Here is a 144,179-nt window from a genome sequence, read left to right on the forward strand (position 1 = left end):
TCATTCCAAATTTAAGTAGTTTCACAAAGTTCTGCAATATAATTCTTCTCCTAAGGACATAACTCTGGAGGGGAAAACAGTAAAATAAAAAACTATGGAGATTTGCAAAGACTGTTAGTGTAAGTAACACAACCTGAGCAATGCATTGGTCATATGTAATAAATAATTATGCAAAACTCAGAAAAAGTACATGAAAGTAGACACAGTCTTTGTCTCAAAGACTATTAAACACATGAGCTAAAACCCATACAATTTGGTATGAGCGCAGTTTCCCTGTGCTCCAGATTTCCCTTACAACTGTAGCACAGTTGATTTATAACTACTATTTTTTACGGCAAATAGGATGAAGCAAGTGCATCCTCCCTTTCAGGCAGGTGTAAAGGAGAGGTACCCCCATTGCTGCAGCCTTCAGGCCACTGCAGGACGAGGAGGCAGCCTCGGAGCATGTTCTCCTGGCCGACCTCGGGCTGAAGGAGCTGCTCTGAAAACATTGTCAAGGTGGGTGGGTCTACATTTGTAAAAATAAAAAGGAATAATGCAACAGGCGACTAGATTAGTCAATGTTTTTATAAGCCAATGTTCCTTTGGTAGCATGATTTTTTTTAATTTTTTTTTTTTTGAGGAAATCATTTGCCTTTTTGCCACAGCAGCATGGTTAATAAATCTAGACTCTCTCAAGAGGTCCACAAGCCCAAGTCTTCCTCGCCTTGCTCAGGGCAGCATAGCCCATAGCTCTGCCAAACACTGCCATGGGCGATGGACAGAGAAATCTCAGGCTTGGTGACCACTAGCAGTGTCCCAGGGCACAGCAAGACACGAGGCAGGAGAAAATCAGCCCCTGGATCTCTGGTTAAAAGTCCCAAAAGAGGCACTTCCAACTACTGCAACTTTAAAAATGATGCTATCCCATCCTCTGGCCTTGAGACCTAACGCAATGGTTTTTCCCTCCTCTGCAGACAGAGCACCCTGCTCCTTATCCCCTTCGCACCTCAAATACCCCCCCAGCAAACAGCGTATTCCAAAGGGCCCTTAGTTTCCACAGTGCCTGTGCTAGCGGGAATGCCACACCGAGGATGATAGCATATGGACTTTGTTTCTGAGTCAAAATTCTGTTTCTTTCTCTGAGTTTTGACCTTCAAGCTCCTCATTAAAACTGTTGCTTTTGGCAGAAGCGAAAGCTCTCGACCACAAAATAAGGAGGAGGAGGGAGCAGTGATGAAATGGAAAAAAAATCAGGCATCTGACCAGAATCTAGACTGTTGGAAGAATAACATTCCCAAGTTATTTTTCCCACCAGAAATAAGGGAGAGAAAGGCCACAGTAGCTTTTGAAACTGTAAGCTGCAGGAATGGTGGGATTTGTGGGTTAAAAAAAAAAAAGAACAGTGGTACTCCTATTTCACCCAATGCTGTCTAAACTTTCTATAAAATGGAGAAGTGCTATCATTCCCTTGGGGATACTCAGGGGATGAAGTGATATCAGGAAACAAGTCTGCCGGGTGATTTTGCTTTCTGCCTTCCCCTCCTCACCCTGCCACCCACCTCCAGTTCTTGGGGCAGCCAGGTGAGCACCTCCAAACAGCGCGGAGCCAGCCGGGTCCCTTAGCCCTGCGAGGTGCCTTCCCTGCTCACCAGGGTTTCCTCCCACAGGAGAGATGCCTTCTGCAAGTAAAATCCATAGCTCTAGGTAATGCCTAATTCCAGCCTCGTCATTTCCTGATTGTGTCTGATTCAATGACGAAATCTTGTAGAGATTCTGTTTTACCTATCATGGCCCAAATACAGAGGGGGACACCAGTCAACGCCTCGTTGTTATGGTCAGATGGGTTTGTATCCCTCAGAGGAGAAAGTCACAAAAGAGGACGGGAGGGAGATCATACAAGTGTGATTTTCAAAGATCGCTGTTTTACCATAGCAGTCGTTAGCCTATTTCACCAACCTCCTTTGGCTGCTGCTGCTGTGGTCTTGCAGACAGTTCCTCTCTGCTTGTGCCCTGCAGCGCACGCCCACTGCTTGGGATGAGGTGTGTGCACGTGTGTGTGTGGGGGGGGGTGTGGGGGGTGTGGGGGGTGTGCGTGTGCACGCACATAGCTTTGCCTTTTGCACCATCCGGGCAAGGCACCACGGCAGGAATCTGTTTCAGGTGCTGTGGGGCTGGGATAGTTAGCAAAAAACAAAAAAACCCAACCAACCAAACAAAAAAACCCAAAAAACCTACCAGCTAAGGAGGAGCATCAGAAAGAACAGCTTTGGAAAGGAACGGGCTGTGCACTTCTTTGACTCTGAAACTGCCTGAAGTTAACAGCTCACATAAGAAGAACAAACTGGCGGTGCTGTAATTGAATTTTTATGGAAATAAACAGGTGGCAGATTTACTATGGCTGCAGGGATAGCAGGGGGTGAAATGCTGCAGCCACATTAACCTGTTTAATTTAATAGCCTCTCTACTCCAAGAGAAGAAAAAAAAAAGATACTGTGCAGTTAGTTCAGTCAGCTGGATGCCAAATGTAAATAACTACAATTACCCTACTATGCCCATGTGCTGGATGGGAAAGGGGCTTTGTGCCAGCTCTCACTTAGTTGTCATGTTTATTAATTAAGCTCCAGGAAGTTTAAAAAAAACCCAAAAGTTTTCATGAAAAATCAAGACGCGCAGGAGGAGCATGCGTATGGCAGCAAGCGCAGGGCTTACCTGGGTCCCCTCCGCAGCGTCTGCTACTCAAACCCAGCCCCGCAGCCTCCCTGTCAGAGAGATGCGACCCCGTCCGTCGCTCCGTGCCAGGCTACCGCCTGCCGGGCGATGGAAAACTGGTCAGCATTTAATAGGAGCCTCTAACGCTCACAGGGAACCTGCATCAAATTAGCACAGGGAATCCAAACCCATTATGTATTTATAATCAAGGTAATTGTATGGGGAGGGCTGGAAATATTAGATTTAGCTTCTTTCTCCTTAACTGATGGTGTGAAACAAAAATAGGCTGAGGCATTAGTAGCGCTATATTTGCATCCTGGCACGTTAGAAGTGTGTGAAAGAAACGCTGCTATAATATTCGAAGAGGGCTCCAGGGCAGCCCTATAAAATTACACATTAAGGGAACGGTGAAGCTGCACGGTTAGGCAGCCGCCAGCCAAAAATGGGTTCCAGGGCTCTGCCCCTTGTGCATCTGGATGATGATACAGCCTTCAAGTATATGATCAGTCTTTAATGGTGAAATATAATAACGACACATTTCCTGGGGCACTGCTCTCGCTAAGTTTGTGTAACCCCCTACACCTGTAGGTAAGTAGCCATTAAAATCCTTTATACATAGTACTTTTAATTCAAGCAAATGAATGTACTTCTCCAGAAAATTGCTGTGTTGAAGAAAGGGAGTCGCATTTTCTGCTAGTGTGTACTGGCATTGGCTCTAATAAAGCTACAGCAATTTATACGAATTGAAGATCTGGTCCAAGTGATCATGTAATTAAAGACTGCAATGCAATTGCATCTCATTAGTATGGCTGAGATATAAAGTTTTAATTTTGTCACTACCTGCCTTCTGAGCAAAATATCTGGGTTTCGAATGTACTCTCACTGTTAGTCTTTATGTAATTTCCTAGTGATCTTAAGACGACTATGACTGAAAACAAGATCCCATAATTTGAAACACTTCAGCAAGACATGACTGGAAAAATGCACATTGAGCCATGCCTCATTCCCTACGCTCTGTGCAATATACAGACTGCACACACAAGAATCTTTCCTTATTCCTCACTAATCTTCAGTAAATTATTGCTTTTTCTCATTTAGTCATGGACAAAAAAAAAATCCTGCCTTCCTTTCTGAACATTTAACGGTTGCTGCTCAGCTTACTAGACATCTTCAAAACCCTTCTCATTGTACTGTTTTGCTGCACCTGCCACTCTAAATGACCCAAAAAGGTCAGGAGGACGGCAAAAATGGAAAGGAGTTTTTAAAGAAAAATGTCTTTTAAAACACAACAGGTAACATGTGGCTTGGGAAACGGAAGGCCATTTTTCTATTGTTCTAGGTATTCTCTAAATCCCAAGAAGAAAAGCAGGACCTCCATTTTAAAATTGTGCTTTCTGAAAGAATGCTGATTTTGAGTAGTTACGATAATAAAAGCATAAAACAAGTGCAGAACAAGGGCCAGGTTTTCTGTCCCCAATAACGCATCTAAGCAAACAGTAAACACCAGTAAGACTGGCACGTTGCAAACCCTAACTGCTGAAGTACAGCTCGGTCTTAGAAACAACGACCTTCCTCTTAGCTGTGATCTGTCTTAAATGTTGCAACGCACAATTAGTGTATGCAAAAGATACAAGGTAATGAACCTGTAAGCTGAGGGTAAAAAAATAATCTGCTATGGAGATCATTGCCATCATCTTTACTTCTCTCAACAGCCTTGAGCCTGCTCTGCGTAAAGTCACCGTGGGCGCACCCCTAGTCCTGAGGGTCAGTTCACCCCCTAAAAACCACTAGTATGGCCTTGCAGGGTGAGACACCCCCCCACACACCCCCCCCCACACCCCCTTCCCAGAAGGAGCACGAAGCGGGGCAGAAGCGAGGGGACACCGGCTCCTTCCCCAAACGGGCAGCTCGGCCCCGCAGCGCCGGCCGGGAGGCAGCACCCGGGGTGCCGCGGGAGCCTGAATTTGGAGCCGGGTTGTTGCTACCACCTAGTGGGAATTCCTGGGAGAACGGACCCACGCGGGGCAGAAAAAGCAGCTCCGAGGAATCCGGCTCATCAGCAAAATCCCCAGCACGCCCGCAATTGGATTGAAATTACAGTGAGAAGGGTTAAAAAAAAAAGGGGGGGGGGGGGGGAGAGATTAGCAGTCTCCTGGTGTTTGCTCCTTCTCATGGAGGTCTTCAACCCAGCAGAAAGACTTGCTGGAAAATGTTGTCTTTGAGCCAAAAGCAAGTCGGGGCTCTTGAAAAGCAGGCAGGCCTCTGTCTGGTCCCTGGTAGGGAAGGGTGATCCATGCTCTGTGTCTTCGGACTATGAGAAACAGCCTCAGGTCTGCAAACTGAAAGCTCGGTATTTCTTAGTATTGAAGCTCCCACTAAAATTCTGAAACATCATCACTACAATTGGAAATGAAAACAATATAAAGTCATTTTGCTGGCATCAGATCAGATTTTTTGATTTTTTTTTTTAATATAAATATATAAAAAGAGTGTTTCTCTTTTTCCCTTGAAATTCTGTTAAACTTCGGGAGGGTTGCTGTTCTAGAAGAAATATCTTCGGGCTCCCCAGTCCCTCACAACACTAGGATTTAGCACGCTGGGAGAAGACATTTTTATAGGCAAAATATGCAAAATATTGCACTGATGGGGATCTTCTTCCTTGGAAACCTGTGTCTAAACTGGCCACTACAAGCCATAAATGCAGGAAAATTATGTTGCTTCTCACAGTGGTATAGGATAATGAAAGTGTTGAACCTAGAAAAATATGATACAGGTACATAAGTGTCTTGGGAGGCTGAAGAAATCATAAACCACTCATGCTTTTCTCTTTTTACTATCAGAACCCCATAATGCCTACATAGTGTTTTATCACCAGTTTTTCCTCAGTTGGTTCTTTATATGCAATGGTTACAAATAACTCTTATAGGTCGTGGCGTAGTATTCAGTTATGTAGTACTGGTAACCTAAATACTCAGGTTTTATTTCTTCTTCAGGGAAACAGGGGAGGGTTTTAATCCAAGTTACTCTTTGGCACGCATGCATGAGAAGTTAATATTGCTTTGAATGAACAAAAAATTTAAGTAAACCAAATAGCTACTAAAATAAATTTGGAAGACTTTCCCCCTGACAGGATGATAAATATTCCAAGGAACCCAGTTCTACATACGTACAGGAATTTTACAGCTGTTCTGATACACATTCAACAACGTAAGTGTAAAAACCACTGCAAAAACAAAAGCCAAAGAAATTTTTTTGTATATCTGTTTATCAAATTCCCCAAATCTTTTTGCATCTTTTGTGCTGTTGTCTCATCTTTTTCTGGCTGGCCTTTTTGTTGTTGTTTCTGTATTTGGATATTGTCACTCAAACATCTCATGTTTATTTCCCAGAGCAGTATTTTCAGTCCAGAATAACACATGCAACTTATATTTAGGTCTTTTGATACTGATTCTTGCTTTATTTTGGGGGGGGGTGGTGGTGGTGTTTTTTTATTTTATTACTTGCACAATGGCTTCTTTACAGCATTATGCTTCAAAACATGCTGCAATCTCATTTTTCAGAAATACATCATCTTGCTTACATTTTTATGGGTGCATGAGCCTCATAGAATATTCTTCATTCTTCCATTGCAGAAGTATTAAAAAGCCTGTGCTTTTTGTTTCACAGAATTTTGGTTTCATTTCACAGTGTTTTATGTAAAATGTTCTTTCAACTCTAATCTGAATAAGTGTGATACCCTTGAATCCCAAGCACGTAGAAGAAAGAGAAATTCTATCTGACCTCGAGTTTAATCTGGATTCACATCACCTCTATCCAAACTCCTTTTTTTTTTTTTTTTCCCCCCCCAGATATAGTAGTCCAAATTTTAAACCAAGCAAAAATCAACTCACATCCAACCTAACATCAGCGCAGAGTCATCTGAAATGTTTGGGAAGCTCTTATAATGGTGAAGCAAGCACAACTTCACTTCTACCTGTAAGCTGTAAGATAACTTGAATGGCAGGCCAGAATAAGTCGCATGGCTCTGAAATTTATTTCACACTCCAACTCTGAACCATCCCAACTGAAGCACCACCGCCATTTCCATATTTCCATTTGTTTGCGAATGATCACATCGCTAGGTGTGTGAATGCGGCATGTTAACTCGAAGGGCCCAGAATCTCTGCTTATCAAAATCAGCTGACATCAGTGGAATTGGTTAATTTACACCATTTAACCATCTGGCCCTCTGGCATTTTCTATCAAATACAGCTAGAATAACAGCTGAGTAGCTAAGCATAAACTAACAGATAGTGAACGTATGCAAAACAGTTGTACATTTTGTAATTGGAATGTTAAGAAATAGATTTTCCAGATGAGACTTAGCTCTCCGTCTGGCACTGAATGTGCCTTCACCTGACATTTGGATGCTGGAAATAGCGAGCTATAATCTGCCTGTTGGTAATACGCAGAACTATTGCAGGCTGGACACACACAGACCACCCGGCATCCGTGCCCTGGCAAATCCCCTGGAGCGTTCACCGGCAGGCGTTTCCCTCAGCACCTGGGGACACGCTGAATTTCTCCTGCTGAAGGGGCTCCACTTGCAAAATTCAATATTAAACCGATGAGGAACCCCAGCCCTACGCTCAGGGAGTTAGCATCTCTCTTTCTCACAGTAGTGATAGAAACCAAAATCCCCTCAAGCCCTCAGAGACCTTGGAGTGACACTGCTGGCCTCTCCAAGGTTCATTTGACTTCTCTGCTCGTTTGCTTGTTTGGAGGGGGGAGGCACTGACCAGCCTTTGCCCCCACCTCCTAGCCAGCCTTCACAGCTCTGAACCCTGATGTACACAGAGACCTTTCCCTCCCTGATTTCTGAGTATGGCATCTAAACCCTTCTCTTCCTTTCTGCTGGCCAGGCTCAACAGCTCTCCCTGCTCGGCATGCCGGCTTTTACAGACCCCGGTCTTAGTCCCTTAAGGTGCCGCGCAGTGGTATTCGAGTCCGCCTGGGTGTCGGAAAGGCTGTGGCTACGTGAGCACGGCACCCATCGATGACAGGGCAGGGCTGCGTGTGCCCGGGGAGGCTGTTGATCGGGCAAGGCCCTGCTTCCTCCGGGACTCCATCCAGCTCTCGCAGCAACGCAAACCGCCTCTCCCTCTGCATCGGCCCCGGGCCTGCAAGTTTGATACCACAGCGCTAAGCCCACTCGGGAATCTAATCTTGGGGTTTCTGCGGCTGGAACAGGCTTATTCTCCTGTCGATGTGGCAGTAAGAGAACTGGCATTTTTGTTCTCTTTTTGGGATCTGAACCCAGACCTAAAAACCTTCTTCGTACTTCTATCATCCCTTAAAATCTGTGCCATGTGTCTGCCGAAGCTGTTTGTCTCTGCTTCAACAACGACACCAAAATACTGCAGTCGCTGCCCAAACGCCAGTCACTCCCATCTTCTCAGTAGGAAAAAAAAAAAAAGGATCTTTGATCTAAGCTACTTATTCATCCTGCCCCACACCTACTACTACTGCTAAAAAACATAACACACTGGAGGGAGATTGTGCTGTGTTTCATGAACATTCATTGCTGGTGCTAAGGGACATACCCATCTGTTATTTGCTCTCAGCTTTGCTTACTGATAAAACAGGAAAGACAGCTTGCTGATGGGCTCTTTGAAGCAAAAGGCTTCCCTCTTTTTTACAATTAAAGTCTATAAATTATTTTTTTCAGTGGGCGGCATGCAACCTACCTCGAATCAAAATTACTTCTACTAAAGTAAAACTAAATATTCTGTATAATTTTTTGTATCACGTCACTTTGAGTGATGGAAGCTTACAGCAGGGTAACGCTCCTTAAAATATATTGAATTGGACTTTTTCCCAGCACAATCTAGCTTTGTGTTATCGGGGTTTCAAACATACGCTCTAGTGTGTTTTTTCAGCTATGCTGTGATATAAAAATGTGTAAGGGAGTTAGTGTGTTCTGGCTCAGGGACCCGAGAGGGAATTAAGGGCAGAGAGCAGGCAGGAGGACGTAGCTGCCTGTAGGATGGATGCTATGACAGATACTGGGCTATGTCCTTTCAGCGGTTCTCTCTGCTTATTTTTATGGCCATCATAGATCCCAAGAACATCCCAGTACTGAAGACAGCCCGCTAACACACTGGGAGTGACCTTAGCTGTTGGACACACCATACAAATCCCCTCCAGGGCCTGCTGCATCCAGCAGAACGTTGGAAGTCGTCCTCCACTTTGGGGTCTCTCAACGCAGCCAGGGGCACTGGGATAGAGAAGGTCCTGCCAGAGCAGGTCTGTGCAGGGACTTGGGTCTTGCCGTGATGAGCAGCACTCCTATCACTTCATTTCTAGGCATCTTGCTGACCCATCCCATGCCAAGTTGTCGTTCCTGAAGGTGTAGTTCTCTGCTGTGCAGAGAACAAACATAAAGGCATAAAATTCATGCCAGGAGTACACTTACCCCAAAAAAACATAAAACCCCCTTGCTTTTGTTGTGCTTCTACTCTGCACTTGCTCAGACACATTGCCAACCACCACCAATCAGTTCATCAGCTCAGATTTAACACCCAGAAATATGAAAAGCCCCCTAGAAAGCTTCCAGTTTTGCCAAAGAAACCCGTAACCTGGCAGCGACCCATCTAACACGTGGTACCTGTGCCACCCTTCAAGCCCCGCCAATGGACCGCTGGCCAGGCACTGGGTTCCTCTTCGTTTGGCACAGCTTGACAGTGACAGTTCTGAGGAACGGGAGCTGCTCAATGGAAAGGAACACCAGCGACAGATGATGCACTGTTCCTTTTGATATATAGTTCAAAGCAATGTTTAAAGCTTTGTGACGGAAAGTTAATTTTCTGACATTATAATGCCTGCTGGTATTATACAACCAGGAAGCACAGGAAGAGCAATCCTCTGTGATTCACAGTCAACAAGTTCTGAGCTTTCCAGATTTAGATGCACTATCTAATGAAGTGCAACAGTTAGCGGCATACTCTGTGCACTTCTCCAGATACTTGAGAACAACTCATTGTTCTGACAAGGTCATTTCTACTGCTTGGACCAATTAAACCTCTTAAAGAGAAAAAATTGCCCGTTAGCACAGAAAATTCAGCTGTAGATTCAAGATATTTCAAAATGCCTGCATAGTTCAGAATAAATAACCTTATAATATTGGAACAAATTTGCTAACACAAACTTCTCTGCACAACCGTTTTCATTTTCCTAAATGTGATGAATATACAGAATGCCTAGAGCGGAGTCCTATGGGTGCACAACCTCTACATATGAGATACCCAAATAACTAGACCGGCAATCTTTCCCCATTCTTCTTCCCCACGGGGTTGACTGGTGAATTCCTATTGCTTTGGGAGGCTGGAGGCCTGCGTGAGCTGAGTCACCGTGCCACAGGTGGTGTCTTAAAATATCCTAGGAAAACATTCAGGGAAGAATACCAACGCTCTCTGGTTGTATTGATATTCTGTCTTTCCTATACCGACAAGCCCTCAGAGAAGGTCAACAAGTACCATCTTACTAATGCCGGTTGAGCGTTTTGAGATTCTCGATGAAAAGCGTTGCTGAAGCGCAAGTCTCACAAGCAGGGAAAGGTTTGAGCTGCCAGACGTTGGCCACCAGAGCAGCTGAGCAAGCACAGCCCCACAGCACAGCCCACTGAGGAGCTTCATGGAGGGACAGGCATTGCAGCTGCGGTGTGCAGGTTCAACCTGGTTCATGCTTAAAAGGCAGCTTAAGGTGGAAGGCATATGTGGACAAATGCCACGCCAAGCGCAGTCACCCCTTTGTGTGCCTCTGGCTACAGGAATTGGCTTGCCTGAAGCACACTGTACTGGTGGGTCACCTGGACTTTGGGGGATACATCAGTATGTACAAAGTCAGGGTAACCTCACAGTGGAAAAAACCTCAACTGTGTTCCTGCTTTGCCTGCAGCAATCGTTGTTATCTCTTCCGTAAGCGTATCTGTCATTGTTGCAGCTGATTGTTGCTAATTACAATAGCAACTTGTCTACACTTGGAAAAAAAAAAAAAAAGTGTGGTTTGCAATGGTGTGACCCTGCCATCACAGACTATCTTGGCTCCGTTGTTCTCCTCCATACAACATCTTCGCCACTGATTTGGAGGTTTTTTCCTCTTGTGCAGAATAAACAAAAAAAAGTACTTAACACAACCTCCACCAGTCCTGAGGCTCTTAATCTTTACTCAGGCAAACATGCTTTTAAACTCAGCTGATATGTGCCTCTGTTCAGAAGGACCAGCCCCGAAAGGGCAGGTCTGGTTTCCGCCCATAGACTCCCCCGTTCAGGCCAGCCCTGGGCACTGGCCTTCGCCTGGGAGCACTGGAAGAACAGCACAGGTACACTCAGTCGTTATGAAGACGACAGTCATCATTGACCAGGAGGTCTCCCTTCCTGCTCCAGGCAACAGTGACCTTCCTCTTGAGACTTTTGGGGGCCATAGTACACAGTTCCTCTCTTCTCAATAGAAGTAAAAAAATGTAGATTAAAAAGTAGGCAGAAATACCTTTACAAGTGCATTAGTTATGATAGATTAACAAATGCTTTTCATCTCTAATCATCTGATACAAGAAATATACCTACTTTTTAGTAGGGCCTGTAGTGATAGGACAAGGGGTAATGGTTTTAAGCTAAAAGAGGATAGATTTAGATTGGACTTAAGGAAGAATTTTTTTACGACAAGGGTGGTGAAGCACTGAAACAGGGTGCCCAGAGAGGTGGAAGATGCCACATCCCTGGAAACATTCAAGGTCAGGCTGGATGGTTGCTCTGAGCAACCTGATCTAGTTGAAGATGTCCCTGCTCACTGCAGGGGGGTTGGACTAGATGACCTTTTAAAGTCCCTTCCAACCCAACCAAACCATTCTATGATTCTATATGTGTGTGTATATATACATTTCCTGGTATAATTAGTTCATTTGTTAGCCTGTTTTTATGCTGTCGAGAGCCTTCTGGGAGAAATACTAGGGATTTCATGGATAGTTTGAACTTTTCATTCCTTCCTTTCAAACAAGGTCTATGGATTATTTATCCGTTCCCTTCAAGTGTGAACGCATTCTGTCATACATTATTGCATGAAGCTCCTGAGGGACTATATAATGCAATTAGATCCACTTCTGCCACCTTCTTTCTAGGCCTGGAGATATTGTACTCTCCAAACCTCTTCTCATACATAACACATTCATTTAATTCCCTGCAGTACACTTTTTGCCCTTCTCTGCACTTCTCACAGTATTTAAGTACCATCTTCAAACTTTTGTTATGAGACTAGCCAACAAAACAGCACACAGGAATTAGTCCAATTTTTGGAGATGTAGAGCTGTTGGGGTTTTTTTTACTTGTAACAGTGCTCTTCCTGGTCTTCTGGCAGCTCAATCCTTTGAGAAAAGGAGCCTCAAAAACCAGCCATTTCTAAGAGAGAGCTACAGCTTGTTGCTTTCTTTAGTGCACTTCAGTCATTTTCAGGGCTGTACTGAGTATCCTGGGTTATATGATTTCCTCTTGCTCAAGCGTGTCATCAGCATCTCGATTCTGTTCTGGTAGTGTTACAGTCAGCACACAAACAGTGCAAGCAATGAATTTCAAAATAGCTACGCTGGGACCTAAAGGGCATTTTCTTAGTTTTCAAAGTGTTGACACAAAGTGCTAAAACCCTGAATACCTATCAGAAAGAATGAAACATCTTCTTAGGAAAGCAAGGTTATAATTTGTAACAGCAAGAGTTTCTATTCTAAAAAAAAAAAAAAATCAAACTGAGGGAACAAAATATCAATCCCTCATCAAGCAATCCTCTGGAGAAATCAGCTATCTCCTTACAAGCAATACCACTTACGAGTGAAGCATTCTCCACTTTTCCTTCTCAAATGAATTTTGTGCTCAATAAAAGCATGAACGTGTGATTACATTATGCTTCTCACAGTTGCCAGTGCCTGCCTATATTTAGTCTGCTTCTAAACCCTGTCAAGTTTGCATTTCCCCCATTGTTAAATAGTCTATTTTGTGCAGTTTGTTTCTTCTGCACAATAATGAGCAGACTGGTACGTGTCACTCCTGTACTGTCATTAACGGCGGACTGGAACGAGGCCATGCCTTGCTGGAGCAAAGCCAGACCAGACAAGTGTCTTAATAAATGCCAAAGCTTGTCTCAGAGAATACCCCAACCAGAGCCAGCCAGAAAAATTCCAGCAAAATAAGTTTTCATTGAAATGCATCAGGTTCCTCAAACACAAAATACTAAATAGAAACGTGCTGATTTCAGTGAGAGGGGCCCTGAGAAGTACGGCTGGTTTCCAGCTGGGTGGAGCAACCCTCAGCAACCCAGGGTCTGTCCTGGAAGCATCTTGGCCATCAAGAGCCCAGCAGTTATTCCGCAATCCGTAGCCCAGGAGCAGATCCCACTTGCAGGCTGCTACAAGTAAGGGGCTCCATAAATGTCTCAGGGAGGTGTTTTCCCTATTTTTTTCATTGGAAGTTTCACATACATACTTCTTTTTTTCCCCTAAAAATTAAAAATAAATAAATAAATAAAATACCCAAAGCTCCAGGGCTTCTGAATACCTCAGGACTGTGAAAAGAAATCTCTGTTTTCCACTAGTTCTGTTCTCCAATATTGACTTCTTCAGAGAGCTCATAGTGTGAAATGCAGGTCTACGCAATGCAACACTCGGGGAGAGCATATGCTTTAAATTGTGGTTTCTCTACAGGTAGAAGAAAAACACACTATTTATGGTGCAGCGTTGCCCGCTTTTATGTGTTTCTCACATTTCTTTCTCTTTTGGTGGAATACACTATATTTCAAATTTTTCACTGGAGTCACCAGCAACACCGTACAGCCTCATGGTACGGGAAGTAGGCTCCTTGAAGAGTTAGCTTGGATTTAATGGTGGGTTTAATGGTCTAGCTAGCGTGCTCCTCTTCTTAATCTGAGTGTCATTACAGCTCGCCTGTGCGAAACGACGTGAAGATCCAAAACAGATGAATTGGTACCACATCTGCGAAATGAGCATAGCGTTGAACTCTGGTCTTCTCACTAGCGTAGTGCAGCACAACTGTAGAGATGACTTATGAGGCAATTCCTCTGTGTTAATTTAGATTACATGCTCTCCCCCTCAAAAATAACTTAGGCATTCTTCTCCCATGCCGCAAGTACATTTTGCTGAGTCAGACTTTAGCTAGCTCTTTATTTCAATGCCATAAATTTCAACAACGGGTGATAAACTATATACTTTTTCTTGCTTAGGAGCACCAGAAGTTTAAGGTCTACATTTCTCTAACCCTGGAGCTGGGTTTGGTCATTACAGCTGTGTCTGGGGGTAAACGTAATTAATTGTTCCTGACCAATAGTTTTCCATGAAAACAATTCACCATTAGTAGATATAAACATACGCGTGTCTGTGTCGGAAAAAAAAGCTCTTAAACAAGCCAAAAATCCAAGAAATGTGCGAATTTGCCTTATAGCTGGGGGTAGGGGTGGTGGTGCTGACAGCTACATTTACAAAGGAAACTACGCTCTCTTTTGGGTTTAAGATCCAAACTTGTCTTAAGCATTCCATTAGCCGTAGCACCTTTTATTTTATTTTTTTTTTTAGAATACCTCTTATACAGGCCAAATCCTACAAGTAAGATTTTATTTTACTATTATCCTGAGTCTGATAGGGGCCTGGGTTGCTATTTCTGCCATTTTAATCCTCTTATTTGCTGGCCACATTTGCCTGGCACGCATGGTGTCATGCCACGCAGGGGGAGAGGTTTGCTTTCCCCTGGGGGGCCGCAAACACTGCCTAAAGGTTCACAGCGGTAATGATTTCTAATGTCCCCAGTTCCCTGTCCTACTCACGCACTCAGTATCAGCCTGTAAGCCAGGTTTCACGTCTAGACAGATTTTATACCCTGTTGACTTGGCAAAGACAAAAAGACGGGGCTTTGTCTCTCTGTTGTGTGGAGTACAGTGATCCCCAGACTCAGATGGGTGTTCTTCCTGGCAAACCGCTGTGCCGTAGGGACCTCGGACACTGCTGTGTATGTACACATACGTATGCATATGCACAGGACCCAGTGTCAGCCTTTCTCTGTTTTTGTCTCTGTCTTCTCTCCAGTGCCGCTTCTGGTGGTTCATTATTATTTTCTTACTATATATAGTGTACATTATTACACTTACCGCAAGTCTTATGTTGATTATTGGGTATTGGAGTGATTTGTGACCTGCGGAGGCTGGTGACAAGTGGAATAGATGTTTTGTAGACCCTTCTAACCCGGACATCAATAGTACAGTTGTCTGTGATAGTGATCAGATGATTCCTGCATTTCTAACGTATTTGAGCAAATGTTAAATGCATCCTGCTCCTTCCTTCCCTTTGTTTTTCTTCTTAAAATGTCATTTGTAGAGTCAGGTTTCTAATACAGAAAAATATCTGAAAATATCTTATTTAAGGCTAAATTTACCTTTGCTCATAAATATCTACCCTGCAGAGGAAAGGACTGTAGCACCTTGGAGGAAAGGGTGAGAATCAAAACACACATTTTGAAGAAAATACCTAACCCAGTTTCACATAAAATATCTGCGTGTGCGACTGCTTGCTGGAGGAAGAGCAGCGAAAGGACAAGAGGCAAAAGACACCAGCTGAGCCAAGGAGCAGAATTTCACCGCGAGGGTGGACAAACACTGGAGCAGGCTGCTCAGAAAGGCTGTGCCATCTCCATCCTCAGAGGCATTCACAACCCCACCGGGCACGGGCATGGCCCTGAGCAGCCTAGTCCAGCGTAGAAGTTGCCCAGCTTCGATAAAGAGGCTGGACAAAACAATCTGTGGATGTCCCTTCCAACCCAGATTTTGGTCTGCGAATCTAAAAGTCCTACGCCGAAACGGAGCAACGTGAGAATCAACAGGCAGATGTATAGAGAAAGAGAGGAAATCAGGACAATTTTAATCCTGAGCTGAACTCCTCTGCCATTTGGGATGGTAAATTATTTCATAAACATAACTAGGAAAATGTCCAGTTCCTGAGGCCCATTTAGAAAACGCACCGACGTTGAAAGAAGTCTTCCAGAACAACATCCTTCCCCCTCTCACAAAATGTGCTCGGATTTTTGATGGCATTTCGCAGAGGGCCAGCCAGCCCTGAGAGAGCTGATTAATTCCACTCCCTGTTCACCGGGGGTAGGTTAAAAGCTGGGATGCAGGCATCTAGCCTAGCAATACCAATTATAATAGTAAGATGACTAATGAGATGAGTAATGGAGGATATCATGGCTTAAAATTTCACCTTTCCCAGAGATGAAAGGTTGAGGGAGATAGTTGCATTTATACTCTAATTCCTCCCATATAGGGACCAGATGGCTTTTAGAATTGATTCCATTGATTTTCTTTTTTTTTTCCTTTTTTATTTGACATTCCAGCAAGAGAGCTCTTCTTTCATAGCAGCTGTGTGGCTTATCTTTGCATAGTCCTACAACACTTCTTTCTTCCCTTTCCTTTTCCTAATCTGTGCTTTTTTTTTTTTTTAATAACCAAAAAGCCAATTTTGCAAAGTTTAAATGTAACGGCAGTGCAAGACGGAAACATTATTCTTTTCTTGTTATTAACGTGGTTTGTCACTCATGCTAAACAAAAATTCTGCCCTCAGAAAAAAGGTTACACGCAAGAGAGAGAAATGGTGGCTTACCGTACAGCACGTTAAAACGTTTTGCCTTCTCCTAGGCCCACGCTCTGTGCAATATTGTGTGTCTAAGTCACACCTGGAAAAGCACTTCAGCGCACGCCTATTTATGGGTGGCAGGGGTAGTTTGCTAACAAGGAATGGGCGACTCAGCTGGGGACTGCATTTGCAAATCGCACTTTTATCAGCAAATCTGAGTAACTATGGTAAGAGGAACCGTCTGAGCAGCACGCATACGGTGCAGAAATTGCCATACCACCAGAAAGGAAATATACAGAGTGGTAATGATAATCACTATTATTAGTATTTTAATCAATGGAAATGATGAGTAACTTGTAATAACGTACCCCAGTATTTTGATTTGAAAGTTTTCTTCTGAGATTAGGAGTTTCACACAAGTTTGCACTATAAAAGGCAATATTTCAAGGTGGCAGGCAGGCTTAATGCCGTGTTTTAAAGATCTCTGAACATCAGGATATTTCAACAGGTCAGGCTAGCCCAAGCATGATTCTGCAGGGCGTCACGAGGCGGCACTGCTAGATCCCACGCCAGGAGGTCTCCTGCTCCCTGCGCACCGTGACCCGACCTCGCAGCAGTACTGACTGCAGGCAGGTCTGCTACGAAGGGTCTCTCCAAGTGGAATGAGGGTGTTGGAAAAGCAAGACAGTTCACGCTCTGCTTTAGACTCTGTCTATTGGCAGCTATTTTGGTGAATAAGAATTCCAAAGAATTTAACATCTGCGTCAGCATCAGGCTCTCCTGAAAAGCGAGGTTTCCTTATGCTGTTTTACAAGCTTTGCAGCAGAGAGTGTAGCAATAAACAAGTTTGTTTCACAAGGAAACTCTGGCCTTTATATCCCCAACTCCCCTCTGACGAGAAGACAGCTTGCAAGACTGTAACATCTGCTGCCTCTTAGAAACAGGAGGACAGTATTAGCTCAGCCGTATTGCGCAGGCGGGATACTTGCATCCATGGAAAAGTTGAGAGCTGACTACAGGGAGTGCATTGACCTCCCGAGGCGCTTGGAAACTTTTGAGAGCCTAGCACATCGGGTCAGATCCACAATTCCCACCAGTGGAAACCATGACAAATGTGTTCAGTTTTTATTTCACAAAGCGAGACGGTGCATGGATAGTGCCAGTTGTCTTTGCTAGGTGACTCAGAGTCTTCAAATCTCTGGTCAAGAGGTCTATCTTTCACTTTGGAAGGGGTTTTTATGTTTCCAATTTATTACTCTGAGTTACTTTCAGTTGGATGGAGATACTCATTTTAATGACTGGAATTTATAGGCCTTCTGCTAATAACTTCATCTGACTATGGAGTGCAAACAACAATGGTAAAGACACAGAGTAGTCTTATAGCAAAATAGCTTTTGAAAAATTGAAGTTGAATTTATGCTAATATAGCTATAAATAAATGGAACTAGTCTATGACATATCTGCAGAGAAAAATAACGCAGCAGGGGTACTTCTTACAGCCTTTTGCACACCTCTTTTTGTGATTATTCAATGACTTCAACTTCACGCACTTCAGAGAAGTGCAGCGATGCCTAGTTCCCATGGCAGTACTAAAAAACTGTTTCAAATTCACCATGAGCGTAGTCTCTTGCCTGTACATTTTTTTTCTCCTGGTATTGGTGGCCACAAGAGGCACGGTCCCTGTCCATGCATTGCCGATGGGAAATGAGGAGTATTTACCTCATATGAGTGCAAGACGTGAACCCTCATGTGGGCCAAGATCCTGTCTCTATTCCACACCTCCAGGAGCCATTTCTGTTTTCACTGGTGTAAGGCAAACCAAAACCCACTGGCAGATACTTTGGAGAAAGGGGCTTCTCTCACAGCCCTTCCCTCCCTGTTCCCTCCCCTTATGGGCATTGCCTAACATGCCTGATAAAAATCATAGAACCATAGAGCGGCTTGGGCTGGAAGGGACCTTTAATGGTCATCTAGTCCAACCCCCGGCAGTGAGCAGGGACATCTTCAACTAGATCAGATTGCTCAGAGCCCCGTCCAACCTGCTCTTGAATGTTTTCAGGGATGGGGCATCTACCGCCTCTCTGGGCTCAGTGTTCCTCACTGTTCCAGTGTTTTACCACCCTCATCATAAAAAATTTCTTCCTTATGTCCAGCCCTTGGCTGAACAATCCCAACTCTCTCAGTCTGTCCTCACAGGAGAGGTGCTCCAGCCCTCTGATCATTCTTGTATAAAAAAGAAAGCATCCTCCTTCCTGACAGCAATGATTTTATTTGCAGTTGACATGTATCCAGAATTTAGACCTACCTGTCGCCTTCTCCAGCCACCCTCTGATCTCTTTTGGAAACATGAAACCTTTCACTTGTACTGCCCTTTCTGACTTGCAGATGGAGCTTCGACTGCAGCTGAACTTAGAAAAGTCTGTTACCCATTAACTTCTCCATTCCATGGCTATTCTGCAGTTCAGCCACCAAAGTCTGACCCAACTACAGTATCAGGAACTGAAAAAACCAAGAGGGCAAATTCAAAGCATCACACAGGCATCTCCGCTACATAAATATGTATGCATGTGTGTCTGTGTGCGCACGTGAGAGAGCGCACGCACGCACACACACACCAATTGCTAAATTACACTTTTTTCATAACTTCAGTCTGAGACAAATGAAATCACCCCCCAAAAAATAATGAAAGCCAAATTGATCTCCTAAGTGGATCAATAGAAGCTTAACTGAAATAGATAGGGGAGTTTATCAGACCTGATGTAGTAAAACACTAATAAGATCACTTCCAATTCACACATATAGGACTAAATTTTCAGCACAAATTGATCTCATTGCCAAGGATGAATGGGAACCTTTAGTAACGGATTAGGGCTGTAAAGCATTCTTTTTCTATACAAAGAGTAGAGTTTCCTCTTATCCTTACTGATTGCATGTTTTTAATGTCGCCTTTCTTCTGCACAAAACAGTAGATTTCTCTCTGAAGTGCTTATTTGTTTCAGAAAGCAAACTATTGTGTCATCGTCTGCACCATTTTGCACTGAACGATACCTGAGAGAAAGAGCGTGGGAGTAAAAATTACTCGTGGCCGTGGATGTAAAAGCATTCTTCTCAGAGCCCTTGTTGCTACCCCTGCCTGCAGTGACCACACAAAGGGTTTGGATGAGGTGGAGCAGCCTCAGGAGAAGGGATGGAGAGAGCCAGCACTGCAGAAGAGAGAAGATCTGAACCAGAGGCTCCCACAGCTGGCACCGGCCACTGGATATTCCGCACCTTCTCCTTTAATTTTTTAGTTTTGAGGTTGTCTGCAAGAAGGAAAAAAACAACCTAGTTTTTCTCTAATTCTTTGACTATGAAATCTGCAAAAGGCAGGTAACTCCCTGTGCCCCAGAGACAAGCACCAAGCCACCTTTGGAGCGGGGTGAAGCACCCCCTTGTCTGCCTTCCCCCCGGGTAGCGAGACGCTTCCCTCCCCCAGCACATTATCCCGGCTGCTTCCCCAGCCGCACGTACTGCTGGATGGATGGATAATCTCATTGGGCTTATCACTGCTACTTCAAAGAGTGGGATTTACCTCATCTATTTTCGGCTGCCCTCAAGTGCGATGCGTAGCTTATGTTCTCCTATAGCCTAAGGCTATTCTCCATGGTCAGTGGGGAAAACACCGGACTCCTCCAGAGGCAGCGATGAGAAAAGCCACCGTACTCGAGTGGCTGTGAGCTGAGCTGTGTCAAAGAGTATTGGTGCGAAAGGCAGCAAAGTCCAACAGTACCGGAGACGCAAGAAAGTAAAACCCCACTAAAAGCAGAAGGCAGGCAGATGATAGAAATTCATCCTGCATACACCAGAATAGCTCACACCGCCTCCCGGAAGGACCAGTTTCTCTCCAGTGGCTACGGAGATCTTCAACACTTGCACTGCCTAAATGCTTGGTTTTCAGATGGTTAGAGGCAAGTGAAATGAATACAGCTTGGAAGATCCAGCATCCACAGCTGTGAAGTTAGCTCTTAATCTGATCCTATTTTTCTTCTGGAAGACTGTTTACGCAGCTGGAATATAATTTATTTGCAGCAGATTCATCCATGTAAAGGAGAAAAAAATGAGGACTAAGCACTCCCCTTCCTATTTTTAGCTATACACATGTAAATAAATGTATTCATAAAGGAGGCAGCCCTTGCACAGCTTTACCTTTCTCTGACTCCTAAAATATAAAGAGAGAAAATAAAAGGAATTGCCAGGAGAAATCTCCTCATGCTATAGGACGTGTGGGGGGAAAAAAAAAAAAAAAAGGCACAATAAAGTACGTAGATGAGAAAACAAACCTCAGCTTTGGCTATATAAAGGTTTGGTAATGTTAAGAGGTACTCTCTGTAGCAGCAATTTCTGACTCATTGCACATAGGATACAGAGTTTTGTTGTAACCCAGTCTGAAGCCAGAGTACTATCTGTGAAGTGATACCAATCATTTTGGTACAGAGACATTCAGTAAGGAGTTTGGTATGCTCTGGGATTACAGGATACAGAAGATTTTTGGCACCACACAGGGAAGGTGGTTGAATATTTATAACCCCAGGTATCACATTTAGAACAACTTACAGGAAAAATACAGATGTAAATTTAACATAGCATAATAGCAGGTCTTTCCTATTATTTTTTTCTTTTTGTTAAAGTGCTATTTAACTGGATCATTTGTGCTTTTTAATTGTAGAACCAGCTCTGTATCATTAAGAAAATGGAAGTCATAGATAATTCCATTTATGAAAGTATTCTACCGAGGTAATAATCTCTTTGTAAGGAAACCCTGAAGCAGTGCACAGGTACAAACACTGTCTACCAAGGAAAGGAGAATGATACTGAAGATATCTGACAGTAAGACAACTGGAGCCCAAGTGCAGGACTCTCAGCATTACCAATTACTAGAAATAAACTTAAGGAAAACCAGACAGAACTGAAGAAAGATAAGATTTTCTGGACCAGAACTTCTGAACATGAATTGTAGTCTGAAAGAAGCGCATTGAATATGGCATATTATAATAGATGGGAAAGCCAACTAAAGGGGAGTTACAATCAATTTTTGAAATAACAGAAACATAAATAAAAGAGCAGCAGTATCATGATACCTATCGGACCCATATTTTGTTAATGAGGAGTAAAGGATTTCTGCAAAATAGGCTGTTAATGTAAAATCCATAACTGTGCCTAAACTTCAGATAGCTGTCTCCGGAATGATAGCTCCTGGTCTGCTCCTAGCATTGCCAAGAGTACAAGAATATAAACTGTATCCAGAGCACAGATAATAAAAACAAAACCTTTTTTTTTTTTTTTTTTAATTAACAAAATCTTTCAGTAATGGACCTGACTTGCAGGCTTTGCAGGCAAAAAATTCAAAACACTTTTGGAACCCAATGAGTGATATACACACTGTTCAGAGGAAAAAAAAAAATAAAAGTACTGCTCCGAATAGAGTCCACAACTTCTAAATTAAGGCTCTGGAAGTTCCTCTTAAGTCTGAAAATTAAGTCTCAAAATATATCAAATTTGATGCTCCAAAACAGAGACAACCAAAATCTATTGCTGTCTTTTAATATATTTTTCTTATTACTTCAAACACATAATTGTAACGGAAGCAGTTTGTGAATGCCCTTTCCATTATCACTTGAACTGAAATGTTTGGAATAGGTGTCCTAGCAGAACAGAAACAATATTATGTGCCTGTCTGAACTAAGCACAATCATTTTATGGATATAATTCCTTAACTGTAGACTAAAGAATTCAAAACAATATTTCTCAAATATGCTTAACGACTCTCCGGGAACCACAATTTGCTAATTGATACAAGATTAGCAGAAAAAGGAGATGCGACTATCAAAACAGCGATTAAAAAAATGTATCGTCCAGGACAAGGGCAACTTCAAAAAAGCAGTACTGCAGGGAGACTTACCCCCCCGGGGAAGGCAGCGCACTTTTACAGGTGGGGAGAGAAGCGATTTGGCACCACTGCAGAAGCACCTGCAGAGGAACATGGTGGGTGCCTGACCAGTGAACAACCCGTCTCGGACCGTGTGCCGCCTTTGTCGTCCGAGCTCAGCGGGATCTGCGTGAGTACCTGCTGAAGGTTCGTGTCCACCTGGCCCACCCGAGAGCGCGTTGCTTCTTTCTTCACCTCTTGCTTGAGCGTTTCACGTGATGAAGCAACCGGCTCTGGACAAGGGGCGGTCACGGCTGTGGACAGAGCGACCTGCTGCGGGCGGGCGTTTTGTGAGGTTTGGCTCAGCCATTTCGCGGTCTGGAGAAGAACGTTGTGGTGGGAACGTTTCAGTGGGAACTCGGTTATTTCTTTAAAGCATTTTGCATATGGCCCAAACAGCTATCTGTCTGGTACCACTCCATTAGCCGGGGCCAAAATAGCATCTGTTACACAACGTGTTAAAAAGCATTGCTGCCTCTCCTGAAACCTGGAAATGTGTGGTTTGTCCTAATGATTAGTTCTGACCTGGAAGAAAATTAAAATAAAGCAAACCAAACCAGAAAAAAATACTCAACAACAAACCAAACCCAAACTATCATTCTTTAAACTACACAGCAACAGCACAAACACAAACAGTTATTTAAGTTTCTTCCTAGATAGGTTCAAAAAGGGAGAGAGCGCACATTTTTTGAGGCTGTGCTCCTCACAGCTATTAAACGCCGTAGCCCAGACTTAGTCGCTGGCTCAGGGAGCCCTTTCCCCCCACAGTCGCTGGGAGATAAGTCAGGGAAGTTATATCCCTCTTTCTGATCCTTTTTTGTTCTCAGAAGAAAAGCCACAGGCAGGGTGAAGACACTAGATTATAAGTACCTTTGCTCTCAGCCTATTCAGCAACTTTTATGTTTGTAGGCCTATATCAACCATTTACATTATTAAAAAAAAAGAGAAAAAAAATTAGATTGCGCAGAATACAAAGAAACTCCTGGGTGTCAATCTCTGGCTTTTTCCATCCCATCTGGTGGCTGGAGGCTCTTGGGACACGCATTAGAGCTGAACCAGGCTCGGCAGCGGAGGTCACCAAAACTCAGATACGTTTGTTGCCTGAATGTAAATACAAGAAAAAATATGGAAAGCAAATCAGAGAACTCGTAAGGTTTACGTGAACATTCGTTCTGTATTCGCACAAATGAACGCCACAGCAGTTTGGACCTTTTTCAGCTCAATCCTAATCAAAGTAACTCGTCCCAGGCACCTCTTACCTGCCCTCAGGCTTCACCGTCAGCCATCGGTTTTCTCCAGCAAGGACAGACAGATCTGTCTCTCTGCCATCCTCCTTCAGCAGCACTTTGAGCCTGTAGTCACCTCTTCACGTCACCCTAGCCTGAAATTCGTGGGGACAAAACTGCCCCCCTTCGTCACCGACAGTGACTCTGTCGGTGTACTGCCTCGGTCCCCGGTTCAGTCTGTCTCCCCTACTGCCAACTTTCTTCTTTTCTCCAGACTCTTAAAATAAGCCAGCTTTTGCAATTGGAATGAGATGACTTTTTTCGTTTTCTTTGGAGGTGTGCTTACCTCACCAGGGAGTTGAATTAATTATCCCCCACGGAGACGGGAGCACAGAACTGCGCACAGCACGTTTGGGTTTGGGGCCTATTTCTTTTATACAGCCTACTGTAGCTAGGCATAAAAGACTTTACGGTTAGCAAGCTTCCAGCGGCGTACATTTGCCACAAACACCGGTTTCTGGGTGGGCTCTCAAAAGCCACCTGTTTCCCCCCAGACTTTGCTCTTATGAAATTCAGCAGTGCCCCCGGGTACGGGGAGAGCAGGAGCGAAGCGGTGCGGGCCGAGGCTGGCGTGGGGGTGCTCGGGAGGAGAGACGTGAACATCCCGCCGCAGCACCCGCTCCTTCCCCGCCGCCGGCGGCTCAGCCTCGGTACACAGAGCCTTGCTCTTACGTGCTGCTTCCACCCGTAACGCTTTATTCCCTCTCTCTCACACACACACACACACACACACACACCCCGATCCGCTTTTATTAGAGCGAAAAGGTTTTATATAAGTCTGGAGGATTGGGTTTTATTTTTAAAATGTTCGCAGTAGTACTTCTGAAGCATCCCTATCATCCGGCAAAAAAGGGAATTTAATGCGAAACCATATTTCAGCCGCTCTCCCAACACTGCTGCTTCCCCTACAGAAATTGTTTTATTGAATCTCATTTTTTTTTGAAATGAATTTGGTATTCATGAAAGAGCCCAGACTGATAGCTTGGGAAAGCGACGGCCGTATTTCCACGCAGAACCCAGGTAGCAAAACGGATTTCAGACCCGCTGCAGCGACTGCTTGAAGCAGCTCAGTCGTGAAAGGGGTTCGGCGGGGGTTTTGGTTCTAATCCGCAGAGAAACATTTCACCCATGTGCACAACGTCGTGCAAGGCAGCGTTCCCAGATTCTTCCCGTTAGAACGGCTCGTCGCCTGGATCGGGCTCTGTCGGACGGCAGGCTCTGCATTTGGTGCCGTTGGGAAGCAGCGTAATGACAGACAGTGACCAATAATATGGTCAAACAGTGATTCAAACAACTGATCCAACATCAAAAAGCTAATTTATTACCTGACAAATTCAATCTTCTCTTTCATCTGTTTAGTTAGAAAGAAAGGAAATGGCTGTGTTTTAAGAGCAATGTTGAAAAACATGGTATGGATGAAATAAGAAATAGAAAACTTTTTCTTTCTTAGAGCATTGGAAAAGACTACCCAAAACCTTACACTAGTGGTTGCATTCTCCAAAGGACTTCAAAGTTTGCAGCAGCTTTTATATCTATCCAAGAGATACGTTCACATGGCCTGAGAAGCACAGCCACTTTGATATAAACACAGGTGCAGATTTGCATCAATCAAAAAATAATAATCTGTGTTATGTTTTTCCAGTAGCTCCCTTTTATTATCTTTTCCATTTCCAACTAGCTTTGTTCCAAGTTCAAAATAACGAGCCTTCGCTGCATGCACAGTCATAGTGTTTGGCAAACCGGGGGCTGGTACAATACGTTACCAATAAAGATGTTCCGGGCATAAGGAAAAGAGAGTCCATCTTGGCTTGTTTCATTTATATTGGGGAAAAACAGATTCTGAAGTACTGTAGATTTATTACACAGAGCTTGAAAGACCCTCCTAATTATTATTCACTGCTTTATAGATCATTGTTAGAAGTGTTAATTTCAATTATCTAAATGTTTTTCTGGCTTGTATGTCATTTGCAATAAAACTACTAGGGCCAGATTTACCGGTGTACGCCGTTTGCCGTGTGCAGTTCCAACCTCGGGTTTACGACTGCTTTGTGTTGCTGGAGTGGTGCACCGAGCTTTCTAATGATTCTGGCTTATTGCCTTTTCCCCACACATTCTATATCAATTTATTATTCCATGGTGGATGGTTATATGCTTTCTGCAATTTACTTTAGAAATAGTATTAAAAATGACGTTGACATGCATTAAATAATACTTTATTGATTTTCTTAAACTTGCAACACAGGAATGCACCTCTGCATTGCTAGCTCTAAACCATATATACATAAATATATGTGTACATACAGAAAACCACATGCATAATATAAGAGCAAGCCAGATGAAAGCCATACAAGTTGAACATAAATACATCTCAAATGACATCTTGAAAAATTGAAAGGAAAAAAACCCCCCAACACGTCGTGCCGCACCAATCTGTGTTTTGTATGTGGGCACGTTCATAACATGAGCAAAATACAATTTCTCCATGAGCGCAGCTCCCGGATGAGCCACGCTGTTAGGGCGGCTACACAAACCGCTCACCGGCAAGCCCGGGAGGGGAGACGGCCACACGCTGCTCCCCCTCGCCCCTTCTGCCCAGGGAGGTTGTTGGGTTTCGGACAGTATTTCAAGCACAGAGTTCTGGAGCAGGCATCCGTCATCAAGAGTCAAGCAGCAAAAAATCAAACCCAAATCTGTAGGTCTAGATTGCTTCTGTACCCGATTAGACTGGTTTTTTCTAAAGCAGGAATAAGGGGAGTGTTTGGGTGACCAGCTAACCTTTAGACTAACATATAATGAGTTCATTTCCAAAAGTAGCAACTCCAAGTGAGCGCGGAGACTAGGTATTTTATTACCCACATGTGTCTGCTTTAGATAAAGGCTTTACATATCCATTTTGGAAAGGATTTTGAAAACAATTTTTGTTTAAAATATGGGTAAAGGAATAAAAATGGGTCAAGGTGTATTCAGCACAAGAGATAATTATTAGCATGAGCTACAGCCTGAAGCATTTTAGAGTACACATGCCGCTAGATAAATATGACGCTGGTGCAGCACTGTGTGCTATCTTCTAAGCTAGCACGCATTTCATCATCCAGGTGCCTTTGTATGATCGAAAGTAGGGCTGCATGAGACTTGCAGTCAAATGCAGTGCTGCCAGAAGGGTACGATCAATCATCTCTGCCAAGCTGACGGTATAGGATCTGATTTATCCTGCCTCTGACTCATATATTTATCATAAAATCAAAGGTAGCGAGAGTTTAGCATCAGTACAAAGTGCTGGATTTTTGTTCAATAGCGAGCTGTGGCATGTGGAACAAGGATCAAATCTCCTGGCATTTAACGATTCGTTTTAAATATATCTGGCACATGAATTAGCAAACAGAGCTGTGAAATACTAACAGCAGCCAAAAGTAATTTATGAATATTGAATTGCACTGTTGCAGTATGTCAAGTGAAAATACAGCAAGAACTCCCTTAAAAGCTTCTTTGCCTGTCCCAGCTTTCTGGTAATCAGAACACGTGAGAGCTGCACTGAATGTAATGCTCCAAATAAAAACAGAATTTAAAAAAGAAAAAAAAAAAAGAAAAAAAAAAGAAAACCTGAAATGTCCCCCTAGAAATGGATAACGGATATTTTTTAGTGAAGCTGTTGGTAATTGAAAATATGCAAGTAATTAAGTGTACATAGATGGCTAATCATAAATTTCACCGCTGCGCACACAGCCTTTCAGTTTGTCCAAATCTATCAATATCCCCCCAGAGTTTTCGTATCCTCTAGCAGGGTTTGTCACGTGTCCAAATTTCCTAACACAAGCTGGCCGTGCCAGGACCTCTAACGGGGTGGTGGAGTGCAAGTGCAGGGATTCTATTAAAACACCGCGGCACATCCGAGATACCCTGGAGGAGCTGAGTATTTGACGTGATAAGCTTTAAGATCCTCTGGCTGCAATCTGCAAACAAAACTATGTGAGCCTGTAAGGGAGGAGTTGCTTGGAAAGGCTTTAGGTCCTTATGTGACCATAACTCGTGATCATGTTACTTTTTAAAAGTACTGCTGCAGCCTGGAAAACTGGTTTTCTGTGACATGACAGTTTTCAGATGAGGAAAAATACGAGGCTTAAAAAAATCGAAAGTGGATGGGCAAGAAGAGCACCCAGCTTAAAATTAAATACAGATGTCTCAAAAAGCTGGCTTACAGCGGAGACACTGAAAGGAAATGCTTTCAGTGAGAAGTTATTTGTAACCTCCAGTCAGGGTGAATGTAGGAGAAAGCACTGGGGAAACAGTAAAGAGAATCATCTGCCTAGGAGTTCATATTCATACCTCTAAAATTTTCCTCATTTTCTCCCAGAAATTTTGCCAAGTGTGGCAGAACAGACACATCTACACAGTTTAAAACACCTCAGTTTTGCACACACCGTTTCCCGGGCTGTGTCACAAGCCCTTTTGAAAGCCCCCAGCCACTTTAAGCCAGAGATCCTGCCTTGATGCTTTTAAACAGCTTGATACATAGGTACCATATAAGCTCAAGTTCTCATTCAGCTGTACCAGTCTGTCTCCTATGCTATGCATATTCATTGATTAGTATCCTCAGAAATCAGCTGGATGTCATAATTAAGACAAGCCAGCATTGCTAGCAGCAAATTATACATGTACTTTAGATCCAATTACACTGTAATGACTGAGTGGCAAAGAGATATTGGCAGCTAAAACCGCATCAAATGGCTTTCCTGAGACAGAGCCAACAGTACGGGGTCAAAACAGAAAACTGTCCCATAACATTTAAACTTCTCGTAACAAACAGAGAGGGTGGGGAAAAAAACCCCACCACCAAAATTCCTAGGTAACAGTTCTGTAAAACATTGTAAGTACAAGTATGAGGAATGATTGCAAAAGCTAGCTGCTTTATAAACCCCACGACTCCGTCTCCCCTTGAAGAGAACAAGCTCTGCAAGGGCTCAGCAAGGCGCCTGTCTGCAGCTCCGGTCCCTGGTTCCCATCCAAAGCACCGGCTGTAGGTGGTGAGGCGCAGCCCAAAGGAAGGGATGGTATTTCCCTGTCAAAGGAGATCTAGCTGAATTCCTGGGAGCAGAAAAAGGCCTGTGGAAATGCGTAGCAGTGGGAAAGTTTTGTAGCTTGCATTGTGAGAAAAGAACGAGCTACAGAAGCTTAAAACTGATTGTAGCCACAGCGTTTTCATAACCATGTTGGATCATCATCGATATGATATTTAGAAAATATCAAAGCTTTGGTTTAGATCACAACACCGCAGACATTCCTGTTACAGGGAATGTAAAGAGGATCCAAACTCTCTCTTGATAAAGTCAAGCCTTTGTTGAAAAAGGTGTTTTATCCATTTGGGTCTTTGCACTTCAAGGAAAAAAAATTAGTTCAAAAGTTCCTTCGAATAAAAAGGAAACAAGAAAGCAAATGTAAACAGAATTGGTGTGTCAATTGTAGACATGCTCCCCAGCAGTTCCTTGGCAAAAAGACAATAACAGAAATCAAATTAAACATGGACTAACATGCAAGAAAAATATACAGGCTTCTGAAGGGAAGCGGGAAATTCAACATCAGTTTGCCAAGCCTCACCATGTCACCGGTAGGTGTTCAAGGCAAGGAGACTTCCCCGAGTTACTCCAGGCTCATCCCCACTGAGAACGGGATAAAGGAGTGCAGGGGGGATGTCTGAGGGGGGAGAAACCACAACTGCCATCTTCTGCAGACAAGAGCTCCTATCTGGGCACAGGGATACCTCAACCCTGCCATCTCCCTTTGGCAGCACCAGCCTTCCCTGGATCCTGCCGGGGGGAACCAGGCTGAGGGGGAGTCCACAGCACCTTTGGGGGGATACAAGCTGGCACGGGCACAAGCGCACCCTCTTAGGATGGTTGTCCTCGCTACTGTTACGAGGCTTGCACAAAAAAAACCCCACCTATACAGACTATATACGGAGTGTGAGTAAGTTTAAGAGTTCAAGCCAATTCAAACGTCTGAAGGTCCGGTGATGTTCCTGAACCGGCATTTGGTACTGGCCTTACCTGTGCCAGCAGCCGTATGGACACTGCGGTGGCTGCAGAAGAGACTCCAGTCTTAGGAAGCAGCCCTATAACCAAACAGGGGTCATCCCACCTTGTCCTGCACCTCCCCCCGACCACTTCTTCCTGGGTTCAAAATGCCAGACTTTGTCATTTGCACCCTTCCCAGGCATAAATACACTTTTCGCGCTGGATTTAAGCGTGTTCCCTGCTATGGGCTCTGTTATATGAGCCATCTGTGCTCTGCTGGTCATTAAACACAATGGTTGATAGGTATGTTGGAAAAATGAAATATCTACTTTCTCCTGAAGTAAGATCAACACCCATTTTTCTAAGACCTGATTAAAATCTGTCTGGATCCTGATATATGTGTAATGCTTGAACCAAAAATTCTGGAGGTACTGAACGTTATGGAAAAATCCTCTCCATCTTCTGCATCAACACAATTGTGGATATAGGTAAGCTCTATCTTTTTCTTTAGAATAATGTTAGAAAAATATTCTTAAATTGGAGGCTGATTTTCCTCTGAAGATCAAAAAGCAGGAGCACACACATTCAGCCAAAGAGTTATATTTATATATACATAGTCGAAGGCAGATTAACTTCTTGCAAGCAAAGTTTTTGGTTTGGCTTTAATTCAAATTGGAAAAATCTGGAAAATGTAGTGTGTTCTAGTCAAAAGAAATCTCCATTACAATTTAAATTGAAAGTAAGTAATTCTTAGGGGGTAATTGTGTTCCTCAGTATCAATCAGTTTAGAACATAAGGGCTTCTAGTAATTTTATTATACTGGCTGCAGTAACCTAGGGTTCATTTCACTCCTGCTCAGCTATCTAACATGTTAAGCACGCCTAAACTAGTCATCCCATCTCCTCCTTCAAGAAAAACAGAGCTATGAGCAATTCCAGAAATCAGTTCATCTCACCTGCCTTAAATACCTGTCTTAGCATCACATCCTGGGGGAACTTAGTTTTCTCAGGCTTGTCTTTCTCTAAGCCAGCTTGGCCCTTAGTTTATGATTCAATCAGATGCATATTTATATCAAATCAGATTGAATGCCTTTGTTACTGTACACGAGCACTAAAGGACAACTTTTGAAATGCACAAGTGAGAGTAAAATTAAGCAACAATTTCTGTATAAAGTGAAAAACGTACCAAAAATTTAAAAATGTGGCATAAAAGTTATGACAGTTGCTTAATTTTGAATGGCTTTTCCAAAAGGACTTAGAAATTTTCTCATAAAAATATAACTTGAACACAGCATGGCAATATATACAAATACATATATATAGACACTCCTATGAGATCTTAGATGTTTAGCTGCTCAAGCCGCAGCTCTGAGCTACCTACCTCTCCCCAGTGTGGAGAGGCTCCAGAGCCAGCTCCTAAAACACCGTGATTGATGGCGCAGTATTTTAAGGCAGACCGAAATCAATGCCGCTTGACTTCAAATGCCACACGGCAAAGTGCTGCAGCCTGGGAGCTGATGGACAAGGCAAGGAACTGGGGACAGGCGTCCTGTTAAAGCATCTTTGCCCCTCAGCCACAGCCGGAGGCCGCGGCGTCCCTGGGAAGGTGCCGCCTGTCGGCGGCGTTTTGGCACTACTGCTTCGCAAACGCCACGTCATCGTGACAAAAAGCACCCCTAAAACTTTGCAGCTGCCAGTCACGTCAAAGCCCTTGGTGTATTTTGTCTTGTACAAAAAACGTCCATGTACAACGATGCAAAAAGGGCGTAACACCTATGAGAAGCTCTATAGGGTGGATCTGGAAGTATTTCACATGACATAGACAATTCAGACTTTATCAGATCACAGGCGCCTCATTTAAAAATTGAGATTTCTCTCTCACCCACTTTGATTCCTGTGCATAAAGGAGATTATCTGGAGTAGCAGAAATGAATCATGAAACCTCTATGTCCAGACAAAGAATGTATTGGTGATGTAGGGAAGGAAGAGGCGACCCTCAGGCTCCCATCCGATAGCCCCTCAAAAGCCACAGCAGGCTCCTGGGCTGGGAGGGGGTGGCAGGGACAGGCCTGCAGCACATGGCACCAGAGAAAAGGTGAAAGCCCACGCAGAGCTGGGAGCAGGCTTCGGAAATCAAAACACGCCCCTCTGATAAAATTATGCCTCAGGCCACGCAGCAGGCCAGATCAAGAGGCGCAAAGATAGGTCAGGATCTTTGGAGGCTTCAGATGCCGAACTGTTTCTCCAAGAGGCGTTGTACTAAACCTCATCGGTATTTGCTACTCACGTCAAATGTTCATTCCTGTTGCCTCTGGTGACGCTTCTGCCTATAGCCCAGGAAAGCAATAAATTCAAAGAAGAAAAACAGCAGCACCCACCTAAACAAAAAGAAAGAAATGTTTTGACAGAGTCAAGTTGATAGAAAGGTGCAAAGGGCAAGAAAAAATAAACTTCTCCATAGAAGTAGTTTCATTGGCCTGACCACCTCAGGCCCTAATAAGAAAAATCATATATAAAGTTTATCCTTTATTCTAGAATTTCCTTTATGACTTTGAAGAAAATACTCTTAAAAAAATAAACTCGATGCTTTAAAAAAAAAATGTTGTAACCTGTTTTTCCTCCATTTGTTAGGATAAGCTTCATTTCCAGGTGTAATAAAAGTCCTTAATACTGACTTTTATAACACACTGGAAACCCAATTGCAATATTTTGTACGTGCTAAAGAAACTAAACCTGAAATTAGAATCCCTGTGCATTTTCAAAAATACCCAGGTTTTTTTATTTTGCAGGTGATGTTTTTTCTTCCTAAAATATACAACTTCACAATCAATGAGTCACAGGATTTGCCTTGGGACAAATTAACCTCTTACATGAAATAAACCTAGTAAAATGTGATCATTGAATCAAACTTCAGAAACATTTCTAAACTTTAAAGTCCACGACGGGAAAATAAAGCAACATTCAGTTATATTTACAGAGCCCATTTATTTCTACAAGTTAACACTGCCTACATTTCAACTTTCAAGTAACGTGGCACAATAGGAGTGGATACGTGAAATGAAACAGTTGGTGCTGAAAACTTGGCATCCACACTATGGATGTTCAGGAGGTTCTGCAGTGGGATCCCACGCACTCAGCATCCAGTACCGGGGCAGAGGCGGTCTTAAGTGCATTTCTGGAGGTTTGGTCTGATCAGAGAGAAATCCAGTTGGTGTACTCTGAAGATGCTCCACAATGACACAGGCCAAACCCTGGTGAACTGGGATGGCAGTAGGTGGCCTCAAAAGCAGAATTCTGACCCAAGTATAAATACTAATTAAACGCGTGCACTGTCAACATAAAAAGCTCTCTCAAAATGTTTGCCTAAAAAAGTTTCAAATAACACTTTAAGTTACTGTAAACAGAAAACATTTTAAAAAAATGTTTGTAAAAACGTTTTCTGTGTCTTAAATTACTTCTCTTCTACACAATCTTAAATCTCTTCTACTCCATCTTAAATTACTTCTCTTCTACACAATCTACACTCCTACTCCCATTTCCCTACTTCTGTGAAATTCCACCATAGAAATACAAGAAAGAAAAACATGTATAATTTTAACACATTCTACTGTACATCCTTAAAATGGTAGATATTCTGGATATATACAACATATATACAATACACAGTCTCCCTTTACTGTAGTGGTCTGACTACTAGTTGTGCTTTTCTCCCAATTTAGGAAGTTTAATGTTGCTTAGTTCCATAAAAGTTTTCATGAAACATATGACTTGCTGATAGCAAACAGCTCAAAAAGTAGTGCATTCAATATTTAAGCATTATATTCTTAACAGAATGATAACAAACCTTAATCTTAAGGTTGAGTAGTCTTCAACTAACAATATAAAATTGAATGTCTGAGCATTACAAAATTTCTTTATCTACAATGGTCTTTAAAAAAAGGGCAAAACTTCAGCTCAAACATCATTCTGAAGATGAATTTTCTTTGATTTTATCAGTTTTGATGGCCTTTCTCTGTTTCTGCAGGGATAAATCTGGGAAGACGACACTGGCAGAGCACCTGTTTCTTGGTGTTTCAAAGCCCAGTTAATTGGAGCGTGCTTGAATGAAAAGCCCACAGATTAGGCACATATCCCACTGAAATCAACAAGTCTGTTGTAGCTTGCCTTATACCTTATTCATAAAAAGGTATTGCATTTATTGCCGTGCCTATACAGTATTCCCACTAGTGACTATTACTAATTTCTACCCACCAACAATGATATAAAACTTTAAAATCCGCTTTGCCTGACCGATAACTGCAGGTCCATATGCTTCCAGACAGAAAATAGTCATACAGCAACGGAGGTCTCGTTCAAATGTTTTGAGTCATTTAAAGGTGATTACTCAGCTGCTGTATTTCCTGTACGTGCGTACACAAAGAAACATTGGTAAAAACAGTAATCATTTCCAGACTGGTGGAAACTTTAACATGTATGAAATTACTGCCCCCAGGCTAAAATCTTCCTGCCCCACTGGCAGAAATATTAATTCCCAGAAGACATTCCTATCATCTATAACATAACAACTCTGGAATGAAGAAAGCTTGAAGTTGCCCCCACAAACGTGTGGAAACCGCTGTGCTTCTGCATCGGTGTGCTGGTGCTCCCAGCCAGCCAAAAGAAGTCAAACTGGGCTGCCAAACGGAGTGACGGGAAGAACGTTAGTAAGTAAAACTCAGCAGCTTTATGTCACCCTTTCTCTGGTGAGAGTTGGGTTCTTCGGGGACAGCAAGCAGGATGCATTCTTCACAGTACACCTGACTATTACTTACACATTGCTTAAACCTGTTTTTAGTGACAAACGCAACCAAAATCCTAGTTTGACAAACCTACCGTTTTGTTAAAATATGACACTGTAACAGAAGAAATAGTGACAAGATGAGTACCCTCATAGCACAAGTTCTTGCTTTCTACATATAAAACCAACCACATTAAAAAAAAATTTGCAACATGGTAAAATACAGTTCTGGTAACGGACTCGCTCGGTATCCATCTCAGTTGTGACTTGTTCCTCCAGTCTGCAGAACGTTGAGTAGGGGGAGAAACCTCCCTACCCTCTTCCTCAGGTTGAAATGAAACACCAAGCCAAAAGCTGTCCGTGAAGATCATGATTTCTGGTCTTCCTCTGATGGGACGACTTCCAAGAGGATTTGCAATGTTACAGTTACCCTGTCTGCAAAGATAAAAGCATACACATGGAAAATTTTGGTGGGGATGGAGAAGGCAGAAGCAGCCGGGAAAATTATCGTAGCTGCTATACAGCCTACTTGCACATAAGATTCGCAGCGGTCATATATACTGGGTGCATATATCATTTAAATGTCTAATCCTTTTTTTTTTTTTTTTTTAATTTTAAACTATCTTTTCTTTGCCTCTGATCCAAGGCTGTGCATATACAACAAAAATGGAAGAGTACAGAGGGATAAACTTGTTCAATAAAGGTCATCATGCATTTAACGGCTGTCTTAAAGCCTGACTACTCTGCACAATTGCTCAGTTTTAACAAAGTTGCAATGTCGAAATAAAAGTCTGAAAGAGTTCAAACAAGTTAATTCAGCTGTGCCAAGATTTGCCTAAGCAGGAAAAAAAAACAAAAAAAATAAAAGGAAACAACTATTACAAAGCTTCACAGGTCTAAGAATGTCACACATCCAAAGCAACTTCACACTGTCTTTTTGCCACTCTGGACATTTATTTCCTTCTGGTGTTTTTGGAGGTTTTCTTTTTAGGGTACCGATTCATAAATGGCACAGTTAATTTACGTATAGAATAGTAAAAGAGCATTCTCTTATCACTCCTTTTCCTTGTCACTTTTTTTTAGTAACCCATTTTAAACAAGCAGGGGTTGTTGTAAGAGAAAGTTCTGACTTTCCTCGTCTGGCCTGACACATTGGCATTTACACCAGTGTAAAGTGAGGAGGGTAAAACAGCGCAACTCACAGAAGATACGAACCGAAACTACTTTCCTGCTCTCCTAAGGCAGCCTCTACCATCTTTTTTGCTCTTCTCTCTGGAGGTCACCAGTTCAGCGCAAAGCCTGGTTGCCCTTAGACTATAAGCTGATGGGGTCAGAAGGGCTGAGAGCCAACAGGGACTGCATTTTCCTCCCGTCTCCCTCCCCTACCCGTGGCAGGGACTTCAGAACTGGGCTGAGCGTGGCCGGGGCGAAGGGCAGGAGGAAAGCCAGCAGCGGGAAGCCAGCAGGGCTTCGCCCCTGACGTCCCACCCCTTCCAGGTTTGAGGCTGAGCAAAGCAAGAAGAACAAAACCAGACTTTCTGTCAAGCTGAGCTACGGTATAACAGCTCTTGGAAAAGGGCAGGGCAGCAGAGGAAAAGCCCGGGCGTCTTGAGAGCTGGCTGTGATTTTAATATCCTGTTCGACAATCTGGACAGAGCCACCTGCAGCAAGAGCTGGTCCTCGCTGTGGCCGGAGGCGGCTGCCACTCCTCCATTTCCATGGGGTAGTTTTGCTCTGCGCTGGGATGAAGCCATGAAGGAGCAATCAGACAAGCTGGGGGGGCTGGGGTGCTTGCTTGGGTTTTTTAGGTTGCAATACACTCAAGATAAGACAGTTTAAAGAGTATTTTCCCCAAAAACATGTCCCAATCTGTCTCCTATCAGTATCTCTATATTGACTGCTTTGAGCAGTACCCAGAGTTACACGACTGGCTTAACATAAGACAGTAAAGACGACTTACCCCCACGCACACTTTAAACCCTAGTTTTCCCTTTCAAGAGGAGAATTCACCGTAAAGAGGTCTCAGGAGACAACCTCTATAAAAACCCCAGACCTGGTATCTATATAAGCACCATGTTAAGCCTGGGTGAGGAAAGAAAGCAGCAATTTACTGCATATGTATAAGACTGGACATCAAATCTGTGACAGCAAAATGCTGAGATGATTTCCTGCAGATCCCAACACCACTAACTCAACAAAGAGGAGCAAACTGAGCGTCTAACACTATGTCCTGAGTGAGCAAGCATCATCCTCTAGTGTTTGTAAATAACCCTGAAAGAGACATTTTGTTATATAAACAGATCTCTCCTCCAGCATGGGCTCAGACAATGAAGAAAGCAGGATTCAACTTTTAAGCTCCTTGCAATTCAATCCACTGTAAAGAAATAGATGTTTTAAATATGAGTTGAAGGTTGGGATTTCAACTGAGGCAGCCCAAACGGAAGCATTCTGGTGCTGCATGCTTTTACACACCGATCTGCTTCATAGGATTTGCTAGGCTTCATTTTTTTCATTTTCACATTAGTTCTACAAAAAGCAAGAAAGCAGAGGTCAAATGAAGCCTGTACTAGCTGAAAATTATTTTTTCCCAGCACATCTGGTGCTACAGCAAAATTTCTGTGGAAGAGGAGAGAACAAAACGTTATTCTCACTGCAAAATACCACCCAGACCCTATTAACCCCACAGACTGTGAAGTTCCCTTTTGTTCAATACAGCAATTTGGTAAGGAGAGCGGGCAATGCAAATGCCATTAAGGGCAGTCAAAACGAACAGAACAAAGATGTTCAGCCTTGGAGAGGATTTCTTAGGTAATCCATGCGAGGGCTTTGCTACTGTAACCAGCCTGAAACCCCTTTCATAAACATATTCACCTTTGGACTGGGTCTTTTATCTTATTAGACTGGATATTCGTTCTGGCTGTTCAACATCCCTCTCCTCTGATCCTTACAAAACCTGTTCTGAATATCCAACCTAATCTTAGGTCGGGCTGGTCTGTACCCATGTGCTTTTGCTCCAGTGCTGTCCTTCACTTAAATAGTACGCGTTCCACGTAGGGTTGACGAGCAACAGCCATCTCATCTCCGAATGAGGTCTGGGTGGCTGAACGAGTTGAGGTCCGCAACAAAGTGACTTTGCAAACGGGTGGAGCGCCCCACGCCACCTTGTTCACGCGCCGAGCGGCGCAGATGAAGCAGCCGGGGAATAGTCTTGTTAGCACGGTGCTATGTTCAGACTAACAGGCTTTGACTCCTCCCCAGTACTACACAAAATGCTTTGCTTGAAGTCTAAGTAGATTGGATCTACCACGTTCTCCTTTGTCTAGGAAAATCAGTTATCTTCTCAAAGAAAATTACCCTGTTAATCTGGCAAAAATCTACCTCTTAAATGACAATCCCATTTTTTCATGTTGTCCCATTACTTCGTGTCTGGAATTACTCTTTCATGCCTATGTACACCTAACGCATATTATTTCAAGGTTAGAATACCAAGCTTGCAGCTGCCCGATGACTTTTCTGTATCTCACAGAGGTACCTTAAGTGAATTTATCCTCATTCAATGCCTTTGAAAAATGCTCTCAGGCTCATACAATGGAGCTCCCTTAACACAAAATAATTCCAGTTTAATGACTCCACACAGAAGGTTATTGCTTCTTCTGAGGGAAAAAAAATATTTTTTTTTTTTTTTTAACAAGTAAATCTCCACTCTGCTCCACCCCAAAACTGTCAGCATCAGTTTTCCGTCATTACTGTTGTTATTTTGGGAATAAAAATTACAAAGCAAACAAGCTGTTTCGCCCACTGATCGGCGTCCGCTGCTTTCCCCTCCGAGCCAGTACACTGTGCCCATCCATAGGTATTACCTAGGCACCAGGCCTTCTTTCCAGGAGGAGAATTTTGTGTTAACTGAAAAGCTAGAAGATTCACCTTCATTATCTCAGCTGGCAGAAAAAGCTTCACATCTACCCAGTCTACCTTAAAGAGAATATTTTTTCTCTCACCCAAGTAATGTAGTTCAACACTGGCATCCTGTGGCCAGAGATTCAAGTAACTGTATTCCAAAACCTCCGAGACTTCACAGAAAATGCCAATAATCTCTTGGGTTTGATAAGAAAAAATTTCCTAGTCCCTAAATGTCAAGGCTGAGAAATTACAAACAGACAAAACCCCAACTATTTAATAGAATGTCCTTTTGCATACAACTGTTTTCATTTGCACTGGAGCTTTCTACCCATTCCCAGGACACTGCAAGTAATTTATAACTTTATGGATATAAAATTAAGATGACCAGAGTGCGCTAGCCTTAAACTAACATCTTTTTCTGTAAATACGTTTTGCCCTCTTGCTCCAAATAACTCTTCTCCAACACATCAGAACTTCCACAAATGCTTTCAAAAACTTTTGCGATTGGTATGAAAATGATTCCCAGTGTATTTCAGGTGTGAAATACTACAGCCAAGTCATGCAGAAGTCGTTTTTCATGAAACACAGAAACACGAGATGTGTCAGGCATGATATATTTTGCTATCATTTTGTCAGGAGCCACCACTAAGGACAATATCCCCACACCAAGCCTGCCTGAGCCTGTCCCATTCCAAACACTCCTCAGTGGTGCACAGATGCATGGTCTCTGCAGGGAGCACCAAGCCCATCCTGTCCTCACAACTGTGATAGTTGAGTTTCCAAACCGATTCTCCTAGGAGTGTAAATACTGTCTCTACTAGCGTAGGCCAACAGCCAGGGGAGGGAGATGGGTGATTTAAAAGGAATCAGATGTTTGCAGGGAAGGGAGAGAAGAGGGGACAGGCAGGGGGAGAGGCATCCAGTCATTTAAAGTCAATCACTAGATGAGGAATAGGCTTGCTGTAAACATATCTCATTAGTTAACGGACATTGATTGTAACCGGCAGAGCAATGCTATAGCACGCGCCGAAAAGAAACTTGCATTGTCATCCCCAGCTCAGAGCAGTCGAGAGGATCGATCGGAAGGATTTCACAACACGGGGAGCCCTGAGAAATTCCCGGAGTCAGCACAAAGGAGAGGACTCCCACCGGGACTTACCGAGGAGCTTTCTGAACCACTTTGGCTTCTTGTCCCATACGATAAAGAGGTAGTATGCGGGCACTCCAGTCAGGGTTATTGCAAATCCAATCCCTGTATTCACTGGATCAGAGTAAAGTGACAGTGCAACCATGAAGAGGCAGGTGAAGGAAAACAATGCTGGAATAAATAGAGGCACCTGAAACAAAATCACACAAAGAACCATTACTTTACATCGACCTTGTTATTGAATGACCAGGGCATTTAATATTCCATGAAACATAAATTGGATAAAACCCAGCAGTACAGGAAAGTTCTGGAGAAATATGTGTATCTAGAACATGCACACAAAATGTCAGAGACTGCAGAAACCAAGCTATGCAGAGTACTATGCAGTGACTACCACAGAAGTCTTTTAATTACATGCTGAAACACTACAATGGTTTACGTCCTTTCAAACCTAAGCGCTGTAAATAAGTTACATAGCGAAAGTCCTTTCTCTAATCTCCCAGTAGATAAGTAAGCAGCGCTAACCGCAGTAAAGATTTCCTCTTTGATAATTACCTATTAGAAAACATTTTAAAACACAACCAGGAGCTCAAGTCACCTTTTAAAACTATTAAGAACATATTGATTTTCTTCCTAAGGTAAAAATCAAAATCTAGCAGGAAGAGAGCAAATTAAATACCAATTTGAGTAGTGATAAAGATATTTGATAGCATTACGCAAGTGATAGCTACTGAAAAAGCACTTTCTGACTGTATGACTGATAGCATTATCAGTGTCACTGTTGAAAGTACGAAAAATAATAATATCAGATTAATTCTCTCAATTTTCAAGAACACCACTGCAATCACTATGTTAGCACCTCTCTGAAGGAAACGCCTACTGGCATGGCTTGTGAGATGTTCAGTGTAACAGAGAATTGGAGAATTCTTTGGAGATTATTCTCTTCCTTTCATGCCTTGAAGCATTACTGTTCCTTTTTTGTGCACTGTCAAAGCATTGTTTTTTCAATCAAAGCAAAATGGGTTGTGCTGTTCACCTTCTTATTTACAGATATACCTACAAGAACGCAACAGCACACATTCTTAGCTGTTCACAAAATAGGCTTCTTGGCGATATATAAATAGGGATAGATTCCTCCATTTTTTTCATGATGGACATTATCTTTCCAGATACACAATGGGACAACTTCCTTTGTAAGATGTTACTTAAAATAAGGAAGAAGAATAGCAGAACCAAGGTCAAAACAGCTACTGTTCAATGGGCCAGACTATTAGCGTTTTCTTTCTGGGTTCACAATAACTGCGTCTGCAAAGCCATTGCAAGTCCCAAATATGCTAATAACAGCACTAACAACTTATCTGCACATCAAATTGGCATGTTTGATATTGGATAGGCAATGAAATAAATATTTAATATTAACACTTGCACTTGACATGAATTCTGGTGGCAAAATTATTCAGGCCTTTGATAAAGGAGACATTAAATAGAGGACTGGCTCAAGATCAGGTTGGCACATGTAACCCCAATATTTGCAGTTTGAACCCTACGTGACTAAACAGGACTAGAGGCATTTTCACACAGCATGCATCGTGCTGCCTCAACGCAGCAGACAAGCAAAATCAAGCAAATACCTTCGCTTTGGCACGGCAGCTTCAGTCACTGCCCCCCAAGCACCAGGGAAAAGGCAAGTATTATCTTTCAGAAGGGAACGCAGCTGGGGTAGCGCTGGGGACCTCGCAGGAAAACACTTGGAGACCCTTCAGTGCAAAAGACTATTTTCTATTAAATCTGTTTTTCTCGACAAAGAGGTTAGCTTTCTACATCAGAAAACGCTCCTTTACTGTCTGACTGCACAATAGATAGGAGGGAGAAGGATTCATTTAAAACAGTAGAGAGCGGAGGTTACCTTGAAAGGACGAGGCATATCAGGACGTTTATATCTGAGATAAATCAGCCCAGCAACTACCAGTCCAATAAAAAGCCACCTGGCAAAACTGAGGAAATTCAGGAGGCTGTAGAGATCCCCGTTGAATAACATTATCATTGTGAGAGGATGCTGCAAAAGAAATTCAGAGCGTAAGAGGGGTTTAGTGGATTGATCTCTATTATTTTACAGCAGGGATGTCAAATTTCTCCACAGGGACAAGCAGCACAGCCTTTTGCAGAGACACCTGAGGGCCACAGGCTTCAGGCCTGCCTTTGTCATGCAAGTCAGCGGTGTGATTGATACCTCGCTGTTCCCTGAGACCACATTCGATCAATATATATTTGTCCCGAACGGCCACACGTATCTGTCCCCTCTGACCCAGACCAATACACAGGCACACAGCCCACTGCCTCACCAAAATGCTTGAGCATCCTGGGCACCGGTTCTCACAGGACCTGACAAATATATTAGCCCGCTGCACTTTTACTCGCCCATCGTGGACGCAAATGACAAGAGCAGCTGAATTTTGGTCACATCTGATCACGCGAAGGCTGAGGTTTGAGGGCGTCTTGTGGAAGGAGAAAGTCTTATGGTCCCCCCAGGGCGCAACAGAGGAACTCAGCAAAGAGGGCACGGTAAGGGTTAGCTCCACGCCCTGGGATGCCAGCTGGGCATGCCGGGTTGCCTCCAGTTTGTATTTGCAGTATGCCTTGCAGGCTTGCAGGGTGTAGACTTATTGCACATCAGAAATGCAAATGTTTCTAAGCAGAGAGAAGCATTTAGCTGTCACTCAGGTGGCCACTGAACAGCAAGAAGGAGAGGGGACACTAGAATAAATACATTTCCTCATTTAAAAGCTGTTCTGAGGTACAAGGCTTCCGCAAGGTGGGCAAAAGCTGATGTGTAAACTAGAGTGTTGCGCCTTGGGTTAGATGATTAGCGTAGGCTACAGGGATCTATTTCAGGGTAATCTCTGGACAAAAGCAGAATATTTGTAGCTTGGATCAACTCTGCAGGGTAGCCCGCGCTTCCCGTGTGAGACACCCTATGCCCACAGTGACCCAGTCCTTGCATTCGGGGATGCAGGAACGAGTCAACTGCACTGCAGCCCTTCTTGTCCAGCGAGGCGGATGATCCCACAGCGACAGCCTCCCGAGGTTTATAAAAGGCAACAGGTAAAATCAACTGCAGGTGCTAAAGCTTTATGTAAGGAAAACTAACTTGTATTCGTTATCTAGACTCAAAGCCTCCCTCTCTCTTTTTTTTTTTTAAAAAAAAAACAGTGAAGACAACATGGGTTTGAACCAGAAGGATCAATATTTCAAATATAGGTCTTTGGCTTCCAACCTCTAATGACTTACAAAGTGCTTGGTTCTTTATACACAGATATTAAGCAAACTCCTTCTCTGTAAAGGTCAAAGGAAATTTTACCACTGAATTATATTCAGCAAGATTTCTTCTATATAGACTCAGCCCCTAAAAGTTTAAGATCTCAGTTATAAGCCTGATAATGCAAGAAAAGGCCACAGACAGTGAAGAAAAAAACCCCAAACATAGAGTTACAATCAGATTGCATGATTTCCTGGATTTGCTACACACATATCTATCAAATACCAGGATATACATTCCTAAGCAGATTTCTTAATTGCTAAAAATGCTTTTTTATTTAACAAGCCTCAAACATTGAATATGCTCATTTTCTCAGTTTCTCCCCAAGAGCTCTTTCCTTTCTCACAGTGTGTAAACCTTGTAGGAAAATGCTAAAATGCAGGCTGTTGATGCAGAATATATCCTGCATCTACTCTAGTTGCAAGAAAGTAAAAAAAAATATTCACAGTCTTTGAAGGAAAGCTATCTTCATATAAGAATCTGACTTTTTCAAAGGAAATCAATGCATTGCTGTAACAGGACCAGATGCAATAAGAGAAAATGTTTTTCAGAAAAAAAAAATAAATTAATACATTTTGCGCTTTTCATTCCACAGAAAACAGTCAAAGCAATTTACCTGAAAGGTAGGACTGCTTCAGCCCAAAGAAATAAAATGCAAAGTAAATGCTTATATAAAATGAATTCCATTAAAACTTTTCACCATAATCACATCGTCTAATTTTCAAAATTTGGATGCCTATGTGCGTGCACATATAAAATTCAACACTTCAGCTGGCACTTCAGAAGTGAGCTTATAGGCATCTACAGCAAAAAACTGATTTAAATTCCAGTACGAGCATCTGATCTTACTAGTGTACACTCCTAGATGCTCACACGTCTTCTGCTGTGGCTAGAAGTTCCCAGAGATGCAGGGGTCTGTCCAGATCCATTACAGTCATTGGTCCCAAAAGAGGGGCTGAACACCCACGGTTACAAAGACTGCAAGTGGAAATCTTCTTGGCACTATGCAAACTGAGGTTTGAAGTCGGTATTTTGACATTTTGTCCTAACATTTTACCATACAAATTAGTTTGCAATGCAAACACATGGTCAACATTTAGCTCTGCTGCTATTTTAGAAGTCAGTAATGGGATTTCCACTATAATACTGCCGGTTTTCCTTAGACAATTCACAGACTATTGCCCAGGCACGCGTTCTCTCATTTTTTAATCACCGCTACACTGCACTGCTGAGGGTTCCCCTTCCATTATCTTAGTGCATAATTGTTTGCATTTTTCACTATAAGGTGGTATAATGAGCCTTGAGGGTGCTCCCAGATGCTGGTATTTAGCTGCACTTTCAGTTAAATGAATCCCTTTTTTGTTTGTTTGTTTAACTGGAATTTGTTTCTCTGAAAGGGAACTAGCTCATCACTAGCAGGTCCTTAGAAATAAAGGGCATTAAGACGTGAATTTGGCTGCAGAGATAGGCAGTCAAGTGCTACTGACAAGATAGCAAGGAGATGAGAGAATACGAACAACTCCCAAATCTCATTCCTCTCTTTCCTGTCCTCTGCCCTGCCCCAAAGCCCACGTACACATTAATAAATGAGACTCAAGCAGTGCCCAAATTCTGTTCGAATCCTCCAGAGCAAGTCTGTAATATGAATTCTTGTGCAGGAACATTTGTTTGTATGATTTACCAAAACAATGACAGCTGGCAGAGGAGTGTGCTTGCGGACATGAATCATGGAGAGAATTTCCGGAAGGTGACCCTCGCGGGATGCAACGAAGAACATCCTGGTGGGAAATAAATGTGGACAGACTTTAAATGTGCTCATTACTGTGACTAGGCAAAGCGGCTCATGAAAGTCACAGAGCACAGCGGCACTTCTTAGGCTTGTTTGAGGTATTCTGAATGAAAAGACTAGCAAGAGAAGCCCATATGCAGAAATCAAAGTCATCTTTGAAGGTGTCCCCTCCTCACCTTACACTACACTCGGTGTTTGGAATTAGTTAGTATTTTCCCTCCAATTTCCCTCCTTCACACGAAACAAAGCAGCCATTAATTAAGTGCTATGCTCAGAGAGATCCATTTCCAAACCATTCAAAGGGTTTTAACGACAAGATACTAAACTCAACAGGAACAAAGTGAGAAAAAGCCTCACACCTGGTGAACATTACAGGCTTTTTTCATTTCCTGCTGAAGGAATGAATCTTACTCTCCCTTCCCCTTGCTTCCTCACTTTCAGTGTGTATCCCATGCCCTTCTCCCCCAGTAATATTAGCAATGCTCACCTGGACACCGCAAAAATGCCACCATTCATAGATCCAAAGCAGGAGAGAGCAACAAATACTGGTACAGCCAAAGAAAAGTTTCCCATTAGTCGTTCGGCAAAGGTCTGTTAGAGGAGAGAGAAACATACAGTGATTTTTCAGAAAACAGGAAAGTAATTTTATTCTATTAACATGTTATTAATAAGCATGGTAAGTTTTAGTTATTACCCCTTTTTGCATCCCTCACTGAAAGTCGTGCTGTGCGTCTGTTACCTCTTACTTTGCGACACCAAGGCTACCACAGATGAGGTCTCCCACCCTCACTCCTGACTACGCATGGAGGATTGCCAGATGAGGCAATGCTGTGGAGGTGGAACCAGGTCCTGATTTCTGTCAGTTTAGACCATGATGGCATCACGGTCTGATCTGCACACCTAATATTTTTTACAGCCTTCATTTTACTTAGCTGATGCTGCCCAGTGGTACAGCCCATCCATCCACACTTTGTTGTTCCTGGTTACCAGAAGAGCCTTAACTGAAGTTTTGGGCACCACAGGAGATGTGCACAATTTTCTTCGGATTTGCAAAATGTTTTGTTTCTAAATCTCCCATGAGCTACAGAATTTGGTCATTTTTTAAATGTCACATCAATTGAAATAGCCACAGGCAGTGTCACTACTGGAAAGTAAACGGAAATTTTTAATTCCTCATTGCGAGTCAGAACCATAAATATTAAAATCAGCATCATCACCACAATTCAGCAAGAACAATCAAAGCGGTATTTTCAAACCAGGTTGCCTTGCAACTCATTCACAAATGAACTCCAGTATTTACAGTAACCCCCTTCCTACGTACTCAGGAAGCATGTTGTGCAGAGACAGCGTTACCGCTTCTTGCTACAAAAAAGTAGTTCAGAGCTCCCACTTCCACAAATATCTGTTTCCTGCTTCCCAGGAGTTCAGCCTACAATGTAGCACAGAATTTTTCAAGCATGTACTTAGCTATCAAATTTAAGGCCTGTTGACTTTGGTATATCAGGTAAATAAATACGGTCTAACATTACATTACAAGTGCTATCGATGGCCTTAAGTGCAATCCCGCTCATCAGTCAAAAATCAGACTTAAGTTCACCGGGATGCTAATATGTGGTGTAAAAGAGGAGCCATAGAAAAGCCTGATTGGATGTATCCCCCCAATTTTTTCCCCTGGAAATAAGAATATATCAACAAACACAACTGCAGCAGGGATATAGCTTTATATTTTTCTTCTGTAACTTACCACTGCTACAGCTTTTGAAAGCAGCAATTCCCCAGCACTGATTGTAGTGAAATAAGCCACGTTTGTTAACACATAGCCAACTGTGACGATAATCATTGAAATGCATATTGCGAGGGGTATGTTTCTGAAATACACAAGGTAGCTCATTATTTTGCAATCTGGTTGCTATTCCCTGAACATGAAACAAATAACATGAGAAGAAGCCACTAATGATGGCGAATGCACATTTGGTGATCCTGAAATACCATAATTAGAAACCACCAGTAAAAAAATAACACATCTGAGCAAAACCATCTAGACAAAGCAATTATGTTTATAATGAAGAGGTGAAAAACCATTTGAGGAAGGAGTCCTTTGGGGATGCCAAGAGGTTGTTGTCCCCATGCTTCCCACACAAGAAGTGTGGCCCATTTGAGCTGCCCACCCATATTGACTTTCAAGCTGAGCCCAACAGGAAGGCAGCAGGTATCGGTGCTTGAACCAGCAATAAGGCAGATGACAGATGCAGGTGATTCGGCGCTCTCTCTATCAGGAGAGCAATCACAGCGGCATCTCCAACATACCTACTGGCACTCAATGACTGCCCACCTGGAGGTGGTTCGATATCTTTCCCTGGATGCCAAAACATCTAGCATGTGAAATTCTGTCCTCTCCCACTCTGTGCAATTCTTCCCTCGCACACCTTCCCATATCCCAATTATCTTGTTCACTATTCAGGGATGCATGAGGGCAGAATATGACAAGAAATAGGAACAGCACAAATTTGTACTGTTAGCACAGCACAAATAGTACTGAACAGTACGAAACCCCTGACATCTTAGCTAAAAGGCAGAAAATTGCACACAAATAAATAACACCACCAAACTTTTATACAGCATGGCCTCCCGGTCAGCAAAGCAGAAAAGCAGAGTTATTTCTATTTTCAAGAAGAGGAACAAAGGCACAGTGAATTTGTCCAAAGCCACACTGCAGGCAAATGTTCAAGTTAGGAACAAAACCCAGATGCTTCAAATGTTACTTTAGTCTCTTTTGACTTGACATCATTGCTTGGTATCACTGATATCTGCATCGCACCAAGAGGACGCTCAGATCTGAAACCAATTGTTTAGCTGAGAGTTGCGGCTGGAAAGATGCAGTATGCGCGCTGCCTCTGCGGAGAGCTGAGAGCTCCTGCTCATGGCCGGTTCCCTCCAGCTGTCTACATCAAGATCGCTTTTGAAGAGATGCAAAGGTTGCCACATTTAGAGAACTTTGTTGTGAAGGTCGTCCCATCAGGTGGGAGAAAGGAGAGACAGAATGTGGAATTCTGGTGTCCCAGAAGAGACTACTGCAATTACTTCAAAGGAAAAGAATCAACACAAAGATTCATAATTTTCTGATTTTTTTCTCAAAGAAACACAGCTGGATCAGAACTTAAGGATCCTCTTCACTACCAGTCCTTGTTTCTCAAAGAAATCCTTGATATTGCTATGCCTGTACAGAGCTGAAAAGACGCTCTAAACTGAGACTAAAGAAATAAAGCGGGTCAGTATTGCTGTCGCACATCTCGCCCACCTTAGAAACCAAGGAGTCAAATACCATCATTAACCCAGAGTCACAGGTAGGTAAGAGGATCATGCCGTATTGCAGCACCTAATGTGGGGGAACATGATGATACTGCTTTAACCCACTGCTACCTCACGCACACGGTCTCAGGGGAAGAAGCTGGAAGGAGGGGAGTCAGTCAGATGTAGGATGTGCTTGTTGATGGGGAAGACAACGGCAAGGACAGCCCAGAATACAAGTGCTGTATTGCTGGAAAAGCCACAAAATTACCAACTCACAAAATACTGCAGAACCGTGTGTTGGTAATATGTCTGTGCAAAAAATGTTTTTGTACATTGCCAGAGATTTTGCAACCAGTTTGGTTAAGCTTCATACCGGACCTGGGCGTAAATTGCATTCAATCCATTTAGCATCCGATTCAAAGTAGGGATACATGGCTTCAAAGCCTCTCAGAACAGAGATTTTCTTTTTATCTTCTGCATCTGAGATGAATGCTTCAACTACCAAGCTACTGGATAAATCAGCACTTACTCCAACCTTAAAAAAACATTGCCAGCCAAAAATAGCAAATCTGTACTATTTTCACAAATACCATTTGAATGAAACCATGTTATTAAACTTAACAAACTTCATCCATTCTAACTCCTACCAAACACCTGCTTGCTGTATTCTCTTCTAATTTAAATCCCAGTCTAACTTCCTCTAAAACAAAATGGCAGTTCAAAACTAAGGGGGGGGGGGGGAAATCATGCTTCCAACCATGACCGTTTCCTTAGCACTGCGGGTCCCGCCTTGTTACGCTGAAGAGCATTAACCCCCTTGGATAGTAATACCAACAACAACAACAACAATCGGGGGGGGGGGGGGGGGGGGAAAAGCCAGAACTGGGCAGCAAACACTACTCATTAAAAAGTCTGCAGATCATAACTCACGCCTGGAGCAGCACAAGGGATGCTGTGACTTCTAAGCTCCTGAGTCCTCATCTTCTGAGCGGAGCGAGCGCTCAGGTTGCACCTCCTTTTGTCTCCCGGCAGGAGCAGACCTTCGGAGGGCTGCCGTACCTTCGCACACAGCCCCTCCGAGCGCTGCTTGTTAGGCGCTGCTTCAATGACAGATTTAGACAAAAATGAAAGGCCGGTTTCAAGATTTCAGGGATGAGTAATACAGTACGGTTCATTTCTTACTGACACCTCAGTGCAGATTTACACTTGGTCCTCGAATCATCTGAAAGCACAGACAGACAGACAGGTACGAACCATATGTAAAACCACTACGTGAGAGCTTTAATCGTGTCTTTTCTCTATCCATCCAATTTAAGAGGCAGCTCCCAATTTGCAACAGGGACCCATTATCAAACTCTCTGCTATGAACTGCAGTCACTGCACTGGAATAAAAGCTGTAATGCCATTGCCAATAAAGATTACTTCCTTTCCTTGGAGGATCACTGTACCAATTTTCTTGTATTTTAGATATTCTCCTAGACTTCTAAATCTTCTTTCCAAATCTGGACAAGCCATACCTAAGTTCTATTCTCCATTAAGTTGCCTCTATCGATGCAGATTTCACCTTTTCATTTCTGCATCCTATGAATCAAACACAACGGGGGGTGTTAGCACACCGATAAGCCATGTTTCTGATTCAAACAAACCACAAACTGCCACGCAGCTAGCTGAGAGTTTGGGACTAGAGGGAATCAGAAAATTCAAGAAAAAATATTTTTCACTTGAAGATTTTGATTCATTGAAGGTAAAAGTTCTGATGGGAAACTTGACCCTTTCAGTATGACATTTCTTAGGAAAAAAATCTTAGAACCAAGACAGAAATCTCATCCAACCGGTAACGACCTCAGAATGGCCAATGGCTTAAAAACCATAGCATTGCATGTGCTCAGATACAGGAGATGGCAGGATTTTATTTACTTAAAGCAAGCCCAGGACTTGAACTTGCATTGAAGTTGGCTACTGGTTACTGTAGGGCAGTGTTTTCCTTTTGCATTTCATCTCCGAGTGAAATCTCAACAGATTTCAAAAATCAAGAAAAATTCTTTTCATATCAACTGTTTTTCTGAGTAGACCCTGAGGTGCTGATGTTAGCCCCAACCTATACAATGATTTGGAAGCGTCTCGTGCATTACTGTCAAGGCGATATTCAAGCAGGCTGCTCCTTGGGTGGAAGGGGAAGCTGCTGCCAGGAAAGTGTTATGCGATATTCATCTCTTCTCCCAGAACTTTGAAGAAAATCAGTATCCAAAAGAAAAAAGAAATATCTGAGGAAACCTGAATCAGGAAAATATTGACAATATAATTAAAAAGTCTTTATAAAATCAGATGAGAGACAATTAGGGTAGCTTCTAAGCATCTAAATGTTGATGAAAATTGAATTGAATCTCCACACATTTTAAGATTTACCCATCCCTAGCTACTATTTCAAAGCCAAATCTTCTCCTTCTGCCCTATACACAAGGCAATAGTAATGAAGAATCACAGCAGCTTAAACGAAGAGCACATCTACCTTGCGCTTCCCAGAAAGAGTCACTGAGGAGTGTGACATCACAGAAAAATTCAGCATTAGGAATAGAGCTAGTCCATCCTGTGGCAATACAGGGCTGAAATGCATTGCCAAGCTATGCTGTATAACAGCTTGGAAGCAAATCTCCTCCTCCTAGAACCTGTGAAGGGCCCCGGAGCCAGGACACAGGGTTCAGTTAATCAGGATATCCACTGGGTTTTGAATTTGACCTTTGGTGTTGCAGAATCATAGATCTTCTGATAATCCGCTTCAGTACTGCTCTACCTCCTACAAACATTTTTGAGAGAAAAAGCACAGAGCAGACTAAGAAGGGAAAAAAGAAAAAAAAAAAAAAAGGAAAAAGAGAAAGAAAGCCAGAGCAAGAACCTGGGAATAAGAAGAACAATGTCAATAAACCAGCCGAGGAACATTCCCAGAAGTCTACAGCTCATATCCCAGCTTAACGACGGCTTTTACAACAACAAACTGAGCGCTGAGAGCTGTGACCACTGCAGGCTGTTCTTTCCATGAAACGACAAGCACCCAGTCAAATAATGCCCCACCGAGCCAGCTGAGCTCACAAGTATGAAACACATTGCCACCACATCCTTTGTTGTTGAAAGGCCATGCCAAAATTATTTCCTTGTGTCCCTTTCAAGTCCAGGTTTTACAAATGCTCAGTCTGAGTCGACTGTCCTGGAAAAAGCTGCACCAGTGGGACCCGGCTGGGAAACATAACTAAGAAGGTCTAAACAAATCAAGTAATTACTGGTAAAGTTAGGTGAGCTAAACCACATCTTTACTGTGCTGTGGAAATTGTGAAAGATACAGTTACATTTAAATTATTTAAAAAGAAAAAAAAGAAAAAAAAAAAAAAAGGACAAAAGTCCTCATTCCTTTACATGGTTTCCAGACAAGGATTTGTTTGGTTTTCATGAGCATGAGCCTGTATATGCTATATTCCTTTAGCTGAAAATTTACTACTACAGGAGTTTCAAGATCCTTTTCAAAAGTTCCCTTGTGCAATAATTTATTCACCATTTGCAATCTGCTAAGCAATTTTCCAACTGAACTGTTTCCAGATTTTGGCACTCTTAAAAAAATCTAATCATCCATTGCACTGTCCATAGGGCCAAAGCTTGGCAGAAGTCACAAGTGCAAATTTATCCAAATAACCTGACAGTGGAAAAAATAACCAAATACAATACAGAAAGCAGCAAGAGAAGCCTGGTAATTTAATATTCCCAGGACTTCAGTGCAAAACCAGAAGATGTATAGGCTTAGCTTACTAAGTGCTGCGTTCTGCCCGACCTATGTCTTGCCATTTCCAGGTAGCCATTCTGCAAGCTGTGGCAATCCCAAACCCCGGACTGCAAAGCAGTATGTTTTGATGTAAACTTACCTATCTCTGATGCATATTTTTCATGTAAAAAGCAGGCTACAAGACAGCCCATTACACTGAAGGGATCAAACGTTTCTCACCATATCAACGTGCGAAAAAACTACAATCTCACCCATCTGTTAGGAGAAAAGGAGGACGCAAAACTTAAAAGGAGGCCACCTCCCAGGACAGAATCAAAGCCGGGAATAGAGAGGCAAAAGGGATGGGAATCATCGCAGCACCTCTCGAATCCATGTATTTGTAAATGCTAATATGGGTCTCAGCAACGAGCTATTATTATTTTGTTTATTGCAGCGAAGGTTCCCCTCAGCAGATCACCACTTCTCCCCCCTCACTGCCTCCCAATATGTTCCAGCCTTATGTTCTAGACCAGAGCTGCTGTTTGTGGGCTTGCAGCTCAGACACTGTTAAATTACGCAACTTCTCTTCATCTTCTTTTGATTGCGATTTTCCAGGGGAGAAATGGAAAAAAAAAAAAAAGAAAGAAAAAAGGAAAGACTAGCTATTAAGCTGTGTTCTCATTTACGCCACCACACGCTCGACGGATGTTACTGCTGGAGAGAGCGTTAAAGGGTTCCCTTCTTATTTCCATGCATTGGTTCTTGACATCTGCAGAGACACAGCACCGCCACACTGGGACAATAGAGTGAAGAATCAGGCCACAGTCTGCATTTAAAAACCTTCTTGCTTTCTATCCCCTAGCAAGAGAAGAAAAGAGCTTCTGCTGTGCCTAGTTACTTGCTTTCTTCCTGGTGTTTGACCTCACTGGTATGGATTATAATTGGTTACAGTTCATAAAAGGGGTCCTTCTGTGACCAACTGACTTTAAAGCGTGTTACCAGTGCGCTGGGAAGGGCAGCAGGTTTTATTAAGTTCTCAAGTGTTTTCAATATCCTTTCCAGCAGGCTTTCCTAAAAAGTGAAGTAGCATATGTTCTCTCTTGGCTAAAACTTAAGACCTAGAAAGGTACCAACTGCACAGGATAACGCTGCTCTCCATAACATCTCCTTCCAGGCAAACCCTAGCAGGAAATCCCAAGCAGAAGCACATCTGTCAATGGTCCTGGAGAAACTGAGGATAATTGTTTTGCTCGCAAGCCGATTTGCTTTATTTTAATAGAGATTTGAACCTGGCTGTAGTCACATCGTGTACTGACTCAGGTCAGCAAGCCGGATCTCACCAAAGTGCTGTTATTCATTTACGTCACGGCCCAAGCCCTAACTTGTCAAGCCAATGCCTTTTATGAAACACCTTTCTTTGAAGAGCGGAATGGATTCCTCTGAAACTTGGACAACCAGCTAGAGAAACCTGTCGTGTTCAAGCAGGATCCTGAATCTTTTCACACGGAGTGGATAGCATTCCTGGCATTCCCAAAGAAAACTAAGCCCAGACAGCAGATATTAAAGATGACAGCTAAATCCACAAAGGACTTTCAGGGTTACAACACTAAATATTAGTCACGCTGTCTCTGCTTAGCCATGCATGTTTCTTGTACAGCAAGTGCGTGAGCACTGTTAGGAGCCAGAAAGCGAGCACGCTTTCAGTACACAAAGCTGCTGAAATAATATGAAGTGCAAGTAAAATGGGGGCTTAATTTTTAAAAGTATCTCTTTAAAAAAAGAAATGGAACACAAACTTGAAACCTAAGATATAAATCATCCCCTGTGACTTCTATCAACTCTTTGATAAACCATTTTTCCATACATCCATTAAATGCCAGTATCCAACATCTTCACATCACCTCATTTGCAAACTTACTGTACAAAGTTTATGACTGTTTCCAAGTGGCGTATGAATAATCAGACCTGGCTTTTATTTTGCACTGTAACTTGACCCTAAGTCATACCCCTCCGGAGGGCCTAAATGTTCCAAGGACCTAAGCTGGCTTTTCTTTCCTGTTGTAACAGTCAGGCCTGGCCATCCCTGCATGGAGCTAGGCTTGCCCTGGAAACTCAGGTGTGCTTGTCCTCAGAGAGCCTGGGAGGCTTAACTGGAGAAAAGTTAGGTGCCTGGGAACGCGGGCAGCAGCTGAGCAGCATCTCTAGCAAAGGATCTGCGTTTAGCATTTCAGTGAAGACGCTTGGATGAAGGTGATCATTTATCTAAGATATTGCAATTAAGGTGTGGTTTAGGTTAGACCTGTAATTAAAACACTGTCTGTCATTCTCTTTCACAAAAGCTTGCCTTTTGAAAAGCAGCACAGTCTAAATTCAGAGGATTCAAATACAAATATATTGTCACTCCTGGGTTTGACGAATGACTTCCACGCTTCTACCTAACATCAGCGTTTGGACACCCTCCTTTTATTTCATTTGTGGGAAACTTTCATATACTTTAGGAAGTTTGTGACCTTTGCCACCAGAGACGCAAAAACTCAGATTTGACTTTTATGGCCTGGCTCCCGCTCAAGCAGGAGATGAAGGGAGCACCTCTGCTCTCTCACAAGCTCCAGCCTTTTACTTTCTTCTGCGGCATATTTGCTGGAAGCGCCTACAGCACAGCCAGTGGCATAGATTATGGTGAGAAGCAATAGTAAATCACAGTGCTTGCTTGGAGGCAAGGAAGCTATAACCACAAACCTGACATGGGGTTGTAAAAACAAAACACCTGCCTGCACCAAGCTCATGTATGGAAAACGAAGGGGAGTGGGGCTGGGGCGCGATTCAACGCGCTTCCTCCGAGCTGCACCTTATCTAGCACGGGATCGTGGGGCTACCTTCCTCCTAACTGCTCCGCGCAGACACGTACCTCACTGCCAGACTTGAAATAAATGTAAAAAGAAGGTCGTGATGTAATTGTGTATTAAAAGTAGTTTTATTTATCGCATGAGGCTCTCCTGGGAATTTGAAATTATTAAGTCCCTGAACACAAGGTCTACTTTCCCCAGGCAGATTCACTTTTCATAGGAAAGACAGTCTCCTGCAGACCTACAAGCAGGCAGCGCTGCCGTCCTGCACGGCCGCTTTCCCGTGAAGCACAAAGATGGCACTCGGCACAGCGCTGCCAGTAGTCGGGGGCAATATTTACTGGTACAACCAAGGGAACCTGAGGTGGGAAATGAGCGGATCAGGCCTCATAGCTGGGAAACCTCAGCCAGCAGACAGCGGCTACCACATAGTAATAACGCCACGGCCAGGGAAAGAGATTAGGGTGGTTACACAAGGAATCCCACCAAAAGCCGCGCTGCCTGTCACCGCACCCTTCCCGTACTACCGCAGGACCCCAAGCATTTGCAGGCAGCAGGGTTGGGGTGGAAGCAGAGCCCTGCCTCGATCCGTATGTATTTCTATTGTCTATACTGAGGATGCATGTTTCTGATTTACAGCACGGCAAATGGCAAAGCGACGCTTTGAGTAATGCAAGGGAGCAGGCTGGCGAGGCTGCTATCATTCGCAAAACGAGCTGCTCAAGTTCAGAGGCTGGGAACAAGCAGCCTGAATACAAAACACCCTGCCCAGCTCCGGCGGAGGGTACAGGAGGGAACGCCGCCCCCTCAGCCCCGCAGCTGAACTTTTTAGGAAGCATCGCTGGTAGCTTATTAATGACTCCTTACGGTAACACGGGAAGACAAATGCTTAGGTGCACAGAGGGATGGAGGGAGGAGCGTGTGTCCGTGTGTGTGTGTGAGCATAAAAGGAGTCAGATTTTTCATACTTGTTAAATTCCTTGACATTTAATTTTGAGCAGGAGAGTTTCCACAATGCCAAGGATCATAAAGGAACAATTTGCTGCTGTATGTTACCATTGATATTTCGGCATGAATGAAAATTGCACCATTCGGTGATGAAAAGAGCAGCTACTTGTAATAAGAGGCACCATGGAAACTGAAATATCATTTACCAAGAAAGGCCCTTCTTTCTGAAGGAATTCAAAATGAGAAAAATGGTAACTGCAGGTGCATCAAAGCATTAGCATTTTAAAAGATATAAAAGGGTTTAAATGAAATTAAAAGGAGATGTCTTAACAATACTGCACTGCCGTGAAGGCGGCTGTCTGGCAGATAAATAGTTTTCTCCACAGAAAGCAGTGAAATGAGGCCCTTGTGAAGGACGGCCTAGCAGACTGGCCACAGATGTGGGACAGCCCATAGAGCACACTGAAATAACTCTGTAAGAAATGACTACGTTCTGACACACAAGAGAAATCCAGAAAACTCCAAGTGTGAGCTGAAATATGCCTTTGTAGCGTGCAGTAACTGGAGGCACTTGAATGGAGTTCAGATGGGAATATCAACTTTTTCTATTTTATTACCTTCAGTGCTTTGAGAAAGGAAACATCAGCAAGCTGAAATCCTCTCTCACTAAAACTTCATAATACTTGAACTACAATCGCATGTATAGGAGAAGAGCATATCCTTTTTTTTGTTTTGTTTTGGTTTTTGTTTAAAGAAGCGATGAAAATGATGTCATGAAGAGAAATATACAAAATTTTCAAAATCACTAGTAAGGCTGGATTTTCCTTTTTCTGTGTCCAGGCTGAGAAATCTTAAACACAACCCTTAGAGGGTTAGTCCTCAACCCTTCTGCAAATCAAGTTCTTTCCAGTTTGGATGACGTGAAATAGCCAGAATTATTAATCTTTTTCAATGATCTTGGACATTATGGTCAATGAGACTTCGGATTTTAGGACTGACTCATCTTTGCAATTGCACACTGTTCAGTGTACCCTCTGTCAATGACGCGCTACTCTTCCATGCTAAAAAAATCTTAAAATGAAAGCGTTAATAATGGTTTATAGAGAATTTACTGCACTGTCTCTTCTTCTGACTTGATAAAAACCCATGTGCTGGCACCACCAAAGCACCCTACATCCTGGCACTCCATAGCACACTGCCCAGTACCAGCCTCCCTGGCATCTGCACCCAAAAGTAAGCCTGGAGAAAACACCAGCTCTGTGGAGCAGGACAAATTTATGTGTTTAGTTTAGCAAAAGTGCTTGCAAGGCTTGTTTCAGTAACCAAAATAAGCACAAAGCAGATGGCAGGATTTGGGCCACTGTAGGGGAAATTATTTCCTTAGGAGTGGAGAAAATACGTGATTCATTACGCTCCAGGGTAGTTCTCCTAGGACAGCATCCTGACTCTGACAACAGTCAATACCATGCCCAGGTGGCCTACAGGTGGGACCTGCTTGTGTCTGGGATAGCCTGCAACTAAGAAAAAGACTCTCCTCATGATCTTCACAAGCATCAAACAAGAATCCTAAAGTGATTCTGCTTATTTTTCATATCTATAGAAATATTTTGTCCTTAGACCCACAAGAAGCTCATCCTCTAATGGAGTTTTGCCCAAGGAAAAGGAATTTCATGGTTTTCTATGCTTTTTGTGTATAAATCTTTACTTTTATCTGGTTTTGCTTAGCAGCTGTTTTTTTCCTGTAATAAACAGATATGAAAAAAACAGAAGCACCTGTCATTCCTTCACTGCAGGATGATCTAGTTGTTCTTTTCTCTAAAATAACCCCACACAGAAGTTAAATCTCTTGTCAGATTAGAATGCTCCTATTCTGTATCTGTTCTCATGGTCTATGGAGAAGGTGTTTCCATTGCTGTTAGATCTTTTCAAATGATGACATCAAAACTACTCTTCTAAGGGACATTTCATTCCATCATACTTCAAAAAAATTAAATATTGTTATTATATAGTCCTTTTTTATGCAACGAACAAAACATAATAACAAGGTGAAGATGCAAATAACAGTACTTGCTCAACAAGAAGTGAATGAGGATTGGCAGAATAGACCACAGCAGTGCAACTTGTAAAATGCAGATTATTCACTTCACAGCTCCTCTGGAGCCATTATAATCTTATATAAATCCTCTTAGTTTACAGTCCATGGATATAGGCTGTACTGTAATTTAAGTGATTGAAAACCCTTATGGGTTGTTAGTTAACAATATTCTTTTCTTAAATAAAATATCACTGTCACTGTGTATTTAAGATTCCAGCACATTCACGGCCAAATATCAAAGTATAAGCGACATTGTAAGTGACCCGCTTCCAGAACATCGGTAACCCCCGAAGCACTCACATAACGCAGCTACCATTAGCTGTTGGAAGGGGGGTGCACGGGAATAGGAATCTGAGCACTCGCTGGCTAAGAAGAGCCTACAGCCTCCTCTGCGATCACACAGAAAGGGATATGCTCATCTACAGGAAAGATGCACAAAGCCAAATTGTCTTGTTTTGATAGGGCTATTACATATCTTAAATACAAGTCAGCAATTTCACTACTTAGTAAAGGTGAACAATCAAAGAAGACAGCCCCATTGAATGGCTCATCCAAAGAGACCGCGTCAAAGTTGATTAAGTTATTCTGCTAGCTGAACCAAGTGGAATCTATTCCTTTTCTTTTGTGTGACAATACCATTGCTATTGATATTTTGACCATGCTGTTCTAAAGCATAAGTACTCTTGATGACATCACGTGTTAAGAACTGTTTGTGCTGTTACAAAACTCCAATCTGATGCACACGAGTACAATAAAGAACCTACTACCCTTGCCATTTCAGTAGTCCATTCCTTCATTTGTGTTTCATTCTCTCATTTTGTATTTCATAGCAGTAAACAATGCTATCTCACTCTCTCTGCCAGGTAGCTGCCAGCATCAGCCTATACAAGTTTTAGATGGTGCTCTAATAAAAGGTTACCATTAATGGCACGCAAGATGCTGCTACAGCTTCTAGTGTAACACCGCGCTCGCCTAACACTGGCTCAGCACTCCACACTTTGTCATTTTTGAGGCTCGGCATTAAAGGGAAAAGGAAACAAAAGGGGCACAAGGAGGCTCATCCTCTTCTGCAGCCAGGAAAGGATGCACCATGGTACAGATCAGAACATCACACTGTGAATTAAACTAGCAGCCTCTGCCGCATGTAACTACCCGTAAGCAGTGGGGGTTGGCTTGTTTTTACGAACAGCAGGAAAAATGGCTGTGAGTCCCCCGTTTTCTACACACAGGATGTAAGCAACACTGACAGTACTCATGAGCAAAGACTGCTCTACACCTATGTAATTTTATAAGGAATTTCTTGGCTTCTGCTGGGTTTGACAGTGAGATTTCAGTGCTATTTGAAACCCAGATTTAAATCTCAGACTGAAACACTAAGGCAAGCGCTCAGAATCGCCTCCCCCCACGGCTAATGCCATTGGTAAATAAGGAAATAAAAGCACCAGAAGAAACCAGGCTCCTGTCTTAAAGCGGGAAGGGGAAAACCCGGGCGAGGTTTGCCTACGCTGCTGAACAGCATCAACAGTGAAAGTTGTATAAACCACGTGTGCTTTCTTTCCCAGAGACTATAACCCCCACGGGGCCCAAGGTGCTAAACGCGGCGGCCGGGGTGGAGCGGCAGCGACTGTGCGCTGTATCAAGAGGCAAGCTCTGAGCCACCTCACCCGGACACGGCTTTGTCACCTCACCAGCTCTTAGCCCAAAGCACAGGCCGGTAGCGGTTATCAGCCGTGTGCAATCAGGGGTTTCAGGCGTTGTGTTAGCACACAAAGAGGCAATACATCATAGTTAAATGAAAAGCTGCTTCTCAAGCCAGTAATTCTTACGTAGACAAAAGGTTTGCTGATTTGGCCAGGTATGTTTGGCACAAAGGACTCAGTGCCCTGGCTGACACTGTAAGTGTATAGATACAGCTTTATCTGATTCCTACTTGGACAAATTTTTTTTTTTTTTTTTTTTTTTTTTTTTTTTGCTTCCTCTGGTTATAACTGATCTGGTGATTGTACTCACTTTTCTAGCTACCACTACCACACTGCTGTCTCACCTCTTCTCCAGCAAATTCAGTCAGGCCACCTCCTTATGAACCACTGAAAAAGCACTAAGATGTCTAATGATAGCCCAGGACCATCACCGTGGCCAAGAGAAGAACTAGCTTAGCCCTGAGACACTCATGATCTCTCCAGAAAAATACAGCTAAAGGTCCAGAGCTGTACAACATACTGTACATCAGTCTTGCAAGAGATTTGTATTCTTGCAATAAATATTCTGCTGAGCAGCTCAGGGTTCCCATAAAGAGGATACTGTCGCCCTTCTGTACAGGTGCTGCTACGTCCCTCAGTGCAAGAGAAATAGACGTTAAAATAGTCTCGCATGTATTTCGGGTGGTGAAAACGAAGGAAAACTCAGGGTAGTGGAAACTTCGAAGGTTACATTGGTTTGTTGTTACATTACATTAGCCTGCTGGTAAAGCAGATTAGGATTTTGCCAACTACCCCGGGGGAGACTGTGAATAAACGTTTGTTTTACTTCCTTAGCACAACTGATTCATAGTAACAATGATTCACATACACAAACAAAAAAAGAAAAAAAAAAAAAAAGGAAAGCAAACACACCTTGCACTCGGCAGGTTATCACATCAGCAAGCAGACCCAGCCGCAAGGGCTGGAAGGGAGCGACTGGCTCCGTAGCAATGTGACACTGCGCAAGGCAAACAAAACAGCCACCGCACAGACCGTCGGGCGGCCACCACCCCGAGGTGAAGCCAGCACGTAGGCTTATCGCACCCCTATGCCTCGGAGCCACCAAAACTCTGTGAACCTCAGAGCCACAGGGGCTGCAAGACTCTCTGCAACTGCCAGCCAGCTCCCACAGACCTGCGGGACACTCGGCACCCCAGGGAGACACCTCCACCGCTGCGGAGGAGGAGGAGGGAGGGCAGGAAGCTCCAGCTGAGTTCCTTGAACTTACTTCCTCGAAAGAGGTGCCACAGGCTTGGCAAAAGATGAGGAACCTCGTTGAGGGTTTGCCTCTTAAGCGTCCACTTCCGTGTAGATGTTTGCCTCATCTGCGGACGCTCCGGGCAATCACTTCACCGTACCCGGTCACAACACCTTACATCATCAGCATTACATTGACAAAGGCGGTCACTTGTAAAAATCAACATGTTGAAACACCCGCAATCCCCTGCAGAAGAGATTAGCCCAGACTCCCTTTCTCCGCTCCTCTTGGATCAGCAAAACTAAGGCTATCCATCAGGCAGCCCACGCGCCCGCTTGTCCGCCCTTCCCAGCAGCGAGCCCGCAGGAAGCTCTCCCCCGCGGCAGACACCTCTCCTTCAGCCGCAGCCTGCCCGAACGGTGCGTTCTCAGAGCTACAAGTAACCCCCAACAAGATTCGAGTGTTTCCAGAATTCCAAGAGATTTCGCGCAGTCATTTTCATTTCAAGTTGGGCCTTTTATCTTAAACCACAGAGCCTATGTAAACAGAAACAAACGTATCAAAGCGATGGCTTCTCAAGTATTGCCTTCACGTAGGCAGTGCCTTAGCGGGGAGACCGTCACAGCCTGCTCTCCCGTCCTGCCTTACCCTCCTCCCTCCGAACAGCACGGACGGGAACAGAGCACTACCAACCCTGTGTCCCTGCATATATCAGCGGGGTATTATGGCCTCTGCCTTTGCAATTTATCTTTTCCCCTCTCTTTTTCCTTCCATTCTCCAGCTACGTTTGCTGAATATCTTTGATTTTTCAGGCAGCCAACTACCTTCCAGATTTCTGTGCTAACATCTTTGCGATATCCTTATTACATTCTTGAGAAATAAAAGGAATTGGAATCAGATCCTATATTAGACACTTAGGAGAAAAAGAACAGCGATAGCACTATTAATGTCAATACACATATCCACAGCTAAAACCCTGCATAGCAATACTGATCTAACCCTGCACCCACAGCGTTCATTTTTGTTCCTCCATTTTTCTACTCACTCTTCCTTAAACACCTGTGCCAGGCACGTGCTACAAGTTAACTTTGTATGAAATAATAAATCATACTACAAAAATTAAACAGAACAAACAGATAGAAAACCACAACTACACTTTTTTTTTTTTTTTTTTTTTGTATTCTCTCAAAGCTTATGTAGGAAATCTGCATTTCCTAGTCCTGAATATTTCCATGGCCATCAGCTCGACTTTTGCATAAGTAGGACCTTTTTATACAAGGAATATAAATGTTTGAACAGGTAATTATACAAGTGACCTTGCCTTTCTTCATCTGATAGTGAATTATTAGTCTCCTCAACCATAATTTTATGAGACATCCTTATTGTCTTAATTAATGATCAAAGTACGTCTTTGAAACCTTTACAGACGCTATAGATTCCATCAGTCTCTTTTCTAATTGACACATATTTACTGGCATATCAGTTTAAACCCTGTCACAGGTAGCTCTTCACTGCAGTCAATTTCTAAATAGAACATAACATTTATATATTTTTTTAGACATTAAAATAGAAAGATAATAAAGTGGAAGTAAGAGATAGAAAGACTGGAAGTCAGCCGAACCGATTCAAATGCTAAATTGGTGTTTAGAAAGCAGCTGCCAATGACAAAGATACTGGTGCCTGACAGCTGCACCCGGGGATCGTCTCTCTCTCTCGTGGTGTGGAATTGAACCACAGGACTCAGCACTGATGTAAGCACCAAAAAACATGGGGTGGGGGAAAAAAAGGAACTGCACAAGGGAAAAGAAAAAAGAAATAGTAATATATGTTGAATGTGTATCACATACACATTCCTGAACATTACAGATTGTGCTAGTATCCATCAGGTCAGTCCCTAACTAAACGCGTAAGGACAATCCGCAGCCTCTGGAAAGCGGTATGCACACACGGCAGCTACCTCCGCCTGTCTGCAGAGGTGAGGAAGAGAAACGATGCCCAATGAAATGTGCAGCCTTTTTGTGATCCCTGCTGCTGAATCCTTTGCTCTCTGTGATCCCTATCCCAGACGACAGGTGAATTCATGCAGTCAGTCATCTTCCCAGCCCCTCTGCTGCCTGCATATATTGCTCTGGCGAATTCAAAGCACCGCTCAGACACAAAGTGCGTGTGCCAAAGACAAGGCAGGGGATTCAGGTTTGCAGAGTGACTTTCTGCATACCTCTGGATTGCTCCAGACTCAAACTGCATGGCACACCATGTTTTCTAGCTGTGCTTCTCTGTTTCTTCTCTCTTATGACGCAGTGCTGCTGTTGAGGAGGACCCGCTGCACCCATGGGGCAAGGGACACCCAGGTGTGGTAGGAGGAGTTTGTGTTCAACAGCTTAGAGTGGGGAAAATAAGAACCCAAGGACTGAATCTGCATCCTCAGTTAATTATGAGATATTATATATTGTAGCTAGTGTGCCAGAACTCTCGAGAATTGCAGGGCCAAAGAAGACTCTGCACTGCAGGAGTACAGGGTAACCCACGTTATCAAATCTAAAAGGCTAGTTCTATGTAATTGAAGTTAAAAAAAAAAAAAAAAAGAGCCCAACTACTTGGATTTTAATTTGGCTTACCAGGTTCAATTCCATTCTGAGCTTTTCCCTGGTTTAACTCAAGCTGCTAACACAGTTAAAATCACAGTTTCCCTTGTTCACTCCAGCTGGTTGGAAATATTTTGTGGATTCAGTGATCCTCACCAAATTCTATCACAGAGAGGCCCCAGGTACGGCTCACAAGCAAGTTGCAGCCCTTGAAAGATTTGCAAGTCTCACACGCGGCTCCATCCTTGGCAGAACCAAGAGATTGTCAAGGTTAGGGCATTTACAGCACGTCTTGTGGGGGGTGGGATGGAGAAGGAAGAGAGAGAAGAAGCCGGAGCCAAAACTCAGCTGAACCCGCCCCAGCATCTGCTGCTCCAGCATGGACTTTTCCTTCACAATCCTTTAGCTTGTGACCCTAAAAGTTCCACTCACTGACATGCAGGGCAGTGCAGCAGCAAAAGCAATATGTCCTGAAGGAAGTCTGGTGGCTTTTTATAAAAGCTTATTATTCTTTATTGATTTACTGCCATCCCCATTAGGAATTAGGAGGCACTACAAGAAAATCTGACTGCAATACTACTGTGTCTAAGCTGAGATTATAGCTGGCCAAAGAGTATTTCCAATACTTTCTTCCTCAGCTTTGCAACTGGTTTTAAATCAGAGCTGCTCCAAACTATCACCAAAAATTAGCTGACCTCAGGTGCAAAATTAAGTAATAATTACTCTTTCCTCCCAGCAAGTTCTATTTACGTAGCGTATCATGTCACAGCTAATGACAGCATTGCCTCCCACATACCATTTTGTCAAGCAATTCTCAGCCTGATGTTGTACCCACGGTCTTCAAGTGACACAGGCTGGGAAACCCCTGTGGACCAAACTATAGGACAATTAAAGCCTCCCAAACTAGGAGTTTTAGTGAAAAAAGATTATAAATAAGACCAAAGCAGCTCAGAACATTTGGATCCCACTCACAGAAGAATGTCAAGCTTGCAGCAAGAGAAGCAGCAGCAGCCTTTAATTAATTTTTTTCATGAAGTGCAAAAAATTATTGCCTATATTGAGATTTCAGAAATCTGAACCCATCAAAAAAACACGCATCCAAGACTGAAATACTTAGTTTCAGAAATGAATTATCAGTCATTTATAAAAAATAATAATGAATGAGTTGAGGACGTGAAGCACACAAGCAGCAAGTAGTTAACAAGGTTAGCGAGAGAGCAAAAGTAAAGGAAAGTTCCTTTTATCAAGAACACTCTCCCGCTGGTGAGCCAGCTCCCCTATGAGCTGGTAATTGTGTTTGAGAGGGAGAAACAGACACACGAATGCACTGAATTACATTCCCAATGTGTATGCTTTGGGAATGTACAAGCATTCCCAAGCTTGGAAATGCTTGGGAAAAAGCAACGTGAAATGCTTTTTCATACCATTTACAAATAGCAAAACCCATGCTTGGTTTTGTTTAAGTATATTTGATCTAGTAAATTAATTTGTTTTCTTTATTTGGCAGATTCAGCTCCCCGTTAAAGGATTTTATAGTTCTGAAGACACAACTGTGAATCTATCATTTTATCCCTCACACAGGGCACAATTAAACTCTGGAAAGTGATGCTGGATTCACCAGTGTTTGGACACCTCATCTTCTGGGATGCTTAGCAGATATCCGAGGGAATTTAGGTAGCCTGTTATACTGTTAGATACAGCAAAATTTAGAAGGAATAAGATTGCTATGGAAGTGATGCATAAAAATAGCTAGAGGGAGGGTAATTAGAATGTCCTCACTCTATGATGGAAAATAAGTATACAAACAGAAAAATAACCCAAGACACAAATAATATACTGAAGAAAAAATGCAAATGCTCACTTAACTGACCCAACTTTCCCTTTAACGTGATGAATTCACATGAGCAAATGGGCTTTACAAAATATTTGAAAGATTAGCATTTGTCTCTCTTGATTATCTTCAGATAAAATATCACAACGTAATCCTATAATTTCTGCACTGAACATTTGGCACTGTAGCCTGACATGAAGAAAATGAATTGGAGTTAAATGTATTTTTTACGAGTAAGTTGAACAGACTAACACAAGAAAGATTTCAAATTCCATGTAGCAAAGCTGTTCTGCTTATATCCAGGCAGGATACTCGCATCCAGTGTCAGATTTAAAAGGTAGGAACTGCATCGATGCCCAGCTACTTTGTGAGAAAGGCTTGTCCGAAGTTTATTTTCAAATGAGATTGCATCCCCGTGGGGAATCCCCCCAGGTGCTAGTTGCTGCCGTAGGGACCTACACAAGTAGGTAGGGACCTTGTTCCACCAATACCACATGAGCCTTTACAGGCCCGGGACCTACAGAAGCCACACTCAGGGTTTAATAAATCTGCTAAAGCCTTCAGTTCAAGGAGCAGGCGCTTAGATTTTTTAAATCCAAATAAACTTTTTTTGGTTCCCCGTAGCTCATGGCTTACCCTTGGCCTTGGAAGGACATAAATACTCAAAAAAATGAAGCCAGGAGGCAATACCTCCCACTCCATAAAGTGGACAGAGAAAAGAAGGGGAGGAAAGGAGGGAAACAGGAGGAGAAGAGATCAAGTAACCCACCCTCCATTTTCAAACTAAGCTTGTGTCTGAGCCAGATCTCTTGAGTCCCAGTTCAGAGCTTCAACTACATCGTCTGTCTTTCCTGACTAAAAAGCAGTGATGAGGTGCGTTTGAAATGATAGACAGCATAGCTGCAGGGAGGTAAACTCCTAACTTTATTCATTTTCCGGTGCCTAAGATAATCAATATCAATATTAATATTCCTCTTCAGAGTAAAGCTTGTCATTAAATTATTAAATAACAAAAATGAACAAAGAAGTAGAGAGGCAGAAATGGCAAAGGCTTGCATCCTCTCAATTAACATTAAAATAGTTTTCATTGCTATGATTACTAGGAATAATTACTCAGGGTTTGGATTGGTAGCAAGCAGCAGCTCAATTCAAGTTTCTGATTGATTTTGGAAGGGGGGTGCATCGTAATGTGAAGTGCCAAAAATCAGATGGCTACAACCAGCTAGGGAGCTGGAGGAGTTTTAGTGTCTTAGCCACCATTCCCCTCCATCTGCATCTCTGTGACGCTTAGACTCCCCGAAAAAAACCCCAACCTGACACCACATTTCTCTCACTCAGTCCTCATAGATGCAAAGTGTGACTTTAAACATTAATTAATACAAATGGGTGGTACATACTGGATTAATTAGACGTGACACTCGCATTATTTAAACCCAACATAAAAACAGATTAAATCAAACATTTTGATATCCTGATCTTACAAAATGTCCGATGACATCAAGCTTTGTTGACTTGCTATACATCTACTGCTTCTCGGTTCCTTAGAAAAAAAGGAATAAATGAAGTGAGAAGAACACTGGAAAAATCTAATAGACAAACTGACTAATCTCAGACCCCAAGGTCATAGCAAAGCAATTCATTTCTTGGCTTTTCAACAGAACAAGACATGATTTATCAATCTGAGACCAGGCTTATAAACACTATACATCTCAATAATATGTTCTTTGCACTGTGTAACTTTTTAAACAATGATAGATTGCCTGGGCTGGACCAAAGTTATTTTACAAACAGAAACAGAATATTTGCAAATGAAATGGCCCAATAAGGGAAGGAGGGGGGAAAAAAGAAAAAAGGAAAAAAGAAAAAGAAGAAAGGATTATACCAAATAGCAGCTACACTTAACTGCAACTGCAAAGGAATTTAACTTTTCACTGTAAAATATTTTCAGAATCCACACCCTTTAAAAATCTGCTATCATTTTATACAATTGAAATTCAAGATCACCAAAGGAAAAATATTTCCTAAATTCAACAACACAAATGAAAACTTACACTGCCAAAGAAATAATATGATTTTGAGTTAAAGGAGGACTGTGAATCAATACCTATAGTTGCCCACTTGATCACAGACTTCCTTGAAGTCATTAAGGAATTCAGGTCTTAGCTTCCCTTCCCTTAAAGCGAAATAATATTTTCTTTCTCTTCCAACAAGAGCCTAATCTTTATAACGTGAAGCATTTGGGCTCATCATCTGCTCATACTGAGGATGTAGAACATAATATTTTTTTTTTTAAGCAGCATTCTCTTTGGCCAGCATCTGACACAATCTGGCCCTGACTTTGACGAGGCTCTGAAGACATCGCTGTAATGTAAAACCATTCCTGTGTTATATTCTCATCTGGAGTCCGTCAAAATTCCTGACAAACTAGAGCGCTGATCCTGGACTCTGCTCTGCCTGGGAAGGGAGGAGGGAAGTGCCGTTTGGGCACGAGCTGCTTTTAGGGTCTTGATTGAAAAAGCTTGGTCTCTTTCTTGAGAGTACAGAGTGGATGCTCAGGAATACAGATGAGCTCAAAGACTATGTATAAGAAATGAGTTTGAAAGTTCAACATGCTTGATTTCCAGTCCTCTAAATTTACTGCTCCAGGCAACGCGGCTCCTGTCAATTTTCAGGTGACAAATTCTCTCTCAGAGACCCGGCTGTTCCTTCATTCACTTATTATTTAGACAATACAATATGACCTCAGTTTGAGTAGGGCTGATCCTTATAATATAAGAAAATCAAAAAGATCAAAGCCACACTGTGACGTGGCTGCATGAGGTTATTTTAGTGAAGCTCTGCTTCAAGGATTATTCAGATATTTCATTTCAAACAGCAATCGCTATGGACTCAGCACACATATGCAAAGCATCATTTTCAAAAGTAAAAGAAATTTGTTATTACACTTCAATGTTGTTCCACATATTCTTGATAATAAAATTATTTCAGGCTCTTTTAAAGAAATTGTACATTAAAGCAGCTGAACAAATGCAACCACATCAACTTCACGTGGCTTCAGGTCCTACTAATGCTGTATGAGGGAAGCACTTTAACAAAGAGGAATAAAGAAATGAGCCCAGGCTTAAAAATGAGACATCAAAAGGGGGTTTAGCAGGAGACAGAAACAGCTACTTTTACATCTTATGATAACTGGGGTTATAATAATGTCCTTTTTCTTACACAAAAGAAGGGACTGTGACATTTCCAAACTCAGAGTTCAGCACTACTTCCAAAAATCTGTTCACAAAGTAATGGCATTCACTTTCAGATTTTTTTTTTCTTCCTTTTTCCATTCTCCCTTCTATAATTTAAAGGGCGCTTCCTCTCCACTTGGCTCATTTCCACTGTCTCTGTGTCAGCTCTCTCTATCTAGGATTTCACATCACCTAGGTATCTCACAATGCCTCAGGCCCATAGTATTTATCCTATTTATAGACTTAAATCTGCGATTTATTGCGCCTGGGCAGACTGCTGCACCTACCCAGCCTCCCACAGCCCTTGCTGCCTGGACCAAGAGGCACTCTGCCGGAGCACAAAGGCGACTTTCAGCTGGGCAAGGTCACGAGCATCGCCCCTTCCCCTGCCTCTCTCCTCCATTTCCAACAGCACTTGCCGTACTCCAGCAAGCTTTCCTGGTGCCGCACACACCACAGCGAACAAAGTAATCCCTAGCTGGAAAAGTTTAATGTCTGAAAGTAAACGTTTCCACCTTCCTGTGCGTTTCAGGATATATTCTAGGGTCCTTCACCATGGGTTTGCAGCAGGCCGGTTAATGCGGGGACGGTGCTGAGCGTTCATCTCAGCACCAGCTGTCAGTTACTTTAAAAGCTGCCACACACCTGGAAATATGCGGCTGTGGCTGATTCTCAAACAAACATTTACCTTGGCGTGCGCAGTGCAGAAGGCATCACCCTGCTCACCTCTACCGCTGTAAGTAATTTGCATCCCTAACCATTGGCAAACTTTACAAATTGCACACCTGGAGCTATTACAGACTCTAAGTGGTGCAAGCCTATACTTCCCTCTTCCCTTTTAAAACAGCTACGCAATACCTCTCCAGCAATATAGGCAACCTTTAACATAAGGCATACAACCAGAATGAAAGGCAAGGCAGCATTTAGGTTAAAAAAAAAAAAATATATATATATATATATATATAATATGTCTACAATAGCAGCACAATTCCTACACTGAGTTTGGTGGGAGCTGAGACAGTTGCCCCTGGGATTAGTCCAGACTATTCCCTTGCCCTGTATCTTTGGGAATGGTGGTGGAGCAGGCCCCCGTTCAGCAGGACATCCTTCCAACAGAGCCATTCTCAGGTGGCAAATAGATAAAAAAAAAATCTTCCAACTGTTTCATTTAATGGCTTGTTTCAGGTTAACGGAGTCCAGAATCCCCATTTACAGATGGTGCAGAGGTCTCCATCAGCACAGCCCGGAGCAACCCACTTGCCCTGCCATCACCTGCCACTTATTTAGCAACGTTTTAAACCCCAATCTCTTCTGCTGTACCTTTGTGTGGAGACTGTGATCCCAAGCTCCCTGCTGTAAACAGTGGGCATCTTCCCTTCTCATCCTCTCAAAGTGCAACCCCAAGAAGAAGAGTGATGAAGGGGAAGCTTTAACAGCTTTGTGACAACATTGCACATGGAACATTGAGCTGTTTCTTCCAGAGCCATCCTGGAATACTCCAAACCAGTTACACGGCTTGCTCCCTGGTCCTGCATCCCCACTAGCAGCACAATTAACTTCGGCAGCTCTCCAAGGGCAACCTGGAGAACAGAGAAGCTCTCCCAAGATGGAGGAAGAAAAGAGAGTGTCTCCCTCCCTCACATCCCAGCTGCTATGACGCAAACCCTGAAATCTAACCCACATCACTTTTCTTAGCTGTGATACAACATGCTTCAATGGGTACTTAGGGGTTTGGGTTTGGTTTTTGTTTTGTTTTGTTTTAAAAAAAGAAAAAAGGAACTATGCCTTTCTGTCCCACACAGCAGAGGGCAACATGTTCAAAAATATGCACTGTTCTGACTCAAACTACAAGGAAAAAAAGTCAACATGAACCAAAATAGCTGTAGTGAAAATGACCAATAATTTCAGTTAATCACCATACAGTTAAGAGGACTGCAGAGACACATAAGTGTATGAAAAGTCCCCAAGGGCAGTAGGCATGTGCATGTTTAAAAACATCACACAGTATTGATGGTAACCACATGATAATTTCCAAATTACTTTGCTTCTACCAAATGCTTTTGATCACATCATCAAGACTCTGGCTGCTAACCCATCTCCTCAGAATTTCCTGAAGCAGTAGAAGTCTTGAACCAGAATTACTCCACTCCTTTATTTAGTTTCACATTTCTTTTCAAGTCAGTCTGCCATACAACAATTTTTCAAAAGTAAGAAAAAAGAAGAAAAAAAAAAGTGTTGGTTTTTTTTTTTTTTAATGTCTGCCTCCCCTGACTTTATAAAGCACACAGATCCTTGGTAGTTAAACCCAGATTTGCTACTAGATCACCTAGCCCGAGTTCCTCTGTCCCCCAGGCCTGGGAAGCGTTAGCCAGCTGCTCTCCACCAACCCAAATGACTTGAGTTTTACTAAAGCACGGCTTCTAAAACCGCGTTCTGTCTGAACTGAAGATTCCCAATGAAAAACCCAATTGTACGTAGGTATCTGTGCTAATGATTAGTCAATCACCTTGTTAAACGTTAATGCTCTGTCTTCTACCTGCGCTTGTCTGGGTTCAGCTTCCAGCCGTACATTCCTCAGTATACATATCCTGATCACGTTAAAGAGCCCATTAACACCCCAGACCCCCCAAAGGCACTGAAACAGTAGAAATCTGCCAGTCTTTCTGCCATCCTCATGTTTTATCATCAATCTCTTTATAATTATTTTCAGGTCTCTGAAGAAAATACTGAACAGCAATCAGGCTTGGTCCAGACTTTGAAGAAACCAACTAAAAACCTTCTGCATGCTTCCCATCGATGGCTGTTTGGGGTTTTTTTTTCTTTCTCTACATATCTCAGATATGTAGCTTCATATTTTTTGAGTGTACAGTGCTGGGGGTCCTTTTTAAACAGTAAGCTATTTGGTACTCAGCCAGGTATCTTGTTTTAAAAACTTAAGAAAATTATATCTATCCATTAATTTTTTAACCAAGCAAATTGTTAATATCCTCAAAGAACACAACTTGATCTGACAAGGCATTTTTTCTTTAATTTTTAGAGAAAGTTAATATTGTTTTATTACTGGCTGCATGTACCAAAACATATCTACCAAAATAGATCTGCCAAATCAAACTCTCCCTAACAGGATAGCTTTTACAGGCGCTGTGAGACTATTCATCTCTGGTTTGAAACAGACTCCCACAAATATCCCCTGTTCAGCTTAATTGGATGGGATGCTGTGCTATGTGTATTCAAGAACCTGCAACTCGGAGACATCTAAAACAAGTAGAACTAAGTATTTGATTAATATTTAAACATAGCAAAACTGCCAAATATTGCAGCAGATAAGTTTCTTGGGCAAGATTTCCCTGACAGGATACCAGTAACTTCCACTGAAAGGAGGCACTGATAGTGACTTGTATCCTGAGGGGGAGAATCAGAGCCCTGGAGATCTACTTAGTTTTCTGCTTTCTGTGCACATAAAAGCAGAATACATAACAAGGTCACGACAGGCCAAAAATAGCAAATCTTCAAGCAGTTGCAATTCAAATAGATACCAGATCTGCTGGAAAGCAAGCAACTTGACCAGCATGCAGAATTTCTGAAGATCACTACTTTTATAGCATTTTAAATTTTACGACCATTTTTCAAATGTCAAGAAAAACATTAGGTACATACTTTTCAGGGTTTTCCACTTCTTCAGTAACAAAATTGAGGTAAAACCTAGAAAAAAGTTACAAAATGTATTATAAGAGCTTGGTAGATTTTGATTCTGTATTTCTTTCCCAAATAATCAAGAAGATGCTTTTAGTCAAGCACTGCTGTTAATTATAGTAGGCTTTGCAGACCCATGTTTGGATTAAGGAGAGTGTGAGATTTAACCTTCCCTCATCCCCACGCTCAGGAAGGGAATTCTCTGAAAAGACAGCAAAGTAGAAAAAAAGACAAAAGCTATATAATGACAGTGTGGAATTAAATTAATATTTTTTTCCCTGGCATACTAGGCAAATTACAGTTTACCCTAATCCTATACACAAACACACACACACACTCAAGCCTCATATTCCATTTGTGGCTGTAGCCTTTTACAATTTCAGGTTATATTAGCAAAAATTCTCATCAGGGTACTCACAGCAAGGACTTCTAAACAATAAAAATAAATGAAGCCTCAAAAAAACCCTCTTAAAACCAGGATTTTGACACTAGCGTGTCATATACGATCACGAACCCAGGCTGCTAATCCTGCGTGCTCTTGCACAACCTCCAGTATTCTGGGTATATTCCAGCAGCATGCAGGAGACCGCTACATGTGGGAATTCATAGGATCTACTCACCAGGCGCAGCCCTGCATACAAAACAACCGTAAGCCTCAAGGTCACTGAACCCTCTCTGTTCTGCATTTATTAGCACTAGGTCTGTGCGTCGCTGGATCACGCAGACGTGCCTGGCTCAGATACGGGCACAAAGTCACATCCTGGCTAATTAAACAGAGCAGTCAATACAGCGCTTATGCTGGCTTTCTGCTTTTATACAGGAAGACAAATGATATCTGACCCAACAGTGCTACAGTGACTAAACAAACGGTACCTGATCTGGCAGAAAGTCTGGGAACTTTTCTCCATCATAAGTCTTGGACCAGATCTGGGTTAGCAGAACGAGTTAGCGCTGGCTCAGGGTTTTAAAAGATGTGATTGTGTGACCAAGCACGAAATTCTGTAAAGCTAGATTTGCCATGCTATATGACCACCTCAGTACTCGTTTCTAAACTTGCTAGTGCACAGAACACAAAGAAAAGGTTGGGATAGTTCAAAGGAGAGATGGCTTCTGATCAGTAAGAGGTTCAGCTACTTTCTGCTCTCAGTCCTGCTTCTAGACAGAAGTAATTGACAGCCCTGCATCAGTCCTTTTACTGATGCAAAGACACGCTTCCTTGCATTCTTTTCTCTACTTGTCCTTTTTCACCCATCATTTTATAAACCCAACAGGCTACGCTTGCTCTTCGCAGGATGTACCCACACATACAAGAGATATTACCTTTGCCTTGTTCTAAAAGCTGTATCATTAAAAGTTAATAGTCTCATAGGCTATGCATAAAATTCTGCCTACGTCCTGGAACACACCACCACCACTTGCAACACTCCTTCATAGTCAGCTTATTGGATTGACTTAGCCCCGTGAAACTGATAGTGCAAGGGTATTGACACTCCACTTAATGGTCTGCTCTTCTGTGCTCTGAGGCAATCAATTTGAGCTAGTGACAAAGACAAATAGGCAGCTGGGAAGAACCACTAGCCAAATTAGGTCTTTTCCTGCTAATTTCTTTTAGAAGTGGCAAATAACAACCTTGGAATAAAAGTCAGAAGATGTAAAAGAAAAACAGAGATGATTTTTATTGTAGGGGTTTGGAACATTAGGTGGAAAATGGAAAGAAATGGGAGAGAAGCAACAGAATAACAGTATTTTTGATGTGGCATTTTACAGTAAACAAACTCTGCCTCAGTGATGAGTAATATTAAAGAGCTTTTTAAATTGCCTTCATACAAAAATGTACAGTCAGGTTAATATTTTTAAAGTGAGAAACCATCACATGTATGGATATGAGAGACAGAAGCGGTTACATGAGAGGGAGAGGGAAGAAGGTAGAGACTGTCCGCATAATGAGTTCAATTTCTTTGAGGCTTCAAAATGCCAGACTCTTTCTTATATATATCTATCACAGATAAAGCCTTTGGACTCTCTCGGGTTTCCCCCCACACACCATTTAATATAAAAGTTCTGTTCAGTACTTCAGTGTGCATGTTTATAATGCTCCTGCAACCAGGGAGTTACAGACAGGCAGAGAACTCAAATGCTCGGCCCATTGTCCCTCCGAATTAAATAAATAAACCCCTTATCTTTCAGCCCTCGTCTTTTGTGCGAGGTAAAGAACTTGGCTGGCTGTGAGGCTATGGAAAGAAAGGGAAGACCTGCAGACAAAGCTATCTCAATATAAGCCCACTCTGTGCATTGTAGCCCTTTTTTTCCCCCCCTCACTGCTGCTGCGAAAGCACGTTGACGCTGTGCAACGTGGAGCCCTCGCCAAGCAGGAATAAATCGTACGGCAGATTCGAAGAGCGGCAGCACCTTTCAAAATGGCTGCTGTGTACTTTGGTGGGCAAGAGGGAAAGAACTTGAAAGAAAGTTCTGAGCAGGATACTTCAAGGCAGATTCTCATACCTTTGCTCACAGGCAATAGGACTTGACTTCTATGGAAGCCAATTGCAATTCTTGTCAAGTGAGGTCCAATTCTCTCAGAGCAAGAGGCACAAGAATCTAGGTTTTTACCTTGTTTTGTGGTCTACACTGATGTTATTGTGGTTCGCTTCTTGTTCTTCAAATACTGCTTTTACAAAGCAAAGGCTGATGTCCACACAAATTTGCAACAGTTCATAGATTTGTTTTTCATCTAATGAAAATTTAAGAACATTCCTTTCTTGTTGCCTTTATTTCCAATCTTAAGAATAGAAATAAAAGTCTGATTCTTTTAGCGTCCAGAGCATTTTTACCTATTTTACACTGCAGAAGAAAAATCTCTCCTTTGTAGAGCTGCTTGCAGAATAACTACTGAGCATACAGAACAGTGGTGAGGTCTACCCTTACTACATGACGTAGTTTGGCAAAAGATGTAGACCGTGCTACTCATTTCGTCATATAAATAAATATCTGTTCGTGCATATTAACATTGGTTTTCAGGACAAATACTTATAGGTTTCAACAACTTACCAGCCTGAATAGGCATACATTCCTGAATAGAAAGCAAGTGGTAATCCCATAACACTGGCATCATTCCCCGCAAAGGCATTTTTAAAGTGCTGCGTTTCTCCTGCAACATCAACAAAAACAATATTGAAAAATAAGTTCTTTGGTCACCTACTACTTTAAAACAAATAAATATATCACACCATGGAACATTTAATCACCTAGCAGTTCACTCCAAGTTCTGCCCCTGACCTTCATTTCTGACCCAACCCTCGCAGCCGTAATCTGCCAACAATTGTAAAAGGTTTCGTGGTGTCCCTAGTCATGCAATAGCAGAATTTGATCTATTAGGGTTTTTTTCAAAGCATTCGGAGCTTGACGACACTCACTGCACTGTCATCTCTGGCAGTGACTTACTCATCAACATGAAAGAGCAGAATGAGGTCTGTAGTTATGGCTGTGGAAAATTTCACTTGTTGAACATTTTAATCAGAAGGAACATTGCTAGCATTTCACTCTCGAGCAACATTTTTAAAGTAAACAAACCCAGTATCTTAAACATTTCCACCACTGAAAAATTTAGGAACTCCCTACCACATTATAGCCAGTACTATATTAATATTACCCTAAGTAAGAATTATGTATCTGTAAATGCAAACACGTAAGAGTTGTCTTATGCTCTTATTGATTTACGAGGTGCTCTATGGTTTGTAAGACCTTCCCTACAATATCCCAAATCTCCTGAGAAGCAATGATCCTCCAGAGAAAAAGAGCAGGAAGAAGGAGAATTCATTCAGACTAAAATTAGCAATGGGTCAAACCCTCTACCCTTTACCGTACCCTCAGTCAAAATTCCCACTGTGGCCAGAGGAAGGTCCCAGTGGGGAACCAGGGATACTATCTGAGCTACTGAAGGGCAGCAGACCCCATCCAAACCTGGGTCTGGCCTGCTCCAAAGGTCTAGCAAAAATAGGGCAGACGGGAACAGAGAGAAGTTTTGCACATGAAAGGAGGTGAGGGAAGAGGCATTGCAACTGCCAGAAAGGAAGTGAAAAACATGAAAACAGAAATAGTGAATCAGCAGAGCGCTACAGAGGAAAACTTTTATTTCGGAATCTGTTGCTAACCACAGAGAGCCGCCTGTCCCTGAGAAATGGAGCTCACCGCAGAGCCTAAGGCTCTGCTGTTGGCTGCGATGGGAGGCTTTGTGAAGCATCATAAAAGAGCATCCACAGGGACAAAGCCAACAACTGTGATAATTTTTGTTAGATAAAATCTGCCACCAATTCATTAAAAAGTGCTCTCCTTTCTGACCCTCGGTGCTGAATGGCTCCTTGTGCTTTGTGTAGTTATTGTCTAGCGTTATTGTAACGAGAGCGAGCCGCGGCTTGTCACCATCTCACACCCGCTGCTGATAGGGCTGTAATGGAAAAGCCTCTTCAGGTAGCTGAGCGTATGGCAGTGAAAAGAGTTTCTCCGCCAGCACGGCTTTACCCAAACGACTTCCAGAGAGCCAAGGAAAGGCCTGTGCAGCCATGTCCGTGCTGGGTGCTGCTGGGGAGAACAAAGGTGTGTTTTCACACTCCTTGCTTATGCAGCAACATTGATAAAGTCTGTAGAGTAATTCTGGCCCTCCAAACACTTCTGCTTTCCCTTCCTACGCTTGGGTTAGCCCCAGACTGCTGCCTTTAGCTGTATGCTTTTGGTTTTCACTTGGAAGAAGTAAAGCATGCATGCAACATGAGCATCCAGTACTCACAGGTAGGAAAGCCCACGAAAGCGATGGCTAACTACAGTTTCTCTCGCCAGTACAGCACCTTTAACTTCACCATTTACGCCACCAAAGTAGTAGACCAGCATCCACGATACTGTTTCTTTCACAAATCTCCCCAATTCTGAGCCCCCTTCACCATCACATACCCAGTACCAAACCAGATGAGGCACTAGCCCAGCTAAAGGAGACGTATTCTGCCTGGACTGGGCATGTGCTTTGGGGAGGGTTTGCCCATCTGTCATTAAAACCCATTCTGCCCCTTTCACAAAGTTCACGCCAAAGGCAAATTACAGAGAAGAGCAATCCTGTCGCTCATTTGAAAACCAAGTCTGATCTGAATGGACTCATTGGCATGCTGAAGGAAATACCAGTTCATCCCAGTGCAGTTCCACTTCTAATCAATTACATGACAGTACAGAGCCTCAGTTAAACAAGCACAGACTAATTAAGAGATTTTGCTGCTATAAGCATTATTTGGTGGAGGCAGGTGGAGAAAGACTGGGGAGGGTAAAGATAAAAGCACTTTAAAAGCATTTACTTTTCATTTCATACCTTTAATTAGCTGGATAACTCCAGGGACTATAATTATCAGAATTGCTACAAGCTTGCAAAACGTAAGGAAAATCTGAATGCGGGCACTCCAGCTGACACTCGTGCTATTCAGGACCATCACCAGCGCTGCAAGGAGAAAAAGAAAAGTCAGAAAAAAATACTCATGCCACTGAAATTGCCTCAAAACTCTTTGCCAGCAGAAAGGCCACACACAAAATAGATCCTGATGCATTAAAGGAAATACACCCCGATAACCTTCCTCAGCTGCTGCCCTCCCACTTCTCGCATTCCCCTTCTAGACGCCGCACAAAACGCTTGAGCTGAGCCCCTGTCTGACCCACTGCGTGGCCCATCCATCTCTCCGTTCTCTGCCTGGCTCCCTCCGCACCAAATTACAGCTCCCTTTACCCCGAATCGTCAGCTGTTGGTAGACCATGGGCTGGCAGGACCCTGCCTTGGATGAAAGAAATTAATTGCCCAACCCTTGTCACTCCAGATTTCTGTATCAGTGCCAGTTTGAGCAGAGGTTTGCATTTTCAGAAAAAAAATAACAATTAATAATCATATTAAACTTTCTCACCCGCAGTAATTTCTGGAATTTTTATTTAAGACAAAGAGGGCCTCACTCTCAAATGAACGATTTACCAAAGTCAACATAAACTCACATCATCATTTAATGCGAATTTTTCACCAGAAAAAAGACCTTAAAGGTCAACACGGTTTTCCAGCCCTGTATTTCGACATATTTCAGAATTGAGGCATTCTTTTCTAAGTCACAAAGAAATCACCTAGACTTCTGTGAAGTATCACTTGAGATCCAAATACTTATTTTTTGCTTTATTACTTCCACGTATACCTACACTCGGCAGGAAACAGAAAATCCCAGGGCCTGATTCACTACTCTATTGTCCCAATATTACCCTGACATATCTTCACTTATTTAAATGTTGAAAGATCCCTTTAGGTTGCTGCTGAACATTAGTGCTGATTGAGGCTCCTCCTCTTTTCCTAGGGCTTGATTACCAGGAAGATTAACAACTGTCATTTAAGCAAAATATTTAAAATATTCATTTGACCAACAGTGTTTAAGTTATGAAGAAAATGCAGCACCATAAACAAGCACTGGCTTATTTCAAGTTTCCTAGAAAGCTGAGGATATCATACTTTTCTTTCCTAGAAGACAAAGCCCAGGCAGGGATCAGGCCACAACAAAATACCAAGGAACAGTTTTATGTGTAAGAAAGTGTCTGCAATTTGGCATCCAGCTTATTCAGAGTTCAAGCTGACCGCAGCAACGGTCTGTTACCTTACGCAGGTCAGAATAGCTAACGTGAGCATCCTCCCTGCAGAAAATCCTCCTCGAGGTCTTCTAATGCATCAGTTTCACCTTCCTGATACACATATGGATGGCAAACTAGTACAAACGCTAATGTCAACTCACACGGAAGCACGTAACCTTCCTTGCTGGCCAGGCACACCCAAATCACAAGCCCCAAATCTGAATAAGAGCTACACTGGCTTGAGAGGAAAAAAATGCAGACTGGTATTTTCATGAAGACATGAAAGACATGCAGACAAAGTTTGTGTTAAAACCTTCTCCCTCTCCACCTAGAGTTCAAGTCAGAGAGATGTTTAATCTGAGGCTTTCTAATCAAATAGCAAAAGCAAAACGGACACCACAAGGACCTTCATTTGATCGGGAAGCTGAAGAGATGCTACACCCGCAGTCAGTCCAGTGCACGTGCCGTTAGTTTTGATGGTCCTTTACAAGAGTAAGTCCCTTGCAGAGCTCTGTGACTGGTTCAGGTTGTGTCAGCAACTGGATAGTGAAAGGCAACGGAGAAGAGGAGTTGTGAAGATAGCTGCCAAAGAGCAGGAAAAGAATATGACAAGTGTGCCAGGATTGAAGAAGGAAATTATATCTTGGGACTATGGTCATTATTCAACACCTCTCTTCTATGAATAGGGCCTTATGGAGATACTTCAAGAAACTGATTGCAGACGCTTTGATACAGGATCACAGTAAAGATCTGAAGGAAGCAGCAACTCCCCAGACAAAAGGACAGTGAAAGGAGGACTCATCTCTGACTTTGCCAACTAAAAGTCAGGCATCTAGCGTGGCTGCATCCTCGATGAAAAGACAGTTACCTTCAGAGGACGAATAATAAGACCGTTTTCAGATGCGTGCCTCAGATGAGCTGCCTTCAGGAAATGTCTCTCTCCCTCTTTCTCCACTAACTCTGCGGGGAGCATAGACAAATACCTTCAACTAAACACCTAACTAAAAGTGAGATGAATCCTAACTGAGGGGACTATGGAGGGAGAACAAAATGGGGTTCGTGAGCAGCCAAACACAACAGTAACGTCGATCGTGTCGCTTTTCGCAATCTCTTTCCTTCACACAGCCACAGCTGATGTGGATAATGAAATCTAATAGGAGAAGTAGCAGTAAGCATTACATCCCAGGCCACTTTTCAAGAAAATATGTACCATTGCCTCAGCAGGAAATCAAGGAAACTGCCCTCCCTGAACTTGTCAGGCTTTTAGGGTCCAGGCATTCACACAAAGCAAAAAATAGCCTCCATTTGCAGATCTCAATGCGTCAATTAAAACAAAGTCACAGGAGGCACAAAAGCACCCATCAGAGCAGTTTTTGCTACCCCTGCAAGCCAAGTGAAGTCTTAACTTAAACTGTTTATCTGAAAACTGTCAGTGGTAGAGAGTGAGGGCTGTAACATCTACCATCATGGAAAAAAAAACAACCAAAAAACCAGCAACTAACTATAGACTCACATACACATGACATTTATGCCAATAAAGATTTGGGTTGGAGTATTTGCCAGCAAGCACCGATAGATCTGTACAGCTGACCTTGGCTTTGAAGCATAATACCGCCTCTAACAGCCATAGTTTGGGGTATTTGAGGGTTTTTTGGCAGATCTCCAAAAGAAGGGGAAAATTATACATTGTTGCGGCGTAAAATGCCCAAAATATGCATGAATAAGTCTAAAAACTTTAAAAACATGTGCAAGTTGGTAACCTGCTTTCAGTGTCACAGTTTTTAATAGCTGAAACCTGTTTATCTGCTTTCTGATATGGAGGCCAAGTGAAAAAGATTAGAAAAGGCTCGGTTAAGATTGCATATCTATTCAGGTTACATATTGATAGTACAGTTCATTACATTTGCACAAAATAATTTATCCCTTCCTGTTACCAATATATTTAAGCTTACCATTAGGAGAAGGATTAAAAGACACAAATAAAGCAATATATGAATATGGGGGGGGGGGGGTGGTGTGCAATGGTGATAGGACGTTTCTTCATTGGAAAAAACAATAAATATGGAGGAGTCTACCAGCTTTCACTTAGAGAAATTAATTTTTAACTCTTTCTCCTAAAAACAGTCTTCAGCATCAGAAGGCAGACGGCATCCCTTCTGCTTTGTGTCCTGGGGCTTTTGTGTCCAACTCAAGCAAAGTTGGGCATTTAGAAGGCCTCCTCTCCTGTCAGCATTTTCTTCAGCTGTCCTTTCCTATGCTGGGACATACCCAAATTCTTTCTCCTCTACCTGGTCACTTATTTTCATAAAAATTGTAATAGTAATTAGATATCTTTAAGATGTCTGCTCCTCTCTCAGGTACACTTAAATTGACTGAGTTTAGAAAAGGTTTATGGCAGACTGACAGATAGACTGCCATATGCATATCCTGTATTTGCCTAGGTTTTTCTCCTTGTGGAGATTTGTTTAAGAAACAACAAGTGAATTAAAGTGATTTCTAAGTTTGAAAAGAACAGGCAGCCTTTGCTTTGGAGATTCAGAAAGCTGGGGTATCTGAAGAGAACCTCCAACACAAGCATCCTTCTCTCTACTGAACCACTGAAATGTTTGGACTTTTCGGTTGGTTGGTTTTATTTTTAAAAAAGAAAATAAATAAAAATGAAAGTGCCGTATTGTGGAACAGAAAATTTGCTTCTAACGATTGTTCAAAATTGCTCAGAACAGATGTGATTTCAAGGGGAATTTTGTGCCTAGCACATGCTTTTTTCCTATAAATAATAAACCAAGAATGAGGGGGGTTTTTTAAGTTCACCACCTCCAGTAGTTCCATTTTAGCTCTCATCTGATCTGCATCTCTGCAGCACCATCATTCCTTTTCCACCGCAGAGGCACTGAGGTGGAATGGTGGGGAGTAGAATGGGCTGTAGCCCCTCTACAAGAAGTACTTGTTTGCAGCTGGATCATAATCCTGGTTGCATCCATCTCTGGCAACCTTCTAGTTATAGGCTTAAATTGAAGAAAAGGAGGTTTAGGTGGAAAAAAAAAAATATATGAGAAAAGCTGTCTTGTGACAAGGATATAAAAAACTGGGCTACAGTATTAGGTGAGGCTTTAGAAACTCCCTCACTACAGGTTTTAAGACCAGTTTAGACAAACATCTGTCAGAAATTGTTCAGACACACTGATTGTGTTTGGGGGCAGGGGATCACCTGGAGATTTTTCAAAATCTCTTCCTGCCCTTTCTAATATGATCAGAAACGTCAAGGTAAAACTACAGAACAAAGTCTCTCCCAAGGAGAGTTCAATGGTGCTTCCCACTACCTTTTCCCCTGTGCAATAAAGATAGATACGCAGCGAGCGCTCTGTCATCAGGCACAGGAGGGAGAAGGGACCAGGAGTGGATAAGAAGACAAAAGGCACGTCAGTTCACTTTCTGATTAACTTAAAATTTTCAGTAGAAGCAAACACTACCTTTGGCACCATTAAATTGGATTATAAGATCTTCAGGGCTCCGATGTGTCTGTTCAGCTCAACACCACCTTAATCTTACCTATCACTCTGCCTACACGCACAATACAAAACATTCATCACAATTACCACCACAACAGCTAATTCTTACCATACAAGAATAACAGTCATCCATTCTGGAATCCCTGAGCTTAAGTGTAGCATATGATCAAAAACTACTACAAATGAAACTCAACCGTAGACCATACTGCAAAGAACAAAGAGAAAGCCTGACACGTCACTGTTTTCCTCAGCATCGTCCCATTCACCATTACAAACTTTCTACAAGAATCCCTTCTTTCGGTGAAAAGACAGCTCATCCCACCTGCGCTCTGCAGACCCGCGCTCACCATAGGAGCAGTCTGCTGTGAACTCCTCTCCCCCTTCAGGCTGTAATTATTTCAACATAACTCCACCCCCCCTGCAATGCTACTTCTTTGTTTAATTACTTCGCGAAGCCCTGGATTATCACACAGATTTTCAATTAAATTAAAAGCAATAAAAACCTATTTCAAATTGTTCACTTATTGTGCTTGAATCACATGCACTTAACAAAATGCTTTGATGGAGTCCCTACTTAACATTCCTTCTGTCTCAGTGACCTTGAAGTTACCGAACATCTGTTTCACCCTTATCTTGCACTGAAATATTTTAGACAGATGTAGCTATAAAAAGTCATTGACCTCAAAATTCAAGCCCTTAATTCAATTATTCCTATGAAACCTATAGTTTGTGCATAATTAAGTTAGAAAGAAATGCGGTCGCATACTGATTTTTTTAACACTCCTGGCAGAAGGGAACTCTTATCAAAGGAGCTCCTACAAAAAGCCACAGTAACCTGGAGACTGCAGATTTCAATGTCAATTGAACTCCCTACCCCAAAGAAAGAAAAAGTCATCTGAACCTATTATTGTGCAAAACTGAAGGGGTCTCCTGTGTGCCTTTGACCATTTTGCATGTCTTAATTCCTTTGTCTGGTCCTTTTGTTTCTGATACATGCACCGACCAAATTGAAAGGAACAATCTGTTACTAATTACTCAAGTGTACTCTGCACTCTCCTCCCAGCACAGCTGAATGCCAATGTGTGCGCAGGTGTGCAAGGAGCATCATCACCAGTGACCAGACAGAGCTGGAAACGAGCCTCTAGTGCTGCAAGCACACAGCTCCAGAGTCCCACTCGCATCAGGATTTGTGCCTTCCCATTCCGTGCAGCCTCCCACACCGGCCCTGTAAAGCTCCTGTTCACAGGGTAGCCTCCCTCCTTCCACCGGCAATTATCGGTTCTCTGTAGCCGTACATGGTCCCTTTCACGCTAATTGCAAAGTTAGCAAGAGTAGGGCAAGCTGCTGGTAACAGACGTGTGTTTTCACCGAGCCATACACCCTGCTCCCAAAGTCATCGGCTGGGTTCCTGCTTCCTGAACCGCAAGCGCCTCAATAAGTTTTATTGCTATGAAGGACAGAGCGGGACTAGGGAAGATGATCTCATGTTGCCTGTGCTCCACTCAAGAGAACTACATTTCTTCATGGCATCATACTTGGCACTCGATTGCCTCCTAAAACAGAGGTAGAGCAAAGCACTTAAAATCAGGTAATCATTCTTCCATATCTCTGGCGCTGGCTCACCATCTCTTAGGGACTGAAATTGCTTCCACAAAAGTAATGAGAGTTCTGCTATTAATTCAAGTGGCAACAGAATCAGCCTTGGCAATAGATTTTCCCTGCCATTAATAAAGTCTGCTATTCTTTTTACTACTGCGTATGTTCACAAACACACATACCCAGGCAAAAAGTCACGCTGATGCCCTTGGCATTGGATGCACAGTCATTTCGTAATGATTCACATCAAATGACTACCTGTTCAGTGTGCGATTACTTTTTTTTTTTTTCCAATTTACATCATCTTTAGCCTTCCCTGAAACCTAAAATTGGATACTTACTGATGCCAACAGCTGTAATAAGTTTAATCGCAAGTTCTGGGATTTCACACTGCATAAAGAAAGGTTCCAAAATGTAACGTCCAAATGCCAACGATATCACTGCTGTGGCAGCAGGGCTAGAGTAAAAACAACAACAAAAATCACAAAATTAATCTGCAATAGTACATAGATAATATTCTTATGGGATCATGCTGTAACTTTACTACCACAGAACTGTTAACCATACTTAATTTTGGTGCCTGCTTGTAGCTATGCCACCAGGCACCATGGTTTCTGAATGTAGCAGAAAATCACAAGTAGTTTTAGCTTTGCTCAGTGGTTCTGATCTTGACAGGAACACCTCTTACCAGGATTGCTTTTACAACTTCCATGTTGTGAAGCAGACGTAAACAGAACAGAAAGGTACCAGCAGAAATCTTCGTTCACTCGCTTGAAGTGAACATGGCCAGAATTAGTTTACCTTGAGTAGAAGTAGTTGGGGACTGAATTTTAGTGGCCAGGTATATCTCACCCCTCAGAGAAAAATGCAAATTAATTTCAATCGAGTTGCGAATTCTGCTTTACTAAGTATCCAAAACCTACCTAAGTCTGTTATTAAAATCTAAGACAATGCAAAAAGTGAATTAAAATGGGATTTCCTAAAATCCAAACAGAACTTGTTTCTTTTATTGACTAACAATTTCCTAGCACTGCAAATGAGAGTAAAAATCCTCAAAGTACAGAAAGCACCTACCATGAAAGACAGAAACGCAAAGGCATGCATGCAGTTGTTGCGTGTACAAATTTGAAATACTCGTAATACTCATACAGCCTTTCTCTTTGAGACAAGCTAAATGTTTGCCAGAAGCCTTAGCACTGACACACATTAGCAGCAAATTGCCCTGTGCCTGGGATCAGATGCTGTCTGCACATTACAGTTCCAGTGCTCTGCTCACGTTTGGTTTGGGAGGACACTTTCACCCTTCTTAGGGCAGCTGGTGGCATCTGTGCTTCATCACACTCACACACAAGAAGGACAAAAGGACGTATGATTCTGCCTCAAAGGATTTTTGAGTTAAACAAGAGCTCATGCAAATTTATTGTGAAAAAAATCTATAGCATATAATAAAATAATGCTTCATCCTACAGAATTTTAATAAAAATATAGTTGCTAAAAATGCTGTGGAACAGTGTAAGCTGTTGTTGTTATTCTCCATTGAACGATAAAGGAATTTTCCACAAGAGACTTTCACCCTTGAAACAAAACCCACTTTCTTAGCATTATGACTCAACCAAAATGTCACACATTGCGTTGGACCAAGCTGCAGAGCAGCAAAGAACAGAAGTATCTTCCTCGGAAAGTTTCTGCATGGACAAGCGAGGGCTGCTGCTTGTGCGTCCCCCACACACGAGGGCTGTTCCTTTCACCAGCCAACAACTGGCTTTGCAACTTTTGCCTTCGCTCAGGAACCAAATGTCCCCTGCGCTGGATTTACACAGACATTTACGGACTTTACCTCCATGCAATATTTCTAGTTTACATAAGATCATCACCAAGCTTCCGGCTTTTAAACACTCCAGCCTGCCAGAAGTAGTTTGAAGTGTCCTAGATCAGATGAAAGATCAGATCTTTGTGCCTTCCCAGACTTTCTTCCTCAGTCCCAGCTCCTTTTTCCAGAACTTAGATTTTTCCCTCTCATTTTAAGAAAGGTCTTTTAAAAGAGGCAGTTGTTGTTATCCACACCATTATGTTTTTTAAAAACATAGCTCCTAAATTACACCTCTAATAAATAGCTGTCTCTCTCATATTCCTATGTTTGGGGGGCATGTTGCTGGCAGTGTAGCCGATCAATGGAGGTAGAAGCTGAAGGAATGGGGAATTGACTGCAGCCAATTCCTTTCACCTGCAATCCTAAAGAGGGACTGGCAGCCCCCTGCACACTGCTGTGTGCCCAGGAGCGGACAGAAAGCGCATTAGCAGCTTTCATTGAAGGACAAGGAGCACAAAAAGCCACCAGGAAAGGAGCAGGTACCCTGCCCCAGCACATACCCCAGGTGAGACAGGCGCTTGGCAGCGGCACTCTCACCCAACGTGTGTTTAGCAAACACCGTAATGAAGCTCTACGGCCAATGCATTCACAGTCATCTTCACTTGCTTGAAAAACTGGCGCTTTTTTTTTTTTTTTTTAAAGGTACGTAATATACCTGCAATCTGACTTTTAGGGAGAAAGAGAGTTCCTACTTGTACTGGATGAGGAGCAGTGCAGTGTCAGGCACATCTAAGCAGCAGATGACGCTGGCACAGTTTAATCAGTATGTGGGCAGAGTTTAAGTGTGCCCTAGACTGTAAAATAGTTGCTGAAAAAATATACAAGAGCAGGAAACGTTTATTTTGGTTGCGGCTGCTCCACCAGCCCGTGGGTGTGATAACCCTGCAATCTTTCAGAGGAAAAAACGGCTTAGCTGAGAAGTGTGTGTGCAACTTCATCTACTGAAAAAAACCCTAGATACATATTAGGTTTCAACTTCTTTGATGGCAGCAGCCAATTAGTTTTCCAATGCAGGAGTCGGATATAAAACTCTACACAGAGTTTCAGCAGCGCCACTCTGATCATCACAAGTTATAACAAGTACGCCTCCCGTGCTGCCTCTCAGATTTGATGATTAAAGAATCCACTGATGTTCCTTCCCATGCAAGATGATTATTTTCTGGGTGTGGGGCAGATGACGACGACTAAGGGTGTTTTCATGACACTCCTGGGACACTGTCATATGTAAAAAAAATAATAATTTTGTGAGGAGAGGAATTTATGAAGCCTGGTTTCTTGTGGGTATTTGTGCCTAGGGTAGTAAGGTCCCCCATGCCTGGTAAGGTGCAGGTTAAGAGGCATTTCTAACACTACCCTCTTTTATTTAGTCTCTGATGTGCTACATTCACAGTGAAAACATAGGTCTGTCTCTTCTGTCTGCTTTTCTCTTTTGGAAAAAATAAGGTTAAGGCTCTTTCATCACGTTTGATGGAAATTATGCAGTTAATTCAAAGGTTACATATGGGTGGGGAGGATGTAAGGTACCATCTGACATACACAATGATTTCCTCCGGAAACAAGATAAGAATTTATGGATTCATAATGACTCAGCACTGTCAGTGCTTTTAAACTCAACAGTCCATGCTAGAACTTGTCAATATTATGTAAACATAGTTGTGATTTGAAAACAGGTTTCTGTTTTTGTGACTAATTTGCTGATTGCGGAAGAGAGGGGAAAGGAGTGCTAACCAGCCTGAGGCAGGAACGGAGCATTCCCAAAGTCATTTTGCATAAATAAGTTGGCCTGTTCTATATGTAATAAGCTCTCCAGTCTCAGCAATACTGTTAAAAAAAAAAAAAAAAATTAAAAAATTCAAAGGGCCACCTTTGAGCTGGATACAAAAATCCTTTTATGTTGAGAAAATTTATTTTATATAATTTGACATCTTCATATTATAATTCACCTATACAACGTCAAGGACTGCAGGAGTCACAGACTCACACACGAAAATAATACTTGGACATTTTAGACATATAAAGACTTAATGTTTCTTTATGTGGTTAGTGCACTTCATAGTAATCAAGAGTTAAGTTCTCCAACATGCCACAAAAAACAAAAAATGGGGACCTAAACTGCCATATAAAGAATACATGGTGTCCCCAAATCTGAAAATTACTGTGCAAAAGCTTCACCAGGAGTTATTTCTGTATCACAGACAACAGCAACTGCTCCAAAAGCTCATGCAAAGATGGAAAAAATGTAAAAGTGACTTCCCTCTTCCACTATCCTATATATAGACATGGCTATTAGCATTATTAGTAACATTAATGGATACAGTAAGCTTAGAAAAATTAAAGCAAGTAGCTAAATTTGTGTGGCAGGTAGTTTTCTTCGATTCTTTGTTTCTCTCCATACACGCACACATCTTCTTGAACATTTCAATGCTGACAAGCAAAATAGGGTTGTTAAATTCTCTGAAGCAACCATACTAAAAGAACACAGCTCATTGATCAAGATATATTTGATTTGTTTTGCCCCTCATGTATTGGAGATTTTTCTTTATGACCGAAAAGCATATTGCCATCAGAAAAGAAACACAGAAAAGCCATGATACACTTACCGAATGATGAGTAATTCAACCCAGACTCTCACAAAAGCAGGTAACGGGCCAAAGGCCTCCAGGATATAGGTGTAGTGACCACCAGATTTCTTAATGCATGTTCCTAGTTCAGCATAGCAGAGGGCACCTGTGAGAATTAAACTGTGGCATCACGAGAGATATGCAGAAATACCTTTCAAAACATTTATAGGTTAAACAGTGGAGCTGCTGTGGTATCACAGCTACTTTTGATATATTTTAATCTTTTTTTTCAAGTAATTTTGTAAGTTTTAATTCATTCAGCTAGTCTTGCAGTTAACCAAACTGTACATATATCCAGTTACATTTATGCATAAAGCCACTGAAGAAACTCTTAGCTATCAACATGTTTCATTACTCATCCGTATCTCGTGAAGAAGGACAACAAAACCCTGTGTCACGCCAGCTACCCCAGGCAGCCTGACTGCACCGCTCAGTGAAAGCCTTCTGACACATCTGCTTGTAATCAAATGATGATCAGCTCCTTTCAGCCTTAGAGATGCCTGGCTCAGCCTCTGAAGGAACCCCTGAAAATTGTATTACCCCTCCTCAGCCATGGGCAAAGCAATCGACTGGCCAAAATTTGGAAGCAGGAATTGTAGATTAAGAATTTTCCTCAATAGTGCTCCCAACACCTTATATACAAAATTCAGGGGATGGCTTAGCCCTGGCTTTTCAACACTGGTACAGTGTTGTCGTGTACTACTAACGCAATGAAAGCTCAGTTCATTTCTGCATTGCCTTAAATACAGGCCGCTTCACGTTTTCATAGCAGGAGGCTTATTTCATCCTTTGGTACTTTTACACTGACTAAAATAAAACCATGATCACATTGCTGCATTAGTCCACGCAGAAGTGGTTCGGGCGCCTTCAGAGCAAGTTCCAGTGGTATTCCCAGCAAGCAGCAGCTCTCAGGGAGCTCCCTGAGGCTGCCGCCGGCACAACGCGCGGCCTCTGCCATTACTGAGCAGGCAACAGCACGCTGCAACTACGATGACCTGCATGAAGCCTTCTTCACCCATGCACCACCTGCTACTGTTGCTTAATGAGCCATCACCCAGTCACAAAGCCAGTGAATTCTCAGCTCCACGGTGGACCACATCAGTAGAGAAGCGTGCCACATTCAATAAAAGAAGGCAGCCCTTTTGGAAGAGTCTGAGAAACCAGATGAAAACAGTACTAAAGTTTGTAACCACCGCATCTCACAGAGTTCAGATCAGCAACATATATGAACTCATTCTGGCTCCTCTTCCCTGCATGCTTTTATGCTGCAGCACTTTAAGAGGAAAACTACGGCTGTCGAAACCACGTAACATGTACAATCCCACTAAAGCTGTACCACGTTATGACAAATTCCATCCTTGTTCATTTGCTTTGTTTGGGGCTTTGCAAAAAGCGTGGCGGCTTTTATCTCCTATTCTTCAGCTTACCTGAAAATGTACTTAAAGGAATTCTTACAGCCACATTAAAAAAAAAAAGCTATTGATGAGTTTTCTCTTGCCAGCCTCTTCTGTTGAGGTTCAGGACGAAATGAAATTGTGTTTCGATACATGTTATACACACAGCCTCAGCAAGACCTTAAGTGATATTTGCACGTGATTTTACTATAATTAAGTCATGCAGAGAATTAAAAACACCCATAGCGTAAAAAATATGAAAAAATAACTGTAACAGGTTCATTCAGAGAAAGAGATATATTTTGCTGGGCCAAGTTACACAGTTCTTCATATCTTGAGATCTGGAAAGTGACCTAGAAAATCTATCTGATAAAAGAGAGGGTTTTTTTGTACAGCCTTTACTTTACAACCAGAACATTACTTGTATTAAAATTAAAGCCAAAAATGTAATACTTAAGCAAATTCTGTTTTGACTAAATCTAAAGACCAAGGTCTTCTGACAGGGTTACAAATTTTATCTGAGGTCTTGCTTTATAGAGGATTTTTGCTTATAGGCAGGACTTCCACATTTGTACAATAGATTATGCTGCGCATTGTACCAAGACATTTAACATTTGACCAAAACGGCTCCTAACTTGCTTGCACTCTCTGTTTGGCTTGGGTGGGCTCAGCCTGTAAACAGTCCGTGTTTCTTTTAAGCTCAGAGCCAATTTACACAGGGTGGCATTTGCCTGTTCCACCTATTAAGCAGACACGTGTTAGTCCGTGTTTGTCCTCTTTACCTCCTGCCAGAACACAAGACGTTTCTGGTTTAAATAAAGCAAATATTCATGTTAGTTCTTCAGCTTCTTTGAGATTAACTCATTAAGTAGGTCAATGGACCCTCTGTCCTGCAGAGGCCAGGGTGGGGTTTTCCATTCTGAATGGGGGCTTTGTGTACAGAACAAATAAACTGGCATTCTTCAGAATTTAATTCTCTTCAAAAATACACAAAATTAGTAAAAACTGTCACGACAGGCAGGCCAGCAATAAAACTCGCATTACAAATTTGTTTCCATCACACTGTTTTTAGCAGCTCAACCTTTCAAAGCAACATCGTGGGTGAGGAACAAAGTAAAGAGCAGTGATACAAGACCGGGAAGAGAGGTTATTAGTGTTATTATTACTTTTCTCCCTTTCATGCCAATACAGCTTACGTCCAGTGGGAATTATTACTCTCAGACTTTGCTCTAGCCTCTAGGGAATCAAGTTGAGCTGTCTAAGCATTTTGCCGGTGTCTGAGCAGAGTGACCCGCATCCCCGACTGCCGGGGGCCTTACAAGCAAACCTCTCTAGCCAGAAGAAAAACATTATACACACAGCACATTGTATGGCATAAAATGGACGTTTACTTCTCCTGTTCCTTTAGGGACCCGTAAGAAACAACAATTCATGCTTCCAATCTTTACCGATCAGGTGCCGGGGGGCCAGGGGTTGCATACCTCTGCGCCCTCCACACAACCTATCACACAGCAAAACCCTTCTGTAGCCCTATTGGTCCTCAAGCTCCAGCCTGTGCCTTACTATCCAATGGCAAAATCAGACAAATAGCAGCAATAATCCACCAGCCGCCCCTCTGGACCAATTAGAAACTTTTAAGGGACTTACCAAAGAGCGAGAGAATGCCACACACTGTCCAGACAGTCAAGGACATGCCCACGCTGCCCGTGTTCTTCAGGATGCCTTTGGGAGAGATGAAGATGCCAGCTCCAATGATAGTGCCAATTATGATGGATATTCCCCTCAAAAGAGTCACTTTCTTCTTCAGCACAACTTTTCCCTCCTGGGCTGGCTGTCCGCTGTCCATAGAGGGCAACCTGCCATTAGCTTGCCCCTGCAAGTAGCTTCCATTAGAGACGGTGGTTACAGCAGCTTTCCTAAACATGCTACAGTGCCCCCAGCACACCAACAGCAAGCACAGGCAAACAAGTTTGCAGCAGAAACTCAAGGGGTTTTTTTTCCTCTCTGTATAGCCAACTACTTAGTCTCTTCCTCTGCCCCCTCTTATCTTTCCAGCTGCTCCTACGCACAGGTAGCAAGCTCCTAAAGTGTATTTGAGCCTTTCCTGCGATCTGAGCGCCGCTCAGGAACACCTGCGCTTTCACACTGCGAGCTGGTACTGCCCTATCATTGGAAACCAGCTCAGCTTCCGCGTGGACTTGTATTTAAGCTCTTGTCATACCAAGTTACTCTAGCTGAATGATGATGCAAATTCTCCAGGTTTGCATCAGCCATTTGAGAAACCTCTGGCATTACTCAGCATTTCTCTCTTTTTTTTTTTTTTTCTCTTTTCTTTTTAAACGGTAGGGGCATGTTGTGCAACTGACCTGAGGGTAGTGGGAAGAGCACAAAGCACTTGCAAGGGAACCGAGCCAATCAAGCTAAGCACATCGCCCTCGACACCCCGAGACACACTCCCAATTTTTTTTAAAGGCACTCGGAGACAGAAACAAAAGCCTGCCTAAACACAAAGCTCGTCAGAGCGCAAGGGGAAAAGAAATCAAACAGCATACGTCATCCCTGGGTCTAATCCAATTTATTTCTCGAAAAACTCCTCTTAACGAAAGTTAAGTTTGCCGGGCAAACTTCTCGTGTCACAGTTGATCAGCCTCTCTCACCTCTATGTTACTTATCTGAAAATCTCTATAAGGACCTGTAACTACCTAAAGGATATATACAACCCCTTTGTTACCCTGAGTTGCCTAGCAACACACCCAAATCAGCCTAATGAAAACCCGGGGTTATTTCCACAGAACAGTAATTTTCATACATGCAGTGTGTTTCTGGCATGTCAGTAAGCAACGCCGCAATGACACTTCCCCTTAAGAAATACTATTAACGTTTACAGCCACCTCGCGTGTGTGATCTGGCAGGAGGAGGAGAACACCCCAAAGCCCGGGGTCTCCAGCGGCTCAGGAGTCAGAAAGGGATTTCTGTGTTATCGTATAGCTTTCCTGACCAGATAAACAGGTAATCAGATGCATAAATACTTTTGTTTCACGACCTGATCATTCAAATTCAAACCTGAGAAATTAAACTCTTAAAGAGAGGAGCACTCTCATAAAACAGAGCAAAAATCAATAGCCTTCAAGTACTTGTAAACTAATCAAGGGACAGCCTGTGCAATATATGCCAAGGGGGAAAAATCCTTCGTAGCATAACTATTGCAGCTGCTCGTGGCTTCAGATTAGATCAGTGCAAAGAGAAATGATTACTGCAGTTACTGCTCTTACAGTTACTGCTTAATGAGGACCTAGGATTGGGGGGGGGGGGGACGACACACACGACATAACAGTTTAAACATTTTATCATTTGGAAAGCAGGCACTGAGCTCAGAGCACTACTGTGCTTTCAAATTTATATGAGAAAGAGGAGATCCTGGAGTATCAACACACTGCAGCTCTAAAACTTCAGTGTTTTTAAAGCCTCATATTTTCAGTTATAACTCACCTGTAATGATTTGCACTGAGATAGAAGGCGGCATAAAAAAAAGCTTATCTAGTTTAAACGCACACAGGTAAAAACAAAGTGAATGTAGCTTTTGGCTATGTACTGGCAGCACTTGCCTATTTTCCAAACACATCCTTCTCCCTCCATCTGCTGACGTGTGCAGCAGCTGATCCCTCACTTCCCCGCACAGCTCACGCTCCCGTTGTCACCGCACCATGTGCCCGACTTTTCGGGGAAGCAATGCCCCTCCAGCGTGTGCCATAGGTACCTGCACAGACAGACTGTCCTGCGGGCAGGACCTCCTCCGCTCACCGCGCGGCCCAAACCAAGCCGATTTGCAAGGCACCAGTTACGTGCAAAGCCACGAGTAGGCAGTGTGCTGTGCAGAATTGTTTTGCCCTGATGTACATTTCATAGGCTGCCCCCCAATAAGATTATAAATGCCTGATGTAAGTAACTAGATCAAAATCAAACCAGAAAAAAACATTAACCGCAGAACTGGGTTGGGCTGATGACCTTTATTTTAATTTTCAAAGGCCGTCTAATGAAGAAGCACATGACATCTTAAAACATCTAATACTTTAAGGTAATCATTCTTAACTAATGCTTACCCTTTATTTATACAGGAAGATGGTTCCAAGATCAAACCAAAAGCTCGCTAACCTCTCAGACGATCCCGAGGCAGCTCCCAGCAATCCAGCTGTCTGCATCAGCTATTCGGTAAAAAACACTGAACAGTATAATGGCTTTCAAATTTTATTTGACCACTAGCCAGAAGAATGCGTGTTTGCCCGTTGGACATAGCTATTAAAGTTCTCCCACGCAGGGAAAAGGGTGCTTGCTTCTTCTGTGGTGTAGGGATAACATGCACTCAAAGCTTAGGACCACGTGAAATTCCCAATGAAATTTCTAAGGTGGGAACTAAGGAAGTTTGGATACAGAAGACTCTTTTTCCTAAGTACTAGCAGCTTGCTAGTGATCATGCTATTTGTAGCCTTCCCAGTGACCACTGTTGTGTACATCGCTTCTCAATGCTATCCACTAAGAATAAACAAAAAAATAGGAGCACTTTTTCCTCCTTTGAGTTCAAGCCTTACTTCCAGTTAACAGTTCCACTCAGGATAGGGAATACTTATTTGGTTTTGGAGAATTATTTGTTATATTCTGGAAATTTCATGAGAATTCCATCACCTAAGCCCAGTCCCAAGGAGGGCACGAAGCTGGAAAAGGCCCATTACTGTCTGCTGCCCCCCATTATGCAGTATACTCACAAAATCCGTTCCGATCATTTGTAGCCCCACCAGCCACTTTCATTTCAATTATTCATCACAGAGCAAGGACTGTGGTATCACTACACAACCGCAACACACAATGCTCAGTGTCTTTTCAGAGAGCTCTTCTGAAAGTACAGGGCTTAACCTGTCCAACACTCAGAACAGCCCTGTTCTTCCATAAAAATCCACTCTGAAAACAGAACAAAAAGGTATAAGGTGCTATTTTCTTTAGACTGATGAAATTATTTGAAGCAATGTTTCTAAAACCGATGCTCTGAAAATAAACCTTCAACCTTTAACGGCAGCTGGTATTGTACACAGCTTTTTATTGTTTCTCTCTGTTTTTTGGTGGTGTCTTTTTTCTCAATTCATAGACGTTTTCTCCTGAACAAACATTTTAAAGCATAACCGAGATCATCACTGTGAAACAGTTTCCTTTTGAGTCTCACCATCAGCCCAGAACTACCTATCCAGTGTCTGTTTCAAAGAGAAATCTTTACCGGCTGAGCCCACGAGTGCCCCCTGACCTAGCCCTGCAAAGAGCTAACCCACTAGCCGAAGGTGCCAGCTCCCTGCCGCCGTCGCTGGGCTCTGCCGACCAGGACCGGCTGCACTGCTGGGACCTTCCACGCCGCGTATAACGTATAACCTGTCAGCCGCACCCACCACTCCAGCAAATTAAATACTTGAACATCACAAGGAATAATAATACTGCAGCATTTCACAGGCTGAATATGCCTGATACGAGGGCACCCCTGTTTTTCACACTAGCAGAGCTTGTGTCGATGCCTGGACACAGCTGTATCTCTGACTCCAAAGAAGCTACAATTTTGGTATTTCCCCTGGGGAACGCTAGGAAACACACACAACGTTCCCCTTTATGGGAACACTACAACACACACAGCAAAGTGAAGGACCTAAAATTCAAGCCTGGACTTGAGTTTCCACTTCTCAAGCCCACAAAAACTCCTTAATTTCTAGGTGTAGCAAGCATACCTTTACAATCCTTCCAGGCGTTTGTATATCAGCTTATTGCATCGAGCAAATCCAAAGAGTCACAAGCCAAGCCTCCAGGCCACACATTGCCACACTGACTGGAGATGCGGGAATAAAAAAGGAAGTATATCAAGACTGAAGAGGCGAGGAAAGCCCCAAACTCTTTTGTGTGGGTGGCATGGTATGAAAAAGTTGCTTAGAAAACCAAGCTGAGACTTCTCTGTATAATGCCGAGCTGTTTGAGAGTCTCAGAAAGCAGCCCTGTAGGAAGGCAGTAGTCTGGTTTCAAATGTCAAAGGAGGGCAAAATACCTAAAAGTATTTGTTTCATGATAATCTAGCATTGAAAAGTTTTGACTGGAGATTTTCTGCTCCTTTTGTAGTGTTGAGAAATAGTTTAACGAGCACTGGGGAGGGAATCATTAAGCAATGTAAGAACTAAGGTGTCATTGGGAATTAAGTGAGAATAGTATCATCATGGAGTATAAAAAAATTTCAGCAGATTAGGACAGGTTTTTAAGTTATAATGCAAACCTAGAACTGTGAGAAGACTAAAACAATTTGTTATTGTCTCTGCTACAAGTCAAAGCTTTAGTTAAAAATGGAATCACTGAGAATGTTGGGGGGAGTGTTATTTTGTAGTCAGAGACTCAGAAATTACTTGCTTAATTATTTTGCATTCCACTTTGTGACAGATACAAGGAAGATATTCAGAAGAAAAACAAAAAAAATGAAAGGGAATGAAATACACATCCAGCTCAGAGGCTTTAAAAATAAAACAAAGTCCTATAAGAAATCCAAAAGCAATTCAAATATTATTTCTTGTATTTTCAGTAAAAACCTTCCAACAACATGCCTACACAGTCAGCAAATAGAAATCTAGTTCCAAGAAGACTACAGACAACGAAGCAGTTTAGAAGGCAAATACTTCTGAAAGTTTCCCTGTCTCAAATTTGCTGATAGCTGCCAGCCAATTTTTACCTGGAAAAGAAAAAAAAAAAGGGGGGTGGGGGGGGTGGGAGGAGATTTCAGAAATCCCTCCTATTTTTCTCACTATTAAAGCTTTATTTCAAAAGGCATGATGATTTTGGCTGAACAGTTTCACATTTTAATGATTTTTTTTTTTTTTCCCCTCAAGCAGGCAAGAATCATTAGCACTTGATACAAAGCAAGAAAGCTCCACATGAGACGAAGCCAATTCTTACTGAAGCCCTGTGTATGTGAAAACATCATTGTGTTTTAAACCATTTCATTTTTCATATTCAGGATATATGCAATTATAACCTAAGCAATGCTGTACATCAATATTATTCTTGAGCTTTCTGTGTTTGCATTTCGCATCAGCAGAATGAGACAATTTTGAGACTCACTATGTTATTGTTCCTCAGCTTTTAGATGCAGACATTGAGATAGCCCATGGCTTTCAAGAAATCCAGACCTCAGAGTAAATTTCTGTCAAAACTGCATGTGCCAGATACCTGGCACAATGGCAAGACTGCTGTCGGCTTCAGGGAGTCAGGATTTTAGTTGAGCTGTCTCAGGCTAGGCTGGGCATGTGAACAGAATTAATCAGTGCTTCTGAAAAAAATTAGGATTCCTCAAGAAATCAAGATAGAAGCAGAATTATCACTGAGAATATTGTCTTTCCTAGCTCATTTCTTCATTTTCATTCTTCTGACAAGAATTATTCACACTAGATAAAAAGCTTTCAACGTGAAGAAATCATAAAACAGCTCCCTAGATTATCAAATTTAGGCTTGGCTATTTAATTACTCCCTATTTGCTTTTATTGTATTTTTCATACAATTTATACAGCATCATGTATACAAGACATAGGATCCTGGGGCATTTGCCTTATTCCTCTATTTGGCCAGGCACTGTACTTTATGTGATTCATGTTTTTCCGCTATGAATCGAATCATGTTTTAAAAGGGTTAATGATACTTATCCAAATTCACAGGTGTGACAGATTCAGACACTGAATTCTGTTATCAAAATAATCTATCCAAAATCTTGGAAAGGGGAATTTCAAGAACTTAAGCAAAGTTTTAATTTACTGACCACTCTATGGGGAAATCTCTCGGATCATTTGTCTTAATCTGAACTCCAGTTCCTTATTCTCACCCTTAACAGAAGGTCACCCTTTTCCATAAGGTTTAGCAAGCTCATTCCCCTCCTGTTGCATACAACTTAGACTAGATGGAGCATACATTCAAAGTTATTTATTTTTCTGAAACAGAAACCCACACTCTTACTCAAGAATAATTGTGATGGGATTTTTAGTTCCCTTCTCATTCCTCTCTCAATTGCCAGATGCAGCAATAGTTGCATCTATAGATTTCTCTTTTGGTTCATTTAATGTAGCTTTTTGTCTGGAGACCAAACAAGTCCTGGGTGCAGCCTCTTGCAGATCATGAGCACGATAAGGTCGGGCTCCAGTCAATACGCTGCCGGGTGGTTAGGGCTTCTTTAGCATCAGCAGCAACGGCACGACGTGTGCATCGAGACAGACGGACAGAAGCATCTCAGTTAAGGATTGAAGCAATGACAGAGTTTACCACAAGAAGGGATTAAACTGCAGAAAAGTAAAAGCACATGTGCGCAGAAATGCTTCACTGGCAATTGGTGGTCAATCATTCACACTGTCATCATAATTTAGCATTGAAATGCAGCCTATGGATCCTACAGGGAATCATTTTATTGGCATCTAAATGCGCGTACTATGTCTTCTTGAAGTATTAAAAACTCCATCAGAAAGGGCACTCGTTTGGAGCACCGCCAAGGCACTTGTACTAGTGCAGCTCCATATATTATTCCCACATTTCAATAGAGAGAAGCATCTAAGTGCTGAGGTCAGCCTCTGTTTCTTCTTTGAAAGCAAAGTTCCTCTTTTCCACATTCACAATATATTCTCCAGAGACACTGTCTATTCAAGCGTAGTAATTTTATCATGTTTTGTGACATTTAGTAAGAAGATTATGAAGCCAACGTACAGCAGCTGCATGCAGTGCGTGGGCAAGATGAGAGTCTCTCTTGTCTACTCTAGACTTTAAAATTTTGTCATAACAGCCACCGTGTCAGAAATCTGCCCTCTTCCCCCTCAGCACATTTGCAGGGAGGTACAGGTTATCCAGAGCCAGGACAACAAAAAGGAGTGACTTGGATTTCTAAATACTTTTCAAATTCATGCTTACAAAGAGCCAACAGCTCAACCCCCTCTGTGTATAATGCACCAATTCTAGCCTTTTTCCATCCCTCCCGCATTTCATCTAGCCCAAGAATTAAGAGAGAAAGCTCTTCTACCAAATGCCTCCACTTTTATCATAGGCTCTTTTACCACAAAATGGACACTAACGACTGTGTTTTATTCGTTGTTAGTATCTTGCTGGCACTTCAAGGAGGAGTTGAGAGGACTCTATAGCAGCACACTTTAAGGACTCCTGCCTTAAAATAAATTGATATAATCAGTATTACTCACACTTTTCCAGGCCGCTCACTGTAGGGAGGGCAGCAGAGAGGGGTTCAATGGGACAAAAGACTCCCACTCCTCTCTCACACATATACTGCTGAAATTTGGAGCCAATAGGGTAGAAAACGTATATAGTCAGCTGTCTCTATAGCAAAAGCAAATACTGCCCACAGCATAACCTGTCACACACAGAAGGGACTTTCTCCTTAAGTTTACAATCCTGAGTATATAGGTATCTCCATTACAGGGTACCCCATCGGCTTTATAAGTCAAAGTACAAATTGTACTTGGGTAAAAACAGCACAAGTAGTTAACTGTGTGATTTTCAATGAGCATAATACCTCCCTGTAAAAGGTACTCCTTCTGCATACAGAAGGCTTAAAGAGGGAGTACAGAAAGATGCTACACTGTAAATCACCTGAACACTTATTGAAGAATAGGCCAAAGTACCACAGAAATTTAAGTCGGGGAAAATTTGACCTGCTCCTGTATCAATTTCTATTCAAGTTACACAATGCAGGCTTTTATTTGTTCTTATTTTAAACAAAAAATTGGAATAAATGTTTATTTGGACAGGAGTGTAGTCTAAGCAGAGAGATCATGCTAATCAACTGAGTATATTTTTTTATTAATAATTAATTAACTTCAATTTATTAAACGCTTTCAGAGAAACTAGGGAAAATATCCCAGTTCGGTTTTCTGAAAACAACATAGATGTAAAGGCACCTCCTCAGACACGACATGAATGAGTTTGGTACATGAGGGATATCTTGCCATTAGCTGTTGCTTTATTTTCTTTTAATCTTTATCTCTCACCTTTTCTCCCACTTAAAACACACTCTTTAAATTCTGAGCTAAAGTAGGAGCGATTCAAAATTTCCTCTTATTTTTCCATACCCCTTTCCAGGGGGCAATCAATGTCCAAGTCTCAGTGAATCTCCATGAATAATTCCCTCTTTGATCTAGGGACCCATCATTAGCCCAGATGGTGCAGGCTTACCTGAGCTAAGTAAAGCAGTTGATCCCAGAGCTTTTTATTGTCCCACCTGCCCCTCAGGCTCTGCCAGCCTTACACATGGGAGGAGGACTTGACCAGCCAGCTGAGCCAGCCTTGTGCATCCACACTAACGCACAACCAAGTAGAAACTTCAGTGAGGAAACAGCAGTTACCAGATTGCCTTTTGGTGTTGGTGTAGTTTCTTAAGCTAGTCTGGGGGCTGCCACATCTGCTTCCCTCCAGTGCAGAGTCAACTCGACTCAGGCTACAAAGACAGGGCTTTCTGGTTTTCTCTAGACAACACAGCAAGAACGAGCAATATCATTAAAACAGATACTGTTCTATTACAGGGGATTTGGGAGTAAGTCCAGTGGTTCTCCCCTTCCACTGGTCCTCCCATCCAAATAGGGAAGGCTTCATTGCTCCTTTTTCATCAAGGAAGGAGAGAAGAGGCACTAACACTCAAAATACCAAAAAGCGCAAACACATTCTGTGGCCAGATTAGAGAGGTTTATTTGATGGGCTCTCCTCTTCGCATGGGCACCCTTGCTAATCTTCACAGAATGGAGAATATCACCATGAAGCACAATGCAAAGGACTGAAAGGTCAAAGTAGCAAAGAATTTTATTGTATAGAATGCATTTCATGTGATATTTCTAATATTGCTTCTCCTGACAAAAGCTATTCTGAACACATTGGGCAACAAAATAGAAATTCAACCTCCTGACAATTACTCTGTCAAAGAACTGGAAATGAGAAACAATGCTCTGAGCCACTGTCCATCTTCCTAACTCTCCCTTTATCTCCCTTTGAAGGGTTCAACCTCCAGTTTTCCTGAAAGGGTTCCCTTTCCTCTGGCCTTCTGCATGACACGCACATGCAACCATGTATTTGGGAACCTATGCACCAACGCAGTGGAGCCACAGTGACAGACGAGTCTCTCCAAGACTTGGGAGAGCTTTTTACACACCCTGTTTTAATTTTATCTTGTGAGCTTATCCTACCCCAGCCTTACCTATCCAGATATACAAAATCCATCTCTATAAGCTTTAGGATCTCCTAATGAGCGAATTCATCTTGTTCAATCTGAAAATGAAGTAATCTTCCCACTCCAAACAGTCCAATGTATCATCTGCTTAGTCAGTACATTTTCTTTTGATTTAAACAAACAATACAAATGCAATTTTCAATCACTTAGGCTAAGACTGAAGCTAAAACTCCTCACCTCACATATACCGGGGCAGAACTTCATCTGTCACCTCTTATGCTACGCCGAGCATAATAAACTCAAATGACATGAAATCACAATACGTCTTGTCGGAAAGCAAGCTGCAACTCCTTGGAGTAAGAGTGCCGTACATTTTTATTTCCTCTCGCATGACCTTGCATGTACTTCCTCTTCTCCACTTCTGATAATTACTGACTTGGGAGGGCAGAGAGGAGAAAGAAATGTGGGGAGAAAAGCCAGGAGTTGTGCCAACCTCTGGTTTGAAAAAGTTGTTTTCTTCTCTATTTTGGCAGTAAAATTTTGCATTAGTTTTCTTGCATTCCATAACTATATCTATCACCGACTTAGTTTATAAGGGGAAATTGTCAAGAGTATGCAAAAGTAATTCCAAAGTCAAAAAGCAGGAATGCTTCAGCCTCTATATTCTGGATTTTCATATGTCTGTTGGCAGTTTCCGTAATTGAAGCAGCAGATTCAAAACTCAGCACCACAAAATATATAATGAGGTGTAACAGTACAAAAGTTTACTGGGTTAAAAGGAAACCTGCAACTATTTTGTTCAGCAAATAAAGCCTGAAAGTTAAAAAAAAATAAATCTGGGAACACAACCAAATATGCATCGGTCTGTTTTTTCCTTGAAAATAAATGTTCAGGTGCTTAGCTATCACCCAGAGAGTGAACATTTCAGCACACCAGGGAGTATTGCAAGCCTGAATGAAGGGACATTTGGGTCCTTTCTCTGCAACCACTTGACAGGCTATTCTCTGTGTGTATTTTAACAGAGCCTAGGGACTGTATGCCCTTGTCCCTCCTCAGATGTGAAAAGGGCCAGCCATTCCTGAGGCACTGCTGTAAGGACTGCAAGACAAACAGCAGCCAAAACAGCAGGCAGGCACCAGCACCACTCCAGCATCATCAGTGCAGAAGTAAAAACCCAAATAACTCTATTTCAGTGACCACCTTGTAGTGTAGCCTATCAACTTCAGGTTCAGAATCTGCCCCTGCATAAACACTGACCCATTGGCAACATCTCTCACGCTGAGAAAGGGACGCTTCTTTCCTCTAGACAAGACAGATGTGCAGCTTAAACCTCTCGGTTACCAAAATCTCCTTCCTACCTAGCTGCCAGCTAAACTAGTCAGCCTTGCACAATAACCTGATAACATGAAGGACAGTACAACGTCTCTGATATTTAAAATTAGGATGTTACTTAACTTTATCTACATGGCTTTTCTGCTTCCATACTCCTCTTGTGATTTGAAATTATAGGAATTTATTTGCATTTGGGGCTCCTCAATATATTCTTTTCGGTTCTTTTTCTGTTCATCAGAAGGACATTTTCATCTTCTAGAGTCTGACAACATACTGAAGAGCAAAACATTATAAACAGATTACAAGCAGTACGATTTCAAATAAATTACATGTTTAAATGTGTCAGTTAAATTATAATGCTCAATTAGACAGCTAATTATGTTGAAAATGCAGTTGTGTGCATAAATTGATGGCCACTCCCCCAGCTTGCCTGGCTGCTTTCATTCATATATTGTTATATATAAGATAAGTTTTATCTTTCAAATATCACCTGGTGGAAGGTTTATCTACATGCAGTCATACACGGCTTTACTATTACTTCATTTAAAAAAAAAAATTCAAATGCAATTCAACATTTGCACTGAGTTTTACTCCCTGCCATCAGAATTTCAGTGGCAGTAGGATTTGTGGACCAGGTTCCCAGACTTCTCAGGGTCACATTCCCAAAGGCCTTTCCCTCTGTGTATGATGTCTCACTTTCCAGGATGCTTTTTAATCAATCTCACTGTATCATTTTACAAGGAAAAAAATAAATTTCTTTTAAATTTACATGCACATGTGAATTTTACAGACGACCTTTTGAGTTAACAAAGAAGCTGTGCATAAAACCATAACTGACACACTTATATTTATAAAACAAAGTATTAAAATGGCCATTGCACTCATTAACACTAGCTAGGACCTGGAAATCAAGTAGGAAGAAGTATCTGTCAGCATCAATTAATCAAAATTTGATTTAAGGGTAATATCTTGGTATGACAAAATACATCCTCATTCATCACATCTCATCTCACAATCATCATGTAAAATAGATCTTTTTAGTTATATTCGCCACATTTCACCCTTCATTCAGTTTCTATAGGTTTACAATGTTTATTGGTAACCAATCTAACTGAAGCATTTATACGCAGCAAAATCCAAGCTCTCATAATTGATAAGATCTGTGAAGACCTAAATGACTTGGTTTGGTGTTTCCAGACAGTTACATACCTCATTTGTTACAATATGAAAGGAATCATCAGTGAAGTTCCTCAGTATCACTGTGTTAAAAATTTAGGCAAAATAAAGACAGTATGATACCACTGAAAAGATAAAAATAAACTCCACTCGGGGGGGGGGGGGGGGGGTGGAAACCCAAGCCTGACCATATTCTTTCATCTAGCTTTTTGGTCTTCTGAATTGTCAAAGGTAAAAGTTGTATTTTAAGGTCTAAAGCCATTGTCATACAGTTTCTCCACACTGTCAGGCCATATGACCCACGATTATTTGTGAAAGTGTTCTCAGTCAGCCCATGTTTCCTGATAATCCATTTAAGATACCTCCCAGTAAAGAAAAAACAACTGAAATAACCCTGTGTCTGTAGCTCTGGGCATATATGGTAGTAAAATCCAGCTCCTTGAGACATCTAAAATTAATCTGGATAAGCACTGCAAATGACAATGTATGAACCTACTCCAGCTTTCACAACACAAGAGACAAAATGATCTACTGTACTACTTTTTTTTTAATTTATTACCTCTATGGCTATTCAAGAGGGAAAGCCTTCATAATTATGCTCTGCTTTGTCCTTGCAGGACTTGTAGTAGCTCCTTTGAAATATCTCAACTGAAATCAGGGAATTCCAGGGTGTGTTTTTCATGGCACATGCTACGAATTATTAAATTCCATTTTGAAACTAAAAATTCTGTTTAAGTCTCTTTTCAAAAATGGCATTAAAATCCAGACATCAATTTCTGACATGTCATTTTGAACCACTAGTCGTGGTACAACAGACTATTTGAAATACATAGAAGCAGGGTTAGCATTTATCATTTGGTCCTAGGTCTCTGAGCAGTGCCAGTCTGCCAGCCTACCGAGTCAGAGAGTGACACTGAGAGGGGCTAGAAAGTACTTAGAGATTTTTAAAGGTTCTTATGACTGTCACTAAGCTCACTGCTCCACAACAGATTGAAAAATGCAAGAGGTTTTCCAGCTGAAGTCACGTGGGTGTTAAAGAGGATTAACATGAACAGCCAACTAGCAAATGCCAGTTTCTTTCTTTCCATTTTTTTAATCCTCCTTTCTTTCTATCCTGCAATAAAACCCCTTTTTTTTTCTTTTTTTTTTTTTCTTTTTTGCCTCCTATTCTATATATTTTTCCCCTTTTTAGGCTAACGCTTAAAGGAAGCTGGAAGTCATTTAACATGCGTCTCGCACATCGAAATTCTGTGCTACAGACTCTAAGGATGCAGACTGTGTAGTAAATCTCACTCAAAGCAGAGAGTATTACACCACAGAACCACTGGAACAACTCAGGGTCACAACTGTTCATTGACACAATTCAGTTGTTGCATGCTTATCACTGCATTTTGTCCTGTCTCCAGTGTGTTTATCAACAAAACCTGTTCAAGTCAGAAAAACACCTTTGGGTTAGCATCCAAAGCCATTGCAGGCAGAAATACAATAGAAATGCTGTGGGTGAATCACACTAAAAGGCAGCCTTCAGAGTGACACCTCCACCAAGGCAGAACACAGCACCGCTGCTTTTGGACGTTGTGCAGCCTCGTCCCATCAGCTGGCCAGCTTTCACCTTCATCTACATCTCCAAAACATTAATGACATCACCGTTTGGCACAGTTCTAGAATTACTGTTCACACACAGTAGGTTGGCTGAGCGTGCCAAGAAACTCGGAGAAACAAACATTGTAACTAACAGATCTCACCATTTTTCCAGGTTTGAATAGCGTAATCAATTAGTTGTATACTTCTTCATGTTGAAGGCTTTCCATGATAACCTGGCGTGTTCCCTTGGTGCACTCTCAACTAAAAGTTAAGGGAAAGAAAAAATACAAAGGTTTTTTCTTCTAGTGGAAAAAAGTGCGACCAGAGGTCTGTGGTTAATACTGAGCCAGTATTATTCATCTTTCTCTTCTAGGAACATTTCTTTTCACAACAAAGAAGTAATTTCTGGTTACCTCATTAACTGCCATGTACGAGCTCAATGCCACCACCACAGCAGTTCTTCAAGGCCTGGCAAATAGGGCTCCCCAACAAACGCCATCTGCCTGCAGGCCATCAAGATTTCTTGTCACAAAAGTTGCATCTGAATTACCGCTATTTTAATTGCCAGAACACATCTCCACCGTGAATTTGCATAAGCCCTTTTCAGACATACTTCAACTCTGGAGGAAAAAAAAAAAAAAAGAAAGATATTTTCTTTATTTTTGCTTAATTTTTTTTCTTTTTTTTCAGACCATCCACTCATATTAAAAAAAAAAAAAAAAAACAAAACAAATAACCAACAAACAAACAAACCAACCACACTGTGCTCTTTAAATTCGTTGCTTTCAGTTTAGAGGGAAGTTTTCTAAGATGTATTTTTCAACAATTTTATGAAAAAAGAAAAAAAATGCAACAAATCTTGATCTTCACTAATTTCTATCACAGGATTTTTTTTTTCTGTTAACATTGTTGAATATCACTCACAAAACAATTTGACATCTGTATGCACTTAAACTATGAACATCTCGACATTTCCCTTTTAAATTCCTCAGGAAGTAGTGGTCAGATTTAAATGCCAAAGATGAGGAAGATAAATTTCTGAATGGTACCTCTGAGAGACAGATTATAACACATTGTAACTATTACATCAAGTTTTCTCCAGGTGAAAAAAAATAGCCAAAGGTAAAGGAGACCCTTGGGTCTCTTACACTATTCATTTAGGTCAGAAACCTTTGTAGCACTTAACTAACTAATTCCCCCAGAAAAACCTCATATTTCACTTGTTTTAGTAAAACTTTCTCAAAGTACGAAGTTGGCTGAGCCAATCTGAGCTATAGATAGGAAGAAGTGGTATGTTAGTACAGTGAGAGACTGATCTCGCTACACTTATAAACCAAGAGACTAATGCTTTAGTGCAGTATCTTCCCTCTCATGCCCTTTTGCAAGTGAACTTGGTTTGGGCCAACTCCGCTCTCAGATATGGCTCCAAAAATGGGGTAATTTGGATGTCAGAAGAAAATAAGCAGGATTTTTTCCACCATAATTGTTACATTTCTTATAATTCATGTATTCTCCATTCAATTACCTTACACCAGAGAGTCTATGTTTCAGACCTTAATGAGCACATTAATGAGCATATCTTCAAGAGATACCTGTTTGCTGCGTTTAAGGCCTTAACTATTTGAAAACTATTCAGTTCTCACAGAGATCTTAAGCTCCTGCTTATTCAGGTAGAGTTTTCTAGACATAAAAAGCATCACTTCAGCAGATTATCAGCCATGAACTTTTTCAATACATATCCAATAGCAAATTTAAAAAAAAAAAAAAAAAAAAAGCATTCAGAGAGATTTCATGGATCAAAGTAAGTTTGGCAGATCTTCATTTTGAAGCAAATAACATTTGTACACTGAAATTGGTAACTCTACTGTTACTCCCTGTACATAGGTGACATGTGAAAACCAGAAAAATCAAATTAAAAGGAAGAAAAATTCAGCTTCATGATCTCTTGGGGGGAGACAGAGACGAACGTCCATAAGCATCTTCTTGCATCCAGTTGTTCAAAGAAATGTGTGTTGGCTGCACGACAACCTCTGTCATGAACCATCAAGAAAATGCTGAACCTTATAATATAAACCACCTCCACTGAGAAGTAATTCTACCAGCTGGCAGTAGTAATCAGGAACAGAGTAAATTTATTTATCATACAACATGAGCTGCATGAAAGAAAAAGGGAAGTACTCATTACATTTACTTTCTGCACAGCAGTGCAGAAAGAAATGCATGGCTGAGTCTACATGACTTAACTACGCTTATTCCAGAATATCATCCAATGAAATAATCACTGACTAATCTCAGCGTGTAATTGCAGAGACATTAACAGTACTGATAATTTTATTTTTACGTGGCTATCAAGCAATTTGTTTTGTTTTAAATAGAAAGCAGTCCACCCTCCTTTGTCTGTTGGGTTTGGTATACCCATTATTAATATGCAATTTGCCTCTGTTGCTTTTTTCATAACTTTTATCATAATCTTGTGCTTTTGGCGTTACTATTTGCTGTGAAAATCATTACAGATTAGCCAATTATAAACAGCAAAATGAGCTTATTTTAGAGTACGTTATCAGGTTTTCTAATGTAAAATTTGGGTAATTTTCTCAAGATTTCCCCCATGTGAGTAACAAGCAAGAGGGAATTTTTCACTCTGCTTTTAAAATGAGGAAAACAGTTTATAGCCTCCAAATGACTGTGGACCACGGGAGGATCCTGGGACTTCTGTTTTCACCATCTGCCACTTCCCCTTTCTCGTGTTCACAGCTAACATCACAAGTCCCACTGCCTACCCAGTGACTCCTCTGTTTAGCTTCAATCTGCTAAATAGTCCCATGTATTTCAGTAAGATTTAGGCTCCAAACCCTAAGGCAGGGATAGGGTCTTTAAGTTACAAATGTAAACCAACCTACACAACAGAAATTGCTCAGACCGCTCCGTGCACAGACAACTTCTCACCCAGGGTATTCACGCTGCTGTGGCTACTCCGGTACCACTGTCCATCCACACCGGTTCCTGGATGCGGCAGGCATCTCTCCCATCTGCAGTATAAACACATCCACAAGCCTCGGTCAGTTCTTGAAACCCAGCTGGACCCAATGCTACGGAAAATCAGGCCACATGGTACAATGTGTTTCCTCGTCCAGCTCTACTGACGGACTAGAACCGAGGACTTCCTCCTAACATGGGAAGCTGAGCAAGGTCATCACTGCTCCACTAAAATTGTCACAATCAGCTACGTAAAGATGAGCAACTGCTAAAGCCTGTGTTAGCCTCTGTTTCTTTCCCCAAATATTGTTAGATGTGCAAAAGCAGCTCTTTAGACTGCTGTAACTCCTATCCTTTTGAGAGGAATTCCTGTTCTTTGAGAGGACGCTGTCTACACAAGAAGGTTTGCTATTACAACTGCACCCATAGGCAGCAGAGAGGAGAATAAATCACTTTGCCAACCTAAACAAAGATAGCAAAATCCCTGGTGTAGAAACAGATTCACTAACAGCTGAGTACTTTTGCAGGCTTAGGTTATGTCATTTGTCATTTTTTGTACTATGCAAATACTCTGCCCCTCTGCTAGACAGCGTCTCAACAATGTGAACATCATGACATATGCTAACGTATGTTACCATAGCCATTCCAGTGCTGGCAAGGTCAGCAGGAATGCCCAGCAACTCCAACTTTTTTTTTTTTTTTTTTTTTTCCATTTGCATCTTTTCTATGAGGAATAGAAACCCTGCCTCCTGGAGAAGGTGGATTCATTACAATACTTTTCTTCTTTCAGGTATGGGTCATCGCAGGCAGACAGAGGTTAGACTGGGCTCATAAAAAGACACAGAACATGCAGAGCGTGCTGCAAGAACTGTCTCATTTTCACCCCTTGCCCTGTTCTAAGTTAATATGAAAACTATGCGTGATTAATTTTTTAAAAATTGGAAAAGATGATGCCTAAGGCATCTCTAATCAACTTGCTGGAGAGGTACATAGAATTCTGCTGCAGTCCTGCACGGCAAATAAGCTACATAGAATTTTAATACAGCAATTACCACCTGCCACTTCAAGATAATGATTACCTACCAACCCATTTAAGATGTGTGTGTATGTGCATCAACAAGAGGGATAAATTGCAAGCTCCTTCAGAAGAGGAGGCAGAGGAATGAGATTTTTACCAGGTGAACTACCCCATAACACTCAAGGAGGGTAAAAGGAGTCATCTAGGTGGGGTGAAGTTACAGCAGAGGATATCTGCTACGAGGCTGCTTTGCAATGCTCCAGGGTCAGATACTGGCAGCATAACAAGAAAAAGGAAACAGGACCACCCACGCACATAACAACACCTAGCGTTTAAGTAAAGCCAGTAGTCTGCCCAATATACTGGCATGGACGTATCTTTGGGCAGAGAAAATGTTGATAACTGAGGAAACAGCTATAGGAAAAGTGGAAAAGAGGGTTTGTAGGGCACACCTACTACAGGGAAAAAGAAGAACTTGAAAAAATTGCATCATTTCCCCCTCCTGTGCTTGTCTTTCTGACCTGTCCCTGAGCTCCTCTGCTTTTCAGACACATCCATATAATCCTTCTGGACCATAAAAGGCTCTCACAACAAAAGGTGGTGTAGTTCTCTGCTTATCTAGCATTACGCAGCCCAGCTTTAAACCAAGTGCAGCCAGATGGAGAGTCAGAGGTCACTGGTTATTTTTAAGCTCCATCTCTCTAGGAAAAGCTTTTCCCATGGACGTTAACTATCAGTTGAAGTAATTGTGTGTACTCTAGTGTATGTCAAGACATTATTATGCTAGATCCAATCTACAGCAAGCTTCTCTCTAGCTACACAAAAGTAACATTATTATGACATAGCGATGGACAAAATTTGGCAGAAAATCTCGTTTGAGGCAGAAAAATGCAAGAAGCTGCCCCTGGATGACAAAAAAAAAATTAAAAAAAGTAAAATCATTACCCATATAAGAATAGCTAGGCACAATTTGCTCATGCTTGGGACTAGCAGACCCTGGGAACATAAAAGGAAGCACAGAAGAAACAACTTACTGCTTCATGCCTCCGTCCCAGTCAACCAAGGGAGCAGCTAGCTTTGAAAAATAACCTAGCTTTCTAATGAGCTTCACAATAGCACATAGATTTATTCTGAAAAACAAGAGGTGACAGTGAGAAACATTGTAATGTATCAGAAAACTGCAGGGTTTTTACCCCTGTGGGTAGATGCTGAGATAATAAATTTGTTGCAGTTAGTCTCCTCTGTGTTTTGTTTTTAGAATATGAACCCAACGTGTGCACAAAATTCTACCAAAACATTTGATTCTTGGCACTTTATATAGGATATATATGTATATATAAACACACAACTCTACACTACTTAAGACTAGTAGGATGACAACCATTTGAGCTGTAGACAGCATGAAAATGCTTGCACAAGAATTTTCATTAGAAATTTCTGAGCATGAGATTTATGAGATTTGTCCTTCTCCTCTAGAAATTCCTAAAACAGAAATAGAAGCTGGAAGGTAGATTCAGGTTCAGAGTTTCAAAAAGATTTTTATAGCTGTGTCTCATTCAATGCAATCAAGTAAGTTCTGTAATTGAGAAAAATAAGAGGTAAGTTCTGTTACGGATTAAAAACTGAGTGTTTTTTAAGGCAGCAAGACCATTGAGTTACAATATACGCAATGGAATTTTAATAACACTCACTAATGCTCTTTGCTACGTTTATTGGCAAAGTGGGAAACGGGGTAAAAGAGGGAAAAAATGCTGATGGCACAGAAGTATTAAGAATTTTGAGGAAAAAAATTCTGAAGTCCTAGTAATACTAAAGTACGTGGCAATACGGTGCTGGATGAAACTGGGTCTAAGGAAAGGCCATCTGTGAACAGAAATATCTGATAAATTACTACAGTTGCAACACCTCAGGACAAAATAAATGAGAAAAACTACACAATTACTGAGGGAAAGCAATAGTAGGGACTTCTACTCTATGCATAAAAGAGGTCAGAGGAAGAATATTCGATGACATGCTTTAGAATATCCTTCCTGAACATCTCCAGAGAATACGCTTTTTATTACCATTTACAGCTTTATGAAGACCTGGAACTTCAGCTAATGTTTTGATCTCATATATGCAATGACAGATTGCCAAGCTCCCAGCTTTGCAGAGAGTCCCTGGCTCTGCTCTTTTTAACAGTTCTGCACTCACCAGCCCATTGCCCTCAGATCGTGCTACCAATTACATCAGAAGTCAATGCAAACATCACTGACTTCAGAGGAGTTACGCGAGTACACATAGGATCTGAGACAGCAAGTAGCACTTAGTTAAAAAAACCTGTTGACCATTTTGACCGTACAACACAGCACAGCTTCCTGAGACGTGTCACTTGTGCAGGGCTAACAGGATTTTATGTTAAAAATGGACATCTGGTTCATTTGCCCCTAAGGACAGCACATAAGACTCCGAATACCTAACAGAACCTGAGACAACTCCAGCACCTTAGTCCTCAGGTTTTTACAGAATTACTTTGCAGAATAGATCTTCTGCTTAAAGCTTGGTTCTTCCTGTGTTCAAAGTCTACTTTAACAACAACATATAAAATAGATCAGCAGACAGCAACGTTTTCTATTTAAAGTCTACATTTCAATGCATAGCTTCTGTGCTGCTCCTCTGCTGAAAATTCTCTATATGAATAAGTGAGGGAGATGGACATTTTATAAGGTTGGAGCATAATACGATACATGCCTGCATTCCTCACTCTCCTCTGACAGCTGCCTCATACTCAGGTCTTCTTTCTGGAAATTGCATATCACTGCATGTCATGAATGTCAAGTCAAAAATATTTGAGTTACATGAGGAAGCATTTCTACCTGTTCTGACTTTGATGTTAGCACTTCTTTGTCCATCATGCACTCAAGCATACTTAAAATCAAAATGAAGATGTTATGGAATTATTCATCATCTTTATAGGTAATTAAACAATACTGTACATGTTTTTTTAAGTTTTACCTCCTCTTCATGTTCTTTAAGATTAATATTTTCTTTTTCATAGAAACATCTTCACTAATTTATAGCATAGCAGGAGGACATGACATTGTATCGTCATGGTCACATTCTCAGCTCTTGATCTTTCAGTACTTAAAATTGCCTCCCAAAAACCAGCAGTGCGCTTAAAGAAGAGGAAAATAAGAACAGAATAGAACACCAAAAAAAAGAGGATCAGCTTAGGCTGCAACTAGGGTCAAAACATTCAGCAACTCTAAATAATACTAAATAACTACAGTAAGAAAAGATATAGAAAAATCCATCATGCAAGGGAATCTTTAGCCACATATGAATGACCAGAGCAAAAGGCTAAGCTGTGCAGCCACCTTGATGCTATGGCAGAGGATGCCAATGCTAGGTGTTGTGCTGAATAGGAAACTGCCAAAGCACAACCTTTACCATGAGGCTATGGCAGTAAGTACTTCTAACCTCGTGTCCTGTGGATAACTTTTGACAATGGGATCTCTAATATGCTGGCCTGTGCCTTTTTTTTTATTATTATTATTATCTTTACTATGGCAGGCAGTGATTTTTTGTGTTAACAGTGATATCGGGCAATACTGGTACCAGTACTTCTAGGTGTAGGACAATGGAAGACTGTAAAGCCATCTAAATTCTGCTTCAATGTAGTGTTGAGATTAGTGCTAGACAGTTGACACCAGCAGCTTCATCAAAGCCAAATAATTATACAGTTAGCTTTCCTTTAAAACACATTCCACAGCTTATATTAACTGCTAATAGCTTTCTGCAATGTGTGAAGTATCTCTGAAAGGCACAAACTAACCAAAATAGGTCTCGTCTCCCTTTAACCCCACTGCTAAGTTTCCAAAATGATGTTATAGTTCAATTACATTATGCTTCTCATAATATAACAGGAGATGAGGGTGGGGATTAAGCCATTACTCAAGTCTGCAGTTGCACCTCAGTTATAACATGCTTTTTCAGTGCTGATGCAAGTGAAAGGTGGTGTCACTTTTAAAATCCAACAGAGAAAGATGGAAAAATTCCAATTATTCCCAAATGCACAAAAATAAAGGAGGTTGTGTAAGTCTGAAGTTTCTATTAACAGGCTTGTAATAGAAGACAAAAATTTTAAAAAAAGCATAAAACTAAATGTAGCTTTAAGTGAGTAAAAATTACTCACATAAATATAACAAAATCCCTGTGGAGAATAAGAGAAATACGTTTTTCCTAAAACAAAGGTGTCTTACTGGTCTAAATGGATGTTCTAGTCTCATACCTGCAGAAAAAAAGCAGCCTCCATGTATATTCATTGAAGGGTTGACTTAACAAGTGAATCTCCTAGAGTTTTCATGGTGCCCGGAGACGGTAATTTGAGCCCAGCAAGACTTCTCTTACTTACCACAGAAATGAAAGCCTGTTGAAGATGAACAAGTACGTATGCCTTCTTTTATTTTGCAAGGTCGCAAACATGCTGATTGCAGCACAGGAACAATTTTGGAAAAAATACTCCCTGCGTACCTGAGGGATGTGGTGAGTCAAGGGATAAACTTCCTGCGTTCCATAAACTTGTGTAGAGTTACCAACGACATCTCTTCAGTATCACAGAGACAGTTTTTTTACCATGAACATAAGAGAAAGGGCAGTGTCTTATTAGAGACATAACCAAAGCTGTCTATTATCTACACAAATGATCCAAGATCATCATATGCTTCAGGAGCACTTCCCCATCCTAAAGCCATCGCCTAGGATTATTCCAAATAGCACGTCATAGGCATTACATAAAATAGCTGGTCTTTCAAGGGAACAATAAATTCAGAGTCCAGTTAGGATCAATAAACATTGGGTAGCAACTTTATACAATCAACTGTGTTGGTGACAACACCCTAATTAAATTTCTACTCAGGTAATTGTGGTTCAGCAACCGGCAGCTCCTGTGGGCCCCCTGCTCCCCTCCCTCCCTACCTTCTCCATTTCCTCCATGAAACTTGTCAATGCAGTCACGCACTCTCTAAAGAGACTACTGCATTTCAGGGGTGGGCACAGCTAACTTTGTACAGCTCACTCCTTCCATATGCTGTGGAGATTGAGTTAAAAATGAGCACACTATATGAGGTTTTTCTCTCAGAAGACACCGTAAATACTTGAAGGAATGACTTTATTATCTTTAGACTGTCCTGAGGACAACTTTTCTCTTTCTAAATTCAAAACCTTTCAATAAGAGAAGAAAAATTCCCAATAGGGTAACTTGCATCAAATTTTACTGTATGTTTTTCTTAATATTGCCTATCATATTTTACAAACAGCCTTTCTTGGGCTCCAGGCAGAAGAGCTTATGATCTCCTAGCACATCCCAGTTCCAGTGGGCTTCACAGATTATTCATGTCTATACACCCCCTCCTATCTAGCAACTAAACATCACCATAGGCACACTAAAGAAAGGTACACAAAGTGAAAAATTTAGTTGTAGCACCTAAAATCCTGGATCACTGATGATGTGTTGTTCTGCAGCTGCTTCCTTTCAACTGCTGCTTTGTTTGTATTATATTTGTTTTGGTCTACACAAGAAGCAAAAGCCCTTTCCTACATCAAAGTTATTCTGAAGTAAATCCACGGAAACCTGTGTGGACATAGCACCTCCTGATCTGAAATCAGACTTAGGCCCAAAGTCAGGATTTATAAATCTGGTGGCAAAATTTATGGCAGCACTTAAAAATGACACAGCTTAATTAAAATGAGAAATGCTAGGGAGGATTTTTTTTTTTTCTTCCTTTTTATAGTTTCATGGCCAGACTGCTGCGGTAATTGAGGACTCATCTTATTATTATGATCTTCATCATAATTATTTTTCTTTGTTTAATGTTCAAACAAAGTTTCGTTTCCATCTTCCATTTCATTTTACAGATTTTGATCTTACTAGCAGCCTGGAGAGCCTTGTTTAATTCTCCTACATGTTAGGACCAAAGAAGAGAACTAATTAAAAAGAAAAACTGGGAAGTACAAAGAAAGTTCGGGGCGGGGGGTGGGGAAGCAGCACAACAACAGTTGCCAATAGATGCACACCCAATCAGCAACAAGAATTACTGAGGTATTCTTCCAAGTAGTATTCTCTTACCTGAGTAGTTCTGACTTTCCTTACTAGGTCTGGAAGTGAGTTTCTAACTGTATTTTCATGAGACACATCTAAATTGCCTGCGTGACGTCTTTAGGCCACATTGTGCCTTACAGGAATCTTCACAATAAGAGCTTGTTCAAAACCAGGATTTATTTATGTCACAGTTTCCCATCTTTCACCCTTTTTCACTGAAAAATTTCACCCAGTTCTACAGAGCCTTGCAAGACTAAACCCTTATCATTTAAGGCACTGCTGGGAATTGATGCATTAGCAGCTCACGTCTCCCATTCACTTCTGTACGTTCATCTTGTCCTAAGCGGGAAAATTATGTTGTATGCAGGGAAGCAATATGTCTGCTGGTTTTATTTCAATATAAAATAGTTAATTTGAAAATGGGCATAAATTTATACATGTTTCTCTGAAAATAAAATGGAATCATTTGCTTTGACTACACAAAGGCGTAAATTATTGTGTTGGCCATGCACTTAAAACCTACTACCCCTCTGTGGCAGACAGTAGTTCTTGATCAGTAGTTAATTACTGTTTAGGTACTAAGGTAACTTGTGACCTTTTTTCTATACCATAGCTTTTACATTTTTATCAGCTGTAGCAGCTGTCATTTTATAAGGCAGATTTGATATACCATGGTACCACAGAGGTGCTTGTTTAAACAACTTCTGGAAACCTTACTGAGGTGTTTTCCTACTTACTCACACTAATCTTAAGAAAAGCCACAGAACAATTTAAAGGGTGCATAGCCCCTCTTTGTGAACTGAAAACCAATACAACATGAAAATCTTCTATTTATTTATTGGTTTTTTTAAAACAAGTGCTAGCAGACAACTCTGCCCCTAAGGGGAGAGCAGAACCTGTTATACAAAGGAGCTTAATAAAGCAGAAGGGCCAGGAGGTCACTTAAATTCTCACCACTTTGAGAGGAATTCAGGTGCCTAGGCACTGGTGTCTAGTCCATTTGCAATGCTTTCAGGTATCTTCCTGCCTCAGCTGATGTTCCAGCTGGGCATGGATATCCCATAGATCCTGTATCACACATCTGCCAAACATACAGAGGTTATATCAGCAGGTATAGGTGTCTACTGCAGTTAGGTACCTGAATCACTTCTCTTTTATCTGTCTTTCACTGCCTGCAAACTATAAACTTGTAAAAACGTTCCTCATAGCAGTACTACTCCTGATACTGCATCATCCATCACAGTCCATTGGCACTGGGACACTCAATATTTTATCTTAGAAAAAGGTCAGATTTCCTCTTCTTGCACTTGTATAATACAATATACCAAAAAGGCATGCAGCATTTAAGCAGATGGAAGTTAGACCACCCCTGTGATTGAGTATATTTAATTCTCAAATTTATATATCAAATGGACGAGACTGGGATGGATCACATCGCAAGGGACTTCAGAACAAGGTATAATTTAAAGAATCAAATTGCATTTTCCATGCTCATGGTCCAACTGCATCCCGACTCCACCAAAAGGAAATCCAGACACCTGGGACTAGTCAGAAGTGGTGGCACACTCTCCCAAGGCATCTTGAAGGGGGATCCATGACTCCAGGGCATGCGACAGACTTCCTCTGCAAGTTACCTAGATCCCACTGCTTGTAACATTCACAGTACATTTCCTCTCTAAAATTAACCCTGACTCCTGCATTCAGAAGGAGTAAGAAGAAAGAAAAATTAGAATTTAGAAAACAAACAGAATTATTCTCCCTAACTATTGGGGTTTCAGGAGACTCTGGCAGAAATTACTGGCAAAGACACTTGCTTTGAATTACAAAGAGCAACAGGGAGACAGACTTGTTAAGCTTTCAAAATTGCTTTCATTCCATTTACACCAAAGAAATCACACAGTGCTCAACAGTTCTAATTTTCAATCACAGCTAGCCAACCTTGATCCCATGGTCTCTTATTAATTTTTCCTTCTCACAGTCCTAAGCAGCTATGTTAGTTCACCATTTTAACGTGCTTTCGTCCTGCGTGATTTAGATTCCAATGGCCAAACTGAGAACTCCTATTACAGGTATCACTTAAATTGCATGAAGGGCTTCAGACCACTTTCTCTGTTAACAGAGAACAGTTGATCATTTATTAGTGAAATGTTTTTAGCTTGATTTGAGACACTGCTGCTGTTTTGCATCTAAGAGGCAATTCAGCATTGTTAGCATTGCCCAGAGCCAAAAGGTCAATACATAAGAGCTGCATTATAACATAAATGGTATCACACAGGCACAAATATTATTCCACAGACACATCCTGAAACAGAGTACCCCTCAGACTTTTTCTTTAGATGAAGCTATTTATAACCAATTCCATACATACACTTTCAAAGAAAGTGATGAGGTACCAAATATTCTTTTTACAGAACAAGAGTACATTCAGAAATAGCTATTGCAGTAATTAATATCCTATTTTCCTGTAGGTAGAGATGGTAACACACATGAAAATCAGAATTAATACATCAAGTTTTGTATCAAGTTGTCTGTAATGGCCAGTGCAAAGAGAATAAGACTTGCCATACCTTGATAATTTATTTCTTATGTGACTGTGGCTGTAGGTCTGGTTTACCTTATGGAAAGCACAAAATCTTTTGCAATTAAAAAGCAGTATTATTACACTTTATAAGATGTTGAACTGAGAAAGGCCAACATTTTCAAGCAAGTCGTGAACTCAGGTAGGTGAATATTCATATTCACAGCTTTCTGCTCCTCAGGCTGCTACTTCTCCTGGGTTTACGACCATTCTGAATTTCCTCAAACATATATTTAAACTGCCAACATTTAGGTTTAGATGACTAAGCCTTGACAGGTCATGTAAGGTAGGCTTCATAACATTCAACTGTAGATTGCACCATAGGCTCTGTTAATAGACACCAGAGAAAAAGGCATTTTTAGGGTCAAGGTCATCTGACATGTTTCACGTTATCTACCTTCAGAATAAGATCAGTCATGCCCCAGACATTCGTCCTTTTTTTCCATTGACTGCAAAGGGAGTCTAGCAATTTCCTCAGATGGAGACACACCATTTGAGCAAATGAATCCCAGCCAAAGTGGCAAACTCCCCCTGTCCAGGTGGAGGGCTGGGTGGAGATCCCTGAGCAGGTGGTGACCGAACCAGTATACAGACAGCAGCAGAGAGCCACACAGCAAAATTAGTCCGGGACCCAGGAGCGGCAGAGTCCTGCACTCAGGACACTAAGGTCTGCTCTCCAGACAGCTCTGCTTGCAAAGCCACCTTCACAAGGAATGCTCCTCTATATCAGGAAAGAGTATATATTCAACAAATATGAATAAGAAACAATCCAATACTATTCAGTTTCAAGTGAGGCCCACTAAAGCACTATTTATGACTACTTGCACTCAGGCATATATTTGAGGTTCAATTATATTTTACATGTCCAGAAAAAAGATATTATTCATAATACTAAAAAATATGCAACAATAAAATGTAAATAAATGTCCCTTGTACTCCAGAACTGGACTTTCAAAAAACCGGTGTAAAACCTGTTTTTCAGTATCTCTGGAGAGTTAAGGGTAAACACTTTCATTTTCTTAAATACCTAATGCTTGACAGCTTGTGAACTTCACAGCTATAGATCATTATACCTCACTTCTAAAATAGAGGTCTGAAATCCTACAAATCACTATATGAAAATACAGGTTAGTTTACAACACCTCACATTCAAAGTTTTCTGGAAGTGAATTAAAAAAACCTAAAATCCTACCAAAAAAAAACAACCCACAAATAAAAACTTTCCTGCAATAAAAGTCCCTATAAAGAAATACTGGAAGTCAGCAAATCACCATCTAATAGTACACAACTAAATAATATCTTTCAAATGAAAAAAAAGATTACTTAATCTATTGAGAAAGAGACTGCTGTTATGCGTGGATGTGCTTTAAAGGGGAAACATTTTGTAACTAGTGACTTCAACAGAAAAGGTTTTGCTGATCCTCTCCCCAGCACTTATGAGCTTCATTTCTATCTGCTTTAGGTGCTGATCGAGGTAGGAAAAATAGTTATTAAGAAGGACTTACTTGAGGATCTTTATTGAAGCAGCATGGTTTTTTTCTTTTTTCAAAAGTGCTTGCATTTTGAAGTTATTATTAACTGGCAAACAAAAAGTCCGTTCTCTGTATTTGTTTCCTCTAGTTAGTGTCCATTTTCAGAGAATACGTTTTGGGTGTGCCATCATGTAAAATCTAGATAGCATTTACTTTTGGAATGTCTCCAAACTGTAACAAATTAACTGCAAGTTAAAATAACTTTAGAAGTTACTTAATGGCTCTAGCAGTTATGTTGAGACCTTACTCAGAACATGAACTTCAGAAACTGTTGAGCTAGATAGAGATCCATGTCAAGCAGTTTCCAGAACAAGACGGATCACTCCACAAACAGCACTACAGCTATAGCAACTGTCTGTCCTATAAATTTAGCCTTGGGCATTAGAACTCAAACATAAAAGTTGCGTATTTTGTTCCCAGCACAACACAAAAAAAGGATTGCGTGTGCCTGTTGTCTCCTTAGGAAGGACAGAATCATACTCCCATTTTATACCCTCAAGGTCTGACACCACACATTGGCATACAATGCTTCACCCTTCCGATGTCCATTAGGATTACCTACCTCATATGTATAAGGATTAAATTTCAAGAAGTTAGGAGAAATAAGACTGAGAATAATGGGATGAAATGGAGAACAGGAAAACACATTAAACTTCCTGCCCAGAGCCCACGTGCTCAAGGGGGGTGGTGGACTTCTTCGTTTTGCTGAGTTTCTTCTGCTGTGAAGCAGAAGCTGGGGGTGACCACGGTTACAGATTTGCATGCTCTTCTGGAAGCTTGAACCCTTAAGGTATTAAATACCATAACAAAGGGTAACGTCTGCGCTGGAAAACAATCCTCACCTGGCAGAAGGAGTAACTTCATAGAATCATAGAATGGTTTGGGTTGGAAGGGACCTTAAAGAGCATCTAGTTCCAATACCCCTGCTGCGGGCAGGGACACCCTCCACTAGACCAGGTTGCTCATCCTTCAGCACTTCCATGGATGGGGCATCCACAACCTCTCTGGGCAACCTGTTCCAGTGCCTCACCACTCTCACAGGGAAGAATTTTCTCCTAATATCTAGTCTAAATCTACCCTCTTCCAGTTTAAAGCTATTACCCCTTGTCCTATCACTCCATGCCCTTGTAAACAGCCCCTCTCCAGATCTCTTGTAGGCCCCTTCAGGTACTGGAAGGCTGCTATAAGGTCTCCCCAGAGCCTTCTCTTTTCCAGGCTGAACAGCCCCAACTCTCTCAGCCTGTCTTCACAGGAGAGGTGCTCCAGCCTTCTGAGCATCTTTGTGGCCCTCCTCTGGACTTGCTCCAACAGGTCCATGTCCTCCTTATTTTAGGGGCCCCACAGCTGGATGCAGTACTCCAGGTGGGGTCTCACAAGAGCAGAGTAGGGGGGGAAGAATCATGTCCCTTGACCTGCTGGTCACGCTTCTTTTGATGCAGGCCAGGACATGGTTGGCTTTCTGGGCTGCAAACACACACTGCCAGCTCGTGTTGAGCTTCTTGTCCACCAACACCCCCAAGTCCTTCTCCTCTGGGCTGCTCTCAATCCATTCTTTGCCCAGCCTGTACTTGTCCTTGGGATTATGTTGACCCATGTGCAGGACCTTCCCCTTGTTGAATTTCATGAGGTTCGCACAGGCCCATCATTCAAGCCTGTCAAGGTCCCTCTGGATGGCATCCCTTCCCTCCAACGTGTTGACTGCACCACACAGCTTGGTGTTGTCAGCAAACTTGCCGAGGGTGCACTCGATCCCACTGCTATATACGCCTCTTGCACTTATAATTACCAGAGCTATAGGAAACTAACACATACTGTACAAAACAAGTAACCCAACCTGTTGGTGCTCAGCAAAACACTTTGGGCTAGGAACATTATAAACAAATAAATACCTAGTCCTATAGCAACTTTATCTTCTACTTTAGAATTAACCAGACGCTAGTTGTTTGTTTTGAGGACTACTCAATCCTGGATTTCTCAGGACAGAGTAATTCAGTTTTGCCTACATTTCTGAAAGCATCACAAGGACTGGAGTCGGAAGAATATCTTCTATAGAGAAATTAAGCTCATTTAAAATCTGAGGGGTTTTTTAGATAGGAAATTTCACTGGATTGCAAGTGTTTCACACTTAAGGTTTTCTTTCTTACGTGAACAATGTGTGATAGAATAGTTTCCCTAAAAATTAATAAATCAATCGCTTTTGCCCTTTCTATGCTCTTCTCCATTTCTTTGAAATATAGATCAGCCTAGGATATAGTTCAAAATGCATAACACAAGGAACATATTTTATAACAGGATCCATTCAAACCAAGTAAAACTTTAAAAAAAAAAAAAAAGAGAAAATATTTATCTCTCTGTGTTGCTTCTATCTTAATTTCCTAAACTTACCCTTGAAGATTTATGTATATAAACAGGGGAATAGCTAGAAAATACAGCAGGCGACAATTGTAATTTTTCACTATTATAACAGGAAATATGCCACAGCAAATGAAGCATTAAGCACTTTCTGGATTTTCTTTTTCCCTGGGGAATGCCTTGCTCTGGAATACACAAAGGATTTTGGTTTGCTTTTATTTAAAAGGAGCAGTGAGTTCTGCTGTTTGGATCACTGATGACATATTACTGAATTTGATTATTTTGTTATTATTTATGTATCTGTTATTTGTCCATCAGTATCTTCAAGCAAACAGAGTTTAAATAATTTGATATCTTATATTAACAAAGCGGGGGGGGGGGGGGGGGGGGGGGGGGGGGAGGTGGTTGGCCAATCAGGACTATGTAGATATAAACATCTCAGTGAAAAATTTCCAAGCTTCAAAAAAGGGTTAGCTTAGTTTGAAGGGTGATCAGAGTTTTGACATACTTCTCCTTTTACCAATCTGACCATAATAAGACACATATCAAGACTGCCACCTGAATGACATATTTTTGAGCTGGGCATGATATCTGCATGCAGAGAAAGCTCTCAGTCACTGAGTGACAGCAGCTATTGCAGCCACTCATCCTTAAAGAAAACATATTTTCTGTTAATACCCGCAAGTGCTCTGCTAAAAGGAATTTCCAAAATCTGGATTATAATGGCTTCAACATGCTTTATTGATCTATTTTTTTTTTCTTTATTGGAGTGTGGCTGGAAGCAAGATGATCTGTTTTATATAATGTCCTGACCTTCCCCTAAGCTTGGCAAAATCTCAGGCATAGCTGAAAGTATGGATGTCATGTAAAAAATAGATTTTAAAAAGGCTTTTGAAAAATCATTCTCCAGCTAAAGGTCACTGAACACTAGTTAAATTATATAAGGGGACTGGGAATTAAGATTATGCACCTTTGGCTGTTTTCCTGCTTCACAGAATGTGAGAACAATTAATAATGCAAAGAGCTTACAGTATTTAATGATGCAGAGTGCTTAGCAGAAATACCCATGCTATTTCCAAGACACCACAACAAAGACTGAACCATCTGAAGGAGGTGTGCTTGCACAGGATATCATCTTGTTCCTTCACGATTTTTGAAAGCTCTACCCCACTCACAACTTCTTTACTGAAGAAGAAAAGACAAACACAAACCAGATTCCTCCTGTTTAATTGACTTAGAATCATAGAATAGTTTGGGTTGGAAGGGACCTTAAAGAGCATCTAGTCCAACCCCCTGCAATGAGCAGGGACATCTTTAACTCGATCAGGTTGTTCAGAGCCCCATCCAACCTGACCTTGAATGTTTCCAGGGATGGGGCATCCACAACTTCTCTGGGCAACCTGTTCCAGTGCCTCACCACTCTCATCGTAAAAAATTTCTTCCTTATATCTAGTCTAAATCTACTCTCTTCTAGTTTAAAACCATTGTACCTTGTCCTATCACAACAGGCCCAGCTAAAAAGTCTGTCCCCATCTTTCTTACAAGCCCCCTTCAGGTACTGGAAGGCTGCTATAAGGTCTCCCCGGAGCCTTCTCTTCTCCGGGCTGAACAACCCCAACTCTCTCAGCCTTTCCTTAAAGGAGAGATGCTGCATCCCTCTGATCATTTTCGTGGCTCCCCTCTGAACCCAAAAGTTTACATTATGTCCTCATTTACACATGAACTTCCAGTTAACTTCAAAAAAAGTACCCAGGAGAGAAGGGAATAGCCCTTCCTAGATTAATTACCAGTTAAAAGATAAGAAAAGAAAGGGCCACTTTTTGCAGCAGAGGGAGGCTACCAGCAGGGTCTGTGCAACACCCCACTCCGCAACACCAACAACTGCACAAATCAGTAATCTGAGAAGAGAGAAGACAGCAAAGTGTCAAACTGTGTCCGTGACACAAAGTCATTCAGGTGAATCAAACCTAAGCTGGCTACAAAGAATGGCAAAAAAATTGCATGTTAATGTATTATAACCCTGTGACTTGATAAATACTACATTGGCAAGTGCCTTGCGGTGTATGTGGAAACAGTAATCCTCAACATGCGTGCGCAGTTGTGTCTCTAAACTAGGCAGTACCACTAGGACATCCTGACACCACCGTAGAAATTGCTCCCTTTGCATCACGAAACAGAGAAAACGTTTGAAACCAGGAACTGTTAGAAAGGAAATTGAGAACATGATGGAAAAGGCCGCCCAAGACCCGAGGTGAGGCAGAGGTGTGCGGGCAGCCAAACGGCACTGCCTGCGCCCCAGGTGCTGGCAAGGCAGAGTCCGAGAGCAGGCTCTAGCAGACGTGGTTAAAAGTCAAAGAGGGGAACCCAGCTCAATAGCTGTCAGTGTGATGGCTCCATGCACCCTGCCTGCATCTCAAACTCGTGTACATGCTTGTTAGAAAAAAGAAGAGAGGCGGGAGCTGCAGAAGTCAATGCGTTATTTTAACGCTTCCCTGAGGCACGTGCTCACAATAACAGATCTGAATGAGAAAAACAATGGAGCGTAAGAAATAGCAAAACTTCAAGGGTGATAACAAAAACATTTGGTTGACAACTTCACTTGCATCCCCTTCAGTAGCACTTCTTACAGTGGAAGCTGAAAAAAATGTAAAGCTGAACGTATGAAAACAGGAGTTGGGGAAGACTGGCCAAACAAGGAAACGAGTCAGAAACACCGGGCAGTTCAGGACTTGGGACAGGCAACACCTTCTCTCTTCCCCACTTCCCTTCCGAGGCAGGTCATAGCTGCGGATTTTAAGCCCTCGTTACAGCGCAATTGGACACGTTAGGGCACGCTGTGTAGCAAGGGCTACACGGAAAAGAAGTTCAGGGGAGTCTGCTAGGGGTCTGGTGCAAGTCTGTGGTGCCCTTTCCACCCTAAACTGTATGGAAGCCCACGGGAGATGCCATCTCTTTTAGTTATCTTCATCCATTAATCTGAGGCAGAGCAAGAGACACGCTGATTGGAAGGAAAGGAGTAAGGAAAGCAATGGAAGGAGTAAGAACGCACTCAAAACCGTACCTGACTAATGCAACACTAGCACACATTTCAGAGAGATAGAAACAGATTAAATATCTGATGACCTTTATTCACATCTTGCCTTTTGTACTAAAAAAAAAAATATCTAAAATAAAATTTGGCATAAACCCATGCCAACTCCCACATTAAACAGATACTTTCCTGTACTATACATATTTACCTGATCAAATCTTTATTACTCACTCTAAAAGCAGAGTGATTCAATAAGCCTGGGATAATTAAATAATCTAGTCAATAGCTTTAATTAACTGAAAACAAACAATCCCTCACTCATTTAGGGGTTCTGCAAAAGGAAGAAGAGAAAGTGAGCAGATGAAAATATAGAAGGGGAATGTTTTACTTCAGAGAACTGGTAAATTCTTTTGGGGGTTTTGAACAGATTTTTCCTAACTATCATGCAAGTGTATTTAGTGTGTATCTAATCTGAACCTAGCCCTGTACTTCTACAAAGCCAAGTCAATCTTGGCTCATTATCAGCAGACTAAAAATGAGTGAAGAGATATATCAGGCCTAATATTTTCCTATTCTAAGGTAGGTATCTGATTCAGCATCTTAGAATAATAATCTCATAACTATAAAATAATGGGATGTGAACTAACTATATGAAAAGTATGGAGATTTTGGCAGAACAAGGTTTTTGAGAGTATAAGAATGTGTTTCACTGGGACTACTGGTTTTTTGGTTTGTTTTTTTGTTTGTCTGTTTGGTTTTTTTAATTATTGTTTGGGGGGGGTGGGGTGCCTCCTCTGGGCATCTGCATTTTTATTTCTTCAGTGCTCAGAGTGAATGGAAGTTGAGAGCAGCTCAACACTTTGGCAGGGGCTGAGCACCAGCAGTACCACTCCTGTGTTTCTCAGTAACTAATACATGTATGTGGTGGGTTGACCCTGGCTAGACACCAGGTGCCCACCAAAGCCCACTCAGCTGGGCAGGGGAGACAAAATACAAAAAAAGGCTCCTGGGTCGAGACAAGGACAGGGAGAGATCACTCACCAACTACTGTCATGAGGAGAAGATACTCAACTTGGGGAAATTAATTTAATTTATTACCAATCAAATCAGAGTCAAGCAATGAGAAATAAACCCAAATCTTAAAAACACCTGCCCCCAACCCCTCCCTTCTTCCTGGGCTTAACTTTATTCCCAATTTTCTCTCCCTCCTCCCCCCGCCCCGCCCCCAGCACAGGGGGACAGGGAATGGGTGTTGTGGTCAGTTCACCACACGTTGTCTCTGCCACTCCTGCCTCCTCAGGGGGAGGACTCCTCACACTCTTCCCCTGCTCCAGTGTGGGGCCCCTCTGCTTCTAGCAGCTTCTCAGAGAAGCCACCCCTGTAGCCCCCCCATTACCAAAACCTTGCCACGCAGACGCAATACAATATAAATAAGAGGCAATAGCTAGAAAACAATTTAAAAAAAATTATTAAGAGAACCAAGGAGAAAAATTTCAGTTTCTGATGAAACCTTTCATGACATGGCTTGTCCTGCTTACCCATATATCCTCTGCTTTCTGATGTTCTCCCTCATTATTCACCTCTGCTGAGTAAGGACTGCCAGAACACCTTAGTGAGGTTCCTTCTTTCAGCACTGCTTCCAATGCAACTAGTTTCTTCAGCATAAAAGACAAGAACAAGTGTCTGTCTTTTCTTTTTAATGGATTTCATGCCAGGAAGAAAGGCAGTACTATTCAGCAATGGTATTTTTGTCATCACAAGCAGAAGGAGAAGATGTTTGAGCTACGTCTGTATTACCAGGCTTGGTGTGCACTCCACTCCAAGGCAGGAATGCATACCCTCTCCCAATTCTGCATCTGCACGCATCCCAAGCCATCTTTTACTCCTGAAATCTAGCATCCCTACAGAGGATACCTGGATATACCATAGTTGGCCCAGCATATAGTCTAGGTGTCACTTAAAGTCCCAGAGTAGACCACCAGAAAAATTTCATCAGGCAAATCAACGCCTTCCATCTTTCTTGAATTTAGAAGGTTGGACAAAAAAACACAAGTGTAATCGACAACTTTCAGCAATTTCCACTTAACTGATAAAGACTTCGGTTGTGACTGAAATTTCTCAGAGGCTGGCAAGACTTTTCCAAAGATCAGCATTTCTCAGCCTATGGTCTGCAAGACATCAGGAAATTGTTCATAAATGACATTTATAATTTTTAATAAAACTACAGAGACTACTACAGTTAAAAGCAAGCCACCAAACAAAGCAGAAAAAATAGTTCAAATTACACCTAAAATTTTAAAGTTAACTATTTTGGCTACAATGTCTAGGAGTGACCATGGATTTTTGTCCATAATAGGTGGTCCTTAGGTTAACAACAATTGGAATACCCCAAAAGAGAGTATGCCGTTGACCAGGCTAACCCTGCGGTATTTGGGTGGCTACCTGCTGCCTCTATCAGAATGAGCACTGTCTTTTAGCTCTGAACAGGGAGAAGATTTCCTGAAACACGTTAGAAAACCATAGTGCAACGTAAGCAGAGAAAATGACTGAGCTTTGTAAAATTAAGTACAGGTATTGACAAATCCAGTAAGGTGGAGAAGTCATCAGAAAAACTGAAAAAGCAGGAGGAAAAAGGCAGCTGTTGGAGGTTTCAAACTGCAGTCCTCCCTCTCCCCATGGTGAGGACCAGAGAAAGCATCGCATGGCTCAGGCTCATCTAGTAGGAAGAGTTTGCTTTTGCAATAGGCCTGTGGCCATATGTTGAGCAAACCCAGAACCTTTGATCTTGTAAACCTCAAACCCATTGAGAACAACGAGCAGCAACTCTCAGTCTGAGAAGGACATTTTAATCAAGGGCAACCTGTGACCGCAGGGCTCCGATAGACATGCAGCAGCAGATGAAAATTGGACAGCTGAAGCTGCTACCACTCCCTGCCTTCCTTCCCACCTGCCTAACAGATGTTGCTGCCCCCAAGGCAGGGATGTCTGATCCGCTCATGAATCAACTCCTAACTCACCCTGCTTTTCAGCCCGGTGTTTTAAGGTAACCTGATATCAAAGTTGGTTTACCTCCGGTGGGGTGGAACACACAGCTAGGGGCAGTAACAGCTTTAGCTGTCTGATGCTAATTCACTGCTGTGTTCCTGACAAAGCGGCCGGCCGTGCTGGAGGACCAGGATGGCAGTGGTCCCTCGGATGGTTTGGCGCTTTCTGTCCAAGGACTGACTTGTGCCTTACCGGCAAATCTGCTCCAGGCTTCAGAAATGACAGTGATTTGGAGAAGAATTCACAGGGGCACAGAGATTTGAGCTCTTCACAGCTGCTGAACCCTTGCTTTAAGCACAAACTTAAACATGTGTCTTTTTATGCTATAACTCAGTGTTTCACTGGGTTTCTAAGACTAACCAGAAATAATAAATGTAACGCTTACTGATCTGTATACACATATCAATTGAGGCCCGATAAGCATTGTCTAGAGATGCATATTTTTGTATAATATTTCTACTATAACTGCACAGGTTATTTAAATTATTATTAGGCTATTTAACTGCTTCAGTAGGGTCTTTTTTTTTTTTTTTTTTCCAATTTCCATCTGTGTGTATGTACATATGAGGTCGTCTTTAGACATGTGAGAGCTTGGGCAAATTTTGCATGGTAATATGCCTTGGAAGAAAAGGGAAACAAAAGTCAGGGAAAAACATTGTACTCCTTTGCTCTGCCTATATTGATCACTATCTCCTCCTTCAGCACAGACCCTTCATTCAGAGCCTTTCCTCTCTAATCTTTGCTCTTAGATCTATGTTTCTCACTAGCTCCCTTCAGAAGCCTACCTGGACAGTTAGAGACAGGATACTGCCAGAAAAATAGACAGTAATAAAATGTAATTAAATTGGCAGTCAGGACGCTTTATATTTAAATCTAATTGACAAACTCAAACCACAAAGACAAAGGTTTGGGGATGTGGATCTAACAGCGTCCATATAAATCCTAAATAGATCCTTACATCAATGTGAAAATATACCCAACAGGCAATAATGTAGAGAAAACAGCTAATGAGAAGCTGTGTTTCATCTCTGGAAAAGTTATCCAGGGCGGTTTTTTCAACTTTTCCTCTGAGCCCTTTGACACTGGTAGCTTGTGGGACACCACCCTGGGTTAGGCTGACCACTGCCTGGTGAAACATTTCAATGCCTGAAACAGGGTTTATGAGGGAACAAATAGCAACGCCTTCACTTCTGTCCTGCCTGAAAACTGCCCACGGTCTTAAGTGGGCAGGCTGGTACCATTTGCCCAGAATTTCTGATCCTGGGCCCAAGGAGGTGGTAAAAGCTGTGGGCTCTTCAACACTCACGGGCCAGAGGAAAAGCACTGGTCATAGTGGCTATAAAACCACTCAGGACCCACTTCTGCCTCAGTACGAATCCTGTACTGAGCTACAGAGTGTGCTGGTACACAAAAGTGCTTCCAAATTGTACGTGATCAGTACAGAAACAACCTAGCAGGAAGAGGCCCAGTTTCCTCATAACTCCACTCACAAAATATCTTTTACACATAAAATTAAAAGAGTTACTTTACACTTTATTCTTTCACCAAAGCAACTGAAAAATTAGTTTTGTAGATATCCCAGACACTGTATCCCTGCTTAGTTCTAAAAGGAATATTCTGAGGGCAATACTCTGTTCTTGAGCTGTATCTATCTGAACTGGGGCCAAAGAAGTAACCCTAGAAAAGAGAGCCATCCCCCAAAAAGGAGGCAAACTTCTTTTTTAGGGGAAGAAAAAAACAACAAACACAATAAGGATAAGGAAGTATGCAGAACTTCAACACAGGCAGTAAAAACCCGAGCACACTGAACTCAAATTCTGCTCCTTAAAGAGTCGCCAATTTCTTTGCCTGAGGACACAATACTAAGGACAATATTATTTATAACACACAATAAAAGCACAACTTTAGGTCCTTTTATAAAGTTAGTGATATTGATCTTGGGTTCTTTATACAAGACAATATCTGTTACTTTCCTAAACATTTACTGGATTGCAGCTAAATTTATTTTTTCATATAAAATGAAAGTGTGCCTGGCACAATTTACTTTATTTTTTTTATAATGCCATATTAAATCAGTCCAGAGACATCGACAACAGAGTGGTAAATATTTAAGATTACATCTTCTTTCCTACAACATTATTCTTTTCCTTCTCTATCAGATCTACTGTCAAATAACTCAGTTCCTCCTTTTATTCTCACTCTTCAAGCACTCTCAGCATCTCAGCTACACTAAGATCATCAGATTTCATTGGAAAGATGAGCAGAAATCGAAAATCTGAGAGCACACTTATGGCATGATCCAAAGTTACTGGAGTCAAAAAGAAACGCTGTCTTCCATTAGACCAGCTCAACATTAAGTTCCAAAAATTTATTGCCACTTCTAGTGATCATATGCAAGAGCCATCAATAATATTCATTGTAATAAAGTGTTTATTGGGAAATGGCAACACTAAATGGGTGAAAATATGTCCAGATAGAAAATTTAATATTCACAACCTTTGTCCTATCTAGGGATTGCTAGAAGAGCAAAATAAGTATTTCTTTCCATTTCTCTAACACAGACAAAAGACTTCAAGCAAAGCTCAGGGGAAGCATTAGGAAAGTAACATCGTCCAGCAGAGCTAGGATAAATCCTGCAATTATTATTCTCATCTGGAATCCCAGCAGGTTGACAGCTACCTTGCAAGAAACACTAGTAACGTCAGACAATCATTATATACTTCCTTGGGGGGGGGGAAGCAAACCTTAATCATCCAGTTGGGCTTAGATACAACAGCACAAGACAAATGCTAGCTGCCATCCCCAAACATTTCTCCAGAGAAAGCTTTTGTGTTTGCATTTCTCTGATCCCATGTTGGGTCAAGCAGGGTGTTGTGTTGGTCGGTTTTTGGGTGGTTAGTTGGTTATGGGCTCCTGCTGCTGTTTTGTTTCTCTGAGATCACAGACTTGCCTCATTTGAAATTCTGATGCAAACCACAGCACTAGGGCAAAGCTCAACATTTCAGGGATCTGCCTTTAGCCATAATTATAGGCTCACCTTTGTGCCCTGCACTTTCAAGGCTGGCAGTTGCTATAAATTACCACAGGTGGGAAAAAACCTCACAAAACAACAGCAGCATTCTTGAAGGGGCACCAAACAAGCTACAAGTTTGTCCACTGACATTTTCCTCCTGGATAACTCAAGCCAGGAGGTCAAAACAATGGCTGACTAACAAGACAGCATGCAGGGAAAAGGTTACTATTAATAATGCAACAGAAGAGCACTGTGTGGACAAGTAATGTAGGAAAAACATACCAAGATGACCAGTAGGATACAGGGGTCACACAAGAAATGACTAAGCACTAGTCAGAGAAGTGATTTTCTGAAAAGGATGCAATATTGTTAGCTAAACATCCTTCCAAGTGTTCAGTAACTTCTGCTCCTACCTTTTCAAAGGTAGAAAATACAGACCTGCTAATGTCTGCACTTTATTATTAACATAAGTCGGTGCTTTGATGATCTTACTAGGTGACATTCCTTAAGGACCCCAGATTTGCACAACAGACAGCTCAAGGAAAAGAAAAAAGGAAGGGGAGCATGTGAATAGTGATGTTCAGGCAGATCTGAAGTAGAGGATTCCCAGCCCACGGCAACAGTAGCACAAGCAGTAGTGGATCAGTCAGATGATGCCATCCATCACGTGCAGTCATCCCTAACAGTTTCTCTCCAGTCTACACACTAATTCAACCATTGGTCTAAGATAGATACTGGTATTACCAAAAAGATTCGTGAAAGATTTCTGAAAGAAGCTAATGTCCACTAACCAAGTCAGCTTCAGATGTAGCTGAGAAAAGACTCCATATCCCACATTTTCCAGACCTGTGAAGGACCAAGTCCTGTACAACACACATATAATTTCACAGCAGCATTGGCACATAACAACTTTGCATCTAATTTGGCTATAGCCTGCACATCTGGGTTTCCTTTCTATGAACACTGGGGTGCAAACCTTGGTAGTGAAAATCCAAAAGCAAGCAGTACAGGCTGAAAAAAATAAATGTACTCTTCTCCAGACATCCTTGCATCTTAAAATTCAATGTGGCAGAAACTTGGAAGCTTACCAATTGAATGGTGTAGATTCCCGATTTCCAAATCGAATTCCATTAGCAGCATTCAGACAAAGAAAATGCTTTCCTACAAGACATGCATAATTTTAAGATTCCAGGAATGCATACTGCTAGAGATTAGTGAACTGCAAACCTGATCCATTTTCTTAAAGCTAAGTATTCTCTGACTTTTCTCTTACCGTACTGTAAACCGGGAATAACTTAAGTGAATTCCCATGAGTTACAGCAATCTAAGGCTTGTGTAAGTGGGAAGAGAATCATACTGTCTATGCTCTATAAACTACAAGCAGGGTGAAGAGTTTACATAATGGTTTTATAAACAAAAGCCCTTCATATCTATAATCCATGACCAGAAAATGAATCTACCCTGCACAAAAAAAAGGAAAAATGGCCCACCTTACAACATCTAGTATGAATAAGAAACATAGTGTGCAAGCCAGTGATTGATATGAAGGAATTACAAGACAAAACATGAGCATTGTTTTCCTTTCTTATAATAGCTTTGGAAGGGGTTTTGCAATCGATTTGTTCACAGACAGTTCTTCTGTACAAGATGGTATGTGCATGAGAGTATGTGAATATAGTGAGAAGATAGGGACAGTGTGTAGGTAAGTTGCCTGTTTAGTAATCTTTATTGCTAAACAACCCCGTGTCCTACCACTGGCAAAATGGAAAGCAGTTTCAGAGCATCCTTTTGTTTTCTTTTACCTGCTTAATAAAATATACTTGCAAAGAGGCTTTCAATCACCGCCTTCAATTACTACACAATAAAAATTATTTCAGAACTGCTTTTAGTGAGGTAGGTGGGAAAAGCAGCCTCATCATGGTATCCTTCCTTTGAGAGCTCTGTATCAGTGAGGGAGGTAACAGAAGTTTCAGTTTCCTAATACTCTAATTCTGATCCCAGTCTTGTGCTTTCAGCTGATCCTCATTGCAGGCTACTGAAATAAAGACTTAATGGGACTATGAATGGGGCTTACTAAAAATAGCTGTTACCTATTTCATCAAGAACTAGCATATAGGTCAGAAGCCTATCCTGGCTATAAATTGATGACGTCTGGAAGAACTAACCAAGTTTCTTCATTGCAGTGTGTCTGAGGTGTAAGCGCAAAAGCTGAAGAGAGGAACTGAACACGGCTTTTTAAAAATAAATCAATTACAAAAAACTATACTTATTTTAAGGATATAACTTCAAAAATGATAACAAATTAACATGAATATGACAACATGCACAAATCAGTAAATTGTGTTGCTGCTTATCTGCAACATCACCCAGTCGATATGAAGAACAAGCTTTCCTACATTTTGTATTATTTCTTTCTTTTCTGAAAGATCAAACATTTTCCTTAGAAGCACAAGGGCTATACTACAGAGACCAATGAGAAGACAGATTTACACTCATATCCCAACTGATTCATTTCTAGAACAATTAAGCCATATCCTAGGACCTTCTGAACCTCTAACAGTCTATATGCCTTACTGGTTCTATACATAGCGCTAAAACCACTGTACATTAAGCCACAAAATCAAAATTATCTGGCTTAAGTGTTCTCGACACCAGTGACATTCCTGCTGCACTCCCTCTTCTGACAGTGCAACATCTGAGAAGAAACAATGGAGAAAGAGATGGTTCCAGCCAAGGAGCTAGACAACACTAATCCACTATCCTTTGAGGAGAAGGAATAGTTTTACATAAAGCTGAGCCTCTTTCTAATCATGTGGATATCTAATCTCTGTATCAGAGACATACTAATGAGTTGAAAAGAAATGAGGGTATAAAGACAATGAGTTTTGCTAGACTTTGAATGTATGAATTCCAACTCCCTTGGGGCCAGAAATCCAAAGCAATGGGGAAGCCAAGGTGTGGGCAAGTTAAAGTGGTTTTCCTGTGACTTAAAGACTCCCTGAAAAGAGAGAGACAGAAGCAACAGAGCATCCAAGTCACTGCAAACATGACAATCTGCAGATTTTGGACTGGCATCCTTTATTTAATGAACCAAAGAATTCAAGCTAGTGTTAAAGCACACTATTTGTGTCTTGAGTGCTCTGTTACACTGTCAGATTTTATTCACACCATCTGAATAACAAAATTGACAGAAATCAAAGTTTATCTGAGCATAAACAAGGAAATGATATGGTGCCAATTTGTGCGGCAATTCTAACGGGACCAGTTGTCCATTTCCTCTTCTCATACAAACTGATAGCCTTAAAAAAAGCAAGAAAAAGAGATGCAGAAAAGACAAGCCAGTGAATGAATACTGAAGCACTTACCTTTAAAGCACCTAACCCAAATAAAGAGCGTGACAAGGTACAAAGGAGGTTTACACTCCTTCACAAGCACACATCAGTGCAAGCCAATGTGAGCAGCAGTTCTGTGCTGGGGATCAGGGAGTAGTGGAGGTAACTGGGGAAGGGATTGGTTCACATGGCAGCAGCCCTTAGAGATCTTCAGGAGGAGGAGGGCAGGTCAGGAACAGCCTCAAGCTGTCATCCTGATGCACACCTCTAAGAGGATTAAGCCTCCATCTGGACTAAAGCAAAATGCCACCAACACCAGCCTCTCTAAAACTTCCAGCAGTGCCAGCACTGGCTGACAGCACCTGAACAACCTGCACCACCAGCGGTGCTGCACATCCACCAGCCTGGTCCTCCCTTCCCTGACATGAGATCTCATTTCCTCTCCTCTGTCCATCTACAACCAAACTGCAACAAAACTCTTGTAAAACAATAGACATGACAAAAAGGGGGCAACCGAAGTGACAAAGAGGATGAGTTCAAAGGAAACAAGTGTCTATTACAGAAGGAGTTATCATCGTCCCTTTGTCAGAGGGGAGAAGATACTGCTCATCTTGCAAACAGTCATCCCACCAGGGACGAACAGGCACTGAAGAAAATCCAGCTCCTGTCCCTTCCAGTCCACTCCTCCCTGCTTACACATTCCTGCTCAAATTTTACAAACTGGTATAAGAGATGTAAGGATCAGAAGAGGCTGCGGTCATGCCCAATGCTGTTTTACACAGTAGCCAGCCCTGAATCAGTCAAGACTCCTACAAACCTCACATCTTGTACTTCAGCAAGAATTTTCTTTGAAAGGGAAATAAAGTAACTTTGCATAAGTGACTGATCAAAGAGGCACGCCATGGTATTGTTCGTGTGACACCTCCTTTTGTTAAGGTGACCTCCAAATGAAACGTGGGGCCGCAATTGCACAATCAGAACACCCAGCACACTGCTGAGTGTCAAATTATTCAGAACCTAAATGCATCTGTTTAATATCAGAAAGATTATCTTGCTTTATAACACACAAACAATTGGAGGATCAGAGTAATTGTTTCTCAAGCACAGGCACTTTTTGTTCCTGTAAATCCACTAACCAGGAAAAGCACCTGACCTGCACAACAAACAGCACAGATTAAATTGTTAGCTGTCACACAAAAGATAAAAGGGAGAAGTCATTTCTGTGCCTCTAGTAGCACAGGCTGAATTCAGTTCCAGAATACAGACAGTCTTACCAGTTCCTGGCATTATAAATTCATTAGTCAGCCTTTACCTCTCTTGAAACAATCCCCTTCCTCCAATACCTTTCAAAAATATCTTTCTTATGATGGATCCCTTTGTCTTGTGATGTCTGGACACTGAGGAGGAATTAAACGTATTTTCAGGCTTTTCCCTGCAGAAGAGCTGAGCCAAGAGATCTAAAACACACTATCCTCTTTTTTTCTAATAAAAAATGAGGGTCTCTGCTCCAGAAGTCAGGGCTTCCAGAAAACTGCAAAGATCTCTGATGACACATTGGCACTCGTCAACAGCTTGTACGCTTCTCTGACGTGGTGGAGAGAAACCAGTGGTAAAGCTAATTTTGACACAAGAGTATCATAATTAATGACATTTACAATAAGCGTTAAATTACCTTACAGTTTTGTAAAGTTTTTATATGAATCCATGATACAGTCAAAACACAAGAAATTGATTTTCATCTATAATGGAGAAAAAGTGGAGAACTGTAGAGAATCGCATCTTTAAAAGAGTCTGGCCTAAGACAGTCAGAACCAGCCACAACAGATTTTTGTACCAAACCAGGTGCCTGTAATTCAACCATAAACTACTGGGCTTACTCTAGGCACAACAGGTAAACCTCTGTAGCCTGAAATATCAGTTTTATAAATACAAAAATACTGATTAATGTTTTCCATTTAGAGTAGCTCAGGAAGTTCCAGCACTGAGACAGTACTTCAGCAGACTTGTGTGATTTACCTTTTTTTTAAAAAAAAAAAAAAAAAAAAAGATAATTCTATAGTTCACAAATTAACAGGCAAGGAAATTTTGATTACCCTTAACTGAAACTAAAAGTACAGAGCATCCCTTTTCACCTCCACTCACTAGAAAATTTCATCTGTAATCCCAAAGTCAGTCCCCTGTTTTGTGGCTACAGTTCATATCTGCAGGGTACCCTGAACTTCAAAACTTCTCTGAACCTGTACTTGCAGCTGAGCAAAACCAAAATAATGTAGAAAATCTGTCCCACACAAACACACAGTAAATAAAGTTGTAGAAAAAACTTGTAGGATTTCATTTGGGTCTAAACCATTTTTTATGCATTAAGGAGTTCACATGTGCACAGAAGCATACATTCATTGAGAAACCACACAGGACGAGGTAGTTGTGTTTGAAAACTTAAATTTCAAGTTAAATTATAGGGGAAACTATTTGTTTACCTATCTATTCAGATGATCTCATTTCCTCCAAAATTAGTGTTATAAGATCCCTCCTCTTCTACTCCGCTCTCCTCTATTAGTGAAAGAAAGCAGTTCATGAAATACGCATGGACAACACCCATTAAAAATGTCAATTACTATACAGAAATACATCATTCCTCTAGCAAGGGGGATATATCTACATCTGGTATCCCATAGCCTCCTGTATGCACTCCATAAGCAGGGACCTCACTTGACTGAGAGGAGGGACGGATGAGCGGCTGAAGGAGAACCTTGCCAGAAGGTGTTGCCTGAATCCATGCCCTCTCCAACACAATCATAAATGTACACACAGAGAATAGAAAACAAAAGAAAGAAATCGGAAGAGCCAGAAGGAATAGTCTTGCTGAGAGCTCCTAGCCTTGTTGGCTACCATTTGACTCAAAAGATCACTCCCATTTTTTTTTCTACAAATGCCAAATTATATTTACACTATATTCAGATTTTGGAGGGACATACTCCATTACTAATCAAGTTTGTTTCACCTGTTCTCCAGCTAAGATGTCTTTCCTCCATAAATCTAGGTTTATTATTTATCTCCATTTTTCAATGCAAAGTCATTCCAAATGACATTGAAATTCCATGTCCTTATTTTATATGAAAGATGTGTGTTACATATATCATTTTTAATGAGATCTATACTAAACTGTCTATAGAATAATCTCACATAACTAGATATCCCACCAGCAATCTAGAAAATATCTTAAATGGCCTCTCTAAAAATGCACTTAAAACTCAGAAGGGTATGTAGTTCATAAATTGTGAGTAGCCACTAAACTGTTACGCAAATGTCTTTGCAGGATGGGGACTTTAAAGAAAGAGAGCAGTTATTCTATTGTCCTAGGGATTTGCTTAAAAAAACCCAAACAAACATGACAACAAAAAAACCCCACACCCAACAAAAACCAACATACATATAATTAGATAATATTCAGGAACTGCATATTATTCTAAGCTATTCAGAATCCAGGTTTCTGAGAGAACACAGAAAACTTCACATTTGTTTTAATCACCACTACAGATTCTAATTCCTAATAATTTGCCATGAAGAAATGTAGAGTAATTAAAGACAACCTTTAATACTGGGAGAGAAGAGAAGAAAATTTAACAAAAGGTAAGCATTCTGAATGAACACTAAAAAGGGAAGAATAAACTTTTCTTCTATTTTAATTTAATTAAAAAGGGTGTTTAGCTTTTTCCTTAAAAAAGTGAAAGAAAAATACTTTGAAAAATGATTGTTCTAACTACAGTTAGTTATAATTAAAAGCCATCCAAAATCACAATGTAGTATTTAGCAAACTGCATTTCAGGTAGACTGTTCAGCTGGAGAAGTATCATACGTAAAATTAAACCCCCCAAAATTAACAATAGAATGCATTTTACTGATCTGCCTAGAGTGAAAGATAAGTTATTAGTTCCAGCCCAGTCTTTGCTGTGATCTCATTATAAATTCCTCAGAGAAAAACATAGATCCTTTTTCTCCTGCTGAATGTGCTCTTCCCTGTCTTGGGGCATCCATCTCCCATTGCTGCCACAGCAGTTATCTACTGGAACGGTTTTCACACAGGTGGCACGTATATTACCACGCACAGGTCTGGCAGCAGTTTGACATGCAGGGTAGGTATTTCCTATACCTTTCCTTCTTCGTTATGAAAGATCTGTAGTAAGGTTTGTCCCCATACTATGAATTATGTAATCTAGAAAGCCAACAAGTTGGACTGTAGGTTTGGGATGGCCTTAAACCACTCTTTAAAAAGAAAATCTCTATATTAAAAGGCTACTCATGGGACTGTCCAGCTTCCTATTTTCAATCTCATGAAATTTCCATTTCGCTCTCATGCTCCAGCCTGTACTCCTTCACTGCAACACATCCTTCCATTTCCTCCCTTCTGAAACGGGAGGACGTATAAATCTAATCTTAGCACATTAAATCTTCTAGCTATTTTATCTTCACCAGGACTTGACTCTATTTTCAGTCATTCAAAACACATTTTTCCTAATGAAGACCCAGCCCTCTGGGAAATGAGGCCCAGATTTGCCCATCGCAGCTGTCATTCACCCAGGTACTCAACACGCCATCACCTGAGACAGGTCCAGGTCATGAAGGAGAAGTACAGAGAGCAGCCTACGAGTGCCAATTAGTGTTCAGATTCAAGCTGACTCAGCTTCAGTGGCGAGACACAGTCCAAATTTTTTGTGTACCAGCAATTTTCTGCTTTCTTGTGCCTATCCTCTAGCTGTTACCATGCCTCACTATTAACATCTTTTTTCTTCCTCAACGCCAAATATAGCTACTGCTTCCTTAGGCTCCTGCCTTTTCTTACTCTTTGTATTACAGGCTAATGATCTGTCAGCTGATATTAAATTATTTGCTCTCCTAATTGCTATTTTCAGATAATACATTGTGGAGTAAGGTGGCTACCTTAGCACTTTCCCCATATATTTCAAAAGAAGAAAGAATTGATACATTAGAAATGAAAGGCGCAAACCCCAAGAGAACCCTAGTCCTACTTATTACTCACAAAAATATTTCATCTGCAGTATTAAAATACTTTACAAAATTTCTGTAGTATTTATTTTTTCATCCCTTTCCAGTATCGGTTACTTTCATTCTGAAAACTATGAGGTTTTCTCATTTTCAGATCAAACATTCAGAACAATTTAATACCACCATAATGCTGTATTTTAAAACAAACAAACAAAATACTACTGAATCCACTGATATTTTTTCCACCTTGTAAGAATTCTTCTGGTGAAAGACAGACAGACAGAATCCAAACCACAGACAGCTGACCAAGTTACCAGGTTGAGATCAGTTCTGCTATATGGCACAGGGGCTACACAGATAATATAGATGAGAATGCAAACTTTCCAAAAGCTAAGAGCCTCAGCTGATAACGCTCTCCCTTTGGAGGAGGGAAAATACAGAAGGCAGAGGTGCCAATGGGATGTACACATGCAGGAAACAAGGTCCCCTACCTGTCTTCTCCAAATCCCATAATTATTTTTCTTGGATGGATTTTTGCTCCTATTTTGTTCAACTCTTGCTGGACTCTGCAATGAATCAATTACACTAGCGGAGCTCTCTGGTTACCCTGAGCCTCTGAACAGACTGAAGGTGGAAAAAGCCATGGAAAAACACTGACTAAAGACCTGCTGGCAACTCAATAGAGACACATTGGAGAGAGCCAAATAAAGCTCCTCTCTTTCAGGTTCACAAAACAAATTTGCTCCAACACTCCACTGAGAACTTCGTCCTCATTTCATGAACACGCTGCAGTCTGACAAAAAAAGAATGTGTGGGTTTGGAGAATAGAAAAATGAAACCTTGCATTGTCACAGGGCACTCGCAGAGGCAATGTGAAAATGGTATAACATCAGTTACAGTAAAGTTGTGGCATTAAAATCATTCACAACAGTATTCCTTTTTGCTCAACCTTTATCTCAGGTTAACTCAGGTGCTTTATCAAGTAAGCTATCTCAACAGAGAAGAAAAATCAAGATCGCATGACACTGAGTGAGTTAAACCTAGTAACATCAAAGATTTATGATTTCCTTAAGGACATAATAGAACTTTGTAAAAACTTTTCACAGATTATTAGTACAGAGTTCTACCAAAATTATCTTCCTGGTAAAAAATAAAACTCACTTTAAAGGCTAATACAACAGATGGATTAATGCATAACAGTGCTTAGCTTTCAACCATTTGTTTTAATTATTATACTCTAAAAAACTCACTGAAGATTCAAAGGATCATCAAAGTTCTTAGCAACGTGTGATATTAAATACAGAAAGCCTAAGAAAATTTCAGCTATGCCTAATATTTATTTCTCAAGATGGGCAGAAAAATAAAATACAAAATAACCAGCTAGACCTTAAGCTGATGTGGGTAACCTAAAACCTTTAATGACTAAAAAAAAATAAAATAATCCTGAAGTAACTTTCACATTTAAGAAAATAGATAACTAAGAGAACTTTAAATTTCCTTTTGAATGACGGTTAATTACTGACAAAAATATCTGTATCTGTCAACAATTAACAGGAACCGAACATAACTTCTCAAAAACTAAATCACAAGATACTTAATCTCTAACCTAATGACATAATCAAGAGATGATGGAGAAACACTTGCATAAAGCTGCTATATTGTCCTTGATTCCATAAGCATGACAGATCACCACCACTACAGACCACACAAGTGGCAAAAGACACTTTGACAGTACAGGTGCAATGTTACAATAAGAGGTGTAGCACAATCTCGTTGATGTGTGTCATGGTTTTACCCCAGCCGGAAGCTGAGCACCACGCAGCCGCTCGCTCACTCCCCCCCATCGGGATGGGGAAGAGAATTGGAAAAGTTAAAGTGAGAAAGCTCGTGGGTTGAGATAAAGACAGTTTAATAGGTAAAGCAAAAGCTGCACACACAAGCAAAGCAAAACATGGACTTCATTCCCCACTTCCCATGGGCAGGCAGGTGTTCAGCCATCCCCAGGAAAGCAGGGCTCCGTCACGCGTAACGGTTACTTGGGAAGACAAATGCCATTGCTCCGAACGCCGCCGCCCCCCCTCTTCTTCTTCCCCCAAGCTCCTTATAAACTGAGCATGACGTCATATGGTATGGCATATCCCTTTGGTCAGTTTGGGTCACCTGTCCTGTCTGTGTCTCCTCCCAACTCCTTGTGCACCCCCAGCCATCCCGCTGGCAGGGCGATGCGAGAAAATGCCTTGGCCCCGTGTAAACACTGCTCAACAATAGGTCCATAGAACAAAAACATCTCTATATTATCAACACTGTTTCCAGCACAAATCCAAAACATAGCCCCCACACTAGCTACTATGAAGAAAATTAACCCTCTCAGCTGAAACCAGAACAGTGTGACATCTAATGTCAGGTCAGGGTTTGTCATCTGCAAAGATAGGGAATGCCTCTGTTGCTCTTTCATCAAAGTTTCATTTTCACAATTTTTCTTTTTGGGGTTTGGTTTTTTTTGGTTTTTTTGTTTTTTTTTTTTTACATACTTATCACAGAGAACATTAAGATCTGACTGTAGTTGCTAACAGCACTGTCAGCCTCTTTGCATAAAGTTTGTGGGAGGGCAAGTCATACAAATGTCCATCGCTATGTGCTTGCATTCCCAGTAGCATATAGCACTTTCCTAATCCAGGAAAGTGACCTATAGTCATACCTCACGACTTCAGTCTGAATCATGGACTTATGGCTCTTCCACAGTACCTACTGTGGGAGAAACTGTTAGTGAAAAATAAGCGTATGTTATTAGATAATGCCTTGCTCACATGCTTAGGCTCACATTTTCTAAGTGACTAACAATCAAATCAGATAGACCTTAACATTAACATTTAAAATGTTACCTATTAAACTGAGAATAGTACCTCCCATTCTGCTGGAAACTCCAAATTTGATGTAGTTACAGGGAAGTCACAAAGTCAGAGGTGCCAATGGGAAAATAGGTTCCCTGTCCATCTCTCCCAGCTCTCTTAGTTTTGGGGTTTCTCTCATAGATTTCTTCCCTCCACACAAGCATTCTAGTCCATATTCTACACAGGTTTTGAGGATCACCCTTTTTAGAACACATTTCCTTCTAAGAAGGAAAGAGCTTGAAAATATAGTTCCTCAAAACAGGCGCAGGTACTGCGCAAAGGCAATGGCTAAAAATGATTTAAAAACTGAATTCCAGTCCAGTCTCAGAGAACAGAGTTAGAATTTCACTAGGAATTAAGTGGCTCCAATATGAATTTGAGGTTTTGTGTTATCTGTAAAGTGGGATGCCCATTCTGCTCATGCATGTCATTTAAAAAATAAACTAAAAAATTTAGTTCTCTTTTTCTTCTCAATGTGAAAAGAGGGGGAAAAAACTTCCCACGTGGCTCACCATAGCTGACTGCAACTAACAGCGATACCTTCAGGAACTCCAAACAGCTCTGAGAGGTCTGACGCACAGCTCCTTGCACCAAAGGAGACCCGCCGCCCTGTGAGGCCACCGGCCGCCGGGCAGGGTCAGGATCAGGCTCAGCGGATCTGCTGCCTTCTTACCAAAAGTGCTGGGCAGAGCATCATGTAATGATGAAAAGCAGTGGGACACCACTCTCTGCCCCTATATTTTTGCAATAGTTTTTCAAGTCACTTCATCCTTTCCCTGCAAGCCAAAGCCAGATGTAATACTGTTTTACTGCCGTGGAGAATAATAAAAGAGATGCCATTAGTCTTTAATTTAAGGTTTACGACACAGAAAATTTTAATGGGAGTTAAATTAACTATTGACATTTATCACAATAATTTGTTCTGTAGCCTCTGACCCACAAGACAATAACAGGATAATAAAGGCTTCAGGACATGACTGAGCTGGGAGAAGAAACCGTCAGTTATCAGATGCAAGTAAGCAGCCTGTCAAATGTGAGACTTCTTGTTTTACAGACAAAGAAAATCTAGCGGTGACTATTTTACACCTTTGAGATATGTTCACACACAAGCAATCGCATCAACTTTCATATCCATTCACTTCACAAGTATATGCAAAATGAGGTCCTGAAAAGTCTTTTTAGAGGAAGAAAGCTAAATTGCTACTGACCATCATGGCATACAAAACAGCCAGTGTGACATCCTTACAAGAAAAATACTTAAAAACTTTAAAGATGATTTACAGATGTAAGCTTAGCTTCAAAAATACTTACTATATGAAGCAATTATGTTTTAAACAAATCTTAGGCAGGGTAATATACAGGAGATCTGAGGCAATAAGAGAGAGAGTCTTCTTGACTTAACGGTTTATTTCAAGTATATTGTGAAAAACTGGCATATTGTGGCTTTCCCTTCAAAATAATTTTGAACAGTAGCTATTAATAACACATTGCAGGCAGGCAGGTCTATATTCATTCAATGTAATTTCGTTGGATTTCACATCATGGGTAGGTAATTGTAAATGCATTTTTTTTATATTAATAAAAGGATAATACCACAGCACATCACTGCTAAAAGCCTCCATTCTGGAATTTTCTAATTAAAATGTTGGTATCATATCAACATGACAGAGCTTGTGCAGCCCAGGAGCAAAAATATGCTAATAAATATTCTCCTCTCACCATACAACCCCTGTGGCTTTGCATTCCTGCAGGAAGCCTCATCTATTAGCATGACTCTACACAGGACTTTATACGCGGATCCTTGCCCAAAACGGCTCTGTAAAAGTACGGCTCCGTCAAAGCTATTAGCGTAAACTGGCTTTAACATCACAGAGCAGGATAACTAGGGTACGTCAAGCCAAGTCTTAGCTGACTTTTTCACAAGAACATTTTCCCAAGGAATGGAAGCAAAGGAGACAGATTTTAGCACTAAATCCTGTGTTTAGGCACTGAGTGGTATTTATTTAAATATACTTTTTGCTAATTATAGAGTCATGTGGAGAGGGCGGAATGACGAAGCCAATCACACAGGCCTTAATTAGACCAAATGCTACTGAACTGAAGTTCTGCCTCTAAGAACTCAAGGCTCAGATATTTCTTCCTGCACCCAGCAGCTGATCATTATTTTTCCCTTGAAGCCTGATTAATTGCTCATATAATATAACTTTTTTCCTGGCTTGTGTGACTGAACTCCTTTTCATGTGTGTCTCGTTATTTTCATTACTTAACTGAGCTATTGGCAACAGCATCATCCTGCTGCAGCAATTTCTATAGATTAAATAAATGTTGCATGAAAATGTGTTTCTCTATATCTGTTTTAAATTTGTTGCCTTTTAATTTTAATATCGCTTTGTTCTTTTGTTACGAGAAAGAGTAGAAGCTATGCATTTGATTGAGCTTCTCCATACCAGTTCATATTTCATACACCACTAACATCTTTTACTGTGTCCTCCTTCCTTAACTAGGTCAGGCAAGCCTTATAAATATCTCTTTGCTTGGTAGCCCCTCTGCCTTTAATAATTTCCATTGCCCTCTGAATCTCTTCTATTTCTGCCATGTCCTTCTGCTGTAACGCAGCTAGAACTGAACGTAGCATGCAAGGTTAGGAGAAGATACATTTCTGTTT

At 41.6% G+C, this 144,179-nt stretch overlaps 1 protein-coding gene and 1 long non-coding RNA gene across 3 annotated transcripts; both read right to left on the minus strand.

The window, feature by feature from the left end:
- Positions 1 to 32,568: 32,568 nt before the first annotated feature.
- On the minus strand, positions 32,569 to 96,035 carry SLC7A11 (solute carrier family 7 member 11). The gene is made up of 12 exons (XM_075751175.1): positions 91,007 to 96,035; positions 87,945 to 88,071; positions 83,816 to 83,931; positions 77,090 to 77,215; positions 74,788 to 74,887; positions 71,704 to 71,748; positions 46,277 to 46,400; positions 45,020 to 45,123; positions 44,425 to 44,521; positions 41,334 to 41,483; positions 39,440 to 39,617; positions 32,569 to 34,815 (listed from the first exon to the last, which is right to left on the minus strand). The coding sequence occupies exons 1-12, from the start codon at positions 91,281 to 91,283 to the stop codon at positions 34,748 to 34,750; spliced, it is 1,512 nt and encodes a 503-aa protein (XP_075607290.1). The 5' UTR covers positions 91,284 to 96,035; the 3' UTR covers positions 32,569 to 34,747.
- A 6,467-nt stretch (positions 96,036 to 102,502) lies between these two features.
- LOC142601544 (uncharacterized) lies at positions 102,503 to 109,772 on the minus strand. 2 transcript variants are annotated; one of them, XR_012835065.1, is made up of 5 exons: positions 109,692 to 109,772; positions 107,610 to 107,692; positions 105,077 to 105,283; positions 104,825 to 104,924; positions 102,503 to 102,627 (listed from the first exon to the last, which is right to left on the minus strand). It is a non-coding gene; the product is annotated as an uncharacterized LOC142601544 (long non-coding RNA). The 2 variants fall into 2 exon arrangements; XR_012835066.1 differs by having other exon boundaries at positions 107,564 to 107,692.
- Positions 109,773 to 144,179: the final 34,407 nt, after the last annotated feature.

This window comes from Balearica regulorum, chromosome 4 (genome assembly GCF_011004875.1).
Source record: "Balearica regulorum gibbericeps isolate bBalReg1 chromosome 4, bBalReg1.pri, whole genome shotgun sequence".
Taxonomy (NCBI): Eukaryota; Metazoa; Chordata; class Aves; order Gruiformes; family Gruidae; genus Balearica; species Balearica regulorum.

What these genes read in the sequence shown, in the direction of transcription:
- SLC7A11 (XM_075751175.1), bottom strand. Translation starts at nt 91,283, where the DNA reads ATGTTTAGGAAAGCTGCTGTAACCACCGTCTCTAATGGAAGCTACTTG. An exon ending in AGTTATCCAGCTAATTAAAG is followed by an intron (nt 74,888 to 77,089) that starts GTATGAAATGAA and finishes TTGATGTTGCAG; the next exon opens with GAGAAACGCAGCACTTTAAA. An exon ending in GAAGTGGAAAACCCTGAAAA is followed by an intron (nt 46,401 to 71,703) that starts GTATGTACCTAA and finishes TGTGTATTTCAG; the next exon opens with AAACATACCCCTCGCAATAT.